The following is a 118,514-nucleotide window of genomic DNA, read 5'->3' as shown; positions in this document are numbered from 1 at the left end:
CTCTCAGTCTCTCCTCGTAGGACCTTTCCTACAGGCCCCTAACCATACAAGTGGCCCTCCTCAGCCTTCTCAAGGTTATCCACATCTCTCTTGAAGTGCAGTGCCGAAACCTGGACACAGTACTCCAGCTGCAGCCTTACCAATGCCACATAGAGGGGAAGTATCACTTCCTTAGACCTGTTTGTGATGCACCTGTTAATGCATGATAAAGTGTGGTTAGCTCTATTGATCATTTCATCACGTTGTCGACTCATGTTCATCTTCGAATCAACTATGACTCCAAGATCCCTTTCTGCTGCTGTGCTGCTGAAAAGGTCGTCCCTCAATCTGTATGTGTGTTGGTGATTCCTCTTCCTAGGTGCAGCACTCTGCACTTATCTTTGTTGAACTGCATCCTATTTTGTTCTGCCCACCTTTCCAGCCTGTCCAAATCCACCTGAATCCATTCCCTACCCTCCAATGTGTCTACCTTGCCCCAAAGTTTGGTGTCATATGCAAATTTGGACAGTGTGCTCTCCACACCATCATCCAAATCACTGAAAATATTGAACAGCACTGGCCTGAGGACCAAGCCCTGGGGGACACCACTGCCAACATCTTTCCAGGTCAATACTGACCTGCCCACCACCACTTCCTAGGTGCATCCCATTAGCCAATTTGCCACCCACCTGACCCTGTAATCATCTAAGTTACAGCCACTTAATTTTTTTATAAGAATGGGATGTGACATTGTATCAAAGGCTTTTTTAAAATCCAAGTGTGTGACATCCACCTCAACTCCTACATCTAAGGTTAGTCAGGCAGGATCTACCTGCTATGAATCCATGTTGGTTGCCCTTCAGCATTATTTTTCCTGCTGGACTCCTGCAGATGTGATCCTTAACAATTTTTTCAAAGGTTTTCCCAAGGAAAGAGGTGAGACTAACTGATTTATAGCTGCCCGGGTCCTCCCTCTTCCCCATCTGAGAAATAAGGACCACATTAGTCCTTTTTCAGTCCTCTGGGACCTGTCCTGAGCATCACAACTGCCCAGTCTTATGCCTGTTTACAGTCCAATTTGGAGATATGCCTACATCCGTGTTCAGGAATACTGATGCAAAGAACTAATTGAAGAGCTCAGCTTTGTCCCTCCTATCTGTCACTAATTGCCCTAGCCTGTCCTGTAGGGGTCCTGTGTTACCATGCAACTTCTTTTTGCTCCCTATATTCCTGAAAAAGGACTTTTTGTTGTTTTTAATATTTGTTGCCAGCCTGCGTTCCATTGCTGCCTTGGCCTTTCTAATTGACTCCCTGCAAGCATGAGCCAAGCAGGTATATTCCTCGTTGGTGGCCACCCCCTGCTTCCATAGTCTATATGCCTCTTTTTTCATCCATAGGCTTTCCTGGATTTCCCTGTTCAGCCAAGAGGGTTTCTTGGCCCTTTTGCCCCCCTTTATGTGGAGTGGGATTGTCTCCTTCTATGCCCAAAGGATCATTTCCTTGAGGAACAACCATTCTTACTGGATTCCCATCTCACCAGGGCTCTTGTCCTTTAGTGCCTCCCTTACTAATCTGAGCAAATTGAAGTTAGGCTTTTCAAAGTCTAGCTCTTCTATCCTGCTGGTTATCTTTCTCACTTTACAATGGATAGTGAATTCCAACAGTTGGTGGTCACTGTTCGCTATCTCCTAGATTACCCTGTATCTGCAGATCGTCTACCAGGTCCTTCCCTGTAGCAAACACCAAGTCCAGTAAGGCATTTCTGCTAGTGGGGCTGTATAGTTCCTGCATAAGATGAAGGTCTTGTATGCAAGTTAAGAACCACCATGAACGGTCAGATCCAGCTGACTGCTCCTCCCAGCAGATGTCAGGGTAGTTAAGGTCACCCGTGATGACCATATCCCTTGAGGGTACGGCCTCTGAGAGCTGCCTTAAGAATTCCAGGTCAACTCATCCTCTTGATGTGGTGGCCTTATCTCTGTCCTGTCTGCTTAGTGGCACCAGCTTAGTCCAGCCCCTTCCCTAAGTGGGGCCACCTATCTCCTAGCTTTTTGGCACCCAGACTGCTCTGGCCTACTCAGCTGAACTTCCCACTGGACTGTCCCTTCCCTCTTGCTCTCGTAAGATATCAGGATGGAGAAAGGCGACACAGAGGACTACAGAATCTAGCCGACATAAGAGACCTGGGCTATATTCCTGGTTCTGTCACAGCCCACCTGTACGATCCTGCACAAGGCATTTCACGCTTGCTGATTTCCATTTTCCCATGGCTCTCCTTGGTCTGTCTTGCCCTATTTCAGTTTTAGAGTTTTGGGGGCACTTGGTGACCCAGCAGTAGAGCAGGCAATAATACCTAGAGCCCCTGATTTCTAGTCCTATGCTCAAAAATGCTCCATCTTTAAAAGCAGATGAGGATCACTTTAGCTCATGTTATAGTTGATGGATCAGGGTGCTGGGTTATTGTGGTTCTTTCTGGTTATCAGTGAGGGTGGGGGGATCCCATCCTTTTTTTCCCCCAGCACTCCCTCTCTGCTCCTCCAATTTATTTGCAGTATCTGTATATTTAACGTGTACTTAATTCTTTGCTGGGCTACTGCAGGACAAGGATGCAAAGGTGATGCTGAAGAATGCCACTTTGCACTGGTATGTGCAGCTACTGAAGATACAGGATGTGGCTGAATGCAATAAGCCTGTATCAGATCCTGAGCTCCATTTTGTATTGTGTTAACCCACCTCCACTTGCCTAAGGGCAGTGTATTATACTGCAGGCCAGACAATTGCCACACCCTGGAAAGGTGTTTGACACCTCTTTGAAGTCCTATCACCCCGAGCCATGAAGGGCTATCAGCATTGAATGATTTCCAGCTGCTTGGTCCCCTACCATACCATATGTTAATTTTGCCCTGGGGCTCACAGGTGAGAAAGCATAGATAGGGGCTTGAACCTTGCAGTCTGAGAACCCAGCACAGAAAAAAGCTAGTTAAAAGCAGGGCTCTGCTCTGTGCAGGGGCAAACATTACCAAAGACAATAAGCACTTGCAGGAGAAAGGGCAGTACCCACCCTGGAATTATTATTCCTAGGCTCACAGGAAGGGGGGAGATCTGACTATGGAGAAGTGGACTTTTGTTATTGCCAAAGATCTCTAACCCCTGAGGGCTTTAAGAGCAGTCACCATGGTTAAGAAATACCTATTTACTGCTTTCCCAAAACATCCCTGAAAGGGTTCAGCTAGAAGCCCAGAGAACTCATAGCCTAAGTGGAGCTCTGAATGTATAGAAATGACTCATAAGCTCAGTTATTGGACTACAGCACCCCACTTCCTAAGGAAGAGTGACAGGGTCTGAGGCAGTGATTCTCCATCAGGGTGTTAGGGCACCCGGGGGTGCCCCCATATCTTTTGAAGGGAGCCAGGAGATGTGATGAGATAAATGAGGAATGAAGAGACAAGTCAGGCTCAGGCATAGAATCACAGAGTCATAGAAGTAGGGTGGGAAGGGACCTTGTAGATCTTCAAGTCCGACCCCCCACCTGGGCAGGAGAAAATTGGGCTCAAATGACTACAGCCAGGTAGGCATCAAGACTCTTCTTAAAGACTCCCAGGGTAGGAGCCAGCACCACTTCCCTTGGAGGTTGGTTCCAGATCCTAGCTGCCCTGACCATGAAGTGGTTCTTATGGAAGTCTAATCTAAACCTCCTCTCCAACAACTTGTGGCCGTTATGCCTCGTTATGCCAGGGGGTGCTAGGGGAAACAAGGTCTCTCCCAAACCCTTCTGGTCGCCCCTAGTGAGTTTATAGACGGTCACCAGGTCCCCCCCCCCTCAGGCTTCTCTTGTGAAGGCTGAACAGTTCAGGTCCCGCAGTCACCTCACCCCAAATTTTGGTATCATCAGCGAATTTAAACAGGTTGCTTTTCACCCCGTTGTCCAAATTGCTGATAAAGAGATTGAACAGTGTGGGCCCAAGGACCGAGCCCTGGGGGACTCTGCTGCCCACCTCTCCCCAGGCTGAATATGACCCATCCACCACCAACCTCTGAGTGTGACCCTTCAGCCAATCTGCAATCCATCTGACTACGTAGGCACAGTCACTCAATTTCTTTATGAGGAAGGGGTGGGAGATGGTGTCAAAGGCCTTGCTGAAGTCCAGAAAGGCTACATCCATGGCCTGCATCCAAGGCTTTTGTGACCTGATCATAAAAGGCAATCAGGTTGGTGTGACAAGAGCTCATGCCCTCAGCCTCTGCAGCTCATAGTGTCTCTAGATTGTCAACTAGGGTGCTGCGGCACTCTGGGATACCACGAGATCCTTTTAAGGATGCCACAGGGTGCCACACAATATTAGCACTGTTAGGTATGCAAACACTTGCACATGAGTCACAAGATAAGTCCAGAGATTTCAAATGACAATCCATATGCTTGAAGAAGGGTGTTTGTGCCCAAAAGCTTGCAAAGAACAATTTTGCCATCTATTTAGTTGGTCTAATAAAAGGTATCACATCTACCCAAAGCACCTTGTATGCCTGAGATTTCAAATAGGAATTCACAGTGCAGCAAACATTCTGGCAGGTTGTGGTCTTTCAAAATTCTTTGTATCAGAAGAATTGCTCTTATTATTTTTCTGCAATCAAGTGAAAATCAAGAAGAGCCAGCATTTTCCAAGGTGTGTCATGAATCTAACAAGGGGAAGCCTGGAGTCTAACATAGGGTGGCCACTGACAGATCCCTGCAATACAGGACATCCCATTGGTGAGGGGTGGGGCCACTGCCTCCTCAGCCAAGCAGCAGCAAAGGGTGGGGGCCACCACAAAAAAGCCACCACCCTTCTTCCTTCAGGGTCTGGGAACCCTGCTCCTCTTGGTTGTGTGCACCACTCTAGCTCTGGGCACAGGCAATAGAATTGCAAGGATAAGTGATGGACATGTATTTCCACCAATGAACTCAAAAACAGGACTTATTGCAGTCCATTCCTCATTTCATAGATTTCATAGACATCAGGGCTGGAAGGGACCTCGGGAGATCATTGAGTCCAGCCCCCTGCCCAAAGGGCAGGAAGTCAGCTGGGGTCATAGGATCCCAGCAAGATAAGCATCCAATTTACTCTTGAAGGTGTTCAATGTAGGTGCTTGAACCACCTCCGCTGGCAGACTGTTCCAGACCTTGGGGGCTCGGACAGTAAATAAATTCTTCCTTATGTCAAGTGGGCAGGGGACAAAAGGGTTTAAAACAGGACTATCCAGTATAAAACAGGACCAACGGCCACCCTAAACAAGTATGATAACCACTGGTCTCAACTAGAAATGTCTCCTATAAAGAGGACTTCCTCATTGTGCGGCACTTGCCACATAGCTGAAAACAGCAGGGGGACCTGCACTTCTGGCTTTTGGAATAAAACTTACTTCAAGTCTGTAACCTCACTTTGTGGGCTCAAGTCAGTGAACATTTAAATATTTCAGGTGCTAAAAAGTAGTTTCTGGCTTCTGACTTCCCTTGATGTTGTCCTTTATTTCATACATCAAAAAAGAATAGCACTCCAGTATCTCTTTTGCCTGATTCATAAAGGGCTTCGATTAGTTCCTACATTTTTCAGCAAAAAGAGGATCTGTTTTTAATTTAAGTGCAGCCAAAGCTCTTAACAAATGCATCTGGATGAGGCAATGCTTTTCCAGGTAAAATCCACTGAACTCACCCAATGTTCAGGTTGTTTTGCGTATCTTTCCACAACTGCAGCCAAGGCCTGAAAATGGATGTAACATATAGCAAAGACACAGAATGAAGGGCACACAAATTATTCATGCAGAGAACTTACAATGCAGCAGAGACCTGTTCCTTCAGTGTAAACACTCTGCCTATAACCTCATTGGTTAGAAAAGTAAGTTCTGCAATTTGTGTCATATATTCAAAGTATATTCCTCAAGATCAGCATACTGATGCCATATGCTCAGTTAACTATAATGCAAGTGCGAACATGTATGTGATAAGCAGCAAAGATGGTTGCATCAAATGATGAATGGCATTTCTAAATTCACTGTCATGATTCTGTATTTCTATTCCAAACATTTTTCAGATGAAAAGTATGAAGCATCAACCTCATGTGGAGGACTGAAGGGCACTTAGGACCCAAAAGCTTGTCTAACATCCCTCTCAATTATATGGATGATAAAATAAAAGATATGACAAAATATTCTAGTCTGTAGAACATAGGTCATTTTGGATCTATAAAGAGGGGTGGCTAGGAACAAGCATGTTGTGTCCTGCAGTAACTTTTTCAGTGTCTTGAGTCATAGTGTTCAATACTTCATCCAACTGTTTATGGCTAATGCTAGCTTCTTTCACTGCCTCAACAGACTTTTAAGATTTTCTCCTGTAAGACACCAGTGCTTAGTGGTAGCTAAGATTTCTCAGCAACTTTTCAGAGTTAAGTTCCCCTTATTAGCCTCTTTGCTAAAAAATGTGTTGTTTCCTTAACACCAAATTTATTTTTAAAGCCCAATTTTTCTGGATTTTTTGTTTTGGACGCATTTTTATGTCAGATTTGCCTCCCTTAGGGACCTAGGAGATGCATGGGAACTTCTGGGTTTATTCTGTAAGATACTGAGCTCAGAACTGTCCCAGTCTGTGGCCATCTTTTTGCTAGAAGTGAGGGTTTTCCTATAAAACAACAGAAAACAAAATAGGAGAAATACCAGGATTCAGGGGTGACTGGTGCCTCCTGAGTCTGGGGGGGGCCACAATTTGTGGGGGGGGCCAGGGGGGCCAAAAGCCCCATATCCACTCTTATACTTCTGTACCGCAGCTTAGTGCCCCCCTCTCCTCCCCCCAGCAGCAAAAAAAACTGCCCCGTCCTGAGTGGTGCCAAGTTGGGGGCCAATCTTAGGGGGGGGTATGTGCCCCCTCCTCCCGACCAGTCGCCTGTGCTAGGATTGGCCCAGCAAGAACAACAACACTCTGTTTTGAGTTACTGGTCACTTCTACCTCACCAGCCTGGAACATCCAGAGTTGTGGAGGCAAGTGGATGGGTTTGTCTGTGCCCTCACAAGCCAAATACATTAGAGTAGCTTATTGAAGCTCCCTATAACTATAGATACCTTATTTGAGGCAGTCTCGATAGATGCAGCACAGCTCTTTACACCTGTAGACCTTCCAAGCTGCATTGTTGTCACCAGATAGAGCACAACCTGTCCCTGGAATGACTGGTAATTAACTTGAATGTGCTGCTATTAACTTACCAATTTCTACAGGAAGAGAGGAAGGGAGAGTATTAGCACATTTGATCTGAGGCAAGGACTTCTTAGGGAGATACCTGTTATTGAACCAAGCCTGTATCTGGCATATTTCACAGGTCCTTGAAGTGGGACCAGGAACTGTAACATCACTAAGATCCCAGAATAAAAGGCTTTTTCCCCCAGGAGAAAAGCTACTTTTATTTACACCCTATACGGCCCGCCTGTCTGTGCTACCACTGCCCCTTCTGTCTAGCAGGATAGGCCAAAGAGCTTCATGTACAATTCACAGATAAGAAGGAACCTCCATTTAATTAATCTTGTGCAGTCCTGCCACAGCCTGCTATTTAAAAAGGGAAAGCTCAGAGAAGTAGGGCTGGAAGGGACTTTGGGAAGTCATTAAGCTCCCCCCACTCCTGGCAGGCAGATACACTATGCTGCTCACTCTGTTGTGTGCTGTGCCACATAGTAGGTTAGACTAGGGGTGTCAAGCTCACCTTGTGCCCTAGGCCAGATCCAGAATGTGGGCAGCAGCAGTGGTGGTGGCAGTGGCAGCAGTGGGGCAAGCGGCCGTGGGACAGGCAGCCACTTGCCATGGTGGAAGCAGCAAAAGTAGCAGCAGGCCAGGCTCAGGGAAAGTGAAGGCTCAGGGTATGTGATGGTTGTGTCACTGCTGGCCTCCTTTGGTCCTCTGCCACCAAAAGCAATGTCCACGAGGGTTGAGACCTGACCTCCATTTACCTACAATCTCTGATATTTGGAAGGGGGGGCTGCTGTCTTTTTGGTGCATCCCTTATTCAGATTAAATAATAGTTAAATAGCCATTTCTTATGCAGCATTTAAAGGGGACAAGTCAGGGCAAGCAGTTGCCTCCACAGATTGAAAGGCCTACTGAGTGGAAAGGGAATCAAGATCAGATGTAGTCCTACTCCAGCCGGAATCTATAGCAAGCAATGGCCACCCCCTTCTGCTTCCAAAATTGCCTGGCTGCTTGCAGGGCCCTCCTGGATGGGTTTGCAGAGGACTGAGTGGAGGTTGGAGAGTGCTATGGATTGCCATCCCCCATTCCACTCTCTACTCAGTCAGATCTGTGGATGAGACTGCTCCCACTTGCTAAGAGAAGCAAAGCCCCCCAAATAAAGAACTTCAGCATCTGCTCTAACATCTCTGAAGGACACTCCCATATCTGGCCACACAGGCAGTGGACTCAGTAGCTGTAAACAAACTTAACTCTGTTTTGGAGCACTCCACCACGCCCAAGACATGTTCATCCAGAGTATAACTATGCTGAATCCAGAGGACTGCGAGCTGGGGTGGATTTGGCTATCAGGAGGGTGTGAGGCTGAGTAGTATGCTTGTACCTGTCAAAAACAACTGGAAATTAAACCGTTCACAGTGCAACAACAAATGCAAGAGACAGACAGATGTGGAGGAGCGAAGCCATGTGCTTTTAGATGGCAGCTTAATTTTTAGGAGCTTTGTGAGGCTGGCAAAGAAAATGAAAGATGCGATTTATATCGTAACATATTTATATATTTTGTGCTGGCAGCCTGAAAGGTTTCTCCACAGGGGAGGAGACCAGGGATATATCCGCTCTTTGAGATGAGTTCCACAGCAACATGTGCTGCTGGAGTTGATTAACAGTGCCACCAGCTGGCCAGCTGGAAGAGGGCCAGTTTGTTAGAGGGTGTTGGCTGTAGCCCTGCTGGTCTAAGGACATAGGCAGACAAGGTTCTTTAGGTAAATCCAGTATTTTTTATTAGACTAATTAAAATATTTGGAAAAATTCTTCTTTGCAAGCTTCCAGGTACAAACTCTTCTTCAGGCAAGGGAAGCTTGTATAGTTGTTCTGTGCTCTTCCTGGATAGGATAGAAGCCAGAAGATAGTATGCAAGAATGCCAGCCAGTGAAAATGCAAGTGTGTGGGGCAGACAACAGGTGAGAAACAGGGGCGGGAGGAAGGAAGGGAAATGGTGACCTGATGATAAAATGTAGCTGCTAAATTATGGAGAGGTTACCTGGGATATCAGATTTTAGGCAGGTTATAATGTACCATAAATCCAATATCTATATTTAGTCCATGATTTTTTTTGTATCCAATAAGTCAAGGGTTTTCAACCTTTTTGGATCAGCATACCCCTGGCAGCCAGACACGGAGTAGTGTACTCCTTGTGACCGGACGCAAGGCAAGTATGTGTTGGGGGGTGTGCAGCTGAATGCAGAGAGGTGGCAGCCGCTGCGTGCGAGCTTCCCCCACCTGCCGCATCTAACTGAGTGGCAGTGCGGGATAATGCATGGCAGCGCTCTGTCCCCACCTGCCAGCACATACCCCCTACGGCCTTCTCAAGTACCCCCTGCAGTAGGTTGATAAGTGAAGTTTGTAGGTTTGTCTGCAAAAAGTATTTTGTAAATTCCATGTCAGGATTAGAACTGAGAGATTGGAGAGAGTGGTTGTCTTGTGAAAAATGTGCCCCCACAGGTAACTGGGTATTTTTGTCTTTGATAGATTTTTGGCATGCGTTCATTCTGGTATCCAGTTGCTGTTCGGTTTCTCCTACATATTATCTATCAGGGCATCCAGTGCACTGCATGCTATATATTACATTTCTAGAGGTGCAGGTATAAGCTTCAGGAATGTTGATGGTTCTGTTGTGAGTTGTAGTTCTTGTGAGAGTGGTGATGTGTTGGCAGGTTTTACACTTCTTGTCATGGCACGGTTTAGATCCTTTTGGTGTGTTTGGGGCCATAGGAAGTTTGTTTCTGGTGATGAGGTTGGCAAGGTTCAGTGCTTGTTTAAAGGTTAGGATGGGTGGTTCTGGAAGATCTATTTAAGAATCGGGTCTTCTCCTAGTATGGGTTGCAACTGTTAGAATTTTCCGTATAGGTTCCAGGGAGGGATGAGGGACATGGCATGCATGAAGGGAGAGGCAGAACTCCAGGAACAGACCTGTGGCACCATGGCACAAATGAGCACGCTGTCCATTGGAAAGCAGGATAAAATGGCCCCTCATTCATCCAGGGGTAATGTGGCACTCTCAGGGCAGAATTGCAGGCTGCATCAGGTGTTCTTAAACCAAGAGATCTTTGAGTTGCCATGGGTTAAATTGTCCATGTCTCCATGGCCTCAATGGGGATAAAACAAACCTATATTTTAAACATTGATCCTCAAAGTCTTCATGAACTAAGGTCCTAATCCTGCTGGCCATTGTGTCCATAAGGAAGCGCTGTTCCCATAAGAGTTTCCAAGTGTCATCCTAAGCAGCCCGATTCTGAGATGCTGAGCACCTGCCACCTTCCACTGACTTTCATGGAAATCAGAGGTGATCACAGCCTCTGGGCATCTTTCAATATTGAGACAGCAAGAGAGAGAGAGACAGAGAAAGAAAGTATGCACACACATATATACACCTGTCTACTTTTACTGCAACCAGACTATGCCCAGAGAAAAGTGCTAGTCCATGTGGATACTGGTTTCGGAACCAGGCTTGAGGGCAGTATCCTTAAAGGGACTTGGTAGAGACCTCAAAGTGATCTCAAAGTGACTCTCAAAGAGACCTCAAAGTGAGCAAAATGCTGGCTTGCATCCACAGATGCTTCTCAAGCAGATCCCGGGACGTCACTCTCCCACTGTACTCAGCCTTGGTGAGGCCGCAGCTGGAGTACTGCATCCAGTTTTGGGCTCCATAATTCAAAAGGGATGTGGAGAAGCTTAAGAGGGTGCAGAGGAGAGCCACGTGCATGATCAGAGGTCAGGAAAACAGACCTTATGATGAGAGGCTGAAAGCAATGGGGCTCTTCAGCCTGGGAAAGTACAGGCTCAGGGGTGATCTGATGGCCACCTAGAAGTTTATCAGGGTGCTCATCAGGATCTGGGAGAACATCTGTTCACCAGAGCGCCCCAAGGGATGACAAGATCAAACGGTCACAAACTCCACTGTGACCGATTCAGGCTGGACATAAGAAAGAACGTCTTTACTGTCCTAACCCCCAAGGTCTGGAATAGACTGCCGCCCGAGGCGGTTCAAGCACCCACTTTGAATGCCTTCAAGACACATTTGGATGCTTATCTTGCTGGGATCCTATGATCCCTGATGACTTCCTGCCCCTGGGGCGGGGGGGCTGGATTCGATGATCCTCAGGGATCCCTTCCAGCCCAAATGTCTATGGAAAAGCTATGAAACCCTAACATCTACGTATCTATGAATCACTGAGAGCCATCAGATGCTGCTATGACAGTCAGGAATACAGCCACACAGAATGTATATGAGCAGTTAGCTATTTAAAGACATGCTTTCCATTAGTTGTGGTGCAATTCCTTTGAGAAGCTGAACATCTCCCCTCTGCCCCCCACAATTGGGTTTCTCCTCAAAATCTCTCAAACTGAATCATCTGTTAGGGATACAATCAGTTACTGCTAACTGATTTTACCAAGCAAGTATGTTGCATGGTGTTGAAAGCTTTACATGCAACAGCTCTGTTGTGCCACACACAGCAAATCCAACAGTAAAACAAGTTTGCATTCAAACCCATTATATATTGGATCCAAGGGTCCGGGGGCCTTCCAGTCAGCCCCAAGGATAGGAAAAGGGACCTCGTTTGCCCAACAGCTGCAACAATTCAAGAAGTATACCACAAAGCAGCAGTTTGAGGGAGAAGGACAGGTGTCCTTCACAAAGATCATCTCAAATGCAGGCAGAATCATATGTCTTTGCCAAGGGTGGTGGTTAGAAAGAAACTGCTTGATTATAAGCATACGACTATGCTACCAACTCCACCTTAAACTCTTTATTTTAGTAAATATCAAAAACTGATTTTTTTTTCAGGAACCAGAGCACGTGTGCCCAGAGTGTTCACTGCACATGCCTTCCTTATCATCACAGAGGAGTTTACATACAAACCCCTCTGCCTCAAGCACACAGTAACAGGTTAGCAAAAAACCAACCAACCAACCAAAAATCAATGAAACAACAAAAGAGGAAGTCTGTGAACAAAGATCAAGCCACAACTGCATGGCAAACCCTGGGAATAATGGAAAATTATTGCTTCAAACAAGGGTTAATAATTGGGCTATCATGAAAGTTTAAAATTTTCCAACTTAAAAAAACTAAAGACAGGTCCAAGCCAGCATCCCAGACCCACTAAACCTTGTAGTAGTATTATTCCAGCTCACATCCACTGGCAATATAAAAAACAGAACTACAGAGGTAGGGTGACACAAAGACACACAGTGGCTTTGTATGTGCTTCAAAGAAGCTGCCTAAATACAGGCTGGCTGTATATGCAATTCTGAAAAAGCCTTGAGATCTTTGTGCCCATTTCTCAGTGATTCACAGGGTCTTCATGGCTTGGAGATCATCACAGAAGATGTAGATGGTTGTGAAAAGGAGGAAGAGGCCTTATTCCTTGGGAAGTAGTATCTAATGAAAATGGTCAAGGAATACTGCAACATTTCAGGCAAAACATCTAGCAATGGCATCAGTAAGGAAGGTGGGGTTATACTGGCCAACTTTCTAAGTTTTAATCTCTCTCTCTATATTGCTGACTGTGGCTCTATACAGCAGGTGCATTTCTGCCCTGAGAAATGGCAGAAACAGTCTGAACACTTCCTATTCTTGGTAAGCTGGGAGGAATGCACTGGGTCTGGTCAATGAAGCATGCTTGTGCTTTCTTCTTAATCTGTTCATTTTGTTGGCATCTGGGCCAGTTTGGTCAAAGCCTAAAACTTCACTATGAACTTGGCATGTTGCAAGCAGCCCCATGATTGTTAGCAGACAGCCAGGCACTGGTCCAAACACATACTGACAGATGCATGGAGTCATACGGACAAACACCAGCATCGTCACCACCTGAGTGCTCAGGATTCTATCTGAATGAGTGTAAAATTAGATTTCAGATTCATGCTATTTTAAACTGAAATGTCAGTGCATGATACCCACGCTGGATCCACCAAGATCTTTCAATGAACAACCTGGATTTGTATAAACAAGTTACTCTGACTTTGAGCGAAGTCAAATACGCTTAAAAAGATACACAAAAGTGGGGATACCCCTTACAGCCAAATATTTTTGGATGAGCCGCTCGGTACCGTACCAGTTAAAACCCTTTGTTGCATGTCCGATACGTGGGAGATGGACACTTGCTGGCAGAGAGAGAGAGAAAGAGAGAGAGATTGGAAAAGTTCTTTGAAGCCTGAGGCATTAAAAAAAAAAAGGATGTGGAATAAATACTACACTCAATGACTGCAGAGATGCCTTGGAACATAATGTTCCACTTCCAGTGGATAAATCTGTGTCTCATTTTCTTTGAGGTGACAGCAGCAAATGAGATGGAAAAGGCCTGTTAGACCATCCCCTCTGTGACCCTGCCCAGAATCCTGAGGTGGAATTTCATGTGTGATTCTTGTGGCATATCCCCTGCTAATGGCATGGGTAGATAGATGCATGTATGCTTACCATTCCTTTTCTTGGCTGTTAAATAAATCTTCTTCAAGCCCTTTTCCAAAGCAGACAGCTTAATGCCAGACAAGTTGTTGGAGCAATCCCGGTGCTGTGCTACAATCAGGGCCAACTAGCAAAAAAAAATATGGGATGGAGACAAGCTGACAACAGACACAGAGAGCTGCTAGAAAACAACTGCTTTAACTGCTTTATAGGCCCAAAATGCTTGTGCTTTCTTTCTTTCTTTGCTGTCTTTTATCTTTTTTTTCAACCCAGTCCTACTCTGTTCGGGATCATAGTTATTCTGAGGAAGACACAGCATCCACTTTGCATTGTTTCAAAAATATTTCAGTTAAGAGAATATCAAAGGGGGTTTTTATAGTTACCAAGTCCTGTCCTTTATTTCTGGATTCTTTATCATCAATGGGGAATAAGAGGGTTCCTCCCAAGGCCAGGTCTGTCCAAAAAAACAGAACAGAATAAGACATTCAATCCCACAGAGAACCATGGTAAGTCTGCCTAACAATACATGTGCCACTGCTGTTTTGCACTCTTGTATGCAATTGCCCTTAATACCAGTCACATAGGCATGTCAGCTCTTCCCCTATCCTCCATAATTTTCTTCAAATGGAGTAGTGAAACAGAAAAAAAGACTGAAAGAAGTGTCAGGAAACAGAATAGTACAAGAATAAATCCTTTGTTGAAAAATAATCAGTCTCCATTAAGATGCACGTGTTCTTCATCAGTGATTTAACATGGCTTAAATTTATGATTGTATAGGCGCACATAGTGGCTCAGTGAGATGAAGCCCAGCACCTACTTTTCAAAGCATTTAGGCATATGAACTACAGACTTAGGATACTGTCTTAATCCAAGAAGAAATCCCTTGACTAAAGAAGCAGATATTTCCCTGGGGAATATATCACAAAGGACAGACTTCCATGGAGAATTCTTTGACCCCAAACGCAGAAGTCTAAGCAAAGGGTCTTCCTGCATTATCCCTTCTGATGCCAGACACAGAAAGATCCAGATGCAAAGAAAAGTTTCATGTATGGAAGTCCCTAATTTGCCAATACTTTGGTGTGCCTAACTCCCGTGGGAATTAATGAGAGTTAGGTAACTAAACGTCTTTGAGGATCTGCGCCAAAGGTTGGGCTTTTCTCTCTTACCTTTCATCTTCCCTGCTAGTTCATATATTTTCCTGGGCTGATCAGAACGAACCTCCAGTGCTGTAAACAAGCCTCCTCTTCCCCAGCGGCCAGAATCATCTACAGCAAAGTTACAATTTAGATTCCTTTTATCTTACACTAGGGGGCTGTGTCTGGAGGAACACATTCCCAAACAAGTCCATGCAAATAATGACTTCTGCTGGGAACAGACCCCCTCTCATCCAGCACTGTGAGTATTGTTAGAAACCGCTGTGGGAGATGAACCAAAGTCCATCTGTGCCTCAGAAAACACAGAATGTAAGCCTAGAAGACAATCCCTGCTTGACAGCTCAGGAAACAGTGGGGAGTTTGTTCAGCTTTCAGCATGATCTACAAAGTGTAACCTCACAGGTCTGTTTCCAGCCCAGCTGGGTGAGAAGGAAACTTTCTGCATGAGACCCAAGGCAGATGGGCCTTAGTAAATCTGCTGACAGACAAGACCAGGACTCTACTCACTTACGAACTTTCCCCCCAGCTCCCAGTTTGATTCCCCAGTTCCCAGTTTGAGCCCCCAGCTCTTGATCATTCCCCCTAGCCCCCGTAGCTTCTCCTGGGGCTGCCAACACTGCCTGCCTTGTCCTGGCAGGGAGGCAGCAGGGGGAGCAGCCGGACAAGCCACAGCTTCTCCCAGGGCTACCAGCTCAAGCTGGCCCTCGTTCGGTTGCTTCCCCAGCTGCTCCTGCCAGCGCTGCCTAGTGCCTGCCTGTACAGTCTATGGCCAAATCTCCAAATCGATTCAGAGGCTTCCAATTCGATTCAGAGAGATTAATAGGTATCCCGATTCGATTCAGATTAGAAGATTCAGCCCCCAAATGGGCCGAATCTTCTCTGAATCTTCGCACAGCCCTAACCTACATCATACAGACAGGTGGTTTCCAGCCAGTACCACCCAGCCACCGCTGCACTTCAACAATGTAGCGGCCTTGCTGGAAGGCACAATTCAGCCCTCCACTACTGAAGTCTGCTCTTGTTCTTGCCAGCCCTACCTATGCAGTGGACAACGATGGCATCCTCCTCTTCTGCTCTGGGGTGGGTAACATCACCCATCACGTACTTGATGGCATTCAGATCTGGGTCTATGTAATCCAAATCCACATCTGGCTTATCTTCTCCCTCCTTAAATTCCTCCTCTGTGTCACTTTCCTCTGAGGGGAGGCAGGGGGACCTGTAATGATTTGTCTCCCACCATGCCATCCTGCAATGAGGAGAAATTAACGGTAGACCAAAGAAGATGAAAGAAAGAAGGCCACATATCTTTCATTTTAAATTACAACTGCAATGCACTGGAGGCAGGCTCTTAGGGTACAATGCTCAGACTAAGATCTGGAGTCACAATCTTCCTCTCTCCCTCCAAATTTGGGATGGAATTTGGAAGTGCTGCTATTTATGGTGCTAAGAATGAGGGATGAGGCTCTTGTAATGGCATACTTGCAAGAATATGGAGAGTGTGAATCCAAAGGAGGGCAACAAGCTGTTCAGGATGGTACACGGGGGCATATGTAGGAATTATGGAGATGAAATTAAGATGCAGGCTCAAGTCACACAGCACAGACCCAAACTGATTTGAACTAAATTGGGCTCTCACTCCAAGCTCCCCAAAAGTCTGTGCATGTTCAGAGTTCATGTGCTTTTACAGGTCCCCCTCCATGACATCAAAAGAACCAGAGAAGTCGGAATGGATGTTAGGGACAAGAATAAATGGTACTATTGGGCTAAAAATCTTTCAACAACTCCTTGTCTTGCAATTTCAGCACTCTCTCCAAAATATAATGCACCATGGTTCATAAACTACCAACATACCAATTTCATCTCTTCCATCAACCCACATTTCGAATGCCCCGTTAACTGCAAGAGCGAACAGTGCTTGTAGCTTTCTGACACTTTTCTGTCATGCTGACCCAACCAGCACCCACTAGTACACACCCCACACTGCTTTGTGGTAGGCAAAGCATAATCCTACTTTTTCTTGTGGTCAGCTTCTGCTTTCTTCCTTTTCTTCTCCTCTATGAGCCTTGTTCTCTTTGCTGCTGCCTCCTGTCGTTTCTTCCTTCTGGCTTCCAGCTCCTCTGGGCTCAGCACATGCTTCCTCTTGGTGGGCACTTCCCGAAGACCCATTAGAAGGACCTGGAGGAGGAGGGGAATCTTAAAGAAATGCACACTTCTCATCTTAATCTCTAATCAGGTTCCATCGTATCTGGTGTCTCATCCTTGTCTAATCCCTTGTCTGCAGTGTCTCACACTCTCAAACCTATTTCAAACAGGTCACCAAGACATCAGATTCTCAAAATGCTTTTTGATCCCATGACCAAATTTGAACCACTATCCTAGGCACAACTATCTGATCCATCATCAAACCTTCTGAGTCATCCAGTCCAGAGTCTAGTGTTAACCTCAAAATGTTTGCATCTGAGCCTTCAAGCATTTCCTCCACAAGTTTTACATAAAACAAAAGTGAATCCAACTGCCTCATCTTCCATGAATAATTTGCAGCCCTGCATGCTTCTATTTCTTTCATCTTACGTTTGCTGTGTTTCGGAGGGCTCTCCCTTCTTTACTGGTCTCTTCCAGAACAGCTTTCTGAAGATCCAACAGCTGGTCAAATGCTTTCTGGTCTCCCCTGCTAGGTTCTTTCGAATAATCTTTGCCTTCATATAGATACATATGATCTTAAAAAAAAAGATAAAAGTATATAATAATGGGTACGTGGTGAGAACAAATGTAACATGAGTGACATTTCTAAGAGGGAAAGGGGCTATTGCTGAGATAGTTTTGCAAGGAAAAGTGTAAGTATTGCACTGAGGCAAGAAAAAAATAATCTCTGCCCAAGTACTTGTGTTTACCCCATAGCAAGTTGGAACTTTCAAGTAGAATTTATACCAGCCTGCACTTACATTTTTTTTCTCTCACAGTTATGTTGGTTAGGAGCATGCTTAAAAGAAAGATCATAACTTTTGCTGACATTGCTATAAAGGCAAGATAGAGACATGGCAGACAGCTCTCTTCCTAAAGACCTCTGGCCAGAATAAACAGTTGCTCCAGTAGGGGCTTTGCCAGTGCAACTCTGCCTATACAGCCCCCTGGTCAACCCTGTTAAGACAAGCCCTTTGTTTTGGGCTATCCAAGCATGAACTGGAACCCTGGCAACCTACAGTGACTGCTCATAAGGGCAGCCCTTTCCTCAGCAGTGAGATCTGAGCAATTACACTTCCTCCTTAAGTTTACAACAGAAACACTGCTGAGTGCCAATGACTGGCAACTGGCAACCCCTGAATGAGACACAATGCCCATTCTATCTGGCCCTGTGTTTACAGAATCATGGAGGCCACAGCTCTTGTTGAGGCTGAGTTCTTTTAAGCAAAGATTCAAACTTTGTGCTGTATCTTTCAGCAATAACACTCTTAGTGATGCTCTACAGGGGAATATATCTTTAAATTAATTTTCATCTACTTTTGGACCACAAATGCTAAAAAGTCTGACCCATAACTGCATGTGTATTGACTGGCATCACAACAGGGCAGATTAAAAGTTGCTTGGGTACCCTGTCTGCATTTGTTACACTCACGTTTGGATTTCTTTAAAATGTAGCCTTAACAAAGTATCCTGTGCTTATAGCATGTAGTTCAATAGTGCCGCCTGATTCAAGAGTTTTGTTTAACAGTTAAGAAACCTGTATGATATTCCTTAGCCTTATATTACTGATATGGGCTCGCTACCCTAAATGCCATCTTAACGTAGTTCTATGGAAAGGTATAAAGGCTGCTTACAGACATTGAATCAGCTTTAGATAAAAGCGCCAAAAAATCCTGCTGAAGTGCCCAATCTATACAGACGCTGTGGCGCCAAGTCCAATTAACATGTTACTTCTTCTGGAAAAGTGCTGTTTTGGGGGGGGGCGGTTTAAAGGTCTATAAGCAGCCAAAGTTTATTAATAGTGCACAGCTTTATCTTTCTCTAATGACTTTCCTTCAAGAGGCTCAAGGCCTTTCAGAGACATTACTGAATTTGGCATTACCCACCCCATGAGGTAAATAGTTTTCATTTTAGGCAGGGAAATGAGGCATGGAAAGAGAAAGGCAGTGATCATAGGACACAAATCCAATCCATGGAATAGCCAGAAATAAAATCCCAGCCACAAACCCATCCTTCTGCTCTGCAAAGTTGCACAGAATACCATTGCATCTCCTCAATGCTTTCTCTAACAGTTTCTAGACTGCTGGGTGGCCTGGGCACCTTCAGATCACTGAACATACTCTCCATATCTTGCTCCTCATTTTCTTCTTTGCTGGGTAGCACCATATCTGTGATCCATGCTCCCTCTTTTGTCTCTCCGAGGATGTTTTCCAGGTCCACCTCCTGGATGTTGGTCCCCTCAGAGGACAGCAATTTATCCAAACCAAACTTCAGGATTTCACTCAGCTGGGACAGACAGAAGAAGAAATGCATCATTATTGCCCTCACTTTTCATACCATTCCAGGCATACTGTTTCTAAGTTTAGAGGCTGGCAGGATACTGGAGGGGGGAATTAGCTCCTTAAAATCACCTGACAAAGTATTTATGCTAGCTCAGGCAGTATCCTCTTTCCTCTCTTCACCAGCTATACACCAGATCACTGGACACCCCCGTCAATAATAGAGATGAAACCCATTTAGCACAATAGGTGCACTGTCAGACAGTTCACAGACTCAGACAAACAACACTGCCCGTGATTACATCCAAGGGGTAACCCAAAAAGCCCCAAACTTTCTGAATGTTAAGCAAAAGCTTGGATTTCCACAGAAATCACTTGGGAACAAAGTACCAGCAGGACCTATTCCCGGATGTGTGCTCACACCAATGTCTCTCCTGCTGAAGCCACTGCTGTTCAGAAAGATTTGAAGGACAGACATAAGGCTGGAACACACACTTGTAGATTTTTTCCTGGTTTCACTTCACATAGGGTTTCTCTCTCATTACAGTTTCACTTTGGGACCTGACTAAGCTCAAAATGCTTGAGGCAACCTCAGCCTTAGGTTCCTAGCTACAAGTCATTCTCTGGATTCCTGGAAGACAGCACCTGCTCAGGGGGAGGCTGCCTGAACAGTTTGCAAACATAAGCCAGGTTTTGGTTTGGCATCAAAATGCTGGCATGGCAGTTATGCTTGTCAGGGAGAAGCAGGGAAAAACAGATCAGGTGTTAGAAGCGGTGATTCAATTTCCACGTAAATGAACATGCAACAGACCTCTCAATTTCTTTTGCCTTCCTCTGCAGCACTGATATGTCGGCTACAGCTAAGGTTGCAGTATGTTAGGGGGTGCTGACTGGATTGTAACGATGCATCTGCTGATAGTTAAGCTCAGAGGTTTTCTGGCTGGAGGATCTTATTCTTCTACTCAGGGTCAAACCCATCACCCAATTTGGGGCTAGGAAGGAATATTTCTCCTAGGTCAGGCACACACTGTAAGGGGAGGGGTTTTTTTTGTCTCCTGTAGCCTGGGGTGTAGTCCTTTTCCTAGAATGTTCTGAGCATCTATTAACCAACTCCTTCCCTCTCCCTACAGTGGTTGGGCACAGCAGTGCCCTTGTCTCCTCTGCTTTTATACTGTCATAGCGTGCTGTTTGTATTTTAGGTATTGTGCCTTGTACTTTTGTGTCAGTAAAGCGGCAATTTTAGGAATTCATTAACAGTTGCCTGCAAATGCAAGGGACTGAACTTGATGGCCCAGGAAGCCCATTCCAGTCCTATGTTCCTAAATATCCAATATAACAAAAATAAAAGGAAAAGACAACATCTGCAGAAAATGGGCCCCATCCTTCAGATGGGGTAACGTCAGCCTCAGGTAACAGAGCTCAAAATAGGGCCTCCCTGCCTCTGAGTTTCACAGATGCTTTGATCTGAGTTTGGTTTGGTCTCTGACAGAGATGCTACCAGCTCCTAGGTTCTAATGCAGTCCTCCCTAAAGACAAGGCCAATGCTGTTAGCATCCCCTGCAGTGTAGGCTCATTTTTTACCTGCATGTCTGCTGCTGCCTGAGACTTGAGAGCTCTGAGAGCAAACTGCCCCCCTTCGATAATGGCATTCGTTAGTCGGAGCTTGGACACCGCTCGTCGGTAGATTATTTCTTCCACGGTGTCTCGTCCAATCAGGCGGATAATTTTTACAGGCCTGGTAGAATGTCAGAGAGTCAGCTGAACTGCTGATGTTGCTTTAGGATAAGGGACCAAAGTGTGAGGCCACCCCTGGCCCAGTCCCATTACAAGCAGCTTACAGCAGCATAGAGAAATCCTGACCCCTCTGCAACCAGAGGGAAGAGGAGGGGACACTGCAGAGAGCAGGTGGCCTCCAGTCCAGTCCTCCACAGCTGCAGAGCTCCTGACTCAGGAGGCCTAGGGAGGATGGGGAGCGCATGGGTTCAGCAAAATAGGAGGGCAGGACCATGCCAAAGACAAATGGCTCCCCCTTCCCACCCACCATTCCCAGGGGTGATTTGCTTAGCTCGCTTCTGCCAGCAGATATGAAGGTGAACACTTGAGGCTGCAACACTGAGGATGGGAAGGAACAACCGGGTGTTGGGGGCATGATACAGAGCATAGCAGTCATTCCTCACTTGTTCTGACCAATCCTGTGAGCTCTTGCGATGGCCTGCAAGTCATTTTGTGGGTTGAAATCACTGTCGACAAAAATAACAGTATCTGCAGCTGTCAGGTTCATGCCGACGCCACCTGAAACCAAGAGCCCAGAGAGAAGGGATTGTCAGTAACGTGTGATACTCGACAGAAAAGAGGGAGAGCAGATTGGTGCTTGCTAGGAGAGACTAAATCTGTTCTGACTAAATAAAAATAAACTCAGGTTCCACCCTCCTCTCAAAGCTAAGTTTGAGTCCTTTTATAAGGATCCAAAAATTTTGCTCAGTCTGTTGAACGATATCTTCATGCCTTACTCTTTATGTTTCTAGGTTTCCACAGAGACCCCAAATGGGACTGTAGCACCCACTGCAATGAAGAAGAGAAAGGACTTGGATCTCGTTAACATAAAAGGGCTGGTTTGCTGAAGCTATTAAACACAAGACAGATCCTACGATACTTTCCAGATGGAAGACAAACTACTACAGTCTGGACTACTTAATAACCACCCAAAGGGTCTCCCTAACCCATGGTCTGGCCTTAGCCTGGAAAGGATTTCTGGTGATGATACTACAGAAATGTAAGGAAACCTCACACCCAAAGATTACAGTCCAAGGGCTGTGGAGGGTCTGGATACTTATCCACAGCAAACCTTTTGAGGTTTTCCAGTCACTCGTTTTTGTTTGTTTGTTTTTCTTTATAAGTAACAGCTTTCATGGAACAGAAATACAATGTGAACTAAAAAAATGTAAAGTTATTCTCAATGGTGGCATGTACTGCAACTAAAAAGCAGGGATATGCTGAGCAGCATTTCCTCCTACCCATGCCACACACCTTCGTTTGTAGTGTCCATACCCTCCCTGCAAACTGAGGCAATCATACCCTGAAATTCTCCACCACTAACTGGAGCAGGGATGGAGAGGCAGATGTTTGACCAGATCTAATGATTGACTTTCAGGGTGTAAAGAGCCTGACCAGTTTGGGAAGGGATTGCTCAGGCCCCGGGGAGGACAAAGTGAAAAAGACTTGCATACATGTCAAGAGGAGCAGAGTCTGGATCTTTATTGGGATAGAGAGCAGGGAGGCAAGGAGGTCTGCAAAGGGTTCTGTTTATGAGGTAAGAGTGGGAGAGATGTATAGGACAGCACCAGGAGACATTCTGCAACCTATGGCACTGAGGAGTGGAAGACATCCATACCAGTCTGTTACTGGCACATGGCTGGCATCTGTGCAACATAAATGTTGTCATATTCTGTAAGATTAAACTGGAAGTGGGACAATACCTCCTTCATACGAAGCTGTATATAAAAAAAGAACCAGCTGGGTTGCACTATAAACAGTGCATTTGGCATCAGCTGAAGAGATGGCGTGTGGGGAACTCAAACTCCCACCAGTGGATGAAGAATTGCCAATAGCCAATGCACACCACCTAACAGGGCAATTTTTTAGAAGAAAATCCACAACACTTCTATTACAGAATAAACAATATTTCCTTAAAAATGAAATGGTTAACTATATTGGCTTTACTTCCCTTTAAAGTCCCCACTTGAGTATTAAAATTGATGTTTTCCACAGAGTTGAGGCCTTCCCAAAGTCCCTACATACAACCAAAGGACACTGAGGGGCTGGGACTGTATAACTTCCAGTTTGGTCCCTCCCCCATCCCTCTCCTTACCTGCCCTGGTGCTCAGCAAAAAAACAAAGATGGGCTGTTGACCAAAGTTCTTGATGGCAAGGTGCCTCTCCTCTCCTCTTACAGATCCATCCAAACGCTCATAGCTGTAGCCTTGCCAAACAGACAAAAATGGCAGATGCTGAAGACACTGCTGTTCTGACTCTATTCCCCTGCATGGTGCTTTCATTTTTGCCAGCCCCTCTCATCCCAACTTTCTCCTCTCCATTGCTTCCCCAATTCACGAGCTCCTCTCCCCATCCCCACCCCACACCTCAGGGTTTTCTGGGCTCTCCACAGAACTCACCATGGCAGCCCTCCTGTAGTTGATGTCCTCCTACTCTCCTACTATGTTGTTCCACTCATAGTTTCTAGCTCTGTTCCCACCTCAGAACCAGGGGGCCAGTGTCTGCTCCAGTAACACTGGTGTAAATCAAAGTAACTACCTAACCTTGCCGGTGCTTCTCCAGATTTACTATGTATAGAGGGGAGTAGAGCTGAAAAATGGAACCAAGACTCTTAGCTTTGAAATTGCTGCTTGGAAACAGAATGGAGAAATCCAAAGCCAATGCAGAAAAGTGGTGGTGCACTGGCCTGTTGCAGACCAGGTCCCTTTGGGCCGCTAGCACCAGGTTATGGACCAGTACATACAGGCCGCTCTCAAGCAAACTCCCACTGGCTTGAATGAGAGTTTTGCCTGAGTGAGAACTCCAGGATTTGACCCCTACTTGGTGTTCAAATGCAGCCTTAGCTGTCTACTACCATAAATACAAAACAAAAGGTTGTTTCATGGGAAAGGCTCAGTGAGCGCTAAGCCAGGTAAGTGCCAACAAAAGAAAATGTCTCATATGTCAAGAATGCTTTTGGTAATTAAATCTGGTTGCTAAAATATGGAATGGTCCTGCCTGCATTTGCAGTAACAGAGCTTCTAAGGAAACTAGCTAAGCATAGCTAGGTGGCTTGACTTTTAGTTAATACACACTCAGTGTAGCTGCTGAGTGCAAATCCATTCAGATTTGGATCGCAGAGCCAAGACCAGAACATAGGGCCAAGTTCTAAAACACAAGGCTCCTTCTCAACTAGAGAGAGCATGGGGTGAAGTGTAATACATCATGCTGTAGTGTGAAGCATATACTCACAGTATTACCACAATATCAGGATGTGTTAATTTAAATTCAAGCCCTTGGGCAAGTGGCTGCAACATCCCTGAAAGGAGTGCTGCACTCAGTAACACTCGGCTTCATCACAGTCCTATGATCACTGACTTGCATGCACCAGGTTTATAAGCTGTCCAATGCAGTAGAAAAGTGAATCTCAGAATACCTTTGTTTGTCAGCCCTATTTTACAGATGACAACACTAACTCACAGAAGCAGTCATTGCTAGAGCAGAAATCAGGGCTCTGGATTCCTACCCCCCACAAAAATGCTTGCTAATTAAAAAAGTCCTGTCATGACTGTTCCTTCTCTGTCATGCAAGGATCAGCAAAGGACAGCAGAGCTGTAGATGATATAGGATCATTTATGACAAGCCCTTTGCTCCAAAAGCGCATGCATTTCACCTCGGTAGTCCATGTAGTCTTGAAGAATATCAAGCATTTGAGTCATCTGGGAAAAGACCAAGACACGGTGGCCACTGCAAAATAAAGCAAGGTATCATAAGCCTCAGTGTATATTTTGTAGTGCTTTGCAGAAGCAGAGACAGTTTGTATTCATTTCATGAAGATGTATAATTAAGCCAAGCATCGTAAGACCTGAGTCTCCTCATCTGTAAAAGGACTTGCTGAGGTGATACTGCAAGTCAAGGATACAACTGGGGTCAGAACTCAACGGTCCTGATTCTCAGATCTGGGCTCTAGGCTTTATACACTGGTGACCCTTTAAGTCCATTTACGCTGTCTAGTATCATATATGGTATTCAAAAGGCACATAGGACCTGATAAGTCTTGTGGCACAGAAACAGACACACTTGCTATTTCTTCCCTCTTTGTTGCTGTATATTGGAGAAACCCTGGTGCCATTTTGGAAGTTTCACTTTTGCTTTGCCTTGTCTTTTTCAAGCACTGCCTGAGGAGGCTGTCAGAAGAGCACTGCATGCCAGGTGAGATGACCTTGTTTGGTATTGCGATGAGTGGTGGGGGAGTAATTCACTCACAACCTGCTTGAAATTTCCAACAGAAGCGTGTACCAGTTTGCTTAGCCTTCTTTTGGGAGGTAGTGAAATAGTCTCAGACAACAGTTACAGATTCTGCAGCCTCCAAAGTTCAGATCCAGAATCTGGGACCAGACTCGAATCCCCAAATTACGGAGTGTTTATTCTGACTTTTTCTTGTCTAAGTTTTGGGTTTTCTTACCAACATTGCTATTTTTCATTCTGACGATACGGTTCTGCCTCCCAGGCCCAGACAGGCCTAGTGCCACAAAGGAACTGAAACACTGCGACAGTCTGCCCTCAGGGAACCCATGATCAAACCAGACACCTTGAACATCATGTAAAACAGTTGATCTCTCAGGATTCCCAGCCCAACTTTGGCAGCTGTTTGGATAAGTGTAGGGAAAGAGCCAGTTTTGGGGGTTCTTTAAAGAAAAGCTTTAAATCATTGTGCTTTCTCTGTCATTCCGAACACAGCTGCCACACTCTAATTAGTCTAATTAGGACTATCACCAATCATCATTAAGTAACTACAGCATTCATTTCATAGTGTGCATTAGCCATGAATAAAAGAGGCTGTTTTTATCAACAAGGCTTATCTATATTCCTGTCTTCACAGTAACACAACGTACCCAGCATATAAGAAAGAAAGGAGTTTATCTAACAGGCACAGCTTGCCACTGGCTTCGATGAGGTGGTCTCCAATTTCAAAGGGCTCTGGCTCAACACCTGGAATGAAAATGAGTTTTAGAAGCAGTGCTAATATTATAGTAATAATTAACATCCCAAGATCACCCCCAAATTACCCAGACGTCACCTACAACAATGTATTGCACAGCTGCTGCCAAACAGACCTAGGTATAACCCAGATTCCTGCTTCTAAACTGGTGATGCTTTCCTGTCTGTTGGGAACACCAGAATCACAATTCCATGACAAAAACAAACAGTGTGATTACACTGGAAGCAGAAATCAAATACTTGCAGATCCCAGATTCTTAGTTTCCTGAGAAGGTGAGGAATTGCAAACCAGCTGGGGATATATAAAGCTGCAGTGAACATCTGTGTGGGACCACTGAGGCATTTCAGCTGTTTGCTGTGACTTATATCAAAATGTACCACTTCTCTGATCAGCTGTGTGGGACCTGCTGTTGATCTCCAAATGAGCGGAGAAGCAGTATCCTTTGAAGTAAAAGCTGTGGCAAACAACTGAGCAGCTCTTTCTTACTGCAGCAACCTACTGTGAACTAAGTAGGATGTGAACCACCTGGATACAAATTATCCTGATTCTACTATATGTAAGCAAAACATGTATAGAGGTAAGATTGAAAACTCAGCCCCCTTTTTAGAGTGTTGGAGTGATATTATAGCCATGATGGTCCAGGAAATGTGAGGGGCAAGGATTTTTGTGGGTGTTATCTTTTACTGGACCAATTGCATGGTTGGGACAGATTTAGACAAGCTTTTGAATACAGTGCATTGCATTTGAAAGTTTGTCTAAACCTATCCTAACTATGCGGTTTGCCCAGTAAAAGATACCACCCACAAAAATCCTTGCCTCTCTCTTTTTATACTGTTTTGAGTCAGCTAACATGAACTGAATCTCTTCATACTACAGTCCAGCAGCACAAGACAGGGGTTTCGCTCAACTTCTAAGCATCAAAGAAAACTACCATATTTGAAGAAACTTGATTCATCTGCTAAAAAACACTTGGTTTCATGTCAGAGACAGAGGAGGCCTCTCTCACCATTGAACAGGTACGGGTGGGCCACACATTTCCGAAGCTGAATTAAAATGTTCTGAAGTTTAACTTTCCTCCCTGCTTCGTTTTCAAATGCATCTGAAACCGGGAAAGAAAAAATTAAATGGCAAACCAGTTCAGCAACATCTCTGAGACTTTGTAACAGCAGTGACTGGAATTATTTGCTGCTTAGTCCAACTGAGTGTTTGAATTTAGGCTCTGCATTTAACATTCTCCCTCTTCAAAGACCAATGGAATTTCCTGTCATACTTTCAATCAAATATTTGCTCACTTCGGCAAAGGAAACATTTGAAAATGAGACAGCAATGGAAATTTCTTCCCTTGTCTGACCACTTTATTTCTGGACTCTCCTGAAGAACCTGAGCCCTTAATGACATTTTTATAATGGCCCATGAATTTAAAGCTGCCCAAATTAACACAGTGAAGCTGCAGTTATTGGGTATAACTCGGCTGCCTCTTCCAAGGAAACCCAATGCACAACTGAGACATGAGGTAAGAGTTCTGCTCAGAAGGGCCAGTAACCAAGCTGGGAGCGGGGCAGAAGGATGAGGAAGATGTAAGCTCTCCAAGGGTATGGGAAGCTTTGCTGAGCTTTGAGGAAAACCCTTCAGGTCTCAGTCCTGTTGTCTCAGCTCCCAGGCACGGGGAGATAAGAAAGGTGACAGCCAGGAGAGCGAATGGTATTGTGAGGGAGTCCTCAGGGATTTATGGGGACACAAGGAGCTCAGCAGGGCTTTGGGGAACCTGCAAGGGGGAGATGGATGAATGAAGCTGGGAGTGGGAAGGATGGTCTGGGGCTAGTACACTTTCACTCTGCCCAGAAGATTGGCACAGAAGGTCTCCCTGATCCTGTGACCATCTCTCTGATGCACATGCACAAAGCAGTATCACAGGACGAGAGCAACAACATTGATTAGAGGTCTAGAGAACGTGACTCATGAGAAAAAAAAGAAAGAACTGGGATTATTTCTTCTCACAAGGGTGGGCCAGTACTGGAACAGATCACCTAGAGAGGTGGTGAAGGCTCCATCCTTGGAAGCATTTAAGGGGAGGTTACACAAGCATTTGTCTAGGATGGGTTAGACAGGGATGATCCTGCCTTCAGCAGGGGACTGGACTAGAAGACCTCCCAAGGTCCAACCCTATGTTTCTATGATGAGCTGAGCCTTCTGCACAGCCCTGGGTGTACCACAGTATCTCCACCCTTTCACTAATACACCATCCTGACAGACACATGCACATCCACAGAGTGTGTAATGGGATGTTCACATATGAGAGAGCAGGACATCAGTATTAGGTATCAACATCTGGGTGTAATTCAGTATCAGCAGTGTGTCCCTAATGACTGCTTATCTATGAAAAGTGAGAGAGATGTGTTACAACAGTGAATGGTCTGAGCATTTGGCTGGGTGTCAAAAAACACAGATGAAGGATAGCTTAACAGGTGAAAAGAAGATATTTCTTGAGATCTTGAATTGCAATTTATTGAAAGGTTGGCCCAAACAAGAACTTTAGGACTGACCACACCCAAGCTGTGGAACAGTCCAGAGTCAGATCCAGATGCAATGGCTGGCTCTTATACTGGACCAAACCAAAAATCATAGGTCCAAACTGCTCACAGCTCTGGAAGTTTTTGTATAAGGATCCAAACGCTGAGGCTCAGATTGATCCCAGGGGTTAATACTGCTTGCTCATCTAAAGGGCATCCGAAGATTGAACTCAACCTATTCATTCAGGGCATTTTACTATTGGCTAATGCATCCCCCTTTTCAATACAACAGTACCTGGATTTAAAAGAGGGAATTGATTTTGCTATTAATCACACCAACAGGTCCCAAATTCCCTTGTTACCTAGGTCTTTCATCAGAACGGCCTTGTAGTATTTTCTCTGCAGGGCTGACATCCCATGATATAGTACTACTTCTACCTTCTTAGGTAGATCTGCAGCAACTTCAGCTTTCACCCGCCTGAGTAAAAAGGGTTGCAGGAGACTGTGTAGTTCTTTGGCTGCATGGGGAGGGAAAAGTTGTAATCAGTGAATGCAAGTAATCCATCTCACACTTCATTTCTGTTTATGAACATTAATGGTAGCTCACAACACCTTGCAAGATGGCTAAATATCTTCCTGACTTAGAAGCAGAGTATTTTATGGCTCGCTGCTTACCTGGCTTGCTCTCTGTTTCGATCTCATGGTAATACTGAACAAACTCATCCACTTGGTCTTTAGGGAAGATGTCAGGTTCAATAAAACTGAGTAGGGAGTACAGCTCCTGGAGACTGTTCTGAATAGGAGTGCCTGTGAGCAGGAGACTGAAACTCACTGAAAACTGAAGCAAGCAAAGGCAACGGAAAATGATGTTATATGTGTTTAGAAAAGGAACAACACACAAAGCTGCTAATGCACTATTCTTCACACAACTAAAAATCTGGCAATTAGTAGAGGAACACTGCAGAACTCTCTGCCCTCTCTGAAAGCCAGCAGATACAAGGGCTGGAGTCACCAGCAAAGAGATTCTCCACTCGCCCAGACCTGTGATCAGAAGCAATTCCATTAAAGTGAACGGAATCACAACAGTGCAACAAATGCAGGCTTAAGGAAAATGAAAACAAAACTCAAAGATGGTGCCATTATAACACTGATCTGTCAAACTAGACATGACTATTCTATGTCAAGTACAACACATGTAATGCAAAATAACATGAGCTGGTTCAAAAAATTCCAGGACAAAAAAATGCTGAGAGCAAATTACATAGTTTGCCCTCTTCCCCCCATTTTCTGAATGGCTCTAACAGTGTTAGTCTTTATTTGCACTTTGCTATTTGCAGAAGCCCCTGCTATACCAACATTTGAGGAATACAGTTAACACTGTCATACACTTAATGCAACAGAAAACTCCCATACGTTCAGTAACAGGAACCATGTGAGCAGAATGAAGGTGTGATTAGGCTTATTTGTTGACATGAAACTCTATCCTTGGAGGTTTTTAAGGCCTAGCTCGACAAAGCCCTGATTATAATGACCTAGTGGGGGATGGTCCTGCTTTGAGCAAGGGATTGGACTAGATGAACTTCTCAGGTCCCTTCCAACCCTCTTTTTGTACAATTCTACGATGAGTGAACACTCCTGTACTAAAATCAAATATTCAGGAAATACTGGGAATATTCAAGTCTTGAATGTTCACAGTTCTCATAACGGGGCAAATTCTAACCTGGAATACTAGATAAATCCAGGCAAACTGTATTGACTTCAGCAATGACATGTGACTTAACCAAGGTCCCACAGCAAGATCTGGGAAACAAAGTTAAAGAGTTGTGACTCGTGGCTTTTTGCACCAATCACTAGATAAGACTCTCCCGATTTGCACACAAATTCATAAGAAAACAGGGCTGGAAGACACCTCATGCAGTCATCTAGTCCAGGCCCCTGCTCAAGGAAGAATCATCCCTGACTAAACCATTCCAGTCCAGTGTCTGTTCAACCTGCTCTTGCTCTTCATGATTCCCAAGTCCCTAATCATTTTTGTCATTGTATGCTAGATTTCCTGATGTACCTATATCTTTCTTGAAGTGTGGGACCCAAAACTGGACACAGTACTCCAGGTGAAGCCTCACCAGTCCTGAATAAAGCAAAATAATCTGCAAGAGGCAATCCTGTTAATACAACCCAGGATTCTGTTGGCTTTTTTTTTTTTTGCAACAAGAGCACATTGTTGACTTGTATTTAGCATATGGTCCACTTTAATCCTCCAGTTCTTTTCTGCAGTACTGCAGCCAAGCCAATCATACTCTTGTCTGTATTTATACATGCAATTATTCTGTCCCAAGTTATGGTAGCCAGAACCAGAAGGGTTAAATCAAAAAATATATGCTCTTGGAAGCATCTGGTAATTGTCTAAGCAGTTTCATAGTTTCTAGGGTTGGAAGGGACCTGAGCAGATCATCGAGTCCGACACCCTGCCATGGCAGGAAAGAGTACTGGGGTCAAACGACCCCAGCAAGGTGTACATCTAGCCTCCTCTTAAAGACCCCCAGGGTAGAAGCCAGCACCACTTCCCTTGGAAGATTAACTAATGCAAAGCAGGTAAATTTGCAACCTGCAAGTGGAATTTGTGTGTCACAATTTAACCAAAGTGTTGAATCTAACTGTTTGCACTGATCATGGGACCACTGAGCCCCAAAAATAAGCAGAGCTACAAGATTAGCTGATCTAACAGGTTTTTTAAAGGTCAAGCCATAACAAGATCTGACCACCTAATATAATTAGCACGTTCCAAGGAATCCAGGAATAAGAAACTAAGGGCAGAGTAATGCTAATTTCAAACCTCAAAGTAATGTGGTATAATTTGCTTATTGGGTGAACCTGAGTTTGGGTGGTAACCTTTCATGATAATTTCTAGCACCTTTTGATCCCACAGGGTAACAGCTTTAGGGCAAGGCTGTGAGTGGCTCTAAAGCCAACAGATTAGCATAAGATAAGGAATAAAGGAACGTGCATGTCAAGTGACCAGTTAGAAGGATGGGACAAAAGGACCATCGCTGTACCAAGCCTGGACCCCGGATTCCCAGTGTGACTGAGGACCGGATCCTGACCAAGGGGCCTTCCTGGTGACCCCTTGGACAGCGCTGATCAGGGATGCCTGACTTCGCTGGAACAACCTGGCACGCACCTGGCATAGAGGGACTGCCGATAAGTTGCCAACCCCATGTGGGAATTCTGTCTATCTGTTGTTATCATTCACTATTAGCTCTTTATTACTGTACTATCTGCTTGTCACATTAACCTTTCTGTTAATTGTTGTATGCTAAGCTATAAGTAAATTTGCCTTTACTTCACTCCTGACTCACCTCCTCGATCCCAAACTGAGCAGCCTCACAGCTGATACACTCACAGTGCCTAGTCAGCCTGTGACACCAAGTGCAGAACTTTACACTTGTCCTTGTTGAATTTCATCTGATGGATTTCAGACCATTTCTCCAGTTCATTCTGTATCCTAGCCTTTCCCTTCAGAGTATTTGCAACCTCACCCAACTTGGTATCATCTGCAAATTTCATCATCATCCAAATCATTAATGAAGGTATTAAACAACACCAGACCTAGGACAAACCCCTGGGGAACCCCACTTGATAGCTCCTTCCAACCAGACATTGAACAATTGATCACTACTTGTTCAGCACAATGATTCAACCCGTTTTGTATCCTCCTTACAGTACTTTTGTTTAGTCTGTAATTTTTTAGTTTATTAATGAGAATGTTGTGAAATACAGTATCAAAAACCTTGTTAAAGCCCTAGTATCACATGCATGGCTTTTCTCCCATCCACACAGCTTGTCACCATATCATAAAAAAATCAAGTTAGTCAGGTATGATTTGTCCTTGGCAAATTCATGCTGGCTGTTCCTAATCACTCAGTTCTCCTCTAGAGGCTTCCCAACAAATTCCTTGAAGACCTGCTCCATGATCTTTCCTGGTATCAAGATCAGGCTGACTGGTCTGTAGTTCCCCAGATCCTCCTTCTTGTCTTTCTTAAGCATGAGCTTTATATATTTGCCTTTTTCCAATGATCTGGAACGTCACCCAACCTATACAAATCCTCAAAAAAGACAGCCAGTGGCTCTGAAATTACCTCAACCATTTCCTTTAGTACCCTAGGCCATATCCCATCTGCCCTTGCAACCTGAAAGCCTCTAGCACCTCTAAGAAATCCCTAACCTGTTCTTCCACTACTTTAAGCTGTTTGTCTCCATCCGTACTTTTTGCTGCCAACTCCACTTACCATCTGGTAGCTGACTTTATTTGTGAAGCCTGAAGTAAAAAAAGGCATTTAAAAAGAAATGCTATCTTCCTGAGTTAGTCAGAAACATGCTCACGTCACAGAAGCCATAGGGATGTGATTGAGTCTTGCATTGTTTAAAGTCTCTCTCTCAAATTGCTCAAACCTCCAAAGCACTAATATTAATCAGAATGTGACACAAATTCTAGACAGAGGGTTCCCTCTCACCACATGGACAGAAAGCTCCAAGCCATCTGTCATGAAAGACAGGGGAAGTCTGTCCATTGTCTTGGGACTGGATCAGGCCAAAAGACTGACATACACTGAGGGATAGTGGAAAGATAAATTCTAATCTTATTTCCTTGAAAAGCAAGAACAATCCATGAAATTATTCAACACTGATGAATTTGTTCACCTCAGAAAGTGTCTTATGCAGCAGGGAGTTCTGGTTTTTCAGTCTGTGCGCTTCATCCACAACTAGAGCAGCCCAATTAAAGCTGTAAAAAAAAAACCAAACAGAAAAGACAGCTCTCAATTAAACTCAAACAAGCAATTCTGGCCAAGATACAAAGGGCACTGTCTGTGACCCCTCTCTCTCTCTGTGCTGAAAACAGCCCTGGACTGAAAACCAAAATCCAAGCTGCAAGAAGGGGTGTGGAATAAGATCTTCATCTACAGTTTGCCATTCTAGTGCATACTTTCCTGTACTTATACTGGATGCGTTCAAATAATCTCTGCATGCAAGGTTGTAAAAAGTTTTCCATTCTCATCTCCTCTTTTATAACACTCAAAACTCTCTGAAGCATTAAACTTTTGAGGTGAAGTGTGATGGCCAGAAAATGGTATTTAGAGGCTTACTTTTGGGAATTTGCCTAAAGGTAAAGTAGATATGCATTAGAACAATGGTTCAGGGCAAGGGCAAAGGGTTAATTGATTTTTAAAAGCCTGGTTGTCGCACAGTCTTACAGCCTTCAAGGCAGACGCACAGGCTGGGAAATTGTAGGCATGTACCACACTGTTCCATAACATGAGATAAGGTGGCTCCAGCTCACAGTGCTCAAGTCCAGAGCCCTTGAGCTCTCTGGTTTTGGAAACAGACCAAATTAGGAGGACATCAGTAAAGCCCAAATTAGATGTGTGCATGTGATGGGCTTGTGAAACAAAGGAATATGCTGACAGGACAGAACATTGACAGTATGATGACCGTAGAAAGACCTACCAGTGATGCCCACAGATGAAGAGTCACCAGGAGGGGAAAAAGAATACAAAAGAAGGGATTTCAGGGCAACAAAGGGTCCCTGAGAGGGGAATCCAAGGCACCATGGACAGACGGCATACCACCAACCTGTCTCATCCAACCCAGGGGGTGGAGAGGGGCAGCCTCAGCTTCCAACCTCCAGGCTGCTGACATCTGACATTCAAGAGAGAACCTCAGAGTGAAGCTCGCGTCCTGGCCAAAAATACCTTGACTGATGATAGCCCTAAGATTGGTAGCTATAGAATTGCTTGTATTATTCTTACCTGCTATCATTATGTATCAATAAAATTGGCCTATTATCAAATAGAAAGGTTGTGGTCAGTCTGAGCGTTTGGGTCTACCTGGAACAAGGTATCTGGGTCAGAAATCCAGTGCCAAAATTCTCCCTGGTTATACACCCAGATTGAAGTTTTTGGACAAAAATAACATGCTTACCATGCCCCATTTTTTATCAAACCCTGTAACACAGATGACTAGTTGTGAACTGAGGTACAAAGGTTGGAGAAGGAATTTGTTCTCTGACTCCTGTGGGATTGACTCCTGAAGTTCTCACTAGATTTGACTGTCTCCAGAACTTATAACTAAAGGCATTATTACTGTAAGCCTTATTACAAGATATTGAAATCTCTTCCTGTTTTAAATGCAGCTTTAAATTCTCTGATCATGATATGAATAACTGCCACTAATTCGTAACACTAAACACAATACAGATTCTGTCAGAAAGTGAGTTACTGCTTCCAAGCCTCCAGGCTGCCAATGTCATGCAATACAATTTAGGTTAGGAGGTTGTAGTGATCATCACAGGAGATGGTTCAGGTTTCTCAATTTCATACTTATAACCTAAGCCACCCACATGGTGGATCTACATGGACCAGAATGTGACACTTTGGGCTTCTGCGTACTCTGTTCTGCTGGCATTACTGATGATGACTCCCTGGATGAGATGACTTGAATATGGAACACACTCCCTGACTTCATGCCAGTTATGTAAGATAAGCACACAATGCATTTCTATGCCCTTGCTAGAAAACCATCCGTTTCATTCAAGGAAAGCTGGAAGAACACAGAAGCGCTCTTGAAAATGAAAAGATTTTTTTTTAACTGAAATAGATCAGGAACAAAGTCCTGATACTCAGTGGCCACATCTACACAAACAGCAGACTTCAGTTACTACACAGTACTGTCCCCATACACCTTTTTCAGATGCTACTGCACAGTAGCAGTGCATCATGGTTAGTGCCTGCCAATGCTACTGTGCAGTAACAACAGGCTACTGCGCAGTAGCGTCTTGCATAGACATGCCCAATAGGTGCATCTACATGTTCGTTAATGTGTCATAATTATGGTCCATTAAGTTTATATTTGTAATAACAGGTATTAAGTTAATGTGCTGTAATCAGCGCTGCTGCACATTAGTGCACATGAACACTTTTTTAGTTACGTTAATGTGCCTTAGACTAAATCTGCTCCACATTAACATGGTTTTTGCCTGCTGTACTACTGTGCAGTAGAATTAGTCTTCGGCGTAGAATTAGTCTTCGGCGCATTCAGCATCTTGTGTAGATGTGCTTGCTGAAGAGCAGCCACAGCTCATGTAAAAGAGACAGTGTCTGAAAGGAAAGCACCTCAAGGAAAAGGACGACAGGCTCACTGAACAAATCTGAATAATTTAAAAAGTAAACTCACCACTTTAGAAATGTTGCATCTTTCAGGCAAATCTGCAAACAAAGTGAGATGACCTGTCAGTTATGTTAGCAAAGCTCTTTGGGATTTTCTGTACTGAAAAGTGGTAGATAAACCAAACAGGGATCACTTCACCAGCCCTTTAAACAACAGCTGCCTCTTGAGAGGAGCATGACAGCTAGTGGGTGGGAATCAAAAATGTAGAAAGAATTTAGGAGATGGAAAGTAATTAGTGTAGCTGAACCTGACCCTATTCTTATGGACAATGTCACGGAGATTCTCAAATAACCACAAGTTACCCAGGCTATAGTTTTATCTGAAATACAATTTAAAAAAACCAGCAATGTTAAAGAAAGACTTTTACATTGGGAAAAACATTTGTCTCAGTCTCTTCACCTTTGTCACATTTTCCTACGATGGTTTTTCTCATATTTGAGAATCAAAAGTTTTCAATATCCCTGCCACATCCCATTTCTCCTCGTCCCCCTGCCATCAAAATAAATTATCACAATGAATGTGCGGTGTCAAGATTCTTTGCTCATGTCACAAGTATGCAAATGCAGCCTGCTCACCTGCAGGTTCAAAATGGAGAAGACTTTGGGCTGTGTAAGGACAAAGTCCTTCTCCAAAACACAGTGTCCTCGCTGTGCCAGCAAAGGGAAAGGAAAAATGCAAGCCAGATCTATTTCTTTCTACACGCTGTGTTTCCTTGAGCTCACTCCAGTGTGAAAGCCCCTTCAGCCTTCTCATACCAAGTACTCACAGTGCATAACCACAACTGGGGAGGAACAAGGTGGGGGAGAGAAAAGCAGGTGTGAAGGGGTTGGGATGGGGCACGGTAAGACAAACAAGTCTGAGGTGTGAAGAAAACAAAAGACACCCCAGAACAAGGAAAAAGGAGGGCAGAAACAAGGAGGAAAGGACCGAGAAACTGAACAGAGAGAGCTGAGAGACTTTTCACCACAACTGGACTCAAGTGGATGTGTTTAACTGTTTAAAAACAGACCAAACTGCCAATGTGAAATGATGAAACAAGCTATTCATAATGGAGACAAAGAAATTTTTTCCCTGGCTGGAAACAGATCGGTCCCGAGAGTAGGGAGAGTGGTACCTCATATGTTGTCAGTAGGACCTGGAAGTGACATGGTGCTTTCAGGTCCCTCTGCAGCTCTGCTCTTTCCTCCTTGTCTCCCACATATGTCACAAAGGAGAGACCTGGAGCAAATCTGTTCCCATTAAAAAAAACAAAACAAAACAAAGGAATGAGCTGGGCTGAGCCTTCCAGGCCCCAAAAGCTTGTTGTCAACTTCAAACCCTGTCAATCAAACCTAGTTTAAAAACCAAAAGAGGACCCAGGTGGGAACCCCTTATTTAAATCACAGTGCTAGAAAAGCTGTTGGATCCAAGTCCCTGTTTTTAATCCTGCCCTGATGGGTTTGGACTCAGGTTATATACTGTTTCTCTGGCTGTCGCATGGAGGACTGAAGAAGCTCATGAAATTGGCAGCATTCTCATAGGCCTTACCATCCAAGGTGGGACATGGCAGAACAGCAGCCATTGTCATGGGATGTCCACTACTTTCAGTGGAAGACTTCACAAGAAGGCAGCAAGATAACAGTGCTGTCAAATCTGAACGTCATTCTGGATATGGCTTCCAGTCTGAACCTTGAAATCCAGCCAACACCAGACCCAACACTTACCTCTTCTCCAGCAAGAGCTCTTTTTACAAGGCAGTAGGGATCCCCTGAATACCAGCAGGAATCTACATCTATCCAGAACACTCATTGCAGGGAACGATCCTGAGATGCTAATTACCCACAGCTCCCACTGAAGTCACGGTCACAGAACCCAGTCCAGAGCTCTTTGCCCAGGCAAGGCTCCCACTAACATCAACAGAAATTCTTTCCCCAACATAACATTCCAGGAGGACCAACACAATCCTTCAGTGAAAAAAGATGCTGGATATCCTTCCCAGTTTTTTCTGCCTCTGCACAAGACAGAACTGCCCTCATAATCTTTATAGGATGGAGAGGGAAGGAGTACTGTGAAAGAGAGCAAAGTCATCGCAATGGAGTTCTCTCTTACTTTTTCACCCCACCATAAATATCTGAATATCCTTCTCATGTACATGGCAATGTATATTCCCTGAGCCATGCCTTACAATAAATACATTCTTGTTGATTTACATCAGTTCACTTCATGGCCTGATCAGTTGTATCACATCCTCCTGAGAGACAGCAAATTCCCACAACTCAAAAGCAGTCTTTTTCTTCTTGTTCTAACACTCACAGTTTTAAAGCCCATAAATAACAGCCACACCATCAACTGATCTAGTGCACACAGGTCTGCCTTACACACACAGATGTAATGGTGTTCTGCTTGCCCAATCTGTGCACATACAGTCAATATACTTGTGTGTGGGCAGGTTTAATTTGGACCTTGCCCTTTGCCCCAGAGCACTGAGGTTACAACAATTAACAATAAAAGCCAAGAGAAGTAGGGGGCAGCTGTGCCAGGAGTCACCCAGTACTATGCACCCTACCACAGGGGACATCCCAGTACACAAGGTTACACAGAAAATCATGCATTAGCTGTGAACTGTGCCCTTCTGTGCCACAAACTTGATGTTTCAGTGTCTTTCCTTTAATTTTAGCGGTGTAAGCATATGCTAAGTGGATTGTTGCAACTCACTGATATGACAGCAAACATCTGCATCATAATCCTAAGGCTCACCTCTTCAGTTCCTCCTTCCAGTTGCTCAGTACAGAAAGAGGACAAAGAATAAGAAATGGCCCTTTGTTTATGAAGTTTCCAGCCAAATACACAAGCAGAGAAATGGTCTAGAACACAAAGAAAAGAGTTGTTGTCAATAATAAGCAGTTCCAAACCAAACCCCACAATCTAAATACAAACCTTCCCTCCAACACCATCTTTGCTGTTGGTTCCTGACAGGTTCACTATAGCAAAACCCTGACCATAAGCACTGCAAACTATGGAAAAGAGTCTATCAAATACACTGCAGCTGCAGTCCAATTCTATCACTAATCTGGAAGCCCTCTGTCCCCTACTCAGAAATGTTTTTCCCTTGTAATGTTGAAAGAATGCAATGTACTATATGCTAATTTTAAATGAGTAATTTGCATATCACTTAAAATTCAGGGAATACTGTCAGTTGAAGAAACGCGCCAGGCTCGCTTTGCCAAATTCTTAACAGAAGTGGAATGCTTATTTGACAAGGAAAAAGAAAGACTATGAAACAGCTATAAAAATCTAACCATCTCTGCTCTGAAAACTGAACTTTGTAAAATGATCTACTCAGAGAGTCACAAAAGCAACATCTTATCATATTCACAGCAAGTTGTTTTGTCAGCTCAGCAGTTTCCCCCCTAAGAATATCATTTTGCCTTTTATTTTAAAAAACAAAAGTGTTTTAACTGAACAAGAGCAGAAGAAATCAAGATTTAGGCCTTTTTCTTCTCAGGGACATCAATATTTGATCCTAATCGAAATAAACTTTAAGAAATTCCTTTCCTACCTCTTGCAGAAACACTGGGAAGACAAAAAATAGTCAAAATTGATTGTCGACGGAGAAATGAAAAGAGGCACCTGACAAGTCTTTCCAAGACCCATCTCATCACCCAGGATGCAACCATGTTGACGTTCATAGCATTGTACTAGCCAGTTCACTCCGTCTACTTGGTAGGAACGTAGCTGAATACCTAAAACACAAGAGTGACTTGGTAAAGCTCACAAAATTGTCATACAATACTTGGCACTGCATTCTGTAACCCTGCAGATGTAGAAACACAGGGCAGATTAGGCCTACCTATCAAGTCAGCTTTCATGCCAAAAAAATATTTTACAGTGCTTTACAATCTGCACTGTTTGTCAAAAAGCTTCCAGGCTGAACAAAAAGTGTCAATTTTAACTTTGAAAGACCTTAATGATTTGGAACTTGCCTCCCTGGCATGCTGGACTGCTGTGGGTGAGGTGTGTAAAGGCACCAGTTCCACAACCTCCTAGAAATCAAACAAAAGGAAATTGCTTGGGTGTCATCTTCCTTGATGATCCCCTTCCTTGGAGGGCTGTGCACCCTCATGCTGTCAGAACACAGCTTTACCCCTCCTCAGCATGCTGCAAAGTTCAGAATTTCTCTCTCACAGAAGGGGATGGAGTAAAAGTCTTCTGTTAAAAAACTGGAGGTGATTTTATTACAAACTGTCCATCTACTTCAAGGATAAAGGATGTTACTGTGGTTAAGGCACAAGACTGGGAGGTGGAAGACATGGCCATTATTCCAAATTCTTTGAAATGCTCCCTATGAAATACAGAGCAAAAATTACTGAGGGTTATGTCATCACCATAGTGCAAAGCAGAGAAACCCAACTTAGCTAGTAGTCACTAGGCCTGTGTGAGTAGGCAGCTATTCGATTCGGCTTCAGATCCGGCCACTTCGGATGCCAGGGATCTGATCCGGAGCTCTGGACCAGGTTCCCACTTTGATCTGTCCAAAGCTTTGGAGCTGCCTTGGAGATCTGGCCGTAGGGTATAACGGGGAATCAATGAAATATCTATGACTTTGTTTTTTGTCTGATTTAGAGGAAACTTGCAGGGGTGGTAGCCCCTGCTGAGGCCATGATGTCTGCCAAGTTTTAAGGAGATAGGTATAGGGGTTTGGGGGGAACTGTACCCCAAATTCTTGAAAGCAAAACTCATGTCACGTGTATGTGTTACACCACAGTGGGGTGAAAACTGCAGGGGTGGCAGTTGCAGGGGTGGCAGTTGCACAAGCACCCATGTCATGAGTTTTACCTGTCAGCAGCCAGAGATGCAGGGCCCCAGAACCCCCCTGCACCGATCTCCTCAACAGCTGGCTGCAGTAAAGTCAAGCAGCAGAAGCAATTGGCATTCTATGTATACCAAGGATGGGCAAAATGGTGGATCTGGCTGATGGCTGGACTTCATTTCCCAGCAGCCCCTGCCTACTAGCTGGGGCTGGTTTCCATGGGGACCCCAGCAGCCACACTGTGATAGCATGAGGCAGGGGTTTTCATGGAGATCCATCCCAGCAGTGTTGGCAGGGCGCATGGCAAGGTGTGGAATTGCTTTACAGTCAGGCTGGGATCTTGCAGCCGTGACAGTGTAGTCCGGAGCTGGGGCAGAGTCACAATCTGCAGCCTGTATGCTCCAGGCAGGGGCGTGCATGCAGTGGATCGCCACTCTGCCCCAGCTCCTTGCAGTGATGACAGCACGTGTGCGCGTATTTTTTCTCCTTTCATTAAAAAAACAAGACCCTCTTCCTTCTCCCAGGTTGGGGAAGCCCATCCTTCTTCACATCGGTCAGCAGATAAGTTTATTTTGGATACCTCTTTCATTTCAGGTCTCCCTTTAAACAGACCCACTTACAGCAGCTCAGCTCCAAAGGACCTCCACAGAAACAACCTCTGCTCCCTGTTCCACGCAAGCTAAGCAACTGCAGGGAGGTTACAGGCCATCTCATGTGGCCAATGAAGCTCCACTGAAGGAATGAAGTTTTACTTCGGAGCTCCACCCACTACCTGACAGCAGAACCTGGCCCACGACGTGCATTACAGTTATGTAGGAGAGCAGGGCTGGAAGGGACCTCAAGAGGTCACCTAGTCCAGGCCCCTACTCAAGGCAGGACTGTCAAAGAGGGACGATTCTATGCAGCACCCCGAGGCGAGGACCTCAATACTGTTCAACCCTAAAGCCATGGGGCCTGAGTGGCAAGCCCCTGGCGGATCTAGCCCAAGCCACATTCTTTCATCCATGCTGAGCCCGGAAACAGGCAACACCTCCTCCGGGGCGGGCCCCGCCGCCAGCACTGACCTGCCAGGCCCCAGTGGCACAAGTCCTCCTCCTTCACGGGCACGCCGCCCGCCCGCCCTCCGGGCTTACTGCAAAGGGCCTGGAAGAAGCGAGACATCTCGCCGGCCGCCTCCCGCTGCCTCGGCCCGGCAGCCCCCTACCCACCCCCGCGGCAGCAGCTCGGGCGCCGGAAGCCGCATTACAACATTGTATGGGGTTGGCTTCGCAGCGCAGGCGCGGATTGGCTGATGGCTTGGAACGCTCCCCCCATTGGCCGGTCGCGAGTCAACTGTCATTGGCTGTCGGGGGGCTGGCGGCGGGTGATTGGGCACTCGCTGTGACAGTGCGAGCTGGCGTTCCAATCCGGCGTACGCGTCAGTGCCAGCCAGCCGCTCGTTGCGCGCGCCTGCAGCGGGCACGGTCTCTGCCAAGCTCATGCTCCTGGCTCCGCCGAGCGGGGCCGGCAAGGGGGAAGCCGGCCCGGGGCGGGCTGCCGCAGGAGCAAACGACCCCAAGGGGGAAGTGTCACTGGAGAAGCATCACACTCCCTACACCCACGCCCCATAAACCCCGCCCCACACACTCCCTACACCCACACCCCACTATACCCCCTACACGCACACTCCCCATACACCCACACCCCCTTGTACCCCCTATACCCACACCCCGTATACCCACACTACACCCCTCCCCCCTACCTATTCCCCTACACCCCCTTGCACACCCTCGCCCAGCGGGGCAGACCCCCGCAGCCAGGAAGTCGCGTGCCCGACAATCACCCCGGGCAGGGGCAGGGGGCGCCTGGGCGCCGCCTGGCGAGAGCAGCCGGCGGCCCGCGATCTGCCCTGCCCTGCCCGCCTCCCCCGGGCCGCAGCAGCCCCACGTGCTCCCCCGCCACAAATCCCGGCCCCGCCGCTGCCGCGCCGTCGCAGCCCGGGTCTCTCCCCGCCCCCGCGCCCTTGCTCTGCCCGCTGGGACCATGGCGCTCGCGCTGCTGCTGCCGGCGGCGCTGCTGCTCCTGCTCCTCTACGTGGGCTTCGTGCGCTGCTTCACCGCCGCCCCCAACGCCGTCTTCCAGTGCCGGGAGCGGGCCGGGGCCGCTGGGTCCCAGCCCCCGCGGGACGCAGTGAGTAGGGGCAGCCCTAGGGGGTGGGCTGGGGGAGGGGGGGCGCCTGTGGGGTCTCCCTGGCAAGCCCTTGTGACTCTTCCCCTCTCCTCCCTGCAGTGGGGTCCCAGGCTCTCTGGCCAGCCCCTGCGGCTGATTGTCCACCTGGTTAACACGGTGAGTACCGCTCTGCCCTGTCCGTGCTGCCTGGTGGCCCCCAGGCAGGGCCCATGCTCTCCTGGGCTTGCTGGGGTAGGTGTTTGGGGGGGGTCCAGCCTAATCCTGTGTGCAGGGTTTAGCTCTGGCCCTGGGCAAAGCTGGTCAGAGCAAGAAAAAACAAACCCCATGTATAGGGCAAGGGCCAGGGAGGTAGGCACTGCTGTGTCTCAACCGGATCCCTGGGACTGCAGTTGTATGTTTAATCCATCCACATCAAAATGCCCCTGACGCTAAGTGGGTAAGACAGCTTCCGCATCTTTGCTCAGGCTGCTCAAGCAAAGCGTCTGATGTGGGTTGAGAGGATGCCTGTGTCCTGTGAAGGGAAAGGGTAGAGCACCCCCCCCCAACGTTTGTCCATTGGGGATTGCTGCTCATTAGAAATCAGGGGGTCTTGATAGTCCTCCCCCTCCGTGCAAAGTAACCCCTCTCTGAGACCCAGGGCCAACAGTGGGAGGAGGGATGCTGTCCAGGTGAAACTTCTTGTTAGCAAGCTGACTCCAAGTTCCCAATAATGTGATTACCCCTATGACCGCTACCAGCCTGTTAGTTTAGCACAGCTGTGCCTATGTGGCTGGCTTCCCTCGGCCTAGCTGCTGATCTGGCCTCATAAGCTGGCCCTTGCCAGTGGCCTAGCCAGGGTAGGCAGTGCACTCCAGCAGGGGGGTTGTGAGGGTCTATGAGCTTGGGAGACCTCAGTAATGCCACTCCAGCCTGCAGGGGCAATGCCCATGCAGGAATGTTGTCTCAGGGCAGCATGGGCCAGGCTGCCTTGGTAGCCAGGCACTTCCCTTTCCCTGAGCTTGAGATCTTCAGGCTTGCACCAGAGGCTTAGTGAGGGCTCGTTTCCCCCCCCAACCCAATCCTAAATCCACCGCCCCCACCATGAAACATACAATTTCTTGTAGTCAAGGTTCACTGTAATCATTGCTTTTTTACATATTTATGCATTATAGTGTGGAGTACATGCTACAGACCAAACTGTGTTTGTGTTGGCTGCAGACAGTCTTGCACTGTGCACTGTGAATACCATTGAAATCCCTTGATTATGCCTCAAGGATTCACCAGGATTTCTTTCTGTATGTGGCTTTATCTAATTGGCTGCATTTTCTTTCGATCTGCTGTTTGTTTATAGAACACCAAGTGCTTCTTGTACAGAGATACTGTGTTTGGGCTTCCAGCACTGCAGGCAACATTTTTAATCTTCCTCTACCTCCCTTTTATTGAAATAAATAAAAATGACTATGGGGGGGGGGAGAAAAAAAACCTCTCAAGGTTATATAAACTCTTGCATCTCCTATTTTATTTTTTATATCTGTTGTGTAAAGTCTGTTCTGCAGGTATGCAAATTTGGCTTGATTTTTGCTTTTTTTCATTTCAAAACAGTGGATTATGATATCTTCATTGTTTTAGGGATACAGGTTTTAGCTGTGCTGATTTTACAGGCAAAAGCAGTCAGAACTCTTGGTGGGTCTAATAAAAGATATTGCCTCTAAGTAGATGGTTTTACAAAAAAGCAAAATTTAGCCTAATTTGTCTAATGAAAGATACTGCCTCTACCAAGAGTTCTGACTGGCTTTGACTGTGGATCAACATGGCTAAAACCTGTGTCGACGAATGAATGTAATCCATATGTTGGCTTTGTGTGTGAGGCTGCTGGAGGCTCCGGTAACACGGACAGCCTAACTAATCTGCTGCCTGGGGAACAATCTTCTCACCTGATCTAGCTTTAATGGTACAGATGTTGGCATGTAAACAAGGCAGCAAACAGCAGCAGTTTGCAAAAGGCTGTCTAATAAGGGGCCATTCTGCCTGCATCTGACAAAACAGGCTGTTGCCTCTGAAAGCAGGATAGACGCGACTAACTCTCTCTACTCCTAGCTTGCAGAAGAATGTTAAACAGCTCAGTTAAGCAAGGCTTGCAGGTGAAAGAGTAGGGTATTCATTTGTTTTGTTTGTTGGAATAAAGCCAAAGCTACCCTTTACTTGTTCAAGGGACATGGCAATAAAAAATTCAGTGGCTGATCAGTTCTAGTGGGATGTTGTAACAAAAAGCTGTTGATCCAAGCATTCTCTAGGGCCCTGTAAAAAGAGATGCATGCTTGTTTCCCACGTGTTCTGACACGTGCAGGGAAAGTCTGGAAGTGAAGCCAAGTATAATGGGCAGAAAAGAATCCTGACGGTTAAGTTGGTTTTGACTGTGTTCCCAACCAAGAAACCTAAGGATCTTTGTCCAAAGATTAAACGCTTGCTTCACCAGTTAAGCTCTTCTGGAACATTGATTTATTCCTGCTCTTTTAGTTGTTTCTCTCTTCCTCTGACGTTGGAACAGCCATGTAATTCTCACATAGTGGAGTGCTGACAAACATGAGTTATTTGAGCCACAGTATGAGATGATTTTGGTATGGGAGTCGATGGAAATGTCCCATGACATTTATTTCAAAACAAATTTCTTGCAGAACATCATGTCTTAGCAAGATATTGATTATTTTGCCCATGTTTCCACATGTAAAGAACTGGCAGTTTGGGAACTATGTCTTCATTCACAACTTTAATTTTGTGCACTGACCCGGAGTTTAACAACTGCAGAAGTTAATCAGCTACAGGTTTTGTTAGTGGTGCTGTGGGGAAGTCTCATGGTGTATAGTATTGTGGCTAAAGCAGGTGATGTGGAAACTAGGATTCCTCATTTCCTCTAGCTTTGCCACTCTTGTGTCACATCCCTGTTTTGTACCTCGGTTTCCCATTTTTTAAAATGCAGGGGAGTGAAAACATTTCCAAACCTCATGGTGCTCTCTCTCTATCCATATTCATGTTGGTAAAATTTGTTGAGATCTCAGAAGCTGTTATAATCTGCTCTACTTATTTTTTTTTCTACCTGCTAAATGTAGGTATTAGAGAAGTGTATTGGAAATTGTAGCAAATAATAATGGTTCTTTTTTTTTCCCTTCACCTTCTTCCACCCTCCCCACCCCACAATGTCTTCCTGTGCTTTTAAGAAGTCTGCATTTTTAAAACAGAAAACAACTGATATCTGTAACCTTTTAACATTGTCACATTAGCAAGAGCATAAAGACAAATTTGAGTGCCTTGGTTCCTAGTCTGGATCAGAGAAACTTCTAGCACATAGGCCACATCGAGATGTGTAGGGGTGTATATTTGTAGTGGCACAAATTTGTACTACTACTTTGTGTCTCTGCACATGCCCTGTATAAGCATGTCTAGATGAGGGGGAACGCTTGTTTCTCTGGGGACAAGTAGCCTCGTCCCCAGGGAATACCCATGCCATACACACTGTGGCACGTGGTAAGTTATCCTAGGTGGGGCAGGGGAGGCTGGGGTCAACAGTTGTGCTGGTCCTAGTAGCCTTTCCTGGGGGCCTCCTGGGGTTGCTGCCTCAGCAGAAAGCCTGGGTGGCAGCTGGAGCATAGCTCCAGCCAGCTTGGCTCTGGTTTTGGGTGGCATGCGTTGCTGCCACATTTACCACCCTGTTTTGGGGGTTTTCTTCTCATGGGTTTTTTTGACTCTGGGATCACCCAAGGTCACCCCCCTCCCCCGTTGTCCCCTGCACTGCAAAGTAGGAGTATGGGGAACACCTGCATGTGTGGCTCCACATGTTTGTGCTTGTCTAGACGTGGCCTATGTGTGCTTGGTTGTGGGACATACTGTCCCGCTTTGGGCAAACTGCCCATACCCAGCCCTTGCTGGCTGCGGGGTCACAAATGGAGCAGTAGAGATGCTCTGGCCAGCAGTCAGAGTGCCTTGCTGGAGAACCAAGCCTCTGTTTGTTCTAGCACACTTCCCATGCTCTGCACTGTTTGTTTTTTCCTGATACTCTTTTTGCTACCTGGAAATCCTGGTAGCAATTTTTGCCCCCACCCTGCAAATTTGCAGCACTGGTCCATCCCATTTTAATATTCCAAACATGTGGTTTGTAGAGCCACAAACTGCATGTGCCTGCATGTCTGGACACGGCCCTACAGAGCGGATCAGATTGAGAAGGAGGCCAGTTTTGCTGGTTTAATAGGGTAAAAGTGTCAGTGGCATTGAAAGGAAACTGCTTGCAAATGGACTATGGTAACATTTTTTTTCCTCCAGAATTTGCATGTTCTGCTCAAAGCTGCAGATGTTATTTTTGGGGGTGAAATCTATAGATGTCTTATGGATAACTTAACTTTTGTTTTCTGGGATTGCCCCATCACTCAGAAGCATGCAATGTGAGGGTGTTAGCACTGAAGTATTTTAAGTGGAGAGACTAAAGAAATGCATGAGACATTCTCATGACCCAGTAAATGGGTTCAGATTTGATAGTGCTAAGCACTGACTTGCTTCTTGATGTTGTATAAATGAAATTCTTGTCTCTCTCTTTAAATTTAATGTTGTAGTAGAATCAAAGCTAAAATAAAACTGTGTCCCTACTGTCTCTTGCTGTGGGAGTTGATGAAATTAGAGTAGGCATGAGATTGGCCAGCATTCCTAGAGTAGGAGAAAGGAGGTATGGTAGTCGTATATTGTTTTGCCTGTTTTAATCTCCTCTGTCTTCTTCTCCAGGCTTTTGGGCAGTTCTGTTTAGTACCATTTTTAATGAGGTAAGAATTTTCTATATCTACGCTACGTGCTCTGCATTGCCTAACAAATCTGAGTTATCTGGAATAACTTCTTTAGAGGGAGAGGCTGTATAATTAGGGACATTTAACGGAGAGACTAGCGTTGAGTTGCCCAGATCTACTACACATGTACTGGCTCTTCTTTGAATTGCTCTAATTTGGTGACCATCACACTGCCAGGGAGGGTGTAACCTTTTTTTTTTTTCATAGTCCATCTGGAGCATGGGAACTTCACCTGGCTGCTTCTGTGCCTTCTGCATACGTTTTTGTGAAAAGTAAGGCTTTGCTTGAAGGTGTTGGGTATACAGACCCAGTGTTTTAGGTAAGTGTTAGTGGAGAGAGCCAAGAAGTTGGATGAAGAGTTGAGGGCTAAAAGCCACTTCTTGCTGAGGAGTTCAGGTTCATTGTCTTTGGTTTGGCCTGTTCCAAATCTCCTAACTGATTCCTTGGGGTCTGCAGTCTTGAAGGAACCTGTAACTACATGCACTTTGCTTTAAAGAGATGCAGTTAACAGGTTCACAATCCAGCTCTCTTGCATTGCTTATAATGGGATGGGCAACATGTCTGCGGATCCCAGTGCATTTTAAAAATCATTGTCATAGTACTGAAGTCTTCAGTTGATAGATATTCCTCCAGGGGACAAAATTAACACAGTCAAAGGTTGCCACCACTTTTGCTTCCTCTCTGTACTGCCTGTCCATCTCTGTGGGCATGGACAACTGCTAGTCTCTCCTCCCTCTTTGTTAGCTTCCTGGCTCTGATCTTTCCAGACCATTCTACTGATTTGCTTCTGTTCTCACTCTTAGTTTGGTGGGTACTGTGACACCTGAAGACATAATCCTGGTTAGCATTTGTATCTCAGTAATACCATGAAGGCTTCTGTTTGGGGGACGTTGGAGTGTTTGGAAGGTACCTAGTCAGAATAAAGAGGGGAAAAAAACCCATCCAAACCCTCCTTTTAAAAAACCCAACAAACTTGAGGTGCACAGATGTTATGAAACGGCATCGCTGCTTGGAGCAAGGACTGATGTTGTCTCACTGGCAGGAGTGGCATCACATATAAGGTTTTGGAATCAGTGAGATGCTCCGTATAGTATCAGACAGGCCTCTTTGCTTATCAACAAAGTAAACATAGCCTGTCTGGGGTGATCTTGGCTATGTAAAGAAGCTGGATGGATGTATGGGAGTGAGTATACTGCCTCTTCTCATCTGGACAACACACCTAGAATAAGAGCCTTTGGCAGATACTGAAGCATCGCATGAAAAGCCCTCTCAAACTGGTGATAAGCTTTTAGTCTTTGGTCATCATGAGTAGTTTTTTCTCAAGGCCTTGGTTTTCATGGCAGGTCTCTTGTTCATGCTTAGTCTTGAGCATGATGTGGAGCCCCAGGTGGAGAGATGCTGTTTGCGCCAATGTGCTCTCTCTAACATCCCAGTTTTTAGCCATCCTTTCAACGCTTGTCTTGGGGTCTGATTTTTAAACACTTGTTTGTGAAGCTTGATGGGATAGACCATATTATCTGTTAAAGGAAGAAACTCCACATTGCTTCAAGGTGCTCGTACTTTTTTTCTTCTTCTTCAGAGGAAAGCTTGGCTTTTCTGAAGCCAGCAGTAAAACTTCCTGTGGCACCAATGGGGCCCAGACCCCTGTGTCAAAATGAATGTTTGCAGGATGCCAGCTAAACACTTGTATGCTAGGAAATGGGAATTTCTGATAGATAAATAGGCTGGGGTCACTAGGATCCCAGCTTCTAGGAATGGAGAGAGACACAGAATTGCTCTGTAGTATTTATTAAAAGAAAATGCTTTGGAAAAGAGTTCTTTGGGGGTTTTTTGGTTTTGGTTTTTTTTGTTTCTGAACACAATGTCTTTTGAATGATAACTTAGGGTGGAACTTACAGGCTTGAGCACTGACTGCTTTATTTGTCTCCTTGTAGGCAGAATAACCTGTTTCTCCTGCGCTATATCCACATTTCTGAAGATCCCACATTTTTCCCGGAGGTGGCTGCAGAGGCTAAAAAGGACAAGCCTGAGACTAAAAGCATTGCTGAGATTCTCGAGCAGTTGATGGAGATGAGGTCAGCATGTGTCATTACAAAGAACAGTAAGGGTGCAAAACACTCTTGTATACCAACATGTCATCTGAACAAAACCAGAATTTCTGAACCAGTGTCCCCAGTCATAGGAGACGTTTTGTTTCTCCTGGAAAAGCTTTCTGAATTCCACTGTTCAGCTGGCTTGTCCTTCCTTTGCAAGCTAGTCCCTTACCCAGTATTTCCCCCTCCTACCTATGTGTTGAGCACCACTGCTCAACCTTTTTCTCCTGGTCTGTCAGGGGCAGTGCCCAGCCTGTCTGCAGGCTGGATGCAGCCAGTAGTCCTGATCCAGCACCCAGGGTGGGTGCAGCAGGAACCATCCAGCTACGTGGAGGGGGGCAGCAGACAGACCAATCCCAGTATGGTGCTGCAGGAAAAGGTGCTGAGGAGGGCGGAAAGAGGGCCCCATGGGAGGGGTTGGGGAATGGGGTATGGCCTGGCCCTGATCCCAAGGCTGGTGGGGGAAGAAATGTGGCCTGTTCCCATGGAGAAGGGGGCATGGCCCAGCTCTGACCAGCTACATAAGGGTTGGGAATTTGGCAGGTGGAGGGTGGTCATATTAATGCCCATCACTCCCCCACTGCCAAATAATCTGGAGCTCCATGGGCCACAGATGTGATGGCTTTGTGGGCCATATTTGCCTTGTGGGCTGGAGCTTGAGTATCCTGGTATAAAGCAATGGAGGTCACATTCTTTACTTCCTTAAGCAGCGGAGAGGGAGGAAAGCAAGGGGGAGGCAGTTTTTTATTTAAAGTAGGCTTGAATGAAGTGCTGTTGGCATGAGGCACTTTCATGTTTTCAGCCAGTTTTAACTACTTTGGAAACAGGCTAGTACCCTCCCACAACTGGGTCTCATGGAGTTTTGGGGTTTTTCTTTTATTTTGTATTCAAAGGAAGTGAAACACCTCTGTGTTAGATTCCTTTTTGTTTTATAGCAGCATCTTATTCAAATGCACTGTCTAACATTATTTAAAGACCAGGTGTTACAACCCACCTCCAATCTTTTGCTTAGAACAGACATTGGGTAAAACAGATGGATCTCCAATGACTTGTAGATGTGTCCAGTATATTCTAATGGTTGCCACCCAGGTATCACACTTCTTTTGGATTTAAGACTTGCTACTTAAACATAACGGGCACTTTTACACATGCTGTGGGAGTGAGGGGGGTGTGGTGCTTTAATTAGTGTGGCTAGCCGCTCCAAGAGCTGCTCTAATTAAAGCGCTGCAGAGTCTTGTGTATCGGCATCCCCATGCTTAAAAATGTCTCACTTAAACAAGCTTTAGGTCAAGCACCCGTGCCACCACTTTTAAGCATGGGCACTCTGATACACAAGATGTGGGAGGCTGCTGGAGTACAGTAATTGCCACACTTCAGCAGACTCGATTACAGAATGTCAGAACAGACTCGAGTAATTGCAGCACGTCATAGCAGCCTCTGACCTCTTGAACCGGCACATAACATTTCTTCTCCAAATGGCCTGCCTCTTTAACTTGAAAATAAAATGGTGAGCAAATATTAAATTAATATTGTGCATTCTATTTGATAAATGCATTTTAAAAAATATCGACAGGAGATGGGCAAATGGAAACACGACTGAGAATTGTCTTCTTATAAACACAGTAGCTCTTCTACACCATAGAGGCTGTGTCTAGGTAAACATATCTTTATTTGATGTTTGGGTGTAGTGTGTTTTCCCTCTGGTCCCATTAAACTTGAGAGCTGTAAATTTGGGGGCATCTTTGAATTCAAAGGAATATAATAAGTACAAAAACAATAGATCAGTACGGTACAGTTGGGACTATGGAGATTTCTTTGAAACAGACAGACTGACTGACTGTTACCAAACACCTGAGACTATTCAGTCTTTAGAGATAGAAGACTGTAGCCCAGCGATCAACAAACTTTCCTGGCTGTGGGCTGGAATGACCTGCCTTGGGTCAGAGGCAGATGCTACGACCCACTCATTGCCAGCGTTTCTGTCCATGACAGCATAGAAAGAGCAGCTGAACACTCGTCCCCCACCTCCAAATGCTACTGAAGCCCCATCTCCATAGGTTGGATGCAATGGCTCCATGGGCACTGGCTCCATGGGCACCTGCTACAGCCTGTCTGATCAGGATTTCTTGTGCAAGTTGAGACCAGAATTACAGTTACAAATTCCCTTCAACATTTATTATTATTATTAGTAATAATTTTTTTTACACCAAATTAAGATAATTATACTTCCTGGTGATCCTCCATTTCCTCTTAACAGGTAGGGCAGTGATTCTCCATCTGAGGTGCTGCAGCACCCTAGGATGCTGTGTAAGATGTTTTTAAGAGTGGTGTGGGGTGTGCATGCTTGTTCTTACCCAGCCCTTGTGCAAGGAGATAACCCTGTAATAAATTTAATTTTTTGAAATGGGGTGCTTTTCAACTCAAAAAAATTATGGAGGCATTTCTGGAGTCTAAAACCTTTGAGAACCACTGAGGTTAGGGTATCAATAGCCAAGTCAGATGAAGAGGCAAGGCTGTAGCACAGCCTTCTATTGTTTATATCCCAAAGCACAAGAAAAAGCACTTACCACAATGCCTACCTAGCTACCAGCAACAGCACAACAAAGATTCTCACTTATGCTGGCTAGGGAGGAGGAGTGGGGCACTCAGATTGGCAGCAGGTTGTCCTGAATTTGTTGAGACCTCCAAAATCTGGCCTTACTGTATCTTTTGAAAATTACAGCTCTGGAATGGAGGACTTCTTATCTCTTTCTCACTGTCTGGAAATGCTGCTTGTCATGTCCTGTATCTTCTACTTTGCTGACCCAGCCAGTTGTAACATCTGCAAATAGGCTTTGGGGCCTTCTACATTATGCTAAACTGCAGCAGTGCGGCTAAGCCCCTTGACCAAGGCTGACAGCTGGTGGTTCTGGCGTTGGACTCCTTCCTCTGTGTTTCTGGGTCACACCCCCAGAACACCTTCAACTCTTTCACTTTCTTCCTATACAGTACATGATGTAAAATTCAATTCTTAGCAGAAGGCAAAAAACATCAGCCCTTACTTTCAATAACTATCAAGCACTTTCCAAAAAGCAGTTATTTGCACATTGGCTTGTTCCACAGATTCTTATTCTATCATCTAAGGCTACTGTTTATGATTTAAATGCCAATGTATTGGTTATTGATTTTTAAACAGAAGCTTGAGCATATATTACTTATAACTTATGTTTGTGTTAGGTCTGTATCTGTCAAATGTAGTCAGTCAGTCGGTCACAGACCATCTCTTCAGCCTATACTGCCCATTGTTTTTTCTGTTCTACCCCAGCTTCAGGCAGCTTTCCATCTGTTACTTAACTGGTTTGTTTCCTCTTAACACGTACACAATTTTTGTCCCTTGACAAACGGCTCTGTGGTTTCCTACAAGAGCAGCAGTTTCAGGTCCAGCTGCAGGGGCTTTGGCCTCCTGCTTCCATTTGTCTTTTCTCATGCTGCTGCTGCTTCCTCCTTTTGCTCTTTACCCCTGTGCTGTGTTGCTCTTGGTGTTCAGGAGCAGACATAAGCAGTGCTTTTCTTTCTTTAAGGAGGAGCGATGCCTCATGGCCTGTTTGTGCTGGTATCTGGATGGAATTGCTCTAGCTCAGATCACATAGTCTCTGGGTACTGCTCACCCTCCACATCCTGGATGCAAGCTGGAATTTCTCATGGGACACTTCTGTTTTTTGGTTTTGTACTGTTTTGGTCTTGCTATTTGCTCAGTTCATTCTCAGATTTGTTTTCAGCAAAAAGTGGTTGCTGCTTTTGGTGGCATGGCATGCACTATCATCTTGGACTGTTAATCTGAGTCTTGTATGGATGAAGATCCAGCTGACTTATTTATTTTATTTGCCTTCTGGCTTGATCTACCTTTTTTTTCTGTGAGGATAGGGAGCGTTTCCAAGCCCCACACCAGACCCTAAGCATGAGTCAATGAGTTTCTCTCTTGCCATGTTGGTTGGGTTGTTGTTTTTTGGGGGGTTGGGGGGGGGTCCCACCTCCTTTCCTTTCTCCCCCCCCCCAAAAAATGTTCCATTCCTTGGTGTTGTCTTTTTCTACTTTAGTGCCTAAAGTAGCCCATTAAAGAGTGCAGGATATGTTTTGCTATTCTGTCAGTCCTGCTTGATGGACAAACCCTACTTTACCCAGGAATAGGATTGGTTGCTACTCCGAGGTTTACAGTCCAGGGTTATGCTGTTAGTATTATACTAATAATTAAGAACAGTATTTTTTTTCTTTCTTTGACTTATTCCTTAAACCTGCCTGTGAATGCTAGACTGGTAGTTTGTAGTTCTTGTATGTGCCATTGATACCTACATATACAGAGACAAATTTCAAGATTTGTTCCAAACAAGTGAAATGTACCTGAGACTTAGGAGCCCGAGCCCAAGCTCCAGACTTGGTCTTCCTATAGAGAAGGATTGCTTACTAGTTCAGAAACCTCAGCTGGGATTTTTCAAGGGAGCCCAAAAGAGTTAGGTATGTAGCTACTATTGAACTTCAACTACATTTTGGCACATAACTCCCATAGGCTCTTTAGCAAATTCTATTCCTTACCTTGCCCTAGGGAGTTAGATGGACAAATTAGATATGAGCATCATCTCACAGCTGAAGTAAAGATCATTTTTATTATGGCCTTCTTTGATTTTGGTATGTCTACATAAACTTCCTGCAGCTTCAGTTAATGTCTCTTCACTTCCTGTCCTAGCCGTGGTATAATACTCCAGTGAGCTGGACAGCTGTGTCCATCCCACACATTGAGAAAGTGATTCCTTAGCTGTACCTTGTAATGATTGGACCAAAAGGTATTACTTGTAAGGCAGGGTGTGAAATCAGGCTAAATGTTAACTGTTGCTTGTGTTTATTTAAAAAAAAAAGAAAATGGAAATGTAGCTGGAAAATGTTTCTTTCATCTTGTAAGCTTGCAAGAAGGTGGGTTTTTAAAGAAATCATCACTGGGCAAGCATAGGTCCTAGCTCTGCTGAGTCCCTGTGCTTCTGGGCAGGTGCAGGGGCAGGGTCTGAAAAGCATGTTGGCACAGCACCTTTCCCTGTTTTGAGAACAAACAGACATCTCTCCCTCTTACAGGTCTCCTTCTGCCCCCTCTGGATTCAGCTTCAGGAAGATCCAGGACTACCTCAATTCCTACCGGTAGGCAGGGTGAAATGATGGGTGAGAAGAAGCACCATGTTGAGAACCATTTTGTTGTCTTGTCAATTTGCCATCATAGTTTGTTGCCTTTTTTCCCTGTGCTTCGTGAATTTTTGGAATCCTCTTTCCTACAGTCTTGCATTCAAGCTATGGCAATATCTGTTATACCAGGCTTGTGAATGTGGCCCAACTCTAAAGCATGAAAACTGTTAAACAGTTTGCATCTCTTGGCTTGTTTCCTGGAGCAAGGCATGGTTTGAAGACAAGCTTAGCTCCTGTACTGAAGGGATGTTCTGCATAGCTTGGCGTTACTGGTTGTCTAGAGAGCTTTGCTGCACAGTTCTGCTGAGGGCTCAATTCCTCTTCCGCCTTGGCTAGTTGGAAGATGGGATCACACCTGCTTGGAGGATGGATTCTCTCAGAACAGTGTGGGCAAGAGAGAGCTAAGGTGAGAAATCTAACAGCCTCCCTGTTTCTCTTCTGTTTCACAGGACCGGGGAGCTGACGCCAACACAGATTGCAGAGAACGTTATTTCCTTGCTGGAGGATTGTGAAAAATCAAGCCCCCCGCTTCGAGCAATTGTACAGTGGGACAAGCAGCAGATTCGGATGGTATGTCTGTGTGGAGTAGGAGCAGGCCTTTGCCCTCTCTGAAGCAGCAGTGTTGTATTCTTTACCAGAGGAAGGCTCTTGCTCTAACCTGCTGCTTGTTCAGCTAGAGATAAAACTTTTCTCCTTTCCTGCAGATGGCTGAGGCCTCTACTACTCGCTACAGAAATAAATGTCCCCTGTCTCCTTTGGATGGCATCCCAGTCTGTGTGAAAGAAGAGATTAAGGTGGTGAGTTCCCTTGGTAGTGTGGCTATGGGGGTTTTGAGAACTTGCTATGAACCCTTCACCTGAGGAATGCTGAGAAGCTGTTTTGCTTCTAAAAGGCATAAAAAACCCCCTTTTGAGTTCAAAAACATGCCACAGGCCCATGGACCTTGCTGCTGCAGGGAGGTGTTGAGACCGATTTCTCAGACTGGGGGCGGGGAGGGCTAGGCATTCATGGGAATGAGGGTAGCATCAACAGTACAATGGTAGGCTAAAGAATAGGATAACATGGACTCTGGAAGGTGAACGCAACAAGAATGCCCTCCATATCTGGGACTTCTAATGCCAACTGTCCCCTAACGGGAAGGGTTGGGGGTTGGAGAGAGAAGGTCTGTCTTCTTTCCTGCCAAGACAAAGTTCAATAAATGTGTTGCCAAGGTTGGGGAGTAAGGGTTTTTCCTGAAGTTCTCATCACTAGCCTAACTTGGCTCCTGTTCAAGTCCTCCAAAGGATTTTTGAGTTCTTTACTGCTGTCTGGTAGGGTTGGGGTTCAGACTTCTTTGAGTATTTTGAATCCCTTTCCCTGCCCCCGCCCCCCCAGCAGTTTTTTACCTCTGTCCTAGCATGAGTTACCCCTTACATCTGCCTCCCCTACTAGATGGCTTTGCTTTCTGGGGCATAGAATTTCAGATTTGCCCATGGAGTCACAGGCATTCTGTCCTCTGCCTGGTGTTTGGACTCCTTATCCTTGTTGTACTGCTACATAGCACCTCTGAAAACATAACCTCTTATTTGGATGCCTAAATGCCAGCATAAGGACCTGTTTCCTCCACCCAGAAAGTGAACACAGAATTTATTGAATGATTAATTTTTTTTTTTTTTTTTTTTTTAAGCATTTGCATGTAGTTGTGCACTTGGAAAGCATTAGCACACCCCACCATGTGGTAGCTCTGCAGGTAGCACTTGAAATCAAAAGGCTTATTCTTTCCCCCAAGTTCTCAGATGGCAACTAACTGCCAGAGGTGGCAAGAACAAGGAGGGCAGGACCCTGCATGCCCTGGAGCTGCGAGGTTAATAGTTGCTATGGTCAAACTTGCTCAGCTATAACATGTCCCTGTCTTGCCCGGGACAGATGAGACAAACCTGTTGTCTTGTGCAGGGAGGGATGAAGGGGGAGGAAAGAGTCATTGGTATGTGCATTAAGGATGCCTAAGGCACCCCCTTCTCCCCAAGGTGCCTTATTATCATCGATCAGGAACAGCATATCTGGGGACACAGCCTGAGACTGAGGATGCTACACTGACCAGGAAGCTGCGGGAGGCTGGAGCTGTCATAATTGGGGTCTCGAACATGCATGAACTGGGGACTGGAACCACTGGCTGTAATCCCAGCAGGTGAGAGATTCGCTCCCTCCTCCCCCTTTGGATTGTGACATTGGTGTGATAAACACCTCCCCCGCGCACACGCAAGCACATGGAGTACAGGATGAGGGAAAGCTGTTAGGACTGTGGGGCAGAATGCCCAAAGGATGGGTGTAGAATGGGGTATATGCCTTAAAGAGCAAAGTGTGCATTTCTTTGGGCAAGAGATGGGGAGAGGCCATTTCTGAATTCTCTCTTGGTTCCTCCTTTACCCTTCCTGAACAACTGCACTCTCTCATATCTCCTTCAGGTTTCATGGCACCACTCGAAACCCATATAACCCCAAGCACTTCACTGGTGGCAGCTCCAGTGGGTCAGCAGCTGCGGTAGCTGCAGGTGAGATGCCCTGGACCTGGCTTGAATGGGAAGGGGTACTGTAGGAGCCTCTGGGGCCATTGTGGAAGGTCCCAGGGTCTGTTGGTGTCGTTACTGGCTGGAGGCTTGCAAGATGCCTGCAGGCATTTGGGGAACTGGGGAGAGCATGAAATGGCACAAATCCAATAGGTGGGGCCTCTGATCAGGAAAAAACCCACCAGGGTGAATGTCGTGGTGTTTCTTCCCCTCTGCCTCCAAACTGAAGGTTGCTGGTTTGGCTCTACAAGGAAATTTGGAAGTGAATGGGAGCTCTGCGTAGTGTGGCATGGTCTGTTTACAGTGTCTTTTAACCTGTTCTCTGTAGGTCTTTGCCCTTTGTCTATCGGCACTGATGGAGGTGGCTCTGTGAGGATTCCTGCTTCTTTTTGTGGTGTTGTGGGGCTGAAAGGTAACCCTGCTGCACACTCACTCTCATCAGACTGAGGAGTCCTGCATTTCCCCACAGGGGGTAGGGCACTCCACAGTCCCCTTCCAAGCACCAAGCTGTTCCCCAGCCCCATAAGGACTTTGGGAGTGATGGTAATGACATGCTGCATGGACAATGTTGATTGCAAAGAGTTGTTATTATCCAGCATCCATTGCATTAGACTTTGCAGTGTTTGGAAGGACACTTAGAGGTGGTGCCTGTGTTTTGATGCTCCCAAATCAAAATTAAAAAATGAGGGCTTGCAGCCAAGAAGGGAAGCACACTGCAGAAGTAGAGTCTCTGTATGTGTCCAGGTGACACTTGATTCTGTACTCCAGCCGTTCGTGCCTTTCAGCCCCTACAGGGTCACTTGTTCTAGCGGAAGAAGTGGGGTAAGCAAGTGTCATTTTGTGGGCTGGAGGGCAGAAGGGGGAGATACCAGAGTATGAACCATGCTAGCCTTGGCCCCTGAGCCCAGAAGCATCTCTTAGGTATGAAGATGGAGATAAAGACTCTTGAAGTTGTCTTTCACCAGCAAGAGTGACATTTACTCCCACTTTACCATGCTTCTCCCCCTGGGAAGAAGATTAAGAAGAGAGAGAAAAATGGGCAAGAAAAATCTGATATTTGGCTTCTCCTGTCTCAGTGGTGGCTTTAATACAGAACCTGTAGATAAATGTCCCCCGACTTGGGGATTCAGGAGACCTTTTGATTGAGAAGGTCACTGTATCTCCTGTTTTCAAGATGGGGCCCTGATTACCACTGGATTAGGGACCTGGCTAGAACAGCCTGGCAGCTCTTCTCTGTCTGCAAAGCAGGAAGGTGATTTTGTTGCCTTTTAGTCCTGCAGTCACCTATACCCACACTAAAATCCAAACATGCAAGCATTTCAGAGCTGGAATCGTGGTTCATGCTGGAGAGGGGGCCAGGAACAACAGGAACCTTTGTGCTGCAAAGGCCTTTAGGGATCCAGAGCTGGGTTAGTATCTTTTTCTGGCAAGCATAGTTGCCATCCCCTAAAGCAAAACTTAATGGAAAAGCAGAGTCCCACCTTGGGCCTGGAGGGAGGAACAGGCAGGGACCCCATGCTGCAGGATTCTTCCATCTCTGGAATGCCCAGTTGGTTATCAGACCTGGGTTCTTCCTGAGCTGCACCAGAGGTCAAAGTGCTCCTCTTCCTCCCCTGCTGCTTGTGCTTTCTGGGAAGAGGCTGTGGTATGGGCCAGTTTGGCTGAATAAAGAAGCCAACAATCTGTGCTGCCAATGGCTCCCACAACAGTAGAATGAGGAGGTGTAGAGTTATGTGATTAGAGACCAGATTTAAAATGAGTGAAAGGATTTTTTTTTTTCTCACACAGCAAGTACTCAACTTGTGGGACTCATTGTCATGGGATATTGTGGAGGCTGATGGTTTTAACCAGGCTCAAAAGAGGATTGAACAAATTCATGGAGGAATGGACCCCTCAGTGGCTGTTTAAACACTGCAGTAAAGGGTGCATGTCCTAGGTCTCAGAATGCTGGAAGCCATGAAAGAAGGGTGGCAGAGGATGGATCAGTCTGGACAGACACTGCATAAGTACTCTTCCTCTCAACACCTGCTCTCTGTTACTGTGAGACACAGGAGATAGGGATAGATGGACCAGTGGCCTGACTCGGGATCATAGATGTTATGCCCATCTCTGACTCATACCTGTTGTTCTCTGTTGCCTCTAATCGGGGTCTCTACCTTGTCTTGAAGGTACATTTGGATGTTTCAGTGCTTACGGTTGCCATCCACTGTCCTACTCCACTGTCAGCCTCGGTAAGAACGCTTTCACTGTGCTGCTGCAACTTGGCTGGGCATGCATGTGTTGAGCCTGGAGTGACTGGTGGGGGAGGGAACAGTGGGCACCTGCATAAGAGGAAGCATGCTGACAAGAATGTGTGTGGTGGAGAAGAGTGAGGGTGAAATCCCTCCACATCCCCACGGGTTCATAACATTTGGATTTCCTTTGGACAGGCCCTATTTGTGCATCGGTGACAGATGCAGCCATTGCATACAGCATTTTAGCAGCACCAGACCCCCTGTACCCCTACGGTGAGTGAGCTGCACCCTCCCTCCTGGATGCTCTAGGTGCAGTCTCTCATTGTGATAACTTTACCTGACAGAGGGTGCCTTTATCCCTTGCAGGATTGCACCAGCCAAAACCATCCCTGTCAGACGTACTTGCCCCTGACCTGAAGGGCTTAAAGCTGGGAGTGGACTGGACTTTCTTTAAGGTGCCTGTTGTTACTTCTCCTTCTGTGCTGTACTGCAGTAGGTGTTTTAAGCACCTTCAAATAGAACTTCTCCCCCTTGCCTGGCAGCCAGGGATTAACTGATTGCAAAGGGATTTCCCTTTGCTTCTCTGAGTGCTTTGGCATGTCAGAAAACATTCAATCCAGTTCAGAGCAAAACTTTTCCCAGAAAGTGACTTGTCTGACTCTGCCCCTGCCTCCCCAGTTTTCTGAGGGGTTTGGGTGATAGCACAAGGAAGCAATATGCATCCAAGTGGATGGCAGTGCTTCCACTTGAAATCTTTTTTGAGTGGTTCACTCCACAGGAGACTGTTGATATTTCCACCTTCTTTGGTCTCCATATGAGACGAAACCAAATGCTAAAATACTGGGATTTCCCTGTTGCATGGAAATACCATTTTTTCAGTACTGTTTTCCTGAAGGTTGTTTGGGCTGCATGGTCTTTGGGTTCAGGCTTGCTATCCCGTGGTTCTACTAGCCTCCCTCCCTGCTAAGACAGCAGCTTCTGATCATTGTAAGATTGGAGCTGATGCCCAAAGAGAGCCTGGGGTGATGCAGGTTGGATCTGCTGCCTCCAACTCTGATGTAAGCAAAAAGGGAATCCGGTGCGCAGGGCAGTAAGGTGGCAAGTTAATTGAGCTCTGCTCTGGGGGAAGAGGAGAGGTGATGACTAATCGGGTCCTTCTGTTCAATGTCTTTTCAGGCTTGCAATGCAGAGATCTTGGCAGTCTGCCAGAAAGGTAAGGCACAAGAATCTCTTACCTTTTTATTACTAATCCATTTGGGATAGCTTCTCCCTCCAAGTGGCCTTTAAACCTCTGGATCAAAGGCTGGGAGGTTTCACAAGAGGAAGAACATGAGGGCAGCTGACTAATTCCTAACTGGCTTGTTTTCTGTGTATGTCTCCTATGAGGTGTCTTGTAGCTCACATTTTGACTAATCTTAGTTAGCAGGGCCTCTTTTCATCAACAGCCATGGGGCCCTGAATAACCCTGGGCTTATTTTGAGTCAATAGCATCAGCAAGTCCAGGCTTTTTCAGGTCAAATAGCTGGGGTAGAGGGCAAGCCTCCTGAACCCAGTGCTATGGGTTTGTTTCTTTGCCCTGTTGTAACTCAGCCTGTGATCAGTACTACTTACCTGCTGCTTTCTATTTTAAAAGGTCTCTGTTTCTCTTTTGCCACAGCCTACCACTAAATGCTTCACTGTATTCAGTGGAGTTGGTTCCTGCTCCAGCTACCTTACTGCTTGGGGCTTTGGGTAAAACCAAAACAGAGGGTGTCTGTCTTGTCTATCCCCACTTAATTTAAAAGATGTTGTGAGTACTTAGATGGGACACCCCATAAATATATGGGTTCTACCAGTTGCTTCCACGCTTCATATTCCAACTGCTTGGCTCCATCTCCTCTGGAGGTGCTTGATGCTGTCCTAGGTGTATTTTATCTTCTGTTCCCAACTCTTCTATTTTTTACACATGCATATATGTCATACATACAAGGACTTTATAAACACCCTGTGCAACTTTAATAACTCTGAACGTATACATGATAGAAGCAAACTAAACAGCAATTGAAAGCATAATTAATTTTTAACGTGATACAACTCAGATTTCTAGGCTTCAACATAACCACCATTTTTCACAAGACATTGTTCAATTTTTCTAACTTGTAGAAAACATTTTCCAGTTGCTGTTGAGTGATTTCATGAATTTACATTTGTGATCCTTGCCCTATGCATAGCTTAGACTATGCTGCAAAACTTAATGAATTATGCTTAGTGAATTAAGTACCTTGGTCCAGTCCTATTGATAGCATCCTCCCTGGAGCATGGTGGGGCAAGTGGTGCTGCAGATAACACTTCCCAGCCTGCCATTATCCCTTCTTTACTGACTGGCTAACCAAAGTGGAAGCAACTCTCAAGGAGTAGCCAGGTATGGGAAGAGTCAAGAGCACATCCACAAGCTCCAGGGATGGAGGGATTATGTAAACAAGCCCTGTGGTGGCTTGTTTCTTTCTTTGGTTTCTCTCTTCTAGCTAGAGGTGGTCAGGAGCATTACTGCACCTTGCACTGGGTAACCAGGCATGCCAGTAGCAGGCATGTGGGAGCCCTGGTCTTTCACAAGATTGAAATCCTAAACCCTCTCTCTTGGCAGTGGGTTCAGCACAAGTAATGTAGCATGTTGTGTTTTGCTTGATTGCCAGCTGTGGAACATCTGCAGGCCCTGGGTGCCACGGTGGTGGAAGTGTCCCTGCCAGAGATGGAGGAGGTGCGGGTGGCACATCTGATCTGTATTCTCAGCGAGATGAGGGACTTCCTGCAGCCTGACTTCAACCACCACTTCCAGGACATGGTAAGGGCTTGCCCCCTGGATTGGCAGCACCCATCCTGCTTATTCTAGGCTGTTTGTCAGCCACTATTACCTGTGAAAGGGCAGACTTGCTATGTGGGAAAACCTGAGTCCTTCCTCACTTCCTTGTGGTGTGTGGCAACCAATGTACTAAAAATGGCCATGGGAAGGTAGGATGAAAGGGCCATCAAGTCCAGTGCCCTGCTGCTGCAGGTGGCTGCATCTTGGAATCCCCTCCACATACCTGTCCATTCACATTTAAGGTGTACAGCCCCTGCTGCCTTCCCACATGCCCCTGGGGAAGGCTGGTCCAGAACACAGCATCTTGATCTGTAGTTCCTGACAAGGCAGCTCTGGCTCTGGGGAGAATGTGAAAGCTCCTGCCTTATTCTTTACCCTGTGCAGATATGAGAACCCAGCTTGTGTGCAAAGCACTGACCTGATACTATTGTATTTCAGAACCTGGAGACACGGGCCAACCTTGCCTTGGCTTCCAAATTCACTGCTCTGGATTACATTAAGGTGGGGAGCATGCTGTGGAGGGGGCCTAGTGGGAGGCTTCTCCCAGCTTGGTGGTGAGAAAGGAGGGGGATGCATAGATGGCAGGAGGTGGGGGCTAATTGGGTTTAGCCAGCCCCCCCCCCCCCCCCAAATACAGGGTAGGGCTGCAAGGCAGCCCTGCTAAGGGCTTCCAGCAGCTTCAACAGGGGTGGGGAGGGAGTGGGGCTAGGGGAGGGGCAGGCGCTCCACAGCCAGGGTAGGGTACAGGACTGAGCTGCAAGCAGCTCATCTGTGGGACGTGGCTCCTGCTGCATCCTGGGAGGTATGGGAGCATGCACCCCCGGATCTGCGCAGGGCAGGGCAGGCTGCTGTTGGGAGCTGGGCCGGACTGTGCTCGGGGCAGGTGGCGGCGGTGGTGGGAGAGGGCTATGGGTGCGGGGACTGCTGCAGCATTAGTGGTGATTGTGATTGCTGCTGCTGTTACTGACAACTTGGCACAGGGGGTCTGGGGTCTCCATCCCTTCCAGCCCAGTGGCGCAACCAACACTGGCCCCCCTCCAAGCCCTGGCTCCAGGTGCCACCAGGAGGTGTGGGACTGGGGGCCAGTGCAGAGAGGCAGCCAGGGCTGGTGCGGGGCTGGGGGGCAGTGGACTTGTTGGATTGGGGGGTGCTAGTGCAGGGCAATGACCCTGGGCATGGAGGAAGGGGCGGCTGCACGTGCACAGCGGGCCCCAGCCGCGATCATGGGTCCAACTCCACTCTGATTTCCCTCCTCTCCCCCACCATGGCATTCTTCCCCTCCCCTCTGCAGATTTTCCCACCTGGGAGGGGGCGCACATTTGCGCATATGCTCCAACACTTCCTTCCCTCCCCACCCCCCAATTTTTTTTCTCCTCCCTCCGCCTATGGGAAGGACCTATATTAAGGGTTCTATCACCTTGGGGAAAAGGGCCCTAGAAAAGTTTTTTTTTTTGTTTGTGCTTTTTAATCTGTTGGTGCTACCCTCTGTGTAGGAAGCAATGCTTACTTGGGCAGACACAGAGGAGTCATTTGGGGTAGTGTATCGCATGGGGGGCCTACGGTGGTACTAGCTCTTCATTGCTGAATCATAATGAAATGGGGCTGGAAGAACCCTTAGGCAGTTATCCAGGCCAACCCCTACCTGTTCTTCTGCAGGGACGGGTGCTCTGATCCTTGATCACAGGGGTAGGTATTGCTGGAGGACTGCCTACTTTGAAGCAGGTGTCCTGTTGAGTTGCATGGGCTTGGTAGTAGACACCATCTCTTTCTGTTTGCAGGCAAACCGGCAGAGGAGCCGGAACATGCGCTTTTTGAAAGAAATTTTTGCCACTGTGAACTGCATCCTCACCCCAGGTAACTTCCATGGAATAAAGTTTACACTTGGACCGTGTGCTCTGATCATACACGCACATGTATGTGGTGTGCAGGTGCCTGGCTTTTTAAGAATGACAATTCATCTTGTCATTTGCAAGAGTTCTTGCTTCACAGAACTGCATAACCTTCCCCACACTGAGCTTTCTCTTCCTCTTGACCCTTTAAACCATTGCTGTATATGCCACCAGTCTGCTCACTGTAGACATTGCTGCACATTTTGCCAGCTAAATTTGGAATGACTGCCGTGCTCCCTAAAGAGAAGGGAGCCAGCATCTGCTGTCTTGTGTGTCGTCATATTTATCTGTCAGCTGGAAAACGCTTTCTAGGGGTAATGCACACGTTGGGGTCTTGAAGCCCTCAGGAGCAGCTTGTTGCACCTGCAGTTCGGTGGGAACCTGGGCTGTGCAGGAAGGTGGGACAGTTCTGTGGAGCTCACCGACTGCCTGTTCCTCTCTACAGCCACGGCCTGCACTGCCCCTAAAATCCATGCAACTGACCTTGAGACTGGGAACAGTGATATTCTAACAACTATCCGGACCATGAGGTAGGAACTGATCAAGGTCTGTCAGGGAAGTTCACTATCATAATCTCTCCCAGCTCCAGCAGTTAAAAAGAATGGTTCAGGAGCAGGATGTGTAGGAGCACAGTGCTCCTGGCCTCTCCTCCTGAAACTGAACAGGGCTTGCAAAGCAGCAGGCATGCTGGTGACTCTCTACCTTCTTGCAGGTACATGCAGCTGGCCAACTTCACAGGCATTCCAGGCCTGGTAGTTCCAGTCGGGTACACGGCTGCTGGGCTTCCCATCAACTTCCAGGTAAGCACCGCCTCCCCTGTAAATGTTGGGGCCTGGCCTGACCAGACAGCCCTGCGCTGCATGGATTGGGTATTTCTTGTGTTGGTGGCTGTGTACACATCCAGAGGACCATGGAATCCAGTGCTAGGAAATTTTAAGCTTCCAATCTCCTCCGTAGACCCACTACTATGTAAAACTGCAGATCCTGGCTCAGGAATAGCTTTGGCTTGGACATGAGCAGGAACCTGTAGTCTCCTTCTCTATTCCCAAGTGCACCTTAGCCAGTCTTCTCTGCCTCCCTGTTCCCCTTGCTTCGGTTTCTCGGTCTCTTCATCCGCTGGTTCCTCTCCCTCTTTCTGCCCGCATATATCCATATGAGGGAGGGAGGCTGCTGGCATTGGCTTGGCAGAAGCCAGGAAGCAAGGCACTCTCATTTGACCCTACTTCTCTTCCACATAGCCTTGGTCTTCCAGGGCCTGCACGCTATAATTTGTTGACTAACCTGCCAGCGAACATCACATCCCTGCTGTTCCATGCCTATCCCCATCTGATTCAAGCACAGGCTCTTGTTTCCTGCTCCCTTCCTAGCAAGGTCCTCTCTGCTTCCTGAATCAGAGGCCTCAGAATCCAGCCCACAGGGAATGGTGCTGGGAGCAGAGCCAGGCTGTGGATAGGGGCCCTCCAATGCAAATCTGCAGGTGCCCTGCTCCCATAAGCCCACTCTCTCTTCTCCAGGGCTTTCCTAGCTGGCCCCTGGAGCCAGTTGGACCCAGCAGAGATTAACCAGCTGTTGTATTAGAGGATTTTTTTATGCCCCTTTTCTACACTAGTGGATTTCCCTAGCCCCCCTGCTTCTCCCCACAGTCCTAGTAGCTTCCACAATTCTGTCTGTGAGTGCCAAGTAGGCATTTGCTGGACCCCACATAGCCTTGGTCAGGTCTGGGCTGTTCCAGCTGGAGAAGCCCTGCCTTTTGTGCCTAACAGTGCTTGAAAGCCCTACATATGGCGACTGACTAACTGATGGCATCTCCCTCTTGCAGGTCATGGCAAAGTGGTGGGATGAGGCAGTTCTTCTCCGTGTGGGGCTGAAGCTGGAGCAGTTCCGAGGCACGACCAGGAAGCCAGCCATTTATTATGATGTCTTTGCCTAACTGTAGGACCAGAATGGGAGAGGCTTTGCTTTCCCTGGTCTAGTGTTAATGGGATTGGAGGAAAAAGGGTTGGGGGGAGCTTCTGCTTTCACAGGGGATCTGAACAAGGGGCTGCAGTAGGGTGGGATGCATTGTGGAACTTTCCTATCCAAATTCTGCTCTGTGGTATGAGGGTGCTGAACAGACAGCAGTCTGTGTATAAATCTAGGGCTGATAGGAGCAGGGTCCATCCTTGTTTCTGCAGTAAAGCCAGGCTGCAGGGATTAGGCTAATAGGACCAACCAGGGGTATTTTCTGCCTCCCTATTCCTGCTCCTAGATCATACATGTAATTCCCTATAGCTTCTGGGTCTCTTCACTGTGCCATTGGTGTGGAAGCCTCTCTCCCAACAAGGCTTGGGCACTGGGGCTGCTTTGCTCCTTGGCTCAACTGATGAAAGTCTGCTGTGACAGCTATGCCCATCACACTGGAAATGAGACTGAAGTATCTGTGGAGAGGGCACAGCCTAATGTAGGGGACATCTAGTTCATTCTCTCTTAGGGCCTGTTGGGAGCATTGCTCTGCTTGAATAGAGAGAATCCATCTAGTGTCAAGGGCTGAAAGCAATCGCTACAGTACCTTGAAAAAAGCACTACCTCTGCCCCTTGTTGGAGGACCAGTGAGGACGAAGCTATATTGCTCTTGGCCTCAGACCTAGCCCTCTGTGATGGTAATAGTATGACATACTGTTTGAGTCTAAAGAGCATCAGCAGCAGTGGTCCCAGCTGTGTTAGCTCAGTTGGGTCAAACCTGGGTAAAAAATATTTCCTCTGGGCAGATATCCAATCTTATATGTGTATTTGCTTTATAACAAAGGGGCAGGCTTCTCCTCTATACATACCCAAAAAAAGGAGTAAGATGTATTTAGGCATGTCTTCTCTGTTTTCTGAGAGATCCTTGGCTGCTTCTGTGACTTGACGCATCAACTTCAGTTTTAGGGGGACCATCCACACGCTGTAACTTTTATTCACAAGGGAGGAAGCTGGCCAGTAGAACTGAAGTGTGGCTCTTAGCACAGCATGGGGAGTGTTGCAGCTAGATGTGCAGGACTGTCAGAAACCAACATGCAAGTACATTTTAACTACAGCAGTAAGAGAGAAGCAACAGAGCAAGCCATCTCTTTTCCCTTCCCGGCACCTGCTTCTGCCAAGGAATTTTGCTGGGGGGAAAACTCCAAAAATGGTACTAGACTGGGAGAAGAGGTGCTATCCTGTATTGCTTCAAAAAAAGCAAAGTAAATTGCCTTGAAGTCTTCACTTGCTGCTGCTTTTTCTATACAGGAACTGGGCATTAGAAAAGTCTTAATGCCACAGGCTACAAGGAAACCTTCAGGTCTCAAGTGGCAACATTTTGTGTCTCACTAGAGGGTCCTGAGGCAGCTGTATATTTGCTTTATAACTTGTTCTTTTCCCTGTGCCTCTCTGAGATGCAAGGAGTGAGACCCCCATGTAAACATGTCTTCTATCTCTGGTTTCTGCTTGCCCCTTTATTTCTTCTATAACAGGAAACTTGTATCTTTTTTTGGATTCAGTGTGAATTGCTGTAACTTGCTCGCAAGGAGGGGTGTAAGGCTTAGTTCAGCCACTTGTTCTGGCAATAAATCAAATTTGGTGTTATGATTTCTGCCTGAAGAGAGTAGGGTCCAGCTTTTCAAAAGTACCTGAGCATCTGTTTCCTAGTATGGTAGGTGCCCAGGCTCCCTTTTTAAAATATGGCCCTAAGCTGTTTGGGTATCATGTTTGGTAACTGTCACAATGATGGTAAACTTTCCCTTTTTTTAGTGCAACTCCTGGGGTCATAAACTTCCTCCATTATTACTCTGAGAGCATTTAAAAATCCATTGCAACTCTGGTTGAGAATTACCAGCCTCACATTAACCAGAACAGGAAAGGCAGCTGGGTCTAAATTTCTTGGCAATACATGTGCATCTTACGCTTTTCATTTTTAAGCAGATGCAATCCTAGACACAGGGTTATCCCATAGCATTTACACAATGCCACCCCCCCCCCCCCAACCCCTTCTCTGTTCTACTGTATGCTCCTATACAGTGCCAGTTCCTGCTCCCCCAGCAACCAGTCATGTGGGTTTCCACACTTTTTTTTAAGGATGCGTCCTAGTTTTTTACTGAAAGTACTTGGGCTCAGTCAGCTATTGGGATCAAGCTCTAGTAACTGTTTTGCAGAGCTAAGTGTTCCAAATATATACCAAAAAAAAAAGCAGCACTTGTTTCTGATGTAGGATTAATGTATAGATTGCTGTGAAGAAGCCCCTTATAAAGAGGCTACCAGCATGTTGGTTTGTTCAGAAGGCTCCTGGGAGATATTACTTAAGTGCACTACTTTGGCACAATTACAGTTGCATTTTCAGTTAAATAAACAAATTTGTCTCTTCCTTTGAGAGAACTATTCTTAGTTGCAGCAGGAATTAAGGGGAGGGCAGAAGAGGGAATGAGAACTTGTTTGGACACTCATGCATGGGAAGGGCAGCCTAGTACACCATGAGACTGACCTTTTTATGCCCCCATACTGAGAAACTGAAATGCTTAGGAAGCCCACTCTCCTCTTAGCTTGAGTGGTACTGCCCTCCCTGTGAGCTGGTCTGATTGTAGCCTATTGCCTAAGAGGAGCTGCTCTGCATTAAACAATAAAAAACAGCTGCCACCACCCAAACACACCTCTTGACGTACTCTCATCCTTTCTGCCCAAGGAAGAAAAGGGAAGAATAAGTCTTTGTTAATAATTGTTAATATGCTACCAGCTTCAGTTGATCAGAACATAGCACATCTTACCTCTTAGAGGGGCAGCATTTCACACCATGGTATTCCTCTAGAGGCCCAGGGTGGGTATTCACAGAGAGCAGAGCTGCTGGGAGTTCTGTAGTCTCTACGTTTCCTCCTGGCACTTAGTCACCTCCTCTCCACAGCAAGAGACAAATTCCCTTCTTATGTCAAGCTGCCTCCTGCATCACCCCACGCTACCCCCCCAACCTCAATGACTGTGTGAGCAAGGCGTACATAGTGACCACACACGCAATCCTGTTGCTTCACATTGATATATGTATGGATATAGATATGCAGTATATACACAGATTTTATATATATATATAAAATATGTGTATGTATAATATATATATAAAATAACACCTTGTTTATAAAGCGACATTTAATTGTCACTTGCTCCCTTTCCCACTCCACAAAACAATAGTATACAAAATATAAAATATTTTAAATATTTATAAACATCGCAAGAAAAAAATAGAACTGTACGAAAATATTTTTTTCTGAGGTCCCCTCCCTACCCCGAGGTGCCGGTGACAGGTTAATGTGCCTTGAGTCCATAGCTGTTGAGAGGGTATGAATATGCTCTGCCTAACACTATCCGGTCCCGGAGGAGCTTAAATAAGACATAGTAGTTGCAGAAGAGGATGAGAGCCATGGAGAGTGTGTGGTTCCACTTCTCTGAGCGCAACAGTGAGTACAGCTGGTAGCAGACCACACTGCCTTCAATGAGGATCAGCAGGTTGAGTAGCCGTAACGGACGGTGAAAGAGGAACTGCAAAGGGACAGTTAAAGGTGGGGGAAAAACCAAATCAATGCTTGTGTGTTTTGTTTCAGCAGCAACACTCAAGTTGCATTTTAACCGCAGCATTTGGGCATCTTAAGGGAATGGGGCAAACAACCTACTGCCTCAGTTGTGCCTGGACAAAAGAAACAGGTTACTCAGCACAGGACAGTATCCTTCCTGGAGGACTTTGCACAGCTGAGAAGGTGACCTTGGTGCTGTGAAGTCCCTTGGCTCAGCACCTGCCCTTTGCTAGCAGCAGAAAATCACTGGCACCAAGAACCCATTCCCTTCTCTCCCTGGCTAAGACAGGAGAGCCAGCTCTTCCTGACCTGTTCCCACCTCTGTCAAAGCTGCCAACAACTGAGCCTACTTGGGACTTGGCCTTTTCACCCCCCGGGCATTGCACTGTGACCTGCCAAATGACTGACTACAAGCCCTTGTCCTAGCCTGGAGTCAGACACCACAATGGCTCCCCTGCAGCCCTCGCTTACTGACTTATCCTGCACCCCCCTCAAAAGTACCACAGCAGCCCTTTAAGTTCTAATTGTTTTCCCATTTTCAGTGTAGTAGCAGCTGCCCCCAGGCCACTGGAGCTCATTCATGGGAAAATGTAGTGCCTACAGAGCAGCCAGGGGTCTAGCTACCCTTATCAAAGAAGCATCAGACAGCAAAGGAGGGCAGGCAGGGTGAGAAGGCATCTGTTCTTAACAGGAAGAGACATGGGGCCTTTTGAGCACACTCGAACAAAAGTTAAGCCACCTTAAATCCTCTCGCCACACCAACTTTTAGACTGGCGGTGAAGTTCCAGCATCACACACCTGGGGAACACATGCATGTAACCAACCAGGAGCTGTGGGGCTAGTGGTTGCAATGCATCCTGGACAAAGCTCTGGGAGACACTTGCACAGACCAATGCAGGGCTCTGCCAAGCACATATGGAAGCAGCATATCCATGCTAGCACAGCACTGCTTTGCAAATACACCCAAATTCTTCACAGGGGACCTGAGGTGACAGCTGGCTCATCATCACTATGAGGCACCTCTTTGGGCAGTGCAGATGCTTTCTATAGGGTGCTGAGGGAAAGGGCAGGGGCACATTAGGCCCAGCAGAGCTAAAGAGACTAACAACTCCAGATGAAGTCTTCTGCCCAGTCTTCAGACTGGTTCAAGCCTTATTTGTTGTTACAGCTGTGCCCACCCCTCAGCTGCTCCAACTTCCCCTACTGCCCCCATCAAATGGCAAGAAACCAGGTACTTGCATAAAAGCGGGCATGGGAGACATCTGAAGGCACCGCAACGTTGTAAGGCCCAACTGCCTTGTATAGGCACCGGCTGTGTCGCACCAGGACGCCCTGTGGCCATATGGTGTTTTCAGACCAGCTGCAAAGGGAAAGAGGTGTGCTGTGAGCATCAGGAGAGATGGCAGCTCCAAAAAGCATCAGGAAGAGATGGGCAGCAGAGGGCAGATCTGCCCCAGTCCACAACCTCCCCAAGTATCAAAGCATATGCTAAATGCAAGGATTGTCCATCTCTCCAGGGAAGCACATGGGACAAGATCCCAGGGAAAGCCTATAATCAGGAATAGGACCAGGTAGAGCTCTGTTCATGTAACCAGGGCTGAATGGCTTCCACCAGAGGAGCCAGGTAGGCCATGCACCCTGGGCCTCCCCAAGTAAATCTCTGCCCCAGTGACTGGGAGAACACTAGCTGCTGGCAGTGCTCAGGCTGGACTGAGCTGGCCCTGGCCAGGCTGCTTTGCATTTGCAGGGGAATGGAGAGCTGTGACCTTCCCCTGAGCCACAGCAAGAATAATGGCAGAGCTGCCTGGCTCAGAGCCCAGAAGAGAGTGGCAACATGGGAGAAGGCCCAGCCCTGGGCACAGCCCATCACCCCCACCCTTTCCTTTCCCACACTCACATGTGCTGCGGGGCATTGCTATAGGAGCCATGCTCCAGCTTCTGCCACTTGCCCAGGTGGGCAGCTGATCTGTGCAGCAGGTCGCAGTACTTCGGGGGCAACAGCTGTGTGGTGAGCATGACAAAGGCATTGATCCACACCATGATGAGGTGCTCGCAGGACCACCGCATGTCGTAGTACTGGGTGCTCTGCAAGGAGACCATGTGGGAGGAGAGGGAGTTAATGCCTCTGGGTACATCCCAGCAGGGAGCCAGGAGGGGCTGCATGTCAAGGGTGCATGCCCAACAAACCAATTCTGGACTCCCCAGGCACACACTGCCAGGCCAGCGAGTCTGGAGGGTTCCCACCTAGGGAGAGACTTCACAGTCCTTCCTCCAAGGCCTGGAGGAGAAAGGGCAAAGGGCGATCCAGCCTGTGTGGTGAGTGGTGCATCTCCTTGCCCAGCGACGGACACCAGAAAGGTGGTGAGCCATGGAGCTGCCCCAGGAGCACGTGCGCCCCAGGACCGCGCTATGGATGCCAGAGCCCTTTTCATTTCAGAACAGCCAATGAATGACCAGATGCCCCGGATGCTAACTTCCTGTCACACCACAATGGACTGGACTGGGGCAGCTGCGGATGCCCCAGCTTTCTTCATTACTGGGCACAGAGCTTGGTGCACAGGAGAAAAAGATCCAATGTTCAGCCCATGTGCCAACATTCGGGACAGGTTAGGAGGCAGGTCTCAACCCTCCAGGTGGGCCTGCTCTAGAACGGGCCAACCCCAGATCCAAATGCATATGCCCCCAGACTTTGGCATAGATTGGATCTGGGGGTGGCAGCTGGTACCTGCTTCTAGCACGCACATGGTTATCTATCTGTCTAGGGATAGAGGGTGGGGGTTAGTACATGGGGTGGTGGGACCACGGGTGCATCACGTGTATGGCAATACCTATTCGGCAGCCAGGAGCGGTACTAGAGCACTCCAGATGCAGCCACACTCCGCCATCCAGGCTGCCAAAGGGGAGACAGAGAAAAGGGGAATTAACCAGCAGTCTGGTGCGTCAATGTTTCAGACAAAATTTAGGAGGCAGCAGTGGCAGGGGAGAAGGGCAGATGCCAGGTGACAGCTACCTTCACAAAGCACAGTGGCAGGAATGCCACGTAGTAGGCACTGAAGAGGGAGTTGAAGAGGACCTCCTTGATTCTGCGGTTGAAGTCGGCTTTCAGGCACTCCACCTCATTGCGGATAAGATCTGGGGAGAGGGGGCAGCTGTGGGTGGGGATAGATGTAGGGTTATTGAACTGTTCTTTCAGGGATTCCCGCAAGAGGGAGAAGAAGTCTTTGGATTTGACCAAGCTGCCGACCCCTGTAGCCCCATCATCCACCATCTGGTCCTGCACCAGGTAGCCACAGTCTGTTGGCAGGGGCTGTGCTCTGCTGTCTTGGTGGAAGCAGCACAGTGGGACGTATACACCAAACCTGTGAGGGAGGGAGAAAGGGAAGTTAAGCAGGGTGAAATGTCTCATGTCAGTATGCAAGCAGGCTCCCCACAACACTCCAGACAGGGTTGAGGCCTAACATTCCCCACTGTGGCTCAGAGCACCCATCACTTCCCCATTGCCCCAAGAAAGGACGTTACTCACGGGTAGCCCAAGAAGAGCAGGTTGAGGACCGAGTGGCTGCGGAAGAGATTCACCAGAGTCCAACAGAGCACCCATCCACATAAGGTGAACAGCACCAGACGCGCCATGATCAGCACCATGTAGTGAATCACTGACGTTGCACCCACCTGAGAGGCCTGTGAATTCAGAACCCAGGAGAAAGACTTGTCAGCCCCAGCCTGCAAGATAGTAAAGTCCTCAGTTAGGACTAGACAAGGCTCTTTGAATGATGAACTGCAAAGGAGACAATGTGTGCGCTTGAGGCCTTTCATTCACTCACGGACAGACGGGACAGACAGACTTTATCCCTTACCCCCTGCCATGTTGCACTAGAACAGCGGTTCTCAACCTTTTTTGTATCAGGACTCATTTGTAAACATCAATGGCCAGTCCTGACCCAATGTCCCCCCAACTCTCAGTGTGTGGTACAGGGGGTGGGGAATGGAGGGCCTCAAGCAGCCCCTTGCAGACTGAAACTCTGACTACCTGCAAGGGAAAAGCCACAGTTTCCCACATTTTCCTCCTTTAAAGGAGACTCCATTTTTTAAATTTGATCCATTTTTAAAGTTTGTTTAATGACCCTTTCATATATTCTTGCAACCCACTTTTGGGTCATGATCCACAGGTTGAGAAACACTGCACTAAAAACACCTCAGGTTTGCACGTCTGTCTTTTTACAGAACACCTAACAAGCTGGAGTGGGGCCAGCTCACTGTAAATGGCTGACATGCTTATGACAACAAGCGTCGCAGGTCACAGCTGGAGAACAGAGGCTGCATCTTGACCAATCCAAGACTCAGTGCCCCAGGCTGTGGTCTGGCAAGGAGATGCCTCCACCACAACTAGACGAAAATGATTTATTCTCCTAAAATGTCAGGGCAGACCGGAGCAGGAAACAATTCACAGGAATGAGACCAATGGAGCAGGGCATTCCTGACCCAGGACTTTTGCAACACTGAAATTGCAGGAATCTAGGAATGGGTAAGACCATGTATTGGCAAGGTGTGTTGCAGGAATCAGAGATGGGAAAGAGCTCCTGAGGACCTGCTGAATCCATGTGCCTGCCAAAGAGAGCAGGGCTCTTTCTTCCTGTACATCCTCTGGAGTTGGCTTTCACTGTCCCAATGGAGAGGGCTTCCATCACCTGCACAGCACTGAAGGGTTTCCCTGGGAACACCAATGATCTTCCCCAGCCCTATATTGGGCCCAGCTCTGCCCTCCACACAGGGGGGTCTTGATGACACTAACAAGCCTAGCGCTTTTTAGGCAGACCCCCTTTCATCAAGGAGATATGATAGGTAAAATGGTTTCTAAATCAGTACTGTTCAACCTTAGGCCCAGGAGCTCTCCATGGGTCCAGAAATTTGGCAGCAGGGAGCAGTGGGAGCGTTAATTGCCCTGGACTCTAGAGCTGGATCTGGCATATAGATCAGCTCTGCCTGGCAGATCCAGCCACCGCACCAGCCCCGCATCACTCATTTGACCTGCAGGGCAAAAAGCTGAGCACTGTTGGTCTACGCAGAGCAGTTCTACCAGCTGCCCTCTGCTTCCCACTTCGCTAATGCTTCAGTTTCACTTTATATCCCACATGAAATTACCCATGGTGTTGAACTCCCACACACTCTGCTGCTTCCCTGTCCAGCGAGATCAGCAACAGCATTTAACTGTGGCCAAGCTCCATTTTGCACCCCCACCCCACCCCAGCTCTCTCAGCTGTTTCTCCAAAATCCTTGAAGGCAGGCAGCAATGGCTCAGTGTCTCCCACCAGAGGAAATAAACCATTTCTCCTCCTTTCAGTTCTCCAAAGAGGAACAAGGCGGCAAGGATGCAAGTGAATGCTACAGGTTAGGTGGGAGCTAGGAACCAAAAGGACTAGGTAAAAGCCCACAGGCACCCCAGAGTGATGGGTGCTGAGCTCCTCACACCCCCAGTGATGGCAGGGACATCTGGACTGCTCCTCCCCAACTTGGACTTGCTCAGGTCATGAGGGGCTTCCCTCCCCACCCCAATACACAGGTTCCAGTTAGGACCAGCAGGAAAGTTACCTCAGAGATGAGGGCCCACACAAGCCTCCGTGCCAGCATCACCGTGATGAATGCCGCCAAATGGTAATCAATGAGGTGGAAATTCTACAGGAGGGAAGAGAAGAGGTTCTTAAATGGGAGCAGGGGCCACCTGCTGAACTGGCTGCAGGTGAAGAACCAGGATCCCCGATAAGTAAGCCCCTTAGTTGCTCATTTGGGGTTCTGGGGAGGGAGGAGACTGTGAATCCATCACAAAGGAACTTCTCAGGGAATGAGGCAGCAATCTGCCATATGGCGGCTTCTCCCTGCTTGGGGCTATAGCTTCAAGAAGGCACCTCATGGGGATACAGTTGAGCAAAAGGGAGACCTTTGGTCAAGAGTGCCTTGATGAGGACTATCATCTCCATGAGCCACAGCTATGTAACAAAGTAAAGGGCATCTTCAGCTAAGTTAGATACAGCTCTTGGGCTTCCTGCAATTTGCCACAGAAGCCATCAAGTGGCTTAAGCCTGGATGCCACTGACCAGGAAGATGAGCTGATTCTTGCTGTCTGATACCCTGAAAGTCCCTAAAGGGACACAGGAGACATGACTTCTGGTGGAAGCAGACTTAAGACCCTTAAAGCAGTTTCTCATATAGCAGGTCCAAGTCAGAACATATTTTCTTCAAAGAAAGAAGAAAGGCTTTAACCTCATGCAGAACTGAATGTCAAAAACAGCTAGATCATTTTGCGATTGATAACATATGCAGATGTGCAGATTATGTCATCAAATAAAAAACCCTCAAACCGCAAAGAAAGCCCGCCACAAAACTCCCACCTAGCTTTGCACTGCTATATGTGCATTCCAGGGCCAAGTTTACACTCCTTGGGGGGAGGGTGAAAGCAGGTTATAGGTCAACTGTGTGGATACCCAACTTGCTGGGTCAAGGGTCTGATCCAGTATGGCAATATCTGTGTGTAGGGTCTAGAGCCGGATGTGGGTGACCCAAGATCAGTGGAGGTATAGTTACAGGCATCAGCTGAGGATCTGTCTCCTGTATCCATTTCTGTTTCTGCAGGGCTGACCTACTGAGTGTCCCTAGTGGAAATTGCAGAGATAGACTTTAACTGGTTTCTTCTGGTTTGCACAGGAGAAGCAGCCACCCCAGGGGCCAGCAGTGTCCAAACCCTTTTGCCCCATTCCAAAATGTGGATGGCTAATTAGAAATATTAAATACCAGTTGAAAAATATCGCTTAACTTTTCCACTAAAGGACCTTCCAGAAGTCTTTTTACTTCTCCTTTCTAGATTCACTTCCTCATCAGAAAGACAGGGATGATGGGGCATTTGTGAAGCTTAGATCATCCATTTACATCAAATGCTTGGCCACCCCTGAACTGAAATAGCCATGAAGAGAAACTGTGTAAATGGCACAGTCCATCACCCAGGAGGAGGGGCTCACCAGAGAGGTGCAGGAGGCAGGGTGACTGTACGGATACCACCAGACAGTCTTGTAGATATTGATGTACTGAATAAAGAGGGCCACCAGCAGGTAGATGAAGAAGAGAAACTCGAAGAGGAGACTGCCATCCAGTGGCAACTCGGGGATCCGGCAGTGACGCACAGGTTCTGGGGTGATCAGGGCTGTGATTGGAGGAGCAGAAAGGCTGATGGCACTACCATTCCTGAAAAAGAGACATGCCATTGACTTGAGGGTAAACAGCCCATACCACTTCATCCCATCCCCCCAAATTCTAGGGACAGTTCTGAATGGTGTTGGGTCACAAGCTGACAGACGGGGAAACACAAAAGACCAGGGTAAGTCAGGCCTCTAGCATACAGCAGGCAGCAAGCTTCCTGCCCATCCTAGGAGGGGGAGGAAGTGGTCAAAAGTATTTCCTAGCTCTTCTCTAGGCCACAGGGTATACCTTTTACATCTAGAGGTTAGTCCTGTCAAAACCATTTTACGAATGGAGAATGGAGGTAGAGAGAGGGAAACGGACTGCCCCAAGATCACTGGAACTCAGGTCTCTCAGCCCGAACTAAGTTATTCTCTTCACATCGATTGTGAAATTAAAGCTCCTGCTCAGCTTTGAGTTAAGATGCCTCCACCTCCAGTCTTCCTATCTCACTACCAGAGAGGTAGATGGGCAACTATTTACCAATAAAATGGGGGAGTTCAGCCCCTTCCCAGCAACAGACCTAATATCACAGTGCGACTTCCGCCTCACTTTTCCTCCTTCCCCAGACATTACCCTCCTGTGCAGAGGAGCTGCTGACACTTGGAAGCTGGTAGGTTGAATGGAGCCCAGCAGATCAAGACCGGGCTGTCTGTGACCAACAGGAGGATTCACAACAACCCCTGCCTGCTCTTAGTTGCCTCTAGGGAGCCAAGCAGCGATTCAGAGCCCCTCAGACACCCAGGAAGGCACCATCTGCCCCTACCTCACTGCACTAATGAAAAGTCTTGCAATGGCTAGAGGCTCCCTAACAGTTCAGTTCACCTCTGCTGCAAGTCTGAACCACGTTCTCAGGTAAGTCAGGGCTCTGCTGCATGGTGCGTGGTTTCCCCAGCTCACTTGTAGATATATGGCAGAATATACAGGATTTGGAAGGGTTTTTCCCCAGGGACTTTCAGCATTTCTCGTATTTCTTCTGAACTCCCTGAGAACATCCTACCAGCCCTCATCCTAGGCTCAGGGAACAGGAGGCAGTATCTGCTCACAGTCCACCAAGACACTAACATTCCTGGAAGCCAGAGATTAGTTTGGTTCAACACACATGCTTGGAGGTACAGTGGCCACGTGCCCCCTCATACACTCCTCTGTCCCCACTTCCTCTCATCTCCCACCCTGCAGCTGACAGCTTTGCACCCATGCTCTGACACATCATAGGGATTTCCCAGTGACTGCTGACAGTTAAACCAGCTGAAACTGCACAGTGCTAAGTTTCAGTGCTGTCCATATGGCTACTTGGGACAGCATGGGAGTGGCACAGTCCTTATCCAAGTCATTCAGCCCTTTCCAGTGACAAGGCCAAAATGGGAAGGCAGAGAGCAGGGCCATAACTCTCCCCAGGAGGAGGCAGCTTGTAAACTGTTTAAAAAAAAAGGGGGGGGGGACGGGACATAAGCCAGGAGTCCTCTTCTTACCAGGAGATTACAATTCCTCTCACAGATGAGAACTTGGGGGGGCCTGAGGGCCAGGTTGTGTGCTAGCAACAAGACATGTTCTCTCTAGGTGCTACAGGACACAACACACAGCTCCCGTCTCACAGTGCCTTGCTTTGACTGAAAGGTCCCACTCCCTCTCAGAGCTAAGGACAGACTAGGGATCCTGGCTTTCAGACTTCTGCTCTACCCACTGATACCTCCCCTCTTCTCTCAACATTGTTGCGTCTCCATGATTCTTGTTTCATCCTCACCTGTTTCTCAGACCAGTGCCGTTGCCACAGCTCCCCCCAACCAGAGTCTGCAGAGAAGGCAAAGCTGAACGGCTTAGCTGCTGCCGACTGGGTCCCCTCCTTCCACCGGGCATGACCAGGAACCAATCCACTTCCAGTGCCTCCAGCAGGCTCTGCCCTGAGACCTAGACCACAGTCCCAAAGCCTTCCCAGTTCTGCAGGGAAGGAAAAGGGGAGGGCAGAAGAGGGATGTTAGTTTGCTTAAAAACTCCTCGCGACTTGTCCAGTTGATGCCATATCAGTTCATCCAGAGAGCACCCACCACACTGACATGCCCAGATACTTTAAACAAAAAGTAGGACTCCTACAAGCACCCTTGGTCACTGCCCTTTGATTTAAAAAAAAAAAAGTCTTGGGTCAACTGCCTGCCTCCACACATAGCGACACTGACAGGCAGCCAAACTAGCAGTGTGTCTTTAAGTGCCAATGACTAGCATAACTTCCCATTGGCTGGAAAACCTTCAGATAATCACGAGTGACTGAGCAAAACAGAACCATGTGTCCTGCTGCAACAGCAAGTATTAACTAAATCTCTCTTCAGTCCAGTGTTAGAAACTAAGAACGACTAATGCACGCATTTACAGCAAGAAAACTGCTTTGGAAGCTGGTGGGTAATTTAGGTAGTCTACCTCAGTGCTAAAACTGTTAGGCATTAACTGATCTACAGCAAAGTCTAGTGCAGGAGTTACTGTTGGTTCCTCTCTCTCCAGGCTGGCTAAGACAAACCACACTACTGTCTTGCCAGCAAGAGCTGGTTAAACACAGTTCTCACTAACACAGTTTGATCTCCAGAATCGATAGGGCCAGATTGTAAAAGAGGAGCTCTGTGCACCTGAAATGAACTGTGGGGAAAGAAACTGAAAGGCAAATGGCTTCAGTCCTAAAGAGGTGTGAATTACTTGCAATCATATGCCCTGCCCTTGGAAAAAAAAACAAGCTTTTAAAACATGCTGATCCCTTAAACCGTGAAACTACCCATTTCTCCAAACTGAATCACTATGCATTCATTTTACTAAGAAATGATTGTGGGAGACTGCAGCCAACAAGTTTCATAATGCAGAAGCAAATAAGAAGTCACCAAAGCCACTGCTACGTTGTTTTATATTCAATCAGCATGCATGGGCGAGACAAAACCCTGCAGGATTTTAGTAGGAGAATGGATTGTTGATAGATACAGATTCAAATTTAAGTGGCAGCTGTCAACTGGAGTCCTATGCTGCAAATCATGACACACGTGGCCCACATCACGGGATCAAACACCTGAAAGGGAACATCTGACTACAAGCACCTTAACTTGTTCATAGCTCTTCTAACCAAGATGAGAAGACACATTGCTAGCAACAAGTTGCATCCAAAATTGAACTTGAATCCAACCCCTCTAGACAGCAAGGATCCAAGTAGAAATATGTACATGGCCTCTACCTCTAATTATAAACCCACCAACAGCTCCCAAGCAGTCAAAGCTGGCAGAAAACGCCAGATGATTGGTGTGTGAATCACCACAAATGTGGAAGAGCTCTTTCAGAATTCACCCTAACAACTTTCTCTTTACCCTAAACATTTCTTACATTTCTTCTCTAGCCCAAGGCCAATTTTCATACAGTTTCAGCAAGATGAGCTTCTTGAGAGGAATGAGTGGCACATACCCTTTTAAATGTGACCCTCAAAGAGGAAACATTCTCCTACCTGGAGATCCAAGTGAAATGGGAACATGGCAAATGCTAAGAGGGTTCGGTGAAGGCCGAGCCGTTTAGGGTGAGGAAAAAGGGCTTGGAATTTTTTGACAGACTACTTACATTTATTTTTGAGTTAATTACTAATTGAGTAGCCACAACAGATTAAGTGTTGGAGTACTGCTGTAGCTGTGGTGAACTGGAAATATGCAAGAGGAGAGGACTCGTACGGGTGAGATCTTTGAATGGACCAACTGCATGGTTGGGAGAGATTTGGGCAAGCATCTGGGCACAAGGCACCCTTCTTCAGGTGCCATACCTGAAGAAAGGAAGCCTTCCCTTTTTAATAAGCACTTGAGAGCTTGTAGTAAACACCCCCAGGCCCATCCCAGAACCCCCTAAACAGACTACAGAAGATAAAGACAAAACCTGGTGTCTCTTATATTTTTAACACCAAATACAAGCAGACTAAAAAAACTTAAATCAAGCAGAATTTCTGCTTCATTAGAACGGAGAAGGAAAAGGAGTACACACAACAAGTTAAAAACACAGATGCTGCCTAGAAAACGGCATACTAAGATAGTAAGGATTTTTAGACTTTAAATTGCCACAGACATAACCCTCAGCGGCAGACGCGTGCTTGGGGCAGGTCCACAAAAAACACAATCCATTAATAAAAGTGTTCTATGAACTCATTGTATTGGCCATGTAGGGGATGTCTCTTTTGCCATTTGCAATCACACAGAACAACAAACCAGCACACACATTACTGAAGGGGCAATCTCACTCTACACCCCTGAATGGCTTATAAAGCATAGAGAGAGAGGAGAATGGATGATTAAAACATTAGAGGAATACTTTTAAAGGGTATTTGTAAGCCAAAGTCTGGCAGAAAAGGTAAACTATGGAAAATACAGCTATGCAGTTAAGTCTCCCTATAGGAAGGCTGTCATAGGGCAGAATACCGAGAGGCCTATAATCTAATCACCCGGGTTTATGAAATACTAATAACAAAGGGATGGGAGTTTTTGAATGTTGCATTTGGTAATTCATGCAAAGAATTAAGCAAATCTAATTCTGTTTCACCCCTTAGATGATTGATTTTCTTTATGCACTCATCAGCTCGTCACCCAAAGCTGACTAGTCCCGTTTGCCCTCCAGGTTTAGGCACTGACATGCTGCTAGGTTTCCACCGTTAACAAGGAATGAATATTATAAAAATTAGATGAGATGTCAAATATGATTTATGTGCATTAAAATTAGGTTTCCTTCCTCTCCCCCCTCCCACTGCATGTATAATTCATTTGCCTGCTATAGAATCATTCCTTAATTCCTGAATTATGCTGCCATAAATTAGAGACCTGCTGACTTTCTGTCCCAGGACTGCATGCACAGAAGAGGTTACCCTTCCTCTAAGCCCCAGGCCTTTTAATTATAGGGCCATGACATACAGTACAAGAGTGCTGGGGTCAACTGCAGAAGAGAGAGATCTCACAGTTGGGTCTCCTACACAAAAGGAGCAATCCACTTCTTACAGACCTGCGCCACAATCCTGGTGTGGCTGCAAAGTCCTAAACCCTCGTGTGGTATAGAAATGGGTGTGGATTTCAACAGCATGGCACCAGTCCCTCTATGGTTCAGATCTGTACATTTGGGACTGCAGAAAACAATTTTTCCTTCTAAAACTGAAGGCCTACCTCAGAGGGCCCTGAGAGCTGGGGACAGGAGATAGGAAGCACTGGGTGTCTTTGGTAAGGGAGCCTGCTGCTGCAGTTTCATAGAATCATAGAAGTCGGGTCAGAAGGGACCTTATAGATCTTCAAGTCCGACCACCCGCCTGGGCAGGGGAAAAAAAAAAAACTGGGCTCAAATGATCCCACCTAGGTAGGCATCAAGCCTCCTCTTAAAGACCCCCAGGGTAGGAGCCAGCATCACTTCCCTTGGAAGTTGGTTCCAGATCCTAGCCACCCTGACTGTGAAGTAGTTCTTATGGATGTCTAATCTAAACCTCCTCTCCAACAACTTGTGGCCATTATTCCTCGTTATGCCAGGGGGTGCTAGGGGAAACAAGGTCTCTCCCAAACCCTTCTGGTCCCCCCTAGTGAGTTTATAGCCTGTCACCAGATCCCCCCTCAGCCTTCTCTTGTGAAGGCTGAACAGGTTCAGGTCCCGCAGTCTCTCATTGTAGGGTCTCCCTGTAGTCCCCAGATCATGAGGGTGGCCCTCTTCTGGACCCTCTCCATGTTGTCCACATCCCTCCTGAAGTGGGGGGACAGAACTAGACACAGTACTCCAGCTGCGGCCTGACCAGTGTTGCCTAGAGGGGGAGGATCACCCCCTTGGCCCTGCCTGAGATGCATCTGTGGATGCACGGTTAGCCCTGCTCACCGTGACCTTGCATTGTTGGCCCATGTTCATCTTGGAGTCAATAATGACTCCAAGATCCCTTTCTGCCTCCGTGCTCTCAAGAAGGGAGTTGCCCATCTTATAAGTGTGCTGCTGGTTACTACAGCCCAAGTGCAGCACCCTGCACTTGTCAGTATTGAAGCGCATCCTGTTTTTGTTAGCCCACCCCTGTAACCTGTCCAAGTCTTGCTGCAGTCTTTCCCTCCCTACTAGTGTGCTCACCTCACCCCAAATTTTGGTATCATCAGCAAATTTAAACAGGTCACTTTTCACCCCGTTACCCAAATTGCTGATAAAGAGATTGAACAGTGCGGGCCCAAGGACCAAGCCCTGGGGGACTCTGCTGCCCACCTCTCCCCAGGCTGAATATGACCCATCCACCACCACCCTCTGAGTGACCCTTCAGCCAATCTGCAATCCATCTGACTGTGTAGGCATCAATGCCACAGTCACACAATTTCTTTATGAGGATGGGGTGGGAGACAGTGTCAAAGGCCTTGCTGAGGTCCACAAGCGCTCATAAAGCTGTGCCAAGGGCCCTGCAATAACCCCTGCTAGCTCCCTCAACACCCTGGGGTGGAGGGAGTTTGGGTGGAGTTTGATGCAGACCCTCTACTAATATAGAGGTGAGGCTGTGTACAGCCTATTCCCTGGAGACAGCCACTCACAGCCACATCCCAGCATCAACAGTTGTCTAAACAGCCCCAAGAGGATTGAAACTGGAAGACAGACAGTGACTCATCAATATTAAAACCTGCCTGCCTCTCACGCCATGCAGGAACTATTACACTGCTCTGCTGATAATTTGAACAATGCAAATGGTTTCTCATCTGGGAAAACTTTGGTCTTCTGAACCTCTCAGGAGACTTACTGGGCCAAAGCTTCATGCTAATGCTAGTGGCAGCCAAAGGCTAGGAGTAAGGAGAAATGGTTCTCTTCCATACCAGTAAGTCTGTAGTCAAGCCATGTAAGAGCAGGTACCCTTGGCGGGCAGCTTGTGGCTGCTGTCATTTCTTGATTAAAGTAGCTTTCTTCCTGCTTTCAGGACTTGCTGGTGTGGAGCAGTATGTCACATCTGCTTCAGTCCAAGAAGAAGCTTCGGCCGACTGCATCACAATGATATGGCAGGGTCCTTGTGCTCAATGGGCTGCCAGCGTGATTCTTCATTCAAGCGCCCCTGGTCTGTGGTTAAGTGGGCACAGAGTAAGCTGACAATCCTGACTCCACACCCCCTTCCCCTGCTTCCTGTAAGGCAGAGCAGCTGGCAGCTTCACCAGAACTGCTAAGAGCATTGCTGGCTTGAGGAGCTTCCTAGGGTGACGGAAAGCCATTAACTTTTCCAGTGCCTGCCTACTGGTGTTCGCAATGCAAACTATTGCCTGTAGCTAATTCTTAAGGGCCAAAGGATGGGGAAAGGAAAGGGGCAAGTCAAGAGAGGATTACAAAAGAGAGCAAAGACAAAGAGCAGGCACAGGGGGAGGCCTGACATCTCTATGACAGCTCCCTCACAAGGGATAACTACACCACATAGTGCCTCCCCTCACTTAGACCCATGGTACAGCACCTCCCATAGCAATGCATGTACCAGTGCTTTCCAGGACCCCACCAGTACCTCCCTTCTCGTGGCTGCCCTTATCAAAGGGAGGAGGGACTTCAGGCTAACTGCCAAACACAGCAGGTGCTGGGACGAAGCTTGAAAAGCATGATGAAATCAGGGCAGTTCTGGTGATCGTGGTCTCCAGTCTGCAGTAACAAGGGATCACATGGGCCTGGCCCACTTCAGCCAAGGTGACAAAAAGACTATGTCCCAGGTGCTGCTGCTAAACAGTGCAGCCAAAGCTCATTGCGCTCCAGACAAGAGCTGCAAGCAGACGCCAACAGCTGTACTGGTGACACACACTCGCTCTGTCCAAATCAAAGGTTGCCTGCGATGCACATAGCTACAACCACAGCTTCCCGCCCCCAGAAAAGTCATTTCTCACTGGCTGAGCAGAAGGGAGCAGGGCAGAATCCGCTGGCCCTCAAAATGAGAAATAAATTATCCCGAGAGTGACTTTTACATTGCAACTATATAGCCACCTCTCATTTCCTTCCTTAGGAATATATTTCTCCCTCAGAAATCAAGCAAGCAGGGGAAAGACCTGCATGAGGGAGGATACAGCAGTCCTACTTTCAACTTCATGTCCTTGGTCACACTTCACATCTAACAGACCTACTCTCCCATCACCAACATGTCAATGAATGAACATTTATATAGTCAGCCTTAAAAATATAAAAGCCTCTTCAAAACGATATATGGAATGACGCACCTGTTTCTGGGGCCAATTTCTGGCCTGCCTTAAATCCAAAGAGCTATTTTGCTCTTTTTTACAGAAACTCAAACATGGGGAAAGACGTGACTTACCCACAGGACGTCAACTAGAAACAGGACTCAGGAGTCCTGGGTGCCAACCCCATGCTCTGAGCTTCAGCTATCACTGAGGCAGTGCAAACTTTAAGCACAAGTGTGCCCATCCCAGCAGCTGACTCCTAAACCAGCTCCTGTGCAGAAACAACTGGCTTTCAGAGTGAAAACTAAATATTTGGCCTGCCAAGTCCTCCCCTGGCGTACAATAAACACAACCTTTCAACTCTTGCTGGTAACATAGGAGCACACCTGCCACCTGGGAGCACAGCTCAGCCCTTTCCCCCTTCCATGGAGATATAACCAGTTTGGCAAACTCTCCAAAGTCAGCACATTTCCCGTGCTGCATAGAAAACTCCAGAGCCACGGAGAAGAGTGTTAAAGCAGCAGAAAGAGGGAGGGCTTTAGAGCATAGCAAAGGGCCTGGCTCCACAGCCACTGAGCTAGCAACTTCAATGCGAAATCTCTCAATTTGTTCTGAGACATGTCAATTGGTTCGTTATGAAGATTAGCAGATAAATCTTTGTTCGGGGACGAAGAATCAAGTTCTTTTCTAGAAAAATCGGCAGAAGACAAGTTGAAGAGAACACAGGGCTCTCCACCAAAAGCACAAGTCTGGCACAAGGGGAGACTCAGCAGCTGGTGCCTGTGCATGACTCAAAGTTGAGAGAAGTTGAAGATAAAGACAGATAAAGCTTCAGAGGGCACAAAGTACACAGGATCATGGAAATCCTGCCATCTGTGGGGAGCAAGGCAATGCACTGCTTAGGTATCGATCAGGAAAGGGATGTGTTGACAGAGGGTGATGGGGCAAGCATCTGCTCTTTAATGCTTGCGTGACACTGACTGCCCAGGCAGAAGATGGGAGCCTGACTGTAAAATTCTCATCTAATAAAAGATATCAGATTTAGTCAAAGAACCTTGTCTGCCTATGCTCTTAGACCAACACAGCTACAACCTATACTCTTGTTCATAAAAAGCCATCCATGGAAAAATGTTTGAAGCTGCATTCAGCTACATTTTGAGGGTACACCTGCTGCAAGCTCTAATGGCTGTGGCTATAGGAAATGGTCAAGCCTAAACCTAAAGAGTGAATGGCAGATGGAACAAGTGGTTTTACAAAGTCTTGGGATTTCTAATTTGAATTGTACATACCCAAGACTGTCCCTTAGACCATCTTGGAAAGAAAGGGAGGTAAGGGGAAGAGTGGAGAAGAGACAGAGAGGCAAGTATGGGACACAGAATCATAGAAAGAAGGATAGTAAAGGACCTGTAAGATCATCAAGTCTGGTCCCCTGCCATGGGCAGTAGGTAATGGGCTCAAACAAGCTCAATGAGGTGCTTGTCCAACTCCCTTTTGAGCACCACCAGGGTTGGTGACTGCACCACCTCTGCTGGAAATGTGTTCCAGATTTTGGTTACTCATTACAGAAAATAAGTTTTTCCATATGTGTAGCCTAAACTTTTCCCTGACTAGTTTGTGCCCATTGGTCCTTGTCCTCCAAGGGTGTGCCTTTCTAAAAAGTTGCTCTCCCAGATCTCGGTGGTCTCCCTTAACATATTTGTAGGCAGCTATCAAGTCACCCCGCAGACTTATTTTATTCAGACTGAACAAAACCAGGTCCCAAAGTCTCTCCTCATAAGGGCCATCCCCCAGACCCTTGATCATGCGGGTGGCCCTTCTCTGCACCCTTTTGAGCTTGTCCATATCCTTCTTGAAGCGCGATGCCCAGAACTGGACACTGTACTCCAGCTGTGGCCTCACATGGCTCTCTTTATGACATGGAAAAATGTTCTTGTAAGTGGGAGAGCCAGGTGGCACTCCTACTGAGCCCTTCCCTTAAGAAGAGAGCTGCAATATCATAACACAACTTCTGCACAATACAATTGCATTGTGGAACCTACTCCCTGCACAATGCCATTGAAGAGAACAGGGAATCCTCAATGAAGGGTTAAATAATGGTCTGACTAAAGACTGCTGATGCAAACCAGGATACAGAAGAGTTGAACCCGAGGACGCAATTGACGACGACCTGTGGTCAAGAAGAAATTTCTCACCACGGGTATGGTATCACACAAGTCGACAAAAGCACTGTGGGTTTGTTCAGCCTACTCTGAAACATATGGCATCAATCACTGGCAGAGACAGGATTCTGGAGAGAGGTTCCATTGGCTAGTTTTGGTCCAACGAGGAGACAGAATTGCAGAGTTGATCTGTTCCAGCACAAAAGGGAGACACAGGCCTAACTAGTTGGATCATACCCTATTTTCGTCCTGCAATCTCCCTCCTTCCAAGTCATACAGGGAAGCGGGCAGCAATTCTTAAATCCTGGGTAAGATTTAAAATATAAGGAGCAGGCAGGAATTTCTGAGCTAAAACCTCATTGCCCAGGGATCATTTAAAAGCCCGAAACATTTTAAGCTCAATACCAAAAATAGCATTTGTATACATAATAATGGCAGTTTTAAGGTCTGACATCTCAAAACCTAGGCACTCCTTACAAAACAAAAGCCTTACACTGATGAAAATGAGTAACTCCACACTCCTCTCAGTGTTATACAGGCATGGCTTCTAGGGTTGATGGGTTAGAAGATATGAGACTTCCAACCTACTATGAATCCAGGGCTAGCCATCCATCCTCAGCCTTGGCAAAAAGTAATAGCATGCGAAATAAAGAAACAGTTATATAAATGGCATTGCTGAAGCTGCTCAGAGTTTGGCAGGTTAAAGTAAATCACTGGGAAGAAGGATTAACCAGCAGAGTGCAGGTGAGGCAGTCAAATGTGTGCATTAAATGCAATGTATCAAACATGACTACGGAACTCCTAAAGTACCAGTTACCTGAATCCACGACTATTTTAAATTTAAGAGGACCCCTGCAAAAATTAGACTCTAAACCTGGAAAATTATAAGTCTGTTGTAATTTCCCATGTATAGAATCCAATTATTGGAGAGTTGTCTTAAATATGTCCCCCTCCACCACTGCAGCAGGTAAAAAAAACAGCAAGGAGGGCTAGCGGCCTGAGCCCCACCTCTGTCCCCTGCCCACTGCCTCCTCCATCCTGCTCCCAATGTCTGCCCCTATTCACTTGGCACCCCCCGCCAGTTAGCCCCTCCAAGTGCCTGCTCTCCTGCCACCTGTCCCCCCCAGTACCTCCCCCCTATCACTTGCCACCCCCCCAGTGCTTGCCCTCCACCCCCATACCTGCCATCCCTTGGCTACTAGTTCCCTGTGGCCACTCTGGCTCCAGCTCCAACTCCTGCTCCTACTCCAGCCCCAGACAGGAAGCAGCAGCGGCAGCAGCAGCTGTGGCTGAAGCCAGAGGAGCTACCTTGCTTCTGAACGGTCTCCCCCATGCTTCCCCACTGCACTGTCAGCTCTAGTTGCTACCCTTGTACTCAAATCCAAGGTAAGGCTACTCCCAACCAGTGTTAAATGGGGGGGAGGGGAGGGAGGGATCCATCTTGGATTCAAATAAATACACTATTTTGTAAAAGCCAGTACACACACCACACCAAGGAAGTGAAATGCAGCTACCTCTCTGGTGCAGAGATACAGCCCTCTGCTTAGCACACCACATGACAGTAGGGTGGGAAGGAGGGGGCTGGGTGAAGGGGTTAACTCCCTAAACTGAGGTTTTAAAACGTGTGAGTTACGTGAATGCTAAAAATAAAAGTCACAGCTTGAAACTTGTTTTAAACCTATTGTGACAACAAATATTAAAACCACTTGAGGCAGAGAAGAGGGAAAAGATTCTGACCTAGGATTCTAGGGGCTAATTTTCAGCCAGCAGCAATTATTTTATCCATTGAAACCAGGATTTACTGGAACCCTTTTTTAGTCTTCACCAACCTCTCTAACATGTCCTCCCACACAGTCTAGTGGGCCACATACAGGACCTGCAGCCAGGAACTTCCTGCGTCTCAGCTGTCCCCACCTGCCTTACCACGCCGTCACTTCAACTGTCTAGCCTCAATTCTTTCAGCCCAGGCAGGGGTTATTTTTTGCCTCCAACAGGTAAGGGATACTTAATGCTCAGAATACACTATGCCAGCACTTCTTTTACAAGATTTTCTTAAACAGGCAGAAGCAGCATTTCTACTGTTTGAGCATGTTACCCCCAGCAACGTTTAACCCAAAGGCACTTAATCAATCAGTACTGCAAAGTGACAAGGAGAAATCACTAGGATTTTAATGTTCTTAATCAAATGAAAGTCATTAAAAAGCAGGTAGGATTCTACCACTTGTAACAACAAGTCTGAAGGCACGAAGTGGACTTAGGAATTCCATTCCTATGTGAACATATCAGCAAAATGAAGACTTTCAAAACACAATTTCAGGCAACTTTGAATTGCAATTAAATGTCCCATTCACCACTATTACAATGCATGTATGTGTATGCAAATAAAATCAGAAAATTGCCTTGTAGCAACTTGAAAAACCTACTGCATTGTCATACATTCCAATCAGAGTTGAATTTCCTTGAATCCTGTGCCACATCAAACCAGACTTTATGCTGCAAAGTACCCATAGAACAATGATTTCTGACAAGAGACCAATCACATTCATCAGTCGTTAGAAATCACAGTCCTCTCCCACCATTTTTATTAAGGTGCATTTGTTCTACCAAGTCTGTTTCCAGTCCTGCTTGACTTCTTGGGCTGAACATGTCGGGGAACAGAGAAACTGTGACCTACATTCCCAAAAATGGTTCTGATAGTTAATTTTGTGTGCATTCATGTGAGACTATACCCACAAACACATTCACAAATATCACTGCTCTTTTAAATTACACGTACCCTACATCAAATATTTAAATATCCAAGGTATCATAAATAATTATAGCATCATAAGGAAAGGCATTTTCTTATGAGGTTACAACTGCTTCCTGCAAGGTGCCAAGACTTCTAGTGTCCACTGGTTATGTTCGGCTTTACAAAATTCAAAACAAGAACTATGGAGACAGTGGGCAGTGCAACACACCTAAGAAAATTACAACAGCCCCTGCATATGTTCATCCTCAGTGGGCACATTTACATGTGCATTAACAGGCTTTTGTGAGGTACTAGGAAAATGCACATTACCCTGTCTTAATGTGCATTGACTAAAGAACATGCTTTAAGCTTAATGCTCATTAGCCTATTTCAATGTACATTAAGTAAAAAGTTTAAGTGACACTTTAAAGCGCATTAAAATAGGCTCATGCAATTAAAGCTAGTGACACCAACGGGGTAATTTAGCCCACACAATTTACCTGTGTGCTCCTTTAAACACTCTCTTGGACCACAAGGTCTACCAATCACTTGGGTTTAAATCAAGTTTTGAAACACACACATACCCCTGCAGAGAGAGAGAGAGAGAGAGAGAGAGAGAGAGAATGTGTGTTTGTGTCAGACTTTACCAACCAGGTTGCATCATGTAAACCTTCTGCTTCCAACCAGAAGTCTCCCCTTCCGCTTGCAACATTTTAAGCCCAAAAAGTCAAGCAGGGCTGGAAACAACTTGGTAGAACAAATGTATCTCAGTAAAGATGGTAGGAGCAAGGCTCGTGACACCCATGAATGATTTGCCAACATCAAATGGCAGCAGAATCATCATTTAGAAAAGAAATGTACCTGTTAAAGTGTTCCTCATCATAAAATGATGGGGGGGGGGGGGCGGGAAAAGGGGCTACCCATTCTTCCCATCTGGCACAGCAGAGCATAGTACAATGGATCTGGTGATGGGAGTGGGGCGCAGAAAGAGGCAGCACTGGCTTGGTGACACTGCCCCTCCAAAGGAGTTATGTCCTATACCTGGGGAGTGCACTCCTTGGGGTAGTAAGGTTTCATTATTGCTTCATTTTCCTCTGACAGAGCCTGCGTGAGCCCTGTGCACAAGTTGCTACTTATAAGATGAGCATTCAATTGTGCCAGTTCCCCAATCATGTGCCCCAGGCGGAAGGGCACTGCCCAGGAACAGTGACCCTCCTTTTGAGGAGGAGAAGGAGGGGGGTGGAAAAAGGGGAATTTCCCCTGGGGCTAGTGTGGCTGCCCTTGCAGCCCCTTTGTTTCAGAACCCAGAACTGGGCCCCATGACACGAACTAAGAAGAGAAAATGAATGCATTCACAATGAGAGAGAGAGAGAGAAAGCTGTTACTGCAGAATTAAGGAAGCTAAAAACCAGGCCAGAAAGAGTCAGAAGATTCCAAATGCAAACAGCTCGTACATACTTTTAACATAACTATCCTCTAGCCTGCACTAAAGTCAAAGCATTAAGAATCAGATGGAACAAAGCAAAAGGGGATGGGGGACTGAGATCTGTTCAGATTTTTAAAACTTGATTTCCTAATGATAGGCACTTTACTCCAGGTTTAGGGACTTGAAGAGAAGTCCCTGGATTTTCAGAAGAGCAGAAAGCCCATAGCTCTATACCATCAGCCCCTTGGACCATACTTATTTGAGTCCCAAACATAAAAGCAGACACTGCGACTGAACACAGCCACGTCTGGACACTCAGCCTGTAAACTCATATGCATGTATAATGTGGCTCAACTAACACTGCCAGAACAACCTTGGTTTGGGGATTTGCACAGACAGCACTTTACCAAGAAAAGTGAGAACCGTGCTCTAGGAATGAGATGTTCCAATGGTCATCATTAACTAGCTGTTCACTTTTTCACTGTGCTGCATCCTTAGGAGCCCATACCCTATATGGTATTAAGTATGCACTGATCTCACTGCACTTTGGATCAGTTTAGCAGGAATCTTTGAGTTTTCAAACACCCAGCGCTTGCAATATAACAAAGGCAACCTTTCCCATAAAGAGCTTGTGCGGTGTGTCAGTGTCAAGAACCACTGACATCAATCTGCCATGTAAATCAGTTAGGAAGTTCCAGAGATCAATGATTTTGAGCTAGGCCCATGGAAGATGCAGGGGTTTCTGCTTAAGTTGTCCCAAGTCCAAAACAAGAAAAAGCTTAGACACTAATAAGAATGCTGATAGAACTGTCCTTTCCATGGTTAAACAATTAATTGGTGTCAAAGCAAAGAATAAAAAAAAAAAAAATCAACAGCTCAGACTTCTAATCCCCTGCTTTTACTCAGAGGCAGCACTCCCATCCTATGTTCTGGATTGTGCTGTAAAACATAAGCAGAGATAGGTGCTTCTGAACAAACGCAGGCTAGAAGTGTCCACAGTGTAGGGAATTCATGGATGGTGAGTGCCTACAGGCAATGGGTGAAGTTCTGGAAAGACTTCCATGGACTTCAGGATTTCACACAGATGGTACAATCAGCGGTGGATACTTTGGTCACAGGTGTTCTTTAGAGCAGCATTTCTCAACCCAAAAGTGGGTCACAAGAATATCTGAAAGGGTCCCAAGGAAGTCCCAGAAAAACCTATGAAAGTGCAGGTTTCCCCTTCCAGGCTGGTAGTGTTCCAGTCTTCAAGTGCTACTTGGGATGACTGGAGGTGGATGCACATGCATCTGCGTGCACACACGCACATGGCCAGCATACAGTGAGGCCAGGTTGTGGGAGCAACCCCAGCCACTGGACGCAGGTAAGTGTATGGAGAGTGGGAGATGGAAGTCCAGGGGACTGTCCGGAGGGCTGGGGGGTGCTGCGTATGTGTGTACATGCACACCCAGGCACTAAGGACAGTGGCCAGACTCGGGGCTGTAGCAGGGCAGGGGGAGCAACAAGAAGGTGCCTGACCCTTTAGCAGGGGAAGGAGGTGGGGGCAGTTCTTTGCAGTGGGGAGCTGAGTGCCTGGGCAGACAGCACAGGGCCAGTGGCCATACATTCAGGGGCCTGCACTCACTGCTCATGCTCCAGCCCAAGCAAGATGAGGGGCACCTGGGCCCCCCCTCTGGCAGGGCTGGGGCTGGGGGGAGAGAAGCGGATTGCAGATCGGGAGTGAGAGGCACCAGCATGGCCTGGTGAGATGGGGCAGGGGGCTGTGGCTTGGGAGTGAGGGGCACAAGCAGGAGACTTTGGGTCAGGCACTGGCAGGGCCAGGGCAGTGCAGATTGGGACAAGTCATCAATCTTGGCAAATGTAGCCCGGAATGAAAAAGGTTGAGAATCACTGCTTTAGAATACTTAGCAATGGGAATTAGAGACAACTTGAACAGGCATAAACATTAAAAAACAAAATAGGAATTACAAGGGGGTAAGGCAGAAATAAAGGTGCTTGGTTTCTATTTCTTGCACAACCATTGACATCCCTGCATGATCCTGGACTGCCGCAACTGCACCTCCGTATTTCAGTTTACCCTGTCAAAATATAACACTTACACACAAACACACACACACTTTACAGCAGCTTTCCAAACCTGTGTCAGCAGCCCAGTTGAGGCCTTCCCTCTGAGAACTTCCCAATCCGTCAATTTTTACCATCTGGACAGCTCATTCCTTCATTTATGGTCCTCAACAGGTGCCTGCGATAAGGGGCCTGATAGTCAGGGCCAAAAAAATGCACGTACAAGACCTACTGTGTGCAGGAAACAAAGCTACCTGTGCCACAGCTGAACTGCTACATGATAATAGGACCCAGGAACAGTAAGTTCAACTTCACATAAGGAGCCCTGCTGTCAGTGCCAGCAACAAGGGGTCACCGTCTTTTTCAGGAATGCAAAGAAGTGAAGTAATAGCAGGTTAACTCCCCCCCCACACACACAAACACACACACTTCCCCCTTTCTCCCCCTAACTCCAACTCCTTCCTCCCCTTGAGGCCCACAGCCTCACCCTGCACAGAAGCCTAATACTATACCATGTGCATAACATCTCATTATTATAGAAGAAAAAAAAACAAAGGATAGTAAGGTAGTTTTATTCCCTTCCTTTTTCTTCATATTCTTTTCCTCGACACATTCTGTTGCTCAACTGCATGACACTAAATGAGCCATGTTAAAACCCCAATCAATATCATAATGGAGGCAGGTCAGGAGTGGATGAGGACCATGAGAAGGCTATCAGGAAAAACTAGCAGTTGCTCTGCAGGTGGCTGCAACCCACCAGGCACCAAGTTGGGCAGGTGTCTGCCACACCCAAGCCTGAAAATAGTAAGAGGGATGGCTCTTCTGGGACTGCCATCCAGGTGGGGAGTGTTGGCAAATGCACAGCACTGTCCTAAGAGTTGTGTAGCCAACACAAGTGGATATCAAAGAGATAACTGGGGAAAGCAGGGGAGCCAGACTGCAGGCTGCTAGCAGCTTGGGGCCTTTTGCACCCTACAGGTCTCCTGCCACCCCCGGGGCCAAGGCAGCCCTGTCAAGGGGAGGGGAGGGCAGCACCACCCATGCACCCTGGCTGCTTAGCTCCACCGAGAACAAGCCCAGGCTCCCCCCCCCGCAAAGGACCCAGCACCCTCCACCCCGCCGCCCCACAAGCACCAGGTCCCGACCCCAGCGCTCCCCGCAGCCCGCAGCCCACGGCCGAGGGCTCGGGCACCGGCCCCGCCTGCCAGGCCCCACATAGGAGGCTGCTGCCCTGAAGCCAGGCAGGGTGCCCCGCAGCCCCGGCCCCGGCACTCACACATCGGCCCGCCGGCGCAGGCGCCCGTGCAGCACGGACATCGGCCGCCGGCGGCCCCGGCCCGGCCCCGCGCTCCGCCCGGGCTGGGGGCTGCGGCGCCCCCGACCCGCACGAGCCCTCCGCCCGCCGCTCGCACTCTTCGGCTGCTGCCCAGCAGAGACGTGGCAGTGCGGGCTGATGCGCTCATCACCCCGCGACGCCAGCGGGGAGGGAGAAGGAGGAAGGGCACGGCCCCGCCCAGGAAGGGCGAGGGCGCAGGCGGGCCGCCGCCATCTTGGGAGTGGCACAGCGCGTGGCGTCCTTCCTTGCACTCTGGCCCTGCCCGGCGGGTCGGTACGGGAGGGGCTGATTCTTAATGAAGGGGCAGGTTTTCTCCAGGCAGAGGAGGGCTGTGGGGTCCAGCTAGGACCCCTGGATCCCCTGCAAAGCTAGTTGTGGTGAGGCACAGAGGCCACAGCTGGTTTTCAGCCCCTTCACAGCCTGGACAAGCTCAAAATGCATGAAGTGTTTCATAAAGACATGCATGCCCAGGCTCCTTCCTTGTCTGAGACTGGCTTAAAAAAGCAGGAGGTATTTAATAGACACAGATGCCTGGGTCTTTCTTTTCTTTGCCCCTGGTTTCAGAGTTGCCTGGGTGCCTTTGTGTCGCCCGCACAAACTTTTCCAAGGCTACCAACTTTGCCCCCCTCCCATGGGAATGCTTACATAAGGGCCTGGCCCCAAGCATTGGGGCCTCTAAGGAAAACACCATTTTCCCCCAGAGTGGCAACACACTTGTGAGAGCTGGCAGCATCCATACCACAGCGCAGGGGCCCTCGGTTTAGGAGCATCCCAGATGAGATAAGGGCTGGCAGGGGGGACCATACTGTCCAAGCTCTATGTTGTTCTTTCGCAGCATCTGATGACATGAGCTCATGTTCATGAAAGCTTGTGCTCTGTATCTGATTGTTAGTTTATAAAGGTGTATATCTACCCTGCCTTCTGTCTGACTTCAGGCTAACATGGTTAACCACCTCTCTCAAGCTATGCCCGGCATAGTAGGTTCTCCTCTTGTACGGATTGTGATGTCTGTGGCAGCACAGTAACATGGGAGGTAGCCTAGCTTCATTGAAACCAAGTAAAAGAGACTCCTGAGATCTCATCCCAGCTCTGACACTATCTCTTCTTTATATTAGGAAGTCTGAGTCTGCTGAATAGCAGGTGGAAAGGGCAGAGAGTAGGGTGGCCACCATAGTGGATAGTCCGGTTGTCCTCTGTCTTCTATTGATATGAAACTGGACATCTTTATGTCCTCTATTTTTCTCTTGAAGAGAAAAATAGAGGACAGAGGAGCAGAATACTGGAATGTCCTCTATGATGGCCACCCTCGCAGAGAATGATGGGTAGGCTTGCTGGAAAAGTTATGCCTGCTGAAGTGTAAATGGAAAAAGAGCAGGAGGGATCAGGCTTGCATTTGGGATATCACCACTGTGACAAATGCTGGCACACCTCCACTGTAACCCCTCTGCCAGGCACTGGATGGCAATAACCGATCAGATTTAGTGGTTTAACTTTTCAAATCTGGCACAAGCCCTGCTCAGAAACCTTGGAAAACAAATTTTAACTGAGTGCTTTAGAGTGAACAAACTTCTGGCGTTGTAAAATAAAACCAGGTTTATTACAGGGGAAAAGGGAGAGAACACACAACCTTAATTATTGAACACCAATTGAAACCCCAAATGGTTATCAGTCTGTTAAGTCATGAAATGGGATTCAGGACTAGGGTGTGAAGGATTGACATTCGATGAATGACAGAAAGGCTTTATTTACTACAAGTATTCACTGTTAAATGAACCTAAAGCACAGCAAAATTCAGGATTTAGCTGTAAAGGTGATAGTTTCTCACCAATAGAGGCAAAGAGGCGGTCTCTGTCTTGTCAGCTTGTCAAGGTGTGGATCCATCCAGCTAGAAGATCAGTTGAGTGCAGTAGCAGTTCTTGTCAGAATGATTTCTCATTCTTGAAGCACATGCTGTTAGCTGTTTCGTTTATCTTTTATACCCTTTAGCTCAGCATCTTCAAAGCATTCTTGTAGTTGTGTGATCAAAAGAAAATCCCAAGCAGTAATTAACAGGAAAATAAAGTTAATCAAACTGTTCATTATAGGTTATCAGAAAATCCCAATTTTGATTGAATGACCTTCCTCAGTAACAAGAGGTCATCCATCCCTACTAAGTTGGAACATATCAAGAAATTGATTAACAACCAGGAAAAACACAAGGTTTTTGAGGAGTCGTCCTTGGAAGATCCAGGAGTAAATCAGGAGGAGACACTTATCAAAGCCCATATGGAGAATGTCTCTTCCTACACATACATATGAGTTAATTGCAAAGAACTATTTACTATATTAATTAACCAAAGATAGACATTTCGCACAGTTACATACCAGACAAACAGGAGCCTGCCTAAAATCATCATAAATATAGTAAGATAAGCTGGCAGTGATGCCTCATTATTTCTTTTCAGAAGGTCCAGCTGCAAACTTCCATCCTTTGCACTATGTAATTGTCATCAGTATTTTGTATTTTAACTTTTGTGAGTAGGCCCAGCTTAGCTTGAGTTTCACAGGCATCACAGTCTCTGCCACTGGTAAAGCAGTCCTGGGGTGCTACCACCTAATCCACTCAGTTGAGAAGGAAGACTCCCCCAGGGCTGCTCTCTAGATGCTCTGCCACCTACACCAGTTAAGGTAGCAAGTGCTAGGTAGGGAGCAGACCTGGGCACAGGCATGGGCAAACCGGGTGGCCATTCAGGCCTGGACAGAAAGGGGGCCAAAAATGAAAAAAAAAAAATTACAATTGCAAAAAAAAAGTTTTATTGTGCATATACATATACCTAATTCAGCATTTTTATTTCCATGAATTCGGCTTATATGTATCATTATTTCAATTTGTGAGACAAAATAGTATTGTTCTCGTGACTTGTCAAACACACTGGAAAGATGTAAACACTACAAGAGGAAAAATACATGACTTCTCTCAACCATCCCACATCAGTTTGTAAATAAAGCCACACCATTTACGTGGTTGTGCACAGCTGCGATTCAGTGCTACTGCTACTAGCACTGAGTGGTTAACATTTTCTACTCATTGTCTATTAAAATTTATAAAAAAGGAATTTTTTTTTCCATTGTCCAGTTATCTCTTGTGAAGGGGGGTCCAATACTAAAAGTCCGCCCAGGGCCACCAGGAATCTAGGTACACCACTGATAGGAAGGCCTGGGTAGTGGAGTTGGTTACTCTGTTGCTGAGGTGCACTGCTGGTGTGGTTTGCTGGCTGGTGGGGTTTGCTGCTGGACCCACTGCCACCAGAGGACCTTGCCACTCTCCAACCACCCGCACTCCTCTTCTACTGTCTATGTCTTTATGTCCTCTATTTTTCTCTTGAAGAGGACAGAGGAGCAGAAAACTGGAATGTCCTCTATGATGGCCACCCTAGCAGAGAATGATGGGTAGGCAATGCCTTAACTGTACTGTTATTTATATCTTTTCTATTTTTTAATTGAATTTGCAATAAAAATAGGTATTTTTATGTTGTGAGTATTTAACTTTGGCGGAACTGATTCTTTGAACCTTTCTTGCTTCTCAGAATACATCTGAGAGTTAACACATTTGGCTCCCTTTTTGGGTCCTTTACTCCAGCTGATGTGTACAGCTAACCACGTCAGCTGTGCCCTTCCCCCTTTCTCTTACCATTTCCTCCCGTTAGTTTAAATTCCTCTGTCTGATTGGGCTATTACTTCTCTCCACTCCTGAAAACATATTTCTTCCATTAGTTATTAATATCTTAGTCTTCCCCACTTTTCTTCTTGGCAGTGTCAACAAAACAAGAAAACATGGTGTAAATTAAAGAAGACAAGGCATACTTTTTGCTGAATGTTGCTGCCAATTTTTCAGTTTTACTTTTTAATTCCATCTGTCACTTGCATTAGGCTAGATGAAGAAGTCTTTGCAAAAGAGACCAGCCTCTTTAGGGTTTTTTTGAAGCACTTAGCACATGCATTTGAAGCTAGGGAATAGCTAGGAAAGCACTTAGGACACACACTTGAGGCTAGGGAATTATAAATCATACTGAATCCAAGAACCAAGATGTTTTGCGGTATGAAATACTAAGTCATGAGTCGCTTATTTAAAAAGGCAGAAAAAATTTTGCCAGGTGACTTTAAACTGTCCACAGAAAATTCTGTTGCTTTCCTCTCCCAGGAGATCTCACTGCTGGAGAAGTAGCAAATTCTGATTCAGAAGCATTTTCCACCCATTTTGTTTAGGGGTAAAGGACAGCACAAAGGGCAAAGTAATGGAGACTCAGCAACACCCATCCAGGCATGAAGATTCACTTTTCATGCAGCGGAGAGGGAATGTTAGCAAAGTATCAGGTTAGCCATGTGGTGGCAGCAAATAATAAAGTGTGAAGGGTATCCCTGTGTATTAAACCTATTATAAATTGCCTCAGGAAGCAGGGTCTAGGAATTGACTTCCTGGGTCAGCTGGCACAGGTTATCCCAAACCAGGGGAACATGTTGCTGAAAAAGACCCCTTTTGAGTGATTACTTCTCGCTGTAACATGAAGAACAAGGTTCTTTGCTATTAAAAACTGCACCTGATGGATCTAGACCATGCCAGGACAAGAAATGCAAAACCTGCCATCACATCTCTTCCACCCCCACAATAATTACATCCAACAACAGAACCATCAGCATTCCTGGATCCTACACCTACACCTACACCTCCAGAAATGTTATACAGGTTTACCTCAATTTATGCAGTACATGCGTTCCCAGAAAACTGCGCATATATTGAATTCGCAGAAAGGGAACCCAATTTGCAATGTAAGAAATAGGGATACATTCCCACAGTGGTGAGGGAGGGAGGAAGAAAGGCTGGGACTCGGGAAGGGGCAGGGAGAGGGACATGGCGCAACCTGTCGGATGCTCCCAGGGCTGCAGCAGGGAGCAAAGCGGAGGGAACTGTGAGAGGGTGCAGGGCATGGGACTGTGGGGAGCGGCCCTTGCTGAAACACACCCCCCAGAGGGTTGTGGGCTGGGGGGCACATGCCCCTGAATATGTGCGCAGGACAAGAGCAGGCTGCCACTGCAGGCTAGGGCTGGCAGTAGCACTGGGCTCTTCCTGGCACTCAGGGTGGGTGGCAGCGCTGGGAGGGGTGCTGCTGCCACCCTAAAATTTGCCTTAGCCCCCTCAACCTGTCCTTCCAGCACTTCCACCAGGCGTCAGGAAGAGCCTGGTGCTGCTGCTGGCCCTAGCCTGCAGCAGCTGCTTGCTCTTGTGCTGCACACAGATCCAGGGGCACACGCCCCCCCCCCAGGAAGAGCCTGGCACAGCCCCCCAGCCCACAGGCTTCCTAGGGTGTATATGGCAGCAAGAGTCATGCTCCCCTGTCCCGCACCCTGCATCCACTGACAGTTCCCTCTGCTTTGTTCCCTGCTGCAGCCCTGGGCCTCCACTTGTCTTCACTCACCCCAGCCCCTGCTGCAGCGGCCCCAGGAGCAGCCAGCCCCAGCTGCCTGCAGCAACTGGGCTGCACTGTGCCCCGAACCCCCCTGGGGCTCCACTTGTTCCCACTCACCCCATCTCCTGATGCAACAGACCTAGGAGCAATCGACACCACCTGCCTGCACCATAGCATGGCACAGCCCAGGTGCTGGGGTGAGTGGGGACAACCAGAGCCCTGCGGGGTTCAGGGCATGGTGCAGCTCAGCAGCTGCAGGCAGGTGGCATCAGCTGTTCCCAGAGCAGCTGCAGCAAGGGCTAGGATGAGTGGGGCCCTGGTTCCATGGCCCTTTCCCCTGCCCCCACACACACGAATTTACCTTGCATATAATGAATTTTGGTTATAAGAAGTGTCATCGCATAAGAGCGAATCTGCATTACAAAATCGTCATAAATTGAGGAAAACCTGTATATCTCATCCAGTGCACCCAATGCCCTGATGGAAAATATGTAAGAGAAACCAAACAACAACTGCATGCCAGAATGAATGCACACCGAAAATCTATTGAGGACAAGAATACCCAACTACCTGTGGGGGCACATGTCTCACAGGACAATCACTCCCTCTCCGAACTCTCAGTTCTAATTCTCAAAGGGAACTTACAAAACATCTTTCATAGATGAGCCTATGAACTTCACTTCATAAATCTCCTGGATACAAAAAATCATGGACTCAATATAGATGTTGGATTTATAATACATTACAACCTGCCTGGCATCTGAATCACCAGATACCTACCAGACCTGACCTCTTACACTTTTCGTCCACCCCCAACTTTCTCCTCTCCCCTCCCTACTTTTCTGCCCTTTGTCTTCCTAATTTCCAGCTATTTCCTTTTTCACAGACAGCCTCTTTTCTACCTTGAATTATTACTACTGTGGAGTTTCCCTTACTCACCTTTAGCTTTTCCCCCCCCTGCTTTTTCCCCTCTCCCTTTTCTGCTTTACCTTTTGTTTTCCTAATTTCTACCTATTTACATTCTCACTGACATCCTATCACACTTTTAGCTTCTCTCATTCCTTGGAGTCTCAGAACAACAGAGACTCCCTATATGCCTGAAGAAGGGTGATTGCACCAGAAAGCTTGCTAAGAACTTTTTTCCAACTACTCAGTTGGGCTAATAAAAGATATCACATCTACTCAAAGAACCTTGCCTTGCTATTTAAAAGGGTTTTGTCTGAACAGATGTGGTGAGACAGATGGATAGAGGGTATGAGAGGATGTAATCAGAGGCCCTAATTAGCATGGTGGTAATAAAAAGTCCATAGTTCCAGTTGGAGTATGAGGTCAGGAGCAATAGTCTGAAACTAAGGAGAGGAGTTTACAGTCTAACATACTGCTTTTCACTTGTTCTAAAACATTCACTCTTTGGGCAAAGGTTTAGCTGGCCTTGTATCTACCTGATGGTGGCTTTTTAAAAATTCATTTTTAGTTACATTTCTTTCACTTGTTATCTTTTAATTTGAAAATTAAAACCCAGTGTTCTCCCATTGAAAACAGTTCCAATTATATGTTAAACACAGGGTTGCATAACAAAAGAATTCACTTGTTTTTCTCCTGCTTTTTTTTTCTGTGCCTCAGTACCATCAAATGAGACAAGGAAGACGTCATTGTATAATGACCATCTACTATCCTGGGTCCCACTGGTTCAGAAGAAATCAGACTTGTTGCTGGATTGGCTGATAATTGGTAATCAATTAGGAAGATGTTAGAGCATAAGGAATAGCATATTTTATCCTTGCGCTAGTGACAAGAGGCTTGCACTGTGTTCGGAAGTCAGGGTAGAGATGCACCTTATGGGCTAACTAAAATAGAGATACATGAGCTTTCATGAGCAAGAGCTCACTTCTTCATCAGATACTGTGCAAGGAACTGCACAAAGCAATCAATGAAACAGGGAGAGTAATCTGAATATGAGAGAGAGTTAGTTAGTCATATTAACCTAAAGCCAGGCAGAAACAAGATAGATTTGGACGTTATAGGCTAACTGTATCAGAGATAAACTTTTGTGAGTATCAATTTGCTTCATCAGATGCTAAGAAGGGAGTCCCTTAGCATCTGATGAAGTAAGCTATTGCTTACAAAAGCTTATGCATCTCTGATTCAGTTAGTCTGTAAGGTGCAAATCTGCCCTGCCTTCGTTTTGAATACAGAAGACAGAGAAGTGAGGGAGAAAGGAGGGGGACCAGTGCTGAGAGAGGCAAACAAATAATAAACCCATAGGAACATAGGGGTCAAAAAAGTTAATCCAGGTAATGGGATAAGTATCCTGTTCAGACCATACTTAACACAGTCCAGTCTTGTGTTGATCTCTCATTTCACATTTTTGCGTTCAGGTCAGGTTTTTTCTCCCAATGTATCTGGTTCCAGATAAGCCTGGTGTACTGTGAACTTCTTTAGAAGTATTTTATTTTTCCCTCTCCTTTCATTTGGTGTCAAGAATATATACTGCGTAGATAATTAATCATATGCATGCATGAGTTTACAGTGTATTTTCTAAAATGTGGCCATGGTAATTTAACACCACAGGAAATGGTCAAAGTCCCACAACATTTTCATAGAAAACATAGAAAATTAGGATTGGTAGTGACATCAGGAGGTCATCTGGTCCAACCCCTGCTCAAAGCAGGACCGTCTCCAACTAGATCATTCCAGATAAAATTTGTCTAACTGGGTCTTAAAAACCTCCATGGATGTGGCTTCCACCACCTCACTGGGTAACCTGTTCCAGTGCTTTACTACCCTCCTAGTGAGGAAATTCTTCCTAATATCTAACCTAAACTTCCTTTGCTGCAACTTGAGATCACTGCTCCTTGTTCTGTCATCTGCCACCACTGAGAACAGTCCAGCTCCATCCTCTTTGGAACCTCCCTGCAGGTAGTTGACTACTAAGTCCCCTCTCAGTGTTCCCTTCTCCAAACTAAATAAGCCCAGTTCCCTTAGCCTCTCCTCAGAAGTCATGTGCTCCAGCCCTCTCACCATTTTTGTTGTCCTCCATTGGACTCTCTCCAATTGGTCCAGATCCTTTCTCTAGTGGGAGACCCAAAACTGAACACAGTACTCCAGATGTGGCCTCACCACTGCTGAATAGAGGGCAATAATCACTTCCCTTGATCTACTGGCAGTACTCCTACCAATGCAGCCCAGTATGCCATTAGCTTTCTTGGCAACAAAGGCACGCTGTTGGTTCATAGTCAGCTTATTGTCCACTGTAATCACCAGGTCTTTTTCTGCAGAGCTACTGCCCAGCCAGTCAGCCCTCAGCCTGTACTGGTGCATGGGATTGTTCTGTCGTAAGTGCAGGAATTTGCACTTGTCCTTGTTGAACTTCATGAGATTTCTTTTGGTCCAATCCTCCAATTTATCTAGGTCTCCCTGAATCCTAGCTCTACCCTCCAGTATATCTACTACTCTCCACAGCTTGGTGTCATCTGCAAACTTGCAAAGGGTGCACTCCATCCCATCTTCCAGGTCACTGTGAAGCTATTAAAACCGGCCCCAGAGCCGACTCCTGGGGCACTCCACTTGAGACTGGCTGCCAACTAGACATTGAGCCATTGACTACTACTCTACTACACTTTCCCTGATTCTCCTCTTGCTACCAACATACTTGTAGAAACCCTTCTTGTTATCCTTCACATCTCTTGCTAGCTGCAATTCCAAGCTTGCTTTGGCCTTCCTGACTTCATCCCCGCCTGCCCAAGCAATGCTCTTATACTCCTCCCTAGTTATTTGTCCAAGTTTCCACTTCTTATGTTTTCTTGTTGTGATTTAGTTTACTGAAGAGTTCCCTGATAAGCCAAAGTGGTCCTCTGCCATACTTACTGGTTTTTCTTCGCATTGGGATGTTTTGTTCCTACACTCTCAGTAAGGCTTCTTTAAACTACAGCCATTTTGTAATGCCGTAGTGTGCCTGGATTCTGGCTGCAGCCTATTCAGTGCTTGGGTCTGTCTCCAGTAATTCCAAACTGTTGTGTAAGAACAGATATCTCAATTGCTTCCTCTGAACTCTGTGCTGCCCTAGGCTAGTGAGTAATAGGTGTGTCTCTACAAAGATTCCAGCGGCTAACCTGTCATGGAGCAAATACACTGTGGGATCAACTGCTGTAAATAAAGAAAATTAGCAAGTGTGCTTGAAACAACATAGGACAACCTTTGGTCCTTCTGAATCTTTTGGTGAGGATCTGCAGCCCCCATATACCGGTACTTCCGAAATAATCACTACATCAGGCAAAGGATAATTCAGAGATTCCCTACATGTGTTATGATCATCTGGGTGGATGTGTTTGGTTTGAGTACTGTCGTTCTCTTTGCTGCCCAATCACTTCTTTCCATTTTGGATCTGATGTACTTGGTCATCCGACCTCATGCTCTGGGCGTACTCCCATCTGAAGGCTTTGTGGCACTGGGTACATGTTGAGAAATACTCCTTGGGTCTAGAAAATCATCTGCTTAGTCCTGAATAATTCTAGGACAGCAGGGTAGTTGGATGCTACACACAACAGATGTTTTTTGCCTCCTGGTAATGATACAGGCTGATCCCCTCGGAGCATGCCAGAAAGGAGGTTACCTTTCACCCCCTGATCTCACCTTTCTCTGCCTTTCAGCTGAATAATACTTTTGCTTAGGAAGCCTTCACATACATGTCTAGTAAATATCTTCAGGGAAGAGCCAGCAATTATGCTGTTTGGATCTAGTCTTTGTGATCCATGGATCTTTCAGCATTCATTCCCTAGTCATGGCACTTGATTTACTATGGTGTGTGTCAGCTGGAGAAAGTTGTGCTTGGGGATCGGTTTATTAAGGGTTTTACCCTATAAATTGCTGCAGTGTCCCCATCTCATGCCTCTCCAATTTCTTTCCTCTCTGGATCAGGCAATTCAATGATAAGCTGTCCATGGCTGACCTACGCAGCCCTTCTCCCCTTTATACCCCTTTTACATTTAAAGGGCTGCCCTCTCTAGCCCATCACTGCACCTGGTCCTATTTATGCAACCCTATACATTCCCTTCTCCATTTTTGTCAGCATCTTAGTCTTTCCAGGTTACAATCCTTTTGACAATTGGGCAGCACCTTGGAAGGATTCACATCTAGCCCTTTACAATAACCTCTAGGAGGCTTTTCAAGTGCTGCTTGTTCCCCACAGTGTCAGTTTGCTCTATTTATTAAAACAATCCCTCTCTTAATTTAGCCTGGGACAGCCACCAAATTGGCCAGAATCTGTGGCTCACTACTGCCAGTAGCTACATCTACATGTTTCCAGGCAATGACCACGATATAAAAACACATGTGCAGCAGTCTTTCCCAGTAAATTTTGTTGTACCACATCATTGGTAGAAAATCCAATACAGAGCCACTTATGTTTCAGACCTTTGAGCTTTCAGGAGATAACCTGTTCTTAGTTACAATCAGATACCATAGTTCCTGTATATAATATATAGCTGTGTATAAGATGCACATACAAAATGGGATAATGTGGTGCTAAGAAGTTTTCAACATAAACTTGATTGGATTTGGTCAGCTATTTTGTAATAATTCATATTATTTGTTATGTGCCTACAGTGTATAAGATGCACATTGTTTCTGGAGGGATCCTTTTTGAGGGAAAAGTGCATTGAGTACACTGGAAAATACCAGTAACAGAAAATGCTGTGATGCCCCCAGTGCCCTAGACATTAGTAATGGTAGAAATCAGATTATGTGCAAAGCAGATCCCAGCAGATGAAGCTCCTTGAGGCTGCAGAGGAACATGAAAAATCTTCAGGGTCTGATAGGGAAAAAGTTAAACCCTTCCCCATCCCAACCATTAACACCTTAGCCGTGTGATCCCTAGTCATATGCATCTGTGCGCATGGGATTTGCTGCCACTGCCTCAGACTACTGGTGTAGCTACGCTGATACCTTTCCTTCAGCTCTGGCCAATATCTGGCTTTCAAAGGAAGGACAAATCTCTGCATTAATTTATCTGGTCAAGTGTGAATGGGAGGGGACTCCTTCCTGACCCCGATGGAAACTAGCTGAGGCCACACTGCATGAGACTTAATTCTATTTTTTATTTCAGCAACATAGTTAAAAGTATACATATTGTGAGCAAAGCAAAAGTTAAATTTCTTTCTGAAGCATGGAAGCGAGAAATGCAGGAGGGGAAGGTGGGAAGTAAACAATGTGAGGCAGAGTTGAGGTTATCAGAAATAGGCACTATAGCCCTGGAAATCTCCCGCAGCAGTCTACAAAACACAGACAAGTAATGTACTTGCTCTAAATTGCTTATAGGGTAGAAAACTCTTAAAAGCAACATAAACATTCTCAGTGAACTTCTCTGCAAGTTGTGGCTGCAGGTCTGACGTCCTGACTATCCTGAACATCCTGTAAATTAACGGGTAATCCTTCAATCTTTTGTTGCAATATTCTCTCTCTGTGGGTCTTCAGTTCAAGATTCTGATGCACCGAGACCTGTGTGTCGCAGGGGCACTCTGGTGCCCTGCTCCTATGAAGGGATACAGGTGGTGGTTGCTGGGGCAACTGCAGTCAGTCAGCTGACCAGGAGGGGGCAGGGCCTGGAGTATATAAACAGCCCAGGCTGAAGCCTAGCAGGCAGTCACCCTCTGGCAGCCTGAGCAGTGGGAGTTCTGCTGCAGAGCAGCGCAGCGCAGCCTGACTGTCTGAGTGTCTGCATGATGGTACGGGGTGGAGAGAACCCTGACAGGGAGGTATGAAGGAGAGCCAGGGTGGCGCAGAATTTATGAGATACAAAATAAGCTTCCTGGCTGTTACAGCCTGTTGGCTTATGGTTTTGTGTTTTCTGTTTGGTTGTTTGTGTAACACTGGAGGACCGGGTGAGGCTGTAGGGGTTGGAGGAGGCCTCAGGGGAGCTCCCCAGTAGCGTGGGGGTTCCTGGCACCAGAGAGGGTGCTGCATTTGGGTGTTTGTACAGACCCTGGCCCCAGTGGGGCAGAGTCATGCAGCGTGAGACAGGCCCCAGTGTGGGCATGAGCACGTGTAGAGCCCTAGGGAGGGGCGTGCAAGCAAGAAGCCCAGTGAGGGTACAGTGTTCAGGGGTATTGACCCCAGTCCCACAAAAGGGGTCTTGAGGGCCCGGTAAGGCAGAGGCTGCCTGAGCCCAATTGTGAAGTACCCAAGTCGGGCGTAAGACCCCTGAGGAGGGTCAGGGGGCCAGGCATGGCTATGGCCACCTGAGCCCTGACTGCGGGAAGCGTGGGAGACGAAGCCCAGTGCGGGCATCATGATTGTGGGAGACGAAGCCCCAGTGCAGGCAACCTGGCTGCAGGAAGCGTGGGAGATGAAGCCTAGTGTGGGTGACGTGAGCACAGGGAATACGAGACAGGCCCCTGTGGGGGTGAGCACGTGGGGAGCGCGGGACGGCCCTGATAGGGGTGAGTGCTCTGAGGTGAGCACACTAAGACACCCGGTGAGGGCAAGTATAGGAATTGGGAGCCTGGTGAGGGCAAACGTACGAATAAACACCCGGTGAGGGCAAGTACAGGAATTAGGAGCCCGGTGAGGGTGAGTGTATGACTAGAGCCCAGTGAGGGCAAGTACAAGATTAGAGAGCAAGAGCATAGACGAGATGACATCCGGGAAAAACTGAGAGGCTTGGGGCGTGGTATTAGGGGTGGAAGGAGCCACGCGACGCCCATAGGGTTGGGGGGGCACCAGAATCTATTTTGTATAGAGCAGGGACCAGAAGGGTAAGAGCACTGGGTCCAAGGGGTCAAGTAAAGGCAGCCTCCCATTAATATTATACAACCATCAAAGTCATGGCAGGCGAGAACGAGGGTGCTAAGCGGGCAACTTGGCACGGTAGGGGCACAAGGAGAGATCACGGCTGCTCCTAGGGTCCCATGCCGTGACACTGGTGAAAAGTTTCTTAATCAATACCACAACTATTAACATGAATCTTGATATTACCAGGGCCTCTCCTGACCCCATCATGACAAGAGCACAGAGGAGTATTTTATGATGAGATAGTGCCACTCCCCCTGCAATATGCCAATGAAACCATCACCCCCTTTTAACTAATGGCCTTGTTACACAGTCATTTTGTGCAGCTCCTTGAGCTCTTAACCCCTGGATTATCCGCACATTAATATTTTTAAGTGGTTTAAAGCACTCATTATGCAGCTCAAAGTTACGGCACTCCAGGGTAGGATTATCTCTTGCTCTGCACTACCCAGCTCCTGTTCCATTAAGGTATGGCTACTCCCCGTAGATATGCAGCTCAAATTGAAGGTGTGAGCGCTCCAAACTTCAAGCTAGCATTAAGATGGTCAATATTTGGGCAGCTCACAGTATAAGGTATAATAAGGCCCTAAAATTGCAGCAGACCAAAGACTTTACATTGTAGGTTTTTGACTAGTTTTGCTCTCCAAAATACATAATTTTATCAGAAATCAGTTTTAGTTCCTACTTAGTCCTACCCAGAGGCTTTGGTCCTTAGGAAGGAATTTCATAGATGCAAACACAAAATATGTATACCAGGCAAACAACCTCCTGCCTTCCAAACCATTTTTAAATTTACAATCCAGTGTTCAAATATTTAACTGAAATACTTTGCAATTATTAAGAGGCAAATGCATGAAGACCAAAATATGGACAAATCACAAGACAAACAGAAGGAAAAGAGACTGAAAAGATACTTCATGAAATGAAGGCAAAAATAAACATAATAGGGAAGGAAGAGCAAAAGTTTAATAAAATTTTGTGGGGGCCAGTTTCCCTTCTCTGATCCTTGTCTTTCCATGTTTGTACTTCTTAACTTATTTTAATAACCAGCTGCTTTCACTGTTAATACATTTCCCTTAATGTTGTGGGTCATTGTTACCCTCCCTGGCTTGGGTCATTCTGTATTCTACCTCTTATTTGGTGCACTGTAGCAGGGCACTAGGGTGCCTGCTACTGATAACAGTAATATGGCCTCAGCTGCCACTCACCGGGGCAGCACAGGTGTGGGTTTCTGGGGCAACCAGTCTGGTCAGCTGACCAGAAAGAGGCAGGGCCTGGCCTACATAAATAGCGAGGCTGAGGCTAGAGGCAGTTCTCCTCTGGCAGCCTGAGAAGCTGACGCTCTGCTGGAGTAAGCGGGGTGGGCATAGTAAGGAAGCCTGATGGCCTGAGCAGTGTTGGCATAATGGTATGAGGTGGAGAGAACCCTGACAGGGATATGGATGAAGGACAGCCAGGTTGGCTTGGGATTTATGTTGTAGCCAAGGGGCTTTGTGTTTTCTGTTTTGTTGTTGTGTAACACCGGAGGACCGGGTGAGGCTCTAGGGGTTGGAGGAGGCCTCATGGGAGCTCCCCAGTAGTGGGGGAGGTTCCTGGTGCTGGAGAGGGCACTGTGTTTTGGGGTGTTCTGACCCTGGCCCCAGTGTGGGCAGCATCGGGAAGAGCCCAGTGTGGGCACAGGCGAGAAGCCCCAGTGGGGCATAAGACCTGAGAAGGTGGGTCTGGGGCGGGGGGGCCAGGTAAGGCCAAGGCTGCCTGAGCCCTATCGAGCAAGGCCCCGGTGCGGGCTGCGGGGAATCGCGAGCAAGGCCCCGGTGCGGGCTGCGGGGAATTACGAGCCCAGGGAGCCGTGAGGGCACGGGTGACTGTAGGGCCCACGTGTAACCCTGAGGCTGGAGTGCACCAGGACAACTAGGCAGAGCATTAGCCTAAATACATCAAGGCACTGTGCCAAAGAGGGCAAGAAGGCAGCCTCCCTTTAACATATTAACATCAAAGATGTGGTGGACAAGATAGAGAGGGTGCATTTAGCATTTGTAGCATGGATGCAGCTTATAATATCAAAATTCCCCTCTTGATAATTTATTATGTTCTATGTCCCATGGAGAGAAAAAAGCCTGGCCTTGACACAGTTCAGCAGGAAGATGATAATGGAAAGAGCAAGCACCAAGCCCAGTTCGGGTGGCAGCCAGGAGGATGTGGAGACTGTGGTAATATGGCCAGGGCAGCTGGGCACAGATGGTGTCTCTGGTGATTTGGCATGGTAGGTAGGGACCCTAGGGGAGTTCACAGCACCCCTAGGTCATATGCCGCCACATGCACCTACAGGAGATGTTTACTGTGGAGTTGCCTAATTTGCTCAGAAGTAAAACCTCAGCATCTACATGTGCAGCCCTATTGGGCCACAGTATAACTCTGCCATATGTTAGCACTTGTAAACACAGGTACTACTCTGTGGCAGTTATTAAGTGCGCTACAACACACGTATAGATGCTGATGGGGCTGACTGGAGCCCAAGGCTGCTTCAGTGCAGGGGTTAGGGTGACCATCTTTTCAAAATGTAAAATGGTGGACACATGAGGCTGGCAGGCAGACAGAGGTTGCGTGGTGCAGCTGAGTCTGTGGGGGGAGCACACCTCCTCCATGCTGTCACCGCCACTGCCAGCCCCAGGGAACAGGTCATCCACAGCCCCCAAGCTGCTCACCCAAGCATACACAAAACAATGGGGTGGGCAGGTGGTGGGAGCCCCCTCCAGCACCGCAGGGGCAGGATCAGGGACAGAGGCAGGGATCGACGTCCCACTCCCCTGCAAAAGGTTGTGCCACAGCCCCTACACCAGAGACACCATCTGTGCCCAGCTGCCCTGGCCATATTACCACTGTCTCCACATCCTCCTGGCTGCCACCCGAACTGGGCTTGGTGCTTGCTCTTTCCATTATCATCTTCCTGCTGAACTGTGTCAAGGCCAGGCTTTTTTCTCTCCATGGGACATAGAACATAATAAATTATCAAGAGGGGAATTTTGATATTATAAGCTGCATCCATGCTACAAATGCTTTGCTGGGGTACTGTGCTAATACAGCTATATCAGCAAAGCATTCCTGATGGAGACCTGCTTGGAGTGAGTTTTGGGTGTGGCTTTTAGATTGTGGTTTTAGGTTTGCATCACTAGGAGCATTAGGTGCAAGATACAGGAAGTGATAGTGCATTTTTACTCAGGACTGCTTAGGCCCCATCTAGGGTATTGTGTGTAGTTTTGGACTCCACATTTTAAAAAGGACATGGAGAAGTTAGAGAGGAACCAGAGAGGAACAAAAATGATAGAGGGCTTGGAAAGCAAGGCATACAAAGAGAAGTTGTAGAAACTCCATCATTGGAGGTGTTCAAGAGGAGGTAGGATAAGCACTGGTCAGGGTTTATGTAGGACTAGCTATGCCTATGCTATTCTATGGGTATTTCTCATGCTTCTGGGCTTTGCTGGTTGCCACATGGGGCTGGGAAGGAATTTTTTCCTCTCTTCTTGCAACAAGTGTCAGGGGATTTATTTTTGCCTTCCTCAGAATCATTGGGTGTTGGCTGCAGCCAAGGCTGCAGATTTTGAATGGGGTAGGACAGTGCTCCTGCTGGGGCTAAAATCCAGCAGTTCCTGGCTAGAGGATCTTGCCCCTCCACTCAGAGTCAGACTAATCACCACATTCTGGGTCAGGAAGCAATTTTATCCCAGGGTCAGATTAATACAGATGGGGGGTGGGGTTTGCTGTCATCTGCAGCATGCGGTATGGCCCTTTTCCTTGGATCTCTCAGGCATATTTTAACAACACTTGTAGCAGTAGGACACTGACTGCAATTGTCCCTCTACTTTACTTGTGGCAGGTGCTTTGTAGTTGTGTGACAGGGTTGATCGTTTCGTTTTATTAATAAATTAGATGAGGATTTGTATGCAATGGTTTGGATAAGGATGACCTTGCCTCCTCAAGATGGGGTTTGGACTAGATTAGGGATCAAATTCAGCCCACAGAGCCATGGCATCCTGCCCACAGGGCTCCCCACAGGTTGGGAAATTTGGCATCAGGGGAGCAGTGGCAATTAATACTGCCTTTGCTCCCCACTGCCAAATTCCCAAGCCCCATGAGGCTGGATTGGAGTTGAGCCATGCCCCCTCCTCCTGAACAGCTGGATCAGGGCTGAGCTACACTCTCTCCCCCTGCATTGCCAGATTGGGCCTGAGAATGGACTGGGCACTACCTATCTGGCCAACGCAGCAAAAGGTAGGGACCACTGGATTAGATGACCCCTGAGGTCCCTTCCAGTTCTACTTTGCTGTAATTCTACCCATATTGTATTTTTCCTCAAGAAGCCTCGTTTGAGCTTTGTCGGGTGGTGCTGGCTAGGAAGGGGCCAGAACTACATTTCAAGTTTGAAATCCTCAAATTTGTGGGTGAATCTTGGAATATAAATCAGGAGATCTGAGTTTTGAAGCTGTTCCCTATCCCCAGTGTATCACATGTGCATCAATGGGGTATTTATAGGGATTCTCCTAAAACAGTGAAGTAGTGAGCATTGCATCTGGTTCACTATAGGCCAAAACATCACAATATACCACTGCCTGTATCTCAGATCCTCATCGTCACAGACAGGGTGAAGGTTTCCTCCTAACTTCCATTTCACTTCTTTCCTGCTTCCCAATCCTTTCAGCTCTTCCTCTCAGACTTTGTGCCTTTGTTTCACACTGCCCCTTAAAGCCTGTAGCACTTCCCTTGCCCTTTCTGTCAGCTAGCCTTCACTCATGCTTCAAATCTTACTTCAAAACTTTATACCCAAGTTCAATTAATCCCTCGTCTCATCAAATATCTCTTCCTCACACTCTTGAACTGTTGTTCCACACCTCATGTGTGCTTGTCCCATCTCTCAGATAGTAAAATCTGTGAGACTGGAATGTGCCTTACTCCATTAAGTTCTGTAAACTGACGTTAGTTAATCACAGTGGGCATGTCTATATGTGCAAATGCTGTGGGGTGAGTTTACCCTAGAGTAAATTACTTGAGTAAACTCACCCCAGGCAGGCATCTACGCATACAGGAAGTGGAAGCAGATTTGCTGCTCCTGGCACCAGTCTGCTTCTGCCCCCTCTGGTCCTGCATCGATCACCTGAAGCAGCCAAGGCGAGATCTAGGCTCAGGGGCTGGCAGAGAGCACAGGGCCAGGAGACAGCTGTCTCCTGGTGAGGGCTGGGAGATTGCTCCCTGCCCCTAAGGGGCTGCTTGCTGCAGGGGTCCACCACCAGAGCCCAGGCATGGACAATGTGCCCTTGCCCTGGCAGCAGGGAGCTCCCTGTTCCCACTCTGCAGTCATGGAGCGAGGGCTAGGAGATGATTCTTCCCAGCTCCATGATCGTGGACAGGGCTGGGAGCTCCTTGCTGCTGTGGCAGAGGAACAGTGTCCCCACCTGGGCTCCAGTGACAGAGTCCATCCCAGCAGCAGGCAGCTCCTGGGGCAGAGAACAATCTCCCACCCCCTGCTGTCCAGCTGACGGGGAGCAAATTTGCTCCCGGTCAGCCATCTTCACATAACTTACTGTGCAGTAATTATTCCTGAGTCAATTTGCTACTTGTATTCACAGGTAGCAAATTACTCAAGAATAGATCAAATGATTGTGCAGTAAGTATCTGCATGTGTAGAAAGTGATGCTTACTATGCAGTAATTTGTTCTTAATTTGAGTGAAGTATCTCATGTTGACATGCCCAGTGGCCCCAAATCTTAAGGTCCAAATGTGGGTTTTATAAGAGGTACTAGCAAATTGCCCATCAAGAATAATGGGGTAGGGGGGCAACGGGGACAAAGCTCATGCCTCGTCTCTCTCCTCCCGCCCACTGTTCCTCATCCGGCCCCACTCTACCCCTGCTCCCCCACAGACATTCAGACATTGAATAACTTGCAGACATTCCTGAGGTAGCTTGCATATACCTAGCAGCATGGATCCATAGTACAGAGTTCAGCATAGGTTAACTGCCTAAACCTTGGGCTGGTTTGCAGCTCATGCTGACCTCTGCACTGCCATAGCTATGCTGCTATCAGACCCAAGCTGGTGAAAAACTAGCTTGCTTGTATACCTCTATACGAACTGCAGTCACACCTTTGACTGCAGGGTAGACCTCACCAACTCCTGACTTAGGCATATTCCCAACAAAGTCCTTGGAAGTTGGAGATCACTCAGAAGGTATTTATAATGTGCTAAGATTTGGCCCACTGATTTAAATCACAGGTTGTATCCAAGTAAGGACACACAAAAAAAAATGAGTATAGCACTCAGGATTTACCTCAAGACTACAAATAATATTGTGAAAGCTATATGATTATAGGGTCACGAACAAAACAGAACTCTCATGCATACAGACAATAGGTAAAGAGATGTTGTAGATAAAGCACCACTTGTCTGGCTAATCAAAAATCCTGTCTTTGGTACCTTTATATTGCAAAACAATTACACAAAAAGAGGGCTGATGGTTTGGCTTATCTTTCCAGACCATTTAGCACTACATGACGAGATTTTAGCTAGGGCTTACGAAATAAAAACCCCAGGACTTGAGGAAAGATCAGGAAATAGAACGTTTAAACTGTGAGATTCAAGAAGAGTCCGAGATATACAGAAAGAGGTTCAGAAGAGTTGCCTCTTAATGAAAAGGAAGGGTTGGTTTATCTGAAATTTCTGTAAGTTTCTTCTGCGGAATTTATAAACTGTTTCTGTAACAGGAGTTTTCCTGTTGAAAGAAACAAGATGCCTGCATATTTTGTATGACAAAATCACATTAATAAAGTGCCTGACTCCGTATGATTGATTTCTCCTTCAGTGAGCAAATAACCTGCAAGGTTATATACCTGAAATACACTAGCACCTTGGAGGTAGGCAACATGAATAAAAATGTCCTTAAGTAACCCAAACTCCTGTTATATGTGGTCAAAAATTCCAATATTTCTATCAGACTGGACCATGCTAAATTGCATCCAAAATTGCTTCATCTGTATCTTTTTCTTATATAAGAAGCCTGCCATTATGGATTGATGTACCAAGGAAAAGTTTTTATGATAGGCAAATGGAGTTGAAGAGGTTTCAGATTTACTGCCCAATCTCATTGCTTTTTAATGTGGGAGAAAGTCCTGTTCAACAGTCCAATCTAATGACTTAACTGCATGTACTATGTATTCATGTCCAGAGGGCAAAGCTTTCTTAAATTGCAGTACCCTGAAATAGCAAAGACTGAATGTACAGATAATAGTGTATTGTTTGATCGTATTTGGATAAAGTGCACCTTGATCTATTTAAAAAGTTGATAGTGTTAATTATGATTTACTGTTTGAAGAATGTGAGTCCTGGAATGATCAGAAAAAGACTTACATACTAGCTTACATTCACATTTAGCAATGTACAAGTGGAGGTGGGTTCAAATTCCTAAGTGCAGAACCTAACTTTTCCCAGTGTTCTGTGGTATGAGATTTTAAGGTTCTGGTTCAGGTCTACCAATCAAGATCTTTTAACATACTATAAGTGAATTAGGAAGGAATTGAGAAAGTGTTAATAACTGACAAACTGATTTTTGTGGTGGGAGAAGATGCACTAGGATTACATACAATAGGTGAGTGGTGCTTAACCTATGGCCTCTGGGCTGGATCCAGATCATGGGACTGTCCTCTCACCCACAGAACTGTGTAATCTGGCATGTGGCATGCCCCACAGGTCTGGAAATTTGGCAGTGGGACAGTGGTGGCAGAATTAATTGCTCCCAGAGCCACAGCAATAAATGCTTCCACCAGTTCCCTGCCACCAAATATCCAGACCTGTGGGGAGTCCCATGGGCTGGATGATGTGCCTCAATGTGCCTGTGTACAGGGCCACTTTGTGGATGGATCTGGCATGCAGGGTTGGGTTGACATGTGGAATTGTTCTGTGGTCAGATCTGGTGTGCCCAGACCACATCTGCAGACTAACTCTGCGCATGAGGTTGGATAGGCTGAAAACCCCCGTAGTAAGTGATTACACACAGATCACCTGACCTGGTCAAAAACAGACCAAGCCATGTGTTTTTGTCCTGTCTGAACCAACTCTTGAGATATTTTCTCAATGTTGACTTAGTCCCAGCTGCATTCCAGGAGAATTTTGTCCGAGTAAGGAGCTCAAGATGTTGGTGCAGAGAAATAGAACCTATTTAAAGAGATTTTGGCAAGTAGCTTCTGTTCCCAAATATAGTGTCTCAGCAGAGAGGAGTGTTTGTAGAAGGGTCTGCAAAAGTGGATGTGTACAAAAGTGCATTAACATATTAAAAATATCAATGAGCAAAACATATTCCTCTACAGTTATGGAAACCATGAATGACAGCATGGTTAACACAGATGAACCAGAAACTAAAACTGACTGATGTAAGTTTGACTGTTCATACTGAAAAAAGTGCAAAAAGTATCTGTTGTAACTTCTAGTGCTGGAAAAGTACGTTTGCTTTTGAAATCCTCAGTTCTCAAAGCATTAATAAAAAGCCTTAGAAGCAGCAGAAATTGGAAAATACCCGTTAATTTAGTTGTCTAAATTTCCACATAGTGACATACAGGGTACATCTAAATGTGCAATTAGCAATTAGCATGTAGCAATAAACTCTGGCACAGTTTGTTTATTGCTACTGCTTGTGCCAGAGTTTATTGCTCCTGGGCGCAGTGTTTACACATGCACTTGGGACAGGAGCATGATGAGGTGGGGCACAACAGTTGTGGCTGGCAGAAGGCCCAGCGGGTCACCCTGAGGATGCTCCGCTGCGGCTCAACATGCCGTGGAGGGGCTGGTTGGGGCATTACAGTATTATAGTGCAGGGCTAGCCAGCAGGCAGCCCCTGCTCTGTAGCACCTTTGTGCCCCAACCAGCTCTAGTCACTGTTTACATGTGCATTTCAGAGCACGTAACTACTCTGCTGTAAGGATAGTATTTGTTCCAGATAGTACTATCCTACAGACAACTTAATTTACTGTGCCCTAATACAGGTACATGTGTAGACAGTAACACTTTACTGCGGAGCTAATTAGTCAGCTAAAACAAATTAGTCAGTCTAAAAACAATATTAATTAATCAGTCTTAAAAACAAAAGGCCTTCTCTTAATTGTGTTTAAGGCTAGAGAGGAACAGTTCCTTTCCTTTTGGCAAATATTGATGTTTTGGATGCAAATGTTCTATGATTTTATGTATTTTCAAAACACCAGTGAAGTAGCACTTACCTCATTCCATTTGTAAGACATCTTGAATGTTCATATTTTGAAATGTCTTGGTTTTTTTTTTAAAGTGAAACTATGTCGTTTAATCAAGCACAAGATCTATCATATACTCAGAGCAAAATCACTATTCAGGTCAACAGCATTCAAAACGCCCCTGGAGATGTATGAATAGGGCAATAAACATTTTCCACATGTACTGGAACTATTGAAACATGCATAATTTCTGGGATGAGAGTCAAGACAAACAAGTGGTGTAACATTAAAATACTGGCCACATGTCTGCTGCATTGATTACATTATACCTCTGAATTATTAAATATTTCTAAAGCAAATAAAATATAGATAAGCAGACAAGAAAACAATATTGAGATAAGACTCACTACACACTGAATCAGACTGGATTGCCAATGGAACTCATTCAGCAGCAAACAAAAATCATTTTATAAACTTCAAGCTTCAAGATTGTTTTGGCAACAGATGAAAGTTTTTAGGTCCCAGTCCTGTAAAGGTTCATACATGTGTTTAATTTTATTTACCCAAGTGGTTCTATCAGCTGGTACTACTAATATGAGTAAAGTTTAGCTAACATGTATGCACATGTTTAATTGTATTCATGTGAGTAGCAGCCATGAACATAACTACTCTAAGAAAACACATGCTTACATTTTATTAAGCTCAGGATCTTATTTACCTCTGGTCAGACAGATAATAATTTTTACTTTTTAGTTGAAATATGGCTACAATGAAGCAATAGCAGCATTACAAGATATGTGGCCTGTTACTTTATAACAAGAATAGAGGCGTTGTTATTAGTACACTAAAGTTATAATATGGTGAAATACAGATTTGACTGGCCAGATCAATACTAATGGCTTGCAAAATAAATTCCAGCATATGATTACAGTTTGTCACATGAAAGTTTCTCTTCAGACCCTTGGGGACAGCATGATCTGTACAAGTAAGAGAACGCAAAGTTAGTTCTGTTATAATTTTCTTTACTATGAGACACAACGTCAATAGCAATTACAGGCCCAAATTTGGGTACATGAGGCTGCTTTGTGTTTTGCAAGCAGTTAAAAAGAGCCCTAAAATTTGACCTGTTT

The 118,514-nt window shown here is 46.5% G+C and overlaps 3 protein-coding genes across 6 annotated transcripts; 1 reads left to right on the top strand and 2 right to left on the bottom strand.

The window, feature by feature from the left end:
• Nucleotides 1–8,762: 8,762 nt before the first annotated feature.
• On the bottom strand, nucleotides 8,763–41,723 carry CHD1L (chromodomain helicase DNA binding protein 1 like). 2 transcript variants are annotated; one of them, XM_090056779.1, is made up of 23 exons: nucleotides 41,593–41,723; nucleotides 39,349–39,461; nucleotides 38,476–38,582; nucleotides 36,854–36,968; nucleotides 35,746–35,777; nucleotides 33,217–33,298; nucleotides 29,194–29,356; nucleotides 28,881–29,036; nucleotides 27,015–27,107; nucleotides 25,902–25,998; nucleotides 24,680–24,753; nucleotides 23,123–23,233; nucleotides 21,432–21,546; nucleotides 20,836–20,989; nucleotides 19,096–19,261; nucleotides 17,366–17,511; nucleotides 16,806–16,969; nucleotides 15,832–16,040; nucleotides 14,807–14,905; nucleotides 14,024–14,094; nucleotides 13,653–13,767; nucleotides 13,231–13,339; nucleotides 9,068–12,617 (listed from the first exon to the last, which is right to left on the bottom strand). In XM_090056779.1, exons 1-23 carry the CDS (start codon nucleotides 41,687–41,689, stop codon nucleotides 12,539–12,541), a joined length of 2,667 nt encoding a protein of 888 aa, XP_089912905.1. In that variant the 5' UTR covers nucleotides 41,690–41,723; the 3' UTR covers nucleotides 9,068–12,538. The 2 variants fall into 2 exon arrangements, with proteins under 2 accessions (XP_089912916.1, XP_089912905.1); XM_090056790.1 differs by lacking the exons at nucleotides 9,068–12,617; nucleotides 13,231–13,339 and adding an exon at nucleotides 8,763–9,060.
• A 59-nt stretch (nucleotides 41,724–41,782) lies between these two features.
• On the top strand, nucleotides 41,783–68,949 carry LOC149874143 (uncharacterized). The gene is made up of 20 exons (XM_090056803.1): nucleotides 41,783–42,697; nucleotides 42,797–42,853; nucleotides 47,444–47,481; nucleotides 49,437–49,577; nucleotides 54,696–54,758; nucleotides 55,250–55,370; nucleotides 55,505–55,597; nucleotides 56,807–56,967; nucleotides 57,245–57,330; nucleotides 57,674–57,757; nucleotides 59,514–59,576; nucleotides 59,775–59,852; nucleotides 59,946–60,034; nucleotides 60,756–60,792; nucleotides 62,252–62,400; nucleotides 62,857–62,919; nucleotides 64,197–64,272; nucleotides 64,753–64,837; nucleotides 65,020–65,107; nucleotides 66,127–68,949. The coding sequence occupies exons 1-20, from the start codon at nucleotides 41,783–41,785 to the stop codon at nucleotides 66,235–66,237; spliced, it is 2,598 nt and encodes an 865-aa protein (XP_089912929.1). The 3' UTR covers nucleotides 66,238–68,949.
• Nucleotides 68,950–69,095: 146 nt separating this feature from the next.
• TMEM39A (transmembrane protein 39A) lies at nucleotides 69,096–95,062 on the bottom strand. 3 transcript variants are annotated; one of them, XM_090056828.1, is made up of 10 exons: nucleotides 94,872–95,062; nucleotides 83,890–84,127; nucleotides 78,828–79,021; nucleotides 76,867–77,089; nucleotides 75,446–75,529; nucleotides 73,383–73,579; nucleotides 72,870–73,218; nucleotides 71,757–71,944; nucleotides 71,099–71,219; nucleotides 69,096–69,827 (listed from the first exon to the last, which is right to left on the bottom strand). In XM_090056828.1, exons 3-10 carry the CDS (start codon nucleotides 78,938–78,940, stop codon nucleotides 69,594–69,596), a joined length of 1,509 nt encoding a protein of 502 aa, XP_089912954.1. In that variant the 5' UTR covers nucleotides 78,941–79,021; nucleotides 83,890–84,127; nucleotides 94,872–95,062; the 3' UTR covers nucleotides 69,096–69,593. The 3 variants fall into 3 exon arrangements, with proteins under 3 accessions (XP_089912954.1, XP_089912945.1, XP_089912963.1); XM_090056819.1 differs by lacking the exon at nucleotides 83,890–84,127; XM_090056837.1 differs by lacking the exon at nucleotides 83,890–84,127 and having other exon boundaries at nucleotides 73,383–73,537; nucleotides 94,872–95,061.
• Nucleotides 95,063–118,514: the final 23,452 nt, after the last annotated feature.

This window comes from Crocodylus siamensis, chromosome 1 (assembly GCF_052110815.1).
Source record: "Crocodylus siamensis isolate JL-2025a chromosome 1, ASM5211081v1, whole genome shotgun sequence".
Lineage (NCBI taxonomy): Eukaryota > Metazoa > Chordata > Crocodylia > Crocodylidae > Crocodylus > Crocodylus siamensis.
This window is presented reverse-complemented; position numbering and strand designations above follow the sequence as displayed.

Excerpts from the sequence above, each read along its gene's own strand:
- LOC149874143 (XM_090056803.1), top strand. The coding sequence starts at position 41,783 with ATGGGGTTGGCTTCGCAGCGCAGGCGCGGATTGGCTGATGGCTTGGAA. Across the intron at positions 49,578-54,695 it reads GAGCAGTTGATGGAGATGAG|GTCTCCTTCTGCCCCCTCTG; the intron begins GTCAGCATGTGT and ends TCCCTCTTACAG. Across the intron at positions 57,331-57,673 it reads AGCAGCTGCGGTAGCTGCAG|GTCTTTGCCCTTTGTCTATC; the intron begins GTGAGATGCCCT and ends TGTTCTCTGTAG.
- CHD1L (XM_090056779.1), bottom strand. The coding sequence starts at position 41,689 with ATGTCTCGCTTCTTCCAGGCCCTTTGCAGTAAGCCCGGAGGGCGGGCG. Across the intron at positions 33,299-35,745 it reads GATGCAACATTTCTAAAGTG|CTTTAATTGGGCTGCTCTAG; the intron begins GTGAGTTTACTT and ends TTTTTTTTACAG. Across the intron at positions 14,906-15,831 it reads CATCGTTGTCCACTGCATAG|ATGATTCTGGCCGCTGGGGA; the intron begins GTAGGGCTGGCA and ends ACTTTGCTGTAG.
- TMEM39A (XM_090056828.1), bottom strand. The coding sequence starts at position 78,940 with ATGCCCGGTGGAAGGAGGGGACCCAGTCGGCAGCAGCTAAGCCGTTCA. Across the intron at positions 77,090-78,827 it reads GGCACTGGTCTGAGAAACAG|GAATGGTAGTGCCATCAGCC; the intron begins GTGAGGATGAAA and ends TCTCTTTTTCAG. Across the intron at positions 71,945-72,869 it reads TGCCACTGTGCTTTGTGAAG|AGCACCCAGTACTACGACAT; the intron begins GTAGCTGTCACC and ends GTCTCCTTGCAG.